General features: G+C 43.2%; 8 protein-coding genes across 14 annotated transcripts in view; 3 read left to right on the top strand and 5 right to left on the bottom strand.

The window, feature by feature from the left end:
• Positions 1–9,220: 9,220 nt before the first annotated feature.
• On the bottom strand, positions 9,221–11,252 carry LOC310778017 (uncharacterized protein). Its single transcript, XM_083638334.1, has 7 exons — positions 11,146–11,252; positions 10,772–11,035; positions 10,631–10,681; positions 10,287–10,466; positions 10,120–10,176; positions 9,969–10,031; positions 9,221–9,308 (listed from the first exon to the last, which is right to left on the bottom strand). The coding sequence occupies exons 2-7, from the start codon at positions 10,971–10,973 to the stop codon at positions 9,295–9,297; spliced, it is 567 nt and encodes a 188-aa protein (XP_083494460.1). The 5' UTR covers positions 10,974–11,035; positions 11,146–11,252; the 3' UTR covers positions 9,221–9,294.
• A 1,527-nt stretch (positions 11,253–12,779) lies between these two features.
• On the top strand, positions 12,780–16,652 carry LOC310780831 (allograft inflammatory factor 1-like). The gene is made up of 6 exons (XM_083641334.1): positions 12,780–12,865; positions 13,068–13,129; positions 14,017–14,083; positions 14,201–14,242; positions 14,463–14,640; positions 15,006–16,652. Exons 1-6 carry the CDS (start codon positions 12,847–12,849, stop codon positions 15,091–15,093), a joined length of 456 nt encoding a protein of 151 aa, XP_083497460.1. The 5' UTR covers positions 12,780–12,846; the 3' UTR covers positions 15,094–16,652.
• Positions 16,653–17,346: 694 nt separating this feature from the next.
• On the top strand, positions 17,347–25,049 carry LOC310785750 (casein kinase II subunit beta-like). The gene is made up of 7 exons (XM_083646882.1): positions 17,347–17,419; positions 17,718–17,793; positions 19,199–19,301; positions 19,392–19,507; positions 20,230–20,305; positions 20,428–20,617; positions 22,175–25,049. The coding sequence occupies exons 2-7, from the start codon at positions 17,722–17,724 to the stop codon at positions 22,263–22,265; spliced, it is 648 nt and encodes a 215-aa protein (XP_083503008.1). The 5' UTR covers positions 17,347–17,419; positions 17,718–17,721; the 3' UTR covers positions 22,266–25,049.
• On the bottom strand, positions 23,345–78,396 carry LOC310785701 (uncharacterized protein). Of its 7 annotated transcripts, XM_083646836.1 has the most exons (32): positions 78,318–78,396; positions 54,140–55,533; positions 52,728–53,036; positions 51,855–51,959; positions 51,648–51,766; positions 50,550–50,768; positions 49,576–49,663; positions 48,506–48,658; positions 48,128–48,225; positions 47,484–47,662; positions 47,186–47,302; positions 46,186–46,395; positions 45,902–46,012; positions 44,805–45,671; positions 44,447–44,692; positions 44,104–44,328; positions 43,769–43,996; positions 43,423–43,656; positions 43,073–43,315; positions 42,676–42,849; positions 42,191–42,427; positions 41,752–41,922; positions 40,197–40,418; positions 39,631–39,828; positions 38,736–38,932; positions 36,408–36,476; positions 33,094–33,273; positions 26,518–26,919; positions 25,790–25,912; positions 25,475–25,591; positions 25,303–25,383; positions 23,345–25,149 (listed from the first exon to the last, which is right to left on the bottom strand). In XM_083646836.1, exons 2-32 carry the CDS (start codon positions 55,523–55,525, stop codon positions 25,120–25,122), a joined length of 7,338 nt encoding a protein of 2,445 aa, XP_083502962.1. In that variant the 5' UTR covers positions 55,526–55,533; positions 78,318–78,396; the 3' UTR covers positions 23,345–25,119. The 7 variants fall into 7 exon arrangements, with proteins under 7 accessions (XP_083502962.1, XP_083502965.1, XP_083502963.1 ...); XM_083646839.1 differs by lacking the exon at positions 26,518–26,919; XM_083646837.1 differs by lacking the exon at positions 36,408–36,476.
• Positions 78,397–84,043: 5,647 nt separating this feature from the next.
• On the top strand, positions 84,044–88,407 carry LOC310783500 (potassium channel subfamily K member 5-like). The gene is made up of 5 exons (XM_083644377.1): positions 84,044–84,255; positions 85,198–85,309; positions 85,953–86,119; positions 86,721–86,889; positions 87,278–88,407. Exons 1-5 carry the CDS (start codon positions 84,070–84,072, stop codon positions 87,973–87,975), a joined length of 1,332 nt encoding a protein of 443 aa, XP_083500503.1. The 5' UTR covers positions 84,044–84,069; the 3' UTR covers positions 87,976–88,407.
• Positions 88,408–88,932: 525 nt separating this feature from the next.
• On the bottom strand, positions 88,933–93,793 carry LOC310775316 (serum paraoxonase/arylesterase 2-like; the record flags this gene model as incomplete). Its single annotated transcript, XM_083635460.1, has 9 exons — positions 93,713–93,793; positions 91,895–91,962; positions 91,504–91,559; positions 91,081–91,249; positions 90,499–90,634; positions 90,193–90,393; positions 89,522–89,603; positions 89,207–89,335; positions 88,933–89,094 (listed from the first exon to the last, which is right to left on the bottom strand). The coding sequence occupies exons 1-9, from the start codon at positions 93,784–93,786 to the stop codon at positions 88,933–88,935; spliced, it is 1,077 nt and encodes a 358-aa protein (XP_083491586.1). The 5' UTR covers positions 93,787–93,793.
• A 3,838-nt stretch (positions 93,794–97,631) lies between these two features.
• Positions 97,632–113,679, bottom strand: LOC310775307 (serum paraoxonase/arylesterase 2-like). Its single transcript, XM_083635451.1, has 9 exons — positions 113,532–113,679; positions 113,259–113,329; positions 113,126–113,181; positions 103,799–103,961; positions 101,936–102,065; positions 101,590–101,790; positions 101,425–101,506; positions 100,847–100,975; positions 97,632–98,291 (listed from the first exon to the last, which is right to left on the bottom strand). The coding sequence occupies exons 1-9, from the start codon at positions 113,606–113,608 to the stop codon at positions 98,130–98,132; spliced, it is 1,071 nt and encodes a 356-aa protein (XP_083491577.1). The 5' UTR covers positions 113,609–113,679; the 3' UTR covers positions 97,632–98,129.
• Positions 113,680–117,230: 3,551 nt separating this feature from the next.
• The window catches only part of LOC310774411 (casein kinase II subunit alpha-like), an 8,701-nt gene continuing 1,244 nt past the window's right edge, over positions 117,231–124,687 (bottom strand). The window contains exons 3-15 of the mRNA XM_083634480.1: positions 124,585–124,661; positions 124,286–124,414; positions 124,066–124,177; positions 123,751–123,852; positions 123,532–123,582; positions 123,369–123,428; positions 123,122–123,205; positions 122,931–123,041; positions 122,110–122,211; positions 120,563–120,663; positions 120,308–120,456; positions 119,089–119,178; positions 117,231–118,092 (exon numbers count right to left, since the gene is read on the bottom strand). Of these exons, the coding sequence (XP_083490606.1) occupies positions 117,977–118,092; positions 119,089–119,178; positions 120,308–120,456; positions 120,563–120,663; positions 122,110–122,211; positions 122,931–123,041; positions 123,122–123,205; positions 123,369–123,428; positions 123,532–123,582; positions 123,751–123,852; positions 124,066–124,177; positions 124,286–124,386 (1,179 nt within the window). The 5' untranslated portion in view covers positions 124,387–124,414; positions 124,585–124,661 and the 3' untranslated portion in view covers positions 117,231–117,976. The remainder of the gene's footprint in view (positions 118,093–119,088; positions 119,179–120,307; positions 120,457–120,562; positions 120,664–122,109; positions 122,212–122,930; positions 123,042–123,121; positions 123,206–123,368; positions 123,429–123,531; positions 123,583–123,750; positions 123,853–124,065; positions 124,178–124,285; positions 124,415–124,584; positions 124,662–124,687) is intronic.

Genomic DNA, 124,687 nt, shown 5'->3' with positions numbered 1-124,687 from the left:
GTCACTTTGCCTCTATAAAATTGTACTAGTGTTTCATAAGGTAAAACAAACTACACTGTTAGTGCTAATTCCGGTGAATGTATATACATTAATATGATCAAGCAGGTAGTCAGTCTCCTACAGAGGAAATAAAGAGACAGCACCCCTAGGGAAAGCATGAACAAGTTCAATTAATTCAGGAGGAACTATCAGGGGTCTGGGTTTCTATAGTTAACAATAAACTGGTCCAACTGTCCCAACAACCAGTCACTTGCAAAGTAAGTGCACATCTGCTGAATATACAGCCCAATAGCACCACCCTGTGTACAAACATGTTAACAACGACGATGATGATGTGAAAAACACTCGCTTGCAGAGGCATTTCTAGCCAAAGTATAGAACCTTTTGCCATACATGGCCATCTGATAGATCTACTGTGATGGATCACACAGTAATGACATTCTTTACTAGAGTAGAATGCATTACTCATTAGCTCTCCAGAAGACAAAAGTGATATACAATGATTCAACCAAAGCCAATGTATAGCAACATTATAATGTTCTCTTACTGCTGGTGACACTCGTCTGTTGAGTCTGCAGCCACTGGGTAAGCCAGTGTGGACATCATGCACCTTATGGCCGTGTGCAAAAAAGACATATTTATTTATGTATTTATTATGTATTTGTTTGTTTGTTTATTATGAGTAAACTGTATGTCTTCCCTTACTTTAACTTTAGAAGTTGTTACTCATCCAGCCGTTATGGCTGAGAGTGAGACACAGGTCGTTACGGGTGAGACTGAAACACAGTCGTTACGGCTGAGACTGAAACACAGTCGTTACGGCTGAGACTGAAACACAGTCGTTATGGCTGAGAGTGAGACACAGTCGTTATGGGTGAGACTGAAACACAGTCGTTACGGCTGAGAGTGAGACACAGTCGTTATGGGTGAGACTGAAACACAGTCGTTATGGCTGAGAGTGAGACACAGTCGTTATGGGTGAGACTGAAACACAGTCGTTACGGCTGAGAGTGAGACACAGTCGTTATGGGTGAGACTGAAACACAGTCGTTACGGCTGAGACTGAAACACAGTCGTTACGGCTGAGAGTGAGACACAGTCGTTACAGCTGAGAGTGTGAGACACATTCAACCAGACTAGTGAGGATATGTGGCCTCACAGACACATACAACTGTGTATCACCAGCATAGGCGTGAAAGTTCACACCATGCTGCTGGATATGGTTCATAAACTGTGAACAAACACATGACCTAGAGACATTTGAGGTTATTGGATTATTTGAAATGGGCTACCACTAACTAAACAAAACAAAACAAAACAAAACAAATGGGATGGCAGATGGTACATCATTTTGTGAGAAACATACACAACATGAGACACATCTTATGTAATGTTCTGAGCATTATTTGAGCCTCACGCTCTGGTGGGCTGGCCTTGGATGAAATGGGTATGAGCTGCCTGCCTGTCACTTCCTGAAAATGTAACTGCACATTTAGCAATAAGCAGAAAGTCTGCTGAGAGTAAGATGGTTTCCTCTTCACTGCTGAGACTCTGCCTCTTCTCTTGTACAGGCAACACTTGGACTTCAAGCCATCTGGTAATTATGAAAATATATTATTCCAGGGTTGCCAAGTTTGGGTATCTGGCCGGAGTAAGATTTTGATATATCCCGGACCGCAGCCCCTCTAGGGTGCTCCGGGGGCATGCCCCCCCCCCCGGGAGATCAATCTGGTGCACTTTGAGAGCAAAGTGCAGAGGCTGGAGAATAAGAAACACTCTGACTACTTTAACTTAAATAATAAAGTGCATTAGTTAAAATCTCCCCAAAACACCACCTCATGACCTTGGGGTGATGCTGTGTAACAACTTTTGAGAATTGGAGATTTGTGCAATTTTGACAGTGTTGACGATTGGATGACATTGAAGCACTATTTTCTGAAAAAAGCTCAGAAAAACACACTTCAATGTACCTGGACATCCATACAATTTTATGTATCTACATTCTGGGTCTAGACTAGAGAGTTTAACAAGGCTGTGATTAGCCAAGAGCTGACAATAGGTAATTTTATACAGTATAAGGTAAGTAGCCTATAAGTAAAAAAAAAAAAAATTATTATCACATTTTGAAATGGTTACTATGAGGCCATATTTCCTCACAATCATTAATGTGATTTGGCTCTTTGGATTCACAAGAGCTTTGTAGCATACCAAATGTATACAATTCCATGACTGTTTTGGTATCACAGTGTGCAGAAATAGAGAAACAAATCAAATATAATGGGTTAGTCTAAATGGTCGGCACCCTATCGCGGGCCACATCTGGCCTCTGGGCCACGAGTTACGTATCACTGGGTTAGACAATTCAGACAATCCACACACACACACGCAAAGGAAAATGTTTATATACATGGAGCATACTGTCAGTGATGTCACTTATCATTATGGATTGAATGAATGGATATCTCCTCCCCCTTTTCTCTTTTGACATGACCAAATTCAAGTAGCCTAGTATTGCCAAAACATGTTGTACAAGGTTTAAAATTTAAGTAGCCTATAGGCTATTAGCCTAATTCATTCCAGGTAATGGCCACGGGTCAGGCTGGCCAATGAAAGAGGCGGGGACACGGATTGAGTTTAACCACTGTGTGGTAGCCTATTAGCCTACTGAAAGATTTTGGGTGATGTAGAGAAGAAAGAAAAAAAAAAAGTTCATATAGATTAAAATAGTAGCCTATATTAAATCAAATAAGCATATAATGCAGGTCATCAAACAACTCAGATTTCACAATTGTAGGCTACATATACAGTATGTTTAGCCTATAGTTCCCATTTCATACTTCCATAGGCATATAGGCCTACTTAATAACTGTTATGAGCATAATCATACATTCAATTATGCTCCTATTACTTCTGCTAGCTGGAACAAACTGCCTGAAGACCTCAGATCTGCCCCAACTTTACTCACTTTAAAAAATAGACTAAAGACTTTTATGTTTACCGTCGCTTTTAACTGCTGACAGCTGTTTTTAGGAGATATGTGTGGCTTCTAAAGGCTCAAGTCCAACTATTATAAAGGTTATGGACATTTTTCCAATCATGTGTGTGTAATCATGTTTCTTATCATGATGTCGGGGGATTTAATATAGAAAAATTGGTTTATTCTATTATGCAAACCCAATGAGTCCTCTGTCAGTTTTTAGCTCTTTTTGTAACTGCTGCACCTGTCGCTTAATGCACTTTTTATGCTCTTTCTTAAAGTTCTGTTGTGATGTTTTTAAATGCCTATTTTATTCCCTTCTTTTATTTTCTTGTGTCAACCATTTTATGTGAAGCACTTTGAATTGCCTCTGTGTATGAAATGTGCTATACAAATAAACTTGACTTGACTATTACAATGGTAAATCAATTAAATCCAAGGCTATTTGCATAACATTGATCTCGCCCATTGTATAGCTACCTAAATGGTGAATGGTGAAAGTGCGGGGTGCACTTGTGGCACTGTGTTGCAACAATAATGGATGATAGCCTACAACTTCATTTGTAACTTTCCACTTCAACTGAATTGTACTGGACTAACTTGGAGTGGAGTTTGATGAGCAGCGAGATCGGGATATGTTTTAGTCGATTCTGGACTAAAACTGAGTTTTCCCATCTTTTCCAACAGGTAATTTGGTCATGTTTGCATCACTGGGAGACAGTATTAGTTTACCATGTGGCATACCTTCCACCAAATCCTGCTCCTTTGTCAACTGGAACATGGCTGGGGACTCGGTCACTCAGGTGGTCACGGCAGGCACGGTGACAGCTCCACGGTACCAGGTGACAGCTCCACGGTACCAGGTGGTCACGGCAGGCACGGTGACAGCTCCACGGTACCAGGTGACAGCTCCACGGTACCAGGTGGTCACGGCAGGCACGGTGACAGCTCCACGGTACCAGGGGCGCACACTGGCAAGGGACTGCTTCCTACACATAGATCATCTGCAATTAGATGATGCCCGGCGTTACACGTGTGATGATGGGACATTCAACTCAAGTGTTTCACTGGAGATTCTCCTTGGTAAGTGACTCGTCTTACTAGCTCCAAACACTCTTTAAAAACACTGAATAACAACGTCAATGTACCGTAAATTCCGGACTATAAGCCGCGGCTTTTTTCCCGTTTTTTGGCCTTTTTTGCCCCCTGCGGCTTATATAACGGTGCGGCTTATCTATGGATTTTTCCAGCAAACGGCCACTCGGGAACCTCCAAAATCTATGGATGTTGGTATGAGGCAGAACGAGAGCAAGACAGACATTATGAGAGCGAGACCCTGATTGGATGATGTTGCAAAAAATGTGCCTCGCGACCTGATTGGAGCACTGTGCCACTACTCTCTCTCAGCCACTACGGTAAAACACCCTCCCTCCTCCCTCGCTCCGGGGGGAAAAAGGCAGCGATTGAGCCTGAAAGACAGTCTGAATGAAATTGAATGTAACATTCCCAATTCTATGTATTACATTCTAAAAAACTAACAGCAACATTTTGGAAGGCTAAGCCACACAACTAGCTCGTTGTAATCTAACATCATGCTTCAAAAGATGGAGAACTGGCTGTGTTACGACGATGGCGGCGATTGAGCCTGAAAGCCATGTCTGAGACAGTAGCGAGACAGGAACAACAACAGCAGCAGCAGCAAAGGATCATGCACAAACCCGAGACGAAAGGGACTGTCCGTCAGGGCGCGGACGACTGTGTCAGCAACTCCCTCCCGACTACCAGGAGAAAATTACAAACTTCGGCGAATTCACACAAAGAAAGATCAAGGAATATTCCATCGGACCGGAGCAGATCATAAATATGGATGAAGTGCCTTTGACGTTCGACCTGCCTCTCACTAGGACTGTTAACAAGAAAGGTGAATCGTCCATCACGTTGAGAACCACAGGTCACGAGAGAACGAATTTCACTTGTGTTCTTGGCTGCACAGCATCTGGAGTAAAGCTCCCGCCGATGGTGATTTTTAAGCATCTCACAATGTGTGATTTTGTCTGGGGATTAGTGACCTGACTTTTGTTTTGTTGAAATGTTAATAAATGGGAGCTTCCCCAAACAGCCATCTCTTTCCCGACAATCCCCTCTGTGCACGAAGCCTTACATATGGTAATTAAACATCAAAACACCCGCGGCTTATAGACCGGTGCGGCTTATATATGTAAAAAACAGTCAACTCTGCAGGTGCGGCTTATACACCGGTGCGCCTTATAGTCCGGAATTTACGGTAATCACTTTGTTTTTTCTTTGTGTTTCTTCAGTTACTCAACAAACTGCTGGAGAAGATAAGAAACAAATAGAGCTTCATTGTTCCCTGAATGTATATAAAGGACTCGTCCCATTGTGTAACCACAGTGGAATACATCTCAAGTGGCTTCAGGCCAACACACAGATATATGGAAGTCGATTTCACCTCGAACGTCCATCTGACTGCTTCTCTAAACTCACCATCAAGCTAAAGCCGACGGACCATCACAGAAAATGGAGATGCCAACTCACTCAGAAGGACACTGTCAAAAGCACCACCAGTTACACCACAACACTACCAGGTACTCAACAGCTTTACAGTGATATAAATTGAAAGTACGCTTTATGTACAAAGTGTAACCAGCCCTCCCCTTTCACCCAGATGGCGTGGAGGAAGTGTTTGCTGTGGTGGGTGAGTCAGTGACATTCTCTTGCAACAGTTCCTCTCTTGGCGTGGTGGGCGGCAGGGGGCAGTGGGGCCTGGAGGATCGGTATGATGTCATACCCGGTAAGGGCCAATTGGAGGCATCTCATGTGAACCAAGACTCCTCGTTGGTCATCAGCAAAGTGAGTGCCTTGCATTCTGGGGACTACAGATGTTTGCTGCCAGATGGTGAACACAAAGTGAAAGTCCGCCTGCACACCCTGGACAGTGAGTGTTCAAACTCTCCAAAAGTGGCAAAACAGAGAATGCATCGTGCTGTGTTTAATGTCACCGCTTTGAGCATGTATTTTCATTTTTGTTTCCGTAGTCACTTCAGAGTATGGGCCAGGACGACTTAATCTCACCTTGACTTGTCTGCTTACCTGTGCTGTTACACAATGTGAACAAGACTTCAATTTAACCTGGACTGGAGGCGGCCATTATGGCTGGCAGAGCAGTTTACTTATTGTCAATAACACCCTCATCTGCAAGTTATTCCTCCCAGATCTTCAAGTCGCAAGAGATGAAGTCACATGTTCTGTGTCTAGAGAGGGTGTTGTAATGGCTGCAAAAAGGTGGATCTTTATTAACAGTAAGTATATGTAACACTGCATTGTAGCTTTTTTCTTTTGAGTGAAATCCACATTATGATAACTTGCACCGTAGTTATCTATACTATAATTCCGGTAGCGTCTGTCTGTCTCTCTCTCTCTGTCCTTCGCGTATCTCGAGAACCATGGACCTTATTTACAGCGCGGCAATCTTGGGATGACGTCACCCACTGGTTGGGTGGGAACGCAACGAGACTCTCATCCAAACCCCTGTCTGAACATGGGAGCAGTAGACCAAAAGTTTCAGTTCTGTCACACCAATTTCGTTTGATCACATCGATAAATGGGCAGATGAATGTGTTCAGGATTTTTTAAAAGGGCTACAGCAACTGGCTTGAGTCTTATATCCACGATATTCAAGGAAGCGCAGCCGATGGTCTAATTTGTTAACTTACAATACACCCTCGCACCACTGAGCACCGAACCGATACATCTGGCGCTGTGGAGCAGTTGAACCCGAAATGACACAGTCGAAGAAGGCTGTGTTTGAGCTCACCACTGTCATGCTAACCTAGCTAGCGAAGCTGCTAACGCTAGCGTCAAGGTTAGCGCTACTAAAGTTGTCAGAGGTGTCACCTCCGACACAATATTGTTATCCAAGATTTTGATGCCATGGTATTCCCAAATATTGCGTAGTTTCACATGTACATGCCAGTGCCTAAGTTTAAGTTTAAGCTCAAACACAGCCTTCTTCGGCTGTGTCATTTCGGGTTCAACTGCTCCACAGTGCCAGATGTATCGGTTCGGTGCTCAGTGGTGTGAGGGTGTATTGTAAGTTAACAAAATAGACCATCGGCTGCGCTTCCTTGAATATTGTGGACATAAGACTCGATCCAGTTGCTGTAGTCCTTTTTTTAAATACTGTACACATTCATCTGCCCATTTATCGATGTGATCAAACGAAATTGGTGTGACAGAACTCAAACTTTTGGTCTACTGCTCCAATGTTCAGACAGGGGTTTGGACGAGTCTCGTTGCGTTCCCAACCAGCGGGTGACGTCATCCCAAGATGGCCACGCTGTGAATAAGGTCCATTGCTCGGATCGACTTCAAACTTTGGGAGTGCGCTAAGGGGGACCTGACGGAGTGCAGAGCCCTGTTTTTGTGCAATTCGGCACAGCGCCACCTACGGGCAACACAAATAGCAGTTTATCTTGAGAACCGTTCATTGACTTCAAACTTGGGGAGTGTGCTGCTGGAGAACTCGGCGTAGTGCAGCACCGAATTTTGTGCAATTTGACATAGCACCACCTACTGGCAACACAAAAAGCAGTTTATCTTGAGAAACATTTGTCCGATTGACTTCAAACTTGGGGTCCGCTACTCGGACCCCGACGAAGTGCGGTGCCACATTTCATACAATTTGGACTTATGCATAGTCATATTGCCACCTACTGGCAACACAAAAAGTGGTTTATCTTGAGAACCATTCGTCCGATCGACTTCAAACTTGGCGGGAACCCGAGAAATTGCAGTGTTCAATTTTGTACAATTCAACCAATAAGGTCACAGCTTTCATGTATCTCCAGGACTGTTCGTCCGATCGACTTCTGCATGTCTGTCCTTCGTGTATCTCGAGAACCATTTGCCGGATCGACGGAGTGCAGTGTGTGGGGGGGGAGTGCCCACGGGGTGGTGAATGGGGGAAAGTTGATAGTAATTTGAAGGAAAAAATAATAATAATTCTGTTTGAACAGCTCTGCAAGCAGCTGTGTGGTTTGCCCTTCCCCTAGGCCTCTTGTTATGTGCAATTGCTGGAGGACTCTACATGTATGTGAAGAGGAAGCGCAATATGGATGCAGGTAGTGCACATGACTGAAATACCTATATGAGTACTGTATACTGTAGCCATTTTGCTGAAATGGATGATTGTCCCAACTCTATTTTGCAGGAAACGAACAGTCAAGTTTTGGAATGGTAAGAAAAAACACAGGAGAGATGTGCAATAAGAATAATTGTTTAATATTCATTCTAGCTTAACCTTCATGTAATAACTCCAATATCCTTTGTCACAGGGTCATGTCTATGCAGATATTGAGGATCTAGATCATGAGGAAGTACTCCGCCAAAGGCAACGCAAAGGAGGAGCAATCACCACAAATGACAGTTTCTATGATCTACTGCAGGCTGTGAACTAGTTCTAAATACAGTAAAGTGTCATATCGACTCCATTTTAGCTTTGACCAGTAGTTCCAACCTCAGTGCAGCAAGAATATCATCACTTGTGGTCCAAAAAACATGTTTACATAAAAAAAACATCTCTTTTATGAAAAGAAAAAAACATATCAACGCTACCCCTCCCTCTCCTCTTGCTCCTTCCCCACCTCCTATACCCTCCAACATTTCCCATTCCCTCCCCATCACTCTCTCACATTCCCCCTGCTCTCCTCCCTTCTCCTGCTCTCTCCTCTGCTCTATCCTTCATTTCTATATTTTCTATATTTCTCTATCAATTGTTCAAAATGTTATCTTTATTCTGTATATTCTTGCTACTGTTGTGTCAGCTAGAATTAGCTAGACATATTTTCTATGAAGCCCTCTGAGACATGCTTGTGAATTAGGGCTATATAAATAAACTTGACTTGACTTGACTTGACTCCCTCCCCCATGATGACTATTCAACACCACCATCATCATCTCATTGTGCAGATATAATTTAAGCAATTGGATTATAGATATAAATGAAAGATTACATAGTTACATCTCTATTCATTAAAGGATATATATACATATTTACAGTGACAGCTGATTAGAATTACTGAATTAAACAGGCTAATGAGACAGGCAGTGTTTTCAACAAGTATTTTCCAAAAACAATCACTGTTACTCTTCTTTTGCAATCATTCAAATGTTTTAACAGTAAACAGATGTTACAAGTTTCTACATTGTACAGAAGTGTGATGAGAGAACAGAATGCAATTCTGATTGGATGGTAATACTTAATTTTTCTGAGGTAGGCAAGTCATCTTGGTTTGAAATTACTCACACTGAACTGCAGTAAAAGGAAGGAAATAGGATTATTTGACTACTTCGGACTATAAGTGTCATTCTATAACTTATTATTGAAAAGAGAGAGTATTTGTTTATGTGAATATATTGTGCATGATATATATTGTGTATATTATGTATGTTTGTATGTATGTACAGTATGTATGTATGTATGTATGCATGTATTTGTTCACATCTTTATATTTACATGTGTATTTTTATAATGTATTTACTATCATTTCTATTTCTATATTCAATTAATTTGTTAATTAACTTAGCCTATTAGCCTACTTATTACTATATATACATATACGCTCAAACATATTTCTGCCATTCTATGCTTACCTTTGTAAGTTTGCTTGTTTGTTTGATTGATTGTATGTCTGCAGTTTTTTGTTGAAAATTAATAAAAATGTGATGTTATATACAGTATATATGTGTATATACACACACACACACACACACACACACACACACACACACACACACACACACACACACACACACACACACACACACACACATATATATTTATAGAGAGATAGATAGGTGTGTGTGTGTGTGTGTGTGTGTGTGTGTGTGTGTGTGTGTGTGTGTGTGTGTGTGTGTGTGTGTGTGTGTGTGTGTGTGTGTAATTGGAAATGAGTTAAACAAAAATACTCACAAGTACACATGCTTTCCTCCTGGGGATTTCCATACAGACTGTTGACTCGTGTCTCTGTGAGCTCTGTGAGGTGAAGTCACAAATGATCATTGAAGTGGAAAATGTCATGATGGCTGGACTAAACCTATTCAGATAAGAACATGGTCCTCACCTAGAGCTGGAAAATCCACGAGCTCATAATGGCCATCACGAAGCTCCGTAAGTGAACCTGATTAACAGCGAGAGACATGATACTGTATGTAGTTATGATAATACATCTCTAAACTGGATTAATATAATTTTAGGGATTAATTGAAATAGCATCTAGGAAGATGAGACCTGGGTGCCTCTGGGCTCTGGCTGCCTCTGGTCTCTGGGTGTAACGTCTGCAGTAGATGACAACTCCCAGTATCACTGCAGCCATACTGGCAACCCCAGTGATGACTAGAGCCACCACTCCAGTAGAAGCTCCATTGCTCCGTTTCTCCCCGGCTTCCAATACATCATCACTGGTTAGACCTGCTGAAGAAGATGTGAGGTCAAACTAAGCGTTTATTTGAACATCATAATCCCACAGCAAGCAGTCCAACAATTAACCCTATAATTGACAGTTATGAGCTCAGTGGTATGATTGAATTAAGAAGAAATATTATAATATTTTAATATAATGCTGTACATCAGACCTTGCACAAACTCTGTTGCAGTGACTGGACCCGCTGTGACAACAACACCATCTAAAGGAAACAGAATAGTCATACTGTAGCAGTTATGTGTGACATCAATTGTTGATAGAGATAATAACAAATCATACTTTAATATCTCACCTTGGACTTGTAGCTTGATCTCAAAGCAACGCTGACTTTGGCCAAGTAAGTACTTACATCTGTACCAACCACTGTTACTGAGATCCACAGATGGGATAGATAATGATGATTCAACACTTTCCCTCGATATCTGGCTTTCACTGTCTCCTTTCACCATCGTCCAGGAGACATTTTGCCGTTGCTGTGCTGAAGTTATGTTCATTAGGCAATGCAGAGTAGCTGTTGTGCCGGGTGCTGCCTTCACTGCTTGAAGGGTTCTGCAGTCTGAAAGAGGGGTGATCAAATTGATGATAATACATTATTATTAATGGGGTGTAATTGAAAAAAAACAAAACAAGAAAGGGATGAGGGGTGGACAAATAGGATAATGTTACCTTTCACTTTAAGAGTGGTGTTTTTGATCAGAATACAGTCCCATCCTCGCCAGATTTCACAGCTGTACAGTCCCTCGTCAGATTTGTCTAATCTTGTCAGAGACAGAGACATGTCCCCCTTCCCATCGCCTCTCAATTTAACGCGTTCAGCATCCTTGAGTTTGGATGTTTCAGGCCTAGCGAGAACAACCTTTGGTTGAGTGGAACGATCTGTGGCATGTTTTGTCCATTTGACTCTGTAGCAGCCCTCTGGATGCATGATGGTGGAGACGGAACAAGGGAGAACTACATCCTCTTCTCGACTGGCTGACACAATCTCTTGACTCTCTTGAATTTAAAATGAAGAGACTAACATGAGAATCAGTCAGAGAACCACATACTGATGGTCAGAGTACATTTCTGTAATGTTGAACTGTTTCAGAAACATGGCGTGTAAATCAGAATTTTACAATAAATCAATTTTTTCCCCAAACAGAAATATTATTACATGTATTATCAAATAGGTAATCTATTCATGTCACATTTAGATCACACTCAATTTGCATATATGTAGTCCACTAACAATAAAAACAGGCAACTAAACATGCAAAATATGTTGATAATATTAATTTTATTTTGTTAAGAAAATACTCAATAACTCACCTGTGCATTCTGATATGGTTATCAGTAGAACAAATACTAAAAGACTCGGAAGATAAAGATGCGCCATTATCTGCGTGTATAATGTAACCCAGAAGATAGACGACAGACGGAATATTTCAGAAACTGAACTGCTGTGGCTCACTCTCTACCTCTTTTCAGTTCTCTAAGTCAGTAGTTCGAAACCTTTGCCCCGTCCCGTCACAGGGGAGTGAACAACCAACCAGAGAATGATTTTGATTTAGATGATTAGATGATGATTCAGGTTGATTTATTTATGATCAGAGGAGGCTGAGAGTGAGAGGCAGAAAACAATTCCATATTTCACAAGAAAAAAGCAAGGATTAGAGAAGAAACTGAAGAAATAGACAGAATTGATTTGTATAGTCAAAAGATGTCCCCCCCCCCCCCCCCCCCCCCCCCCCCATCACTCCCTATGAAATCTTATGACCTCCCCACATTCTCTTTCAACCACTGTCAGGGTCTCTGTGGCAAATAGTGCCACCATGTGGCTGGAACTAATTGGCACAGAAAATTGTTTGTTAGTCCTAGCAGCCTATTGCAGTTAAGATTCATCAATCTCACAATTTGACTTTTTAAAAACATGCCTTGTAAGCAAACTGTTGGTTTTCAAGACAATAATTATAACGGAAACACATCACATGTCTGCCTATTTACATTTCAAATGGTCACACGTGTGCATCCCTGTGCATGAACATCATTCCTCCTTAACTGAAATATCAACTAATTTATGAATTTTACTGTACATCATTTTGTCAGAAGGAATTTTACAGAAAAGCTTAGAAAGTTCAATTAAACCTTGTCTATTGGATGATACAACTGTAACACGTTTGAATTCACCAGTGCACCAAGATGACCCCTATGCAGGCTTGATGTAACAAGGGAACTTCACTAATTGTCACATGCTGACCGAAACTCTTAACAGCCCACTTCCTCTTCTATTTCCACTAGACAAACAGCATCATAGTTCTTCACACTGTCAGACTATCAGCACTCCCACTCCACTTTTCGCTCTCTGCTTTACTCACCATATCAACAGAAATGGACAAGAATACTCAAGGTGAGTCTATCTGTCCTCGGTTATGTCTGTTTGCCTTTGTGACTTTCTGTGCCTATGCCCATAGCATAATCATATGGATATATCATTCACAAACATTTGTCTTTTTTTCTTTTCTTTACATCTTTGATGTTCAAGAATTGTGTGAGTAGGAACCCAGGACCAGAAAGGAATGTGATTAGTGTGTTGGTTGCTCATTTCACAGGGGGTAAAGCATATGGCATGATCAAGTCTCAACAGGAAGAGAAACTGAACTCTATCAATGAGGTGAGGAACTGACGGCTTGAGGTCAACTCATCCGGTTAAAATAGACATCAGTGTCTTGCCTTTTGAAATGCATGATACATCAAATCAATGGCTCAATTCAAACAACTGCTACTGCTTGCTAAGTAGGCTACTATACTACTACTACTACTACTACTACTACTACTACTACTACTACTACTACTAGTAGTAGGGTTGTCAAAAGTATTGATAAAAGTCAATACTAAAAATTTGAAACGGATACAATACTCATTTGCAACAGGTATCGATAGTATCAATAAGTATCAATACTAAAAATTTGAAATGGATACAATATCATTTGCAACTGTATCAATATCAGCAGTGCTTTCTCCTAATGAAAGATCAAACATACCACTGATTTCTCCCTCCCTGTCATTGGTGGGTATCTTTTGCTTCAACAAGTTCAAAGTATTCTGATAGGCTGATGACTAGAGCAGGGGTAATCTAGGGGTAATCTGCTGTGTTATGATAGGCTGATGACTAGAGCAGGGGTAATCTGCTGTGTTATGATAGGCTGATGACTAGAGCAGGGGTAATCTGCTGTGTTATGATAGGCTGGTGACTAGATCTGCTGTGTAAGGTTGAAGTTTGTAATGAGTTTTATCAGGCCTAGATGATGGCGAAGCGTGCATCTGTCCGTCCATCTGTCTTTGTTTATTTTTTTATGCCTCTTGATGTGTTGTCATCGCACCGCGCGGTATCGAAAATGGTATCAAGTATCGATATTTTCCTGGGTGTCGGTATCGAAGTAGAAATTCTAGTATCGTGACATCCCTAACTACTAGTACTAACTACTACTACTAATACCGTAATCATCATCATCAATATAATGATGTCTAATTTATGTCATGGATTTCTTACTTCTAAAGGCTTTTCTCTCAGATCCCCAGTATGCAGAAGAGGAAGATCTTGCTTCAAAACTCGACATGTTTAAAAGTGAGAATTCAAGAACTTGTCAATACAGTATGTGATGCATTGTAAAACAATCTGAATTCCCTTATCAATATGGACACATCCATGAATTTTGATTCGTTTATTATCATTTTTTAACAGATAAATACATGGAGTTTGACCTTAACGACCAAGGAGAGATAGGTAATTGCACCATTGTTTGTATTTGACCACAAGAGCTTTACAACCCTAATACATCATACCTGTCTTTGCACTGAATGCCGTGTCTTCTTCTTCCACTACTACCTCTTTTCATTGTAACCTTCAGTCAGTTTGACTGGCACAGGTGTGTACTCAGATAGGTATAGGTATGTATAGGTGGGCTCTGATCACTTTTCACTTCTTTGAACTATCAATTTCATAGACATGATGGGATTAAAGCGAATGCTGGAGAAACTGGGAGTGGCCAAAACTCACCTGGAACTAAAGAAGATGATGTCAGAGGTGGTTGGTGGGTCAGCGAAGGACAACAAGCCCCAGGCCATCGGCTACAATGACTTCCTGAACATGATGCTGGGGAAAAGAAATGCAATTCTAAAACTGTGAGTTTGTCAAACTAAAGCCTGCCTCTACGTATGTACAGGCATGGGCCAGAATCTTTCACAGACTGGGTGGGGATGTGGGGGACACAAAGTTGGGTCACAGGATGAAGGAATCATTCAAAATAAACAACTGATAGCTTTTGATAAAAAATGAATGAAGCTGCAGTTTATATTACATTGGCTCTGTAAAATTAGTCTAAGGTACCGTAGTTGCTTAGTTAAGTCTAAGTTAGTTGCTTAGTACTTAGCCTATTAGCTTACTTATCTGCCTAAAGACTGTTTAATGCAGAAATGTTAAAAGTATATTACAGCATGCAATGCATTGCAATCTACCAGCAGCTGACATGTCCCTTTCTCTGTTTAAGGATCTTGATGTTTGAGGGCAAGGGTAAGGAGCAGGAACCTACAAATGCTGGACCACCTTGCCGCAAGACCTTTTCAGACCTGCCCTGAAGCATCCACATTCTAACTGGCCCTGTCTGTCTTTAATTACTTTTGGTTTTATAGTAGGCTGAACAGATGCAGACTAACGTTACATAATAATAATAATAATAATAATAATAATAATAATAATAATAATAATAATAATAATAATAATAATAATAATAACAACAATAATAATAATAATAATAATAATAATAATAATAATAATAATAATCTTTATTTTTATAGCACCTTTCTAAACATACATTACAAAGTGCTTCACAACATCAAGATAAAAACAGAATCCAATAAAATGACAACAAAATAAAAGCATTATAAAACAAGCACAAAGGCAAGGAATTTCTTTTGAAAATAATCAAACCACAGTAAAATCAATAAAAAGCAAGACTAAAAAAGTGTGTTTTTAGACGTGACTTAAAAGAAGACTATAATGTGTTCACCTCCCTGATCTCCTCTGGGAGGTCATTCCATAACTGAGGGGCCCGAACATACCGAACAGAGAAGGCCCGGTCACCTTTAGTTATAAGATTGGAAGGAGGAATGGCCAGGAGTGACCTTCCAGAGGATCTTGGGCTCGTGGGGGTCAGGAGGTCAGCTATATATTCTGGAGCTAATCCTCTACAACAGTGGTTCTCAACTGGTCTAGCCTCACGACCCACATTTTTCCTTAGTCATTAAAAGCCCCTTTTAGACTGGGCAAAAATCCCACTAATATCCACAAACTAGTGGCATTTTCTTCAGTCTAAAAGTTTCCAAGCCGGGCCGTTTAGCCGATAGAGTGACCCTGCAAGTTAGGTGGGTTTTTACACGACAGCTCTGCACGCCACAGAGATATAAATCTTGGCGGTGGTCCAACGCGTGATTTTCCGACCTTGCTTCTTGTCCTCCTGAGTTGCCGCCCCTTTTCCAGCGTTAGTCAGTAGAGATTCAGTGATTCTCACAGGCTGAAATTCGCCTTTTTTAACACTTAATTACTTTACATTGACGGAGAAAAAAGTGTCCCGGGACAGTTTTGGGTCCCGACCCACTAGTTGAGAAACACGGCTCTACAAGCAACATTTTTAAATCGATTCAAAAACGAACTGGGAGCCAATTAAGTGATTTTAAGACCAGTGAGATATGTTCTCTCCTGTTGGACCTGGATATGAGTCTAGCTGCGGCATTTTGAATTCACTGAAGTTTATTGACATGCATAGGCTAGACCGGTGATTCTCAAAGTGGGGCCGGCCCGGGGACTGGACTGGGGAATGGAATACATAGAATGTATTCCATTCATTTCTATATTTCCTTTCCCAATGGGATTGGTAGATGTAACTGCACTGACTTACTATATCTATTGTATTTTTGTTGTTGTATGTTTGTTTTTTACTGTTGAAACGTCAATTCAGATTGTTATGCACTTATACACAGATGTCAGGGGTTATTTTAATACTTTTACATTTAGCATAGCTCTCCGCATCTACTAGGCTATCTCACTTATTGCATCATACTCCATTGCTGGAATACAGCTGCCTTTTCTATTGTTTGATTGAATTTCAATGAATATGAAAACCTCAGAGTGTAGGCGTGCACATTCACAGTCATGGAGTGACTCAGTGGGTTGGTTTGAAATTTTTGTATCAATGAACTAAATTCAGTAGCCTAATGTTCAGGTTATGGTAGCCTAATTGTTCTCATTGTAGCCTATAATTCAATCAAAATGTTGTTTTTATAGACACCAATAATGACTGCCCAGCAAAAGTCGTTTGGATGGCAACTGTATTAAAATGTGAATGTATAAATGGACATTATTTTGTATTGAGTCCCTTTTCCTTACACTACTTTACTTTCTTCAGACCAGAGAGAAAGAAAACGTGATATAACGTTATGGGTCGTCATTATTGTTTTATTTATGTTAATATCTTTCTCCATAAATATGATGGTATATTTCACTTTGGCTATAGAGGCTAACCGCTCTTGCTAATGAGGGTTTCCAACTTCCAATCCATTTGGTGTTCCAGTACCGTGGCCCTAATGAATGTCTTGCTTGCACCTGCACCTGTGTTACTTCATACCTTTTAGACACAAAATTGGGTGGGAAGTGAAATAGGCTAATAATAAAGCAAAACCGTAACACCAACCGTTAGCGTTAATTCGACGTTTTCCTCAGGGATGCATCATGCATGCAACATGCAAGCCGTCTCTCACCACACTGGCATCCTGACTTGTGCTTTGAAAACTCCGGAGTCCACAGGACGCGGAAGACTTTTATTTTTTCTGACCGGAAGACTTGTCAACCAGGGAGTCGTAAACAAAGATCATCTTGACAAGCACCTAAGTTGGTTAACTTAAAAAGGTAAGTAAAAGTGGCTTTCTGTAAGCTGTTCGCTAACTATATTTACGTTTGAGGTAATGTTGTACCTAACGTTACTTTAAGATGGAAACGTTAGTTAAATATCATCACACAATCTCGTGTGCTAACGTGTTGACTACCCCCGTTAAGCAAGTTAGCGTGTAAATCAGGAGCTAACGTTAGCTAACTAACGTTAACGTTATTACCCATGATATTATTTTAGCGCTGTTACTGAGTTTCATTTGAATTAAGCTAGCTAGCCGCATCACGGTGCACCGCTGACTTTGTTTTGATTTGTCAGGAGGATGAGCAGCTCAGAAGAGGTGTCGTGGATATCCTGGTTTTGCGGCTTGAGAGGAAATGAGTTCTTCTGTGAGGTTAGTATGTAGTAACCCTCTCTCCCTAAAGTCTCACGTCCACCTGTCGTTGTGATGGAGGCTAGCTGAAGTCCAGATTAGACCCTCTCCTCTATAAGAAAGATGACAGTTCAGTTGGCATAACGTTAGTTGACAAGTGACAACTTGCCACAGCAATGCAGGAACAACAATCAGGACCGAATTTACAGTGAATTTCCAGATTAGCACAACACACATTCAGTTATAATGAAGACTTCTGCTTTCCCGCATATCAAACTTTTCTATTGGCCTAAACACATAGCCTAGTAGCCTACCTGGTTAATCCTAGGTTAATGCTGGCTGCAGGCAATGTAGGAAATTAGCCAGGGGCAAGGGCAAAAATGCCACAAGAAATCTCAGAATGCCCCTAAAAACTGATCCAGGGGCAAAAATGTCCCCCAAGATTTGGATCGTTTTATTTGCCTTCAATAATTTCCATCTCTAGCACACACTGAGCACCTGCAAGCTGGTTGCCAGAAGATGATGAAGAACACTCGCACACAAACAGTACTGTTGTTCACACACTTTAGCAACTTCAAGGTTGCCACTGTTTTGTAATGATGCATTTCAAGGAATTTTCAAGCAATAAAGCCTGGAAAGAAAGAGATTAAAACAAAAATGTATCCACCGCAGGTTACGTAGGCGACCAGCCGCATATTTGAGCTAAGAACGCCTATGAGAGAGCACAACAGCCAATGACAGCTCTCAGCGATCAGCAAAGCTTGGCCCAGCACTACTGATGACATGGAAACATTTTATCATAGGTGAATTTTGAGATGACAGAGAGAGCGCACGAGGCTCCAACTCAGAGATTGTGGTAGGCTAAATCCAAGCACTTAAGGAGCTCTTTATAAATCCAACCGCTTTCATGTCCTTGATTATTTTTTTCTTAAATGCAAGCACTTTCAAGTACTTTCAGACCCGTGGTAACCCTGAACTTTATGCACTAATTGTGCATAAAGGTTTTGTAAATGCTCCCATTTCTTTAGACAGTGGGGCAAAAGCTGCCCCCAAATATATTTTAAATATTATAACATTAAAAAAAAAATCCTACACTGGCTGCAGGTACAGCGAAGACTAGAAGAGTGATCTGGGTATTAGTGAGTCACTCAAGAAGGACCTTAAAGAGACATGAGAAAGTGTTGAGTTAAAATAACAAGACTGGAGAGTTGTGTGGTTAATGTCATGTTGGCATTAGTGTGTGACCCCGAATTGTCTCATAGGCTCACACAACCCAATTCTAAATTTAACTCCTTGCTTTCTTTGTTGCCAACATCTGATTAATCCTTTTAAGCTCTTGCCATTGCAACGCATTGTACTAGCAACAGTTAATCCATGTTACGGATAGCCATGCCTTGTCTTCTGTTCCTATGTTACACTGTTACAGGTAGACGAGGACTACATACAGGACAAGTTTAACCTGACAGGATTGAATGAGCAGGTGCCCCACTATCGCCAAGCTCTGGACATGATTCTTGACCTGGAGCCAGGTGAGAACATCGGCGAAGTAAGCTGTTCCTTGAAAAATGAGATCAAGCACAGTCACTGATGTAACTACTTCACTCACTTTCATTTGACAGATGAGGAACTTGAAGACAACCCCAACCAGAGTGACTTGATAGAGCAGGCAGCAGAGATGCTCTACGGGCTTATTCATGCACGCTACATCCTCACAAACAGAGGCATTGCACAGATGGTACGCTACGTCAGTGGTTCCAAACCTTTCTTGTCTTCTGTATCCCTTGAGCTGTTTTACCATGCCATACCCATGCCATACCCCCTCACTCAAGCGTGTTCTTTGCGGCACAAAGAAAACACTGTGGCTGCGGTGGATCCCCGGACGAGTTGCCCAAATCCATACTAAATATATTGGTCACTGAACTGCCGGTGTTTGGGCTTGGCCTCTTTTTTCCTTTTGTCACCAGGCTCTTCTAAACCTGAATCTGGAGAGACGGCAACTGGACGTTTGAGCCATTTATCCATGGTTGCTACTGTAGCTAGTTGATTTGCGCACAATTTTGACATGCATGAACATCACTTGAAATGACTTGGATTTTTCTTTTCTTTTATCTATCATTTTTTGGAAAGAAATTGTAATCCCCAATCTTCTAAAGTACCCCTGCAAGCTGCTCATGTACCCCTGGTTGGGAATCACTGCGCTACATTACAGAATCAGTCTATAACTCAAATTTATACTCAGGCATCAAAGCCCACACCGGCCGCAGAGTAGCCCTACTGGTGACGTTCGAGACTTCGAGTATGTAGCTGCAATGTCCCAAGTCGAGGCTGACGTTGGAGCATGTTTCTGGCTTAAGTTTCATTATGCATTAGTTAGCTATTTATCTCATTTCTAATTCGTATGTGCTCCATAACTAGCATTGACAATGGTTTTTCTGAAATGATTGTTCTTCTTGATAGTTGGAAAAGTATCAACAAGGAGATTTTGGCTATTGCCCCAGAGTCTATTGTGAGAATCAGCCCATGCTTCCCATTGGTACGTCTATTTCTTTTCATTCCTTTCACATTAAACATGGCCTCCCTTACAAGAGCCATGCTCCACCTTTGAACTTTGTTTGTGAAGACATGTTCCACTCTGTCATCTCTCCTCCTATGCAGGTTTGTCAGACATCCCAGGTGAGGCCATGGTGAAGCTTTATTGCCCAAAGTGCATGGATGTGTACACCCCAAAATCCTCCAGACACCATCATACAGACGGGGCCTATTTTGGGACAGGATTCCCCCACATGCTCTTCATGGTGCACCCAGAGTACCGGTCAAAACGACCAGCCAACCAGTTTGTGCCGAGGTTTGTTTGCCATAGCCTGGGTAAACCCAGCCTCCACGTGACCTCTATGTGCTATCAATCACGAAGACTGATGGCACATAGAGGTCACGTGGAGGCTGGGTTTACCCAGGCTATGTTTGCCATACTTCCTCTCGCTTGTCACTTTCTGTCACTTGTTGCTAGCATGAACCTATTGACAGTATGATGTACATATCCACTGTTCTGACTGAAATAGGCTGTCTTCAGAAAATCATTTTTTCAAATGTCGAGCAAATCTGGTTTATCATCTCATTGTATTTTTGACTTTCAAAAACTGTTATAGTAAAACAAGCAAAAAATGAAACCCAAGTTTTTCTTCAGGAACCTGACAATATATAGTATAAACTTAGAGATGCGATAGCCCTATACTGCACGCGCTATTACGAAACCCACCGCGGTTCTGGCAAAAAACCACGCCCTGTGCCCGCCTACGCAGCAGTCAAGCGGCGGGATTGGCCAGGAGCGAGTCTTTTGTCTTCTTTTGACAGCTCGAAAAAGTTGCGCTATGAGAACAATCTTAACTGTTAGTTTTGCTAAGAAGTTTTGATGGGAGAAAAATCTGTTAAAACATTGTTAATTTACCCTTTTTCTTTTTCATTTGAAATCAGGTTGGCAGCACGCAGTTGAGCTTTTTCATGCAGGCTGAGGCCTTGTCAGTCAGTGTCGTGTCAGGAAGTGCACCTGGAGCTTGTCAAATAAATCCTCGTGTGAGCATGGGTGCCTGGCCAATCCCAGCGCTTGACAGCTGCATAGGCGGGCACAGGGTGTGGTTTTTCCAGAACCGCGGTGGGTTTCGTAATAACGCATGCTGTACATGTGATGTATAGTTTTCACCAATGCATAACTGTCAAATGAGATGTAGTAATGACCATAGAGATGTAAACTAGTCACCTTTAAGGCTCATTTATACTCTATTTTCATACGGAAATAAATGCATCCGTTTCAAACGGTGTAATTGTCACTGCTCACATACTTCCATGCGTCTTTCACGTTGGTATCATGTTAAGCAATACATTCACCAGTGGGCAGTAGAGAGTCAAATGCATGAGTGTGTGTGTGGTTTTGCTGCATTTCATGTGTATCCGTAAGCTTCCAGATGACGGACAGAAAACGCACGAAATTAACGCAGAGTACGGACAGAAGGCTCTGTCCGTCTCCGTCTTTAACGTAGAGTATAATTGGGCCTTTAGGTGACAGTCACCCTTTTCATCCTAAAATAGGAGGATTTCCCTGGTATGTCACCTTTTTCACTACCCATGACTTTGCATCCCTAGCTGCTAGCTGCTTCACTCTTTTGCAAGGTCTATAGGAAAGTAATTATGATTCCGCAGAATATTAAATCCTAAACTCCCTGAATTGTCTTAGATGGTAGCATGAAACAGACTATTGGCTACTGATGGCCATGACAACAGCAATTTCCCCCCTTCCCTTCTAAAGTACCTTCTGCACTGCTTTTTACAGTGATTTTAATAAGAGAATGATTTTGTTCCCTTTCAATTTCAACAAACAGGAAATTGTATTTTCTTGTTTTTCTTTTAGGTTATATGGTTTCAAGATACACCCGATGGCTTATCAACTCCAACTTCAGGCTGCTTCAAGCTTCAAGAGCCCAGTGAAGACAATTCGCTAGAACGTACCCTTGACCAAGGCAATGGATACTGAGACTTTTTTTGCCCCTTCTTGTTCCAAGCGATGGATTCATTGTAATCCCAAACCTGTATAGAACTCCCAACCCATGTAAATGCAGATCAGTGTAGGAAATTAAAAAATATATTTTGGGGGCAACTTTTGCAAAAATGGGAGGATTTACAAATTTTGGGGGGCACTTAAAAAATAAGTAATTAGTGCCTGAAGTTGCTAAAGTGTAGTGTGAACAACAGTGCTGTTTGTGTGAGTGTGTTCATCTCCTGGCAACCAGCTTGCAGGTGCTGAGTGTGTGTTAGTGATGGAAATGGAAATTAGTTAATAAATTGAATGAATTGCCAAAATCTTTAGGTCAATTTTTGCCCCTTGATCCTGGTTTTTAGGGGCATTTTGAGATTTCTTGGGGCATTTTTACCTTTGCCCCTGGCTAATTTCCTACACTGATGCAGATAAGTCCTTTTTTTTTTTTTTTTAGATCCACCCGTTTCCTCTCATCTTAAACATTCCCAAAGGATCCATCTCCTGATACAATGTTTTACCTGAACCTGGTGTCAGTTTTTTATTCTTTATCTTAAGGCTGGTTTCTCTTATTCAGTAAAATGGCATTCAGTGACAACATAAGCTTAGGTTTAGATTGATAGCGACTGTGGCCTATATCAGTGATTCACTCATTTTAAGAAATAAGGAACACGATTAGAGGGTGAAAGTCAGTTTTTTTTTTAAGATGCACCTTCACTTTGTTTTGTGTCATTGTTACAGTCTCCAGTTTCATGGAATAAGTGGTTGTGAACTTGCTTCATTGTTAAAAACACCTGTAACGTCAACATTTTCCTGATAATTCTCTACTAGCAACTATACCGTTTACATTATGTTACTACAATCTACAAACTGTTACAATCTTTTTCTGTTTTACTTTTGTGATAATTATCTTGTTGGCTGACTGGTTTCAAATATGTGGCAATATCCACTATGAAACAAGTGAATGGCATTAAATATTTCTTACAAAGATCTCATACTTTTCAGTTCTAAGTGAAGTGAAATTCACAGACAGAGCCTGCTAAAATGCAAAATGATGCATATTTATTTTTTTCATTTCATAAAAAGACCAGGCTAGGTCACAAGAAAGCAATATTTTCCAATGTCTAAAAACTAGTTTTCTTCATGTGACATTCTACTTTTTCCTTCTGGGGGGTTGTCCTTGTTCATGTAGCTATAATACTAAATGCTTTTCAGGGAAAAAAAAATAAAGGCTGCTACCAAACATGCTAACAGGGTTTTTGTATATTTTAAGCATTTCTTCTACGGGAAAAATACAGGGTACAGCAAGTGAGAGCAATCTACTTTGTCTATGTGGCAAAAAGGCTTTACAAACTTGATTAATAATGCAATATTTAACATTGTGACATCTTTAGTAGAAGCCTGGAAACTGGCTTGTATTAAAACATCACAGTACAACAAATCACATGAAACAGTTCCTACTTTACAAATAAATTACTGTATAGTAGAACATGTAAAAAAGACAAAAAATGTGCCCCTATGACAGAAAAGCCACATACACTGGGACAGCTGCCTTCACCTCTTACACATGGTTACTGTGACAGTCAAGCTTCATATTCATTGACCTCCTTGGCTGAACAAAAATGTACATTTAAGGTAAGGATGGATACATGGATGTTTGGACATTCCTCATACAATCATAGAGGTCTGTAGTCCAAAGAATATCAAAACCTGAGATAAACAGACCAAATCTTGTCAAACTTTTATCAACCAAATATACTCAAACCACTTACAAACAAAAAAACGGAGCAGAGGGAACCTCCTTTGTCATTTTAAAAGTTTGATATAGCCTACTCCGTGGTGGATTACAAGAGGAAACGAATAAGACTGATTCAGGGTGTCAGGCAAGACAGGTAAGGTTGTCTTTGATAGGGGACCTCTCAAACTTCAGAGTAAACAAAATCGCAACCTACCATTCAATAAATGGACATGAATAACTTAAAACCCTCAATTTATAAAAATACTATAAAAGCATTACCCGGTGATTCTATAAAATAGAGAAACATTTAAAAATAGATCAATTTTCAATTCAAATTTTACAATAATGTGTAGGCTTCTAGTTCTTGGCTAGTTGGGGAAGAAAACATTGAGGATTTAGTTTTTCCTTTTCCCTGAGCAGTGAACAAAGCCAAACAGCTGTCCAAATCTGTGCACAGAATCTTTGTTCACACAGGTTAATGTGAGGTTAATATATAGGTGAATGTGAGGTTAATATATCTAGGTTAATGTGAGGTATGTCATTTCATTTCACAAAAAAGTCTGCTCCTCAAAAAGACAAGCAAACAAAAAAAGGAGTTCCCTTGAATATGGTCTTATGTTCCCCTAGCAGCACCGAGGGAATAAATGCTGAAACTTACATCTAAACTAGAGTGAAAACAGTGCGTTTGTATAAAATTAGCAATGTAAAAACATTGAATAATTTTCAAAGAACCTAGCAAAATAAAAGCATTTAAAAGCAAATGAAAGGGAAATCACTCAACTGAAAATGATACGTTTTCAAACAATACAAATGTATAAACTACTGTAGGCTTTTTGAACACCAGGATGAGAAATAAGTGTTTGAGCTAGACCTACGATGAGCAGCATGACTGCAAAAAAGAAAAGAAAAGAAAATCCTCTACTAAGACTTTACTATTGAGTCATTCACTAATTGTAGGTGTCGAGGTTGATTCAAGAGATATTGTTCAGGTGTGTGTGTGTTGTCCAGGGCCTACTGAGTGCTGCAGTCTGACGTGGGGGGGGGGGGGGGGGGGGCGCTGGTAGAAATGTAGGTGGTGATTCAGTTACATTGCTGATGCTCTGCCGTCATTCTCCTGGAAGACACACATTTGGTATACTTGTTATTAGTCTTCATATGAATTGGTAAAGACTAAATTAGGCTTACAGTAATCCTCAATATTCTGTTCACTGCTGTGCTGTTATGTGTCATCATGGGCAGAGGGTTATGGAGATTTATTGATCTGTACCTGGTCATTGTCAGCTTCACAGTCCGCAGTTATGACAATTCTCTTCTCTACACGAGTCTCTGAAGATCCAGTTTTCACTACCTGATAGAGGGATGGTAACAACGGGGTATCAGAGAGAGTTGGAGAGGATAATCAAATAAATGGAAAGGCTGAGAGAGATGATACTGCTGACCTTGGAGATGTGAGTGGTAGTGGTGGTGACCGTGGTGCCACTAGTTGTTTCTGAGGTAACGGTGTGGCTGCTGGACAGACTTGTGCCGTCTTTGTCCTCGTCCGTCCCCTCGACCACCTGAGGAGAAGACTCAAGTCATTAGTGGAGGTGTGGCAAAGTGCTGCCTCACGCTCAGCTTGTTGGAGCCCCTGGCCTGGTCCTCCCAGAACCTGCTTACTCTAGATCTGTCCCCTCCATGCGACACGATGGCGACAGACGGGGGGTTTGTCCATAGCTAAGACAGATCTGGGGCTGAGCAGGCGGCGGAGCCCCTACCTTTGAAGACTCATAGGTGATGGTCTTGGTCGGGACGATAGGGACCTCTGTGGTGGAGACGTCACCGGACAGGGAGTTGGAGACAGCTGTGATGGTGACTGTCTGGGTCTGCACCAGAGGGGGCTGTGGATGGGAGCATAGCCCCCATGAGTGGCTGTCACCAGACACCTCACACAGCAACCATTTGATTTCACACCATGCATTTAAGTGTAAGCCATTATTGCCCTGTGGAACTCATCCCTTAAGTTACCACAACAGTGGAGTTACTCATTAACCCTGTGGAACTCATCCCTTACCACAACAGTGGAGTTACTCATTAACCGTTGCCATCATTGGGCTCAACACTGCTTCCCACCACCAGCTATTATGAAAGACAACAGGATGCAGAACATCCACAAGCCAGAGGTGGATTGGCTAGAGGACGGAAGTCATGTCAATGTGTCAGAAACAACACTGAGTAGAGAAGAATGCACTTGAGCATTGGCAACCCATCACCATAGTTGGGAACTGAATCACACCACTATGCAACACCTCTGCAGCATATTGTGTTCCATTCAAACATGCGGGTGATGAACATCATCCAAGCCGTAGATTTGTTTTTGCTAGAGTCCCAACGATGCTGCAGAGGGGTGAGCAGACTGTGTGCCAGCCACCCAGTCATATTCAGAGGCCGAGCAGAGACAGAGAATCGGTGTCAGCATCACGCTTGGTGTGGGGGGGTGGGCTACCTGGAAGCAGCGTATGGCATGGGGACCACCGCTCATGAAATAGGAAGCTGGGGAAGATCCAACTATCCTCCCCGAGTACTCCAGCCCGGGATATGAAGCCTCTTCCTCCTGCTCCTCCTCCTCCTCCAACTGGGTCTCATCTCTAGCCGTACTGGACGGGCTGTGGGAGGGAGGCGGCTTTGCCGGCTCCGCCCCTACGACGGGCACCGAGGAGGTGTCAGAAACGACACCCTCTTTCTGATCACACGGCTCTGCTGCCACATCAGGGCTTTCAGGGACTTCAACACTATCAGGCTCGCTCTTTGGGCTGGCAGTGGGGCTGGGTACGCCTGAGAAGGTTTCCTCACGTACCTTACACGCCTTAGTGTCTGAACCGTCCCATGTGGGACTAAGGCACAAACTCTAAAAAAGACATAACATAGTCACTGTATGATAATGGATCGGTGAAATGTTTCCTGCTGACATGCGTACAGTAATCTCTGTATTTACATACATTTTTATTATGTATGCATATGAGTTAAATATGTATGTATTGATGTATATAGTATGTATGTATAGCAGTCATACTCAACTTGCGGCCCGCGGGCCGCATGTGGCCCTGTGTGGCCCGCATGGAATTGCAAAAAAAAAAAAAAAAAGTTTTTTGTTTTTTACAGTGCACCTGAACGCAACATGAATAAGTGTCAAAATGTTCATGTCATTCTGGCCAATACTCCACTTCTGTTATAGCATTTCAGTCTGGAATATGGAATATCTTTCAATAATCTATGATTTAGCTGCTAAATTGTCAAATACCGCCGTCTGCTTGCTACCCAGGCACTTATGTATGTACTTAACCTAACTAACTTAACCTAACTATCCGGTGTGCAAAAAATGTTTATCAACTGGCCCCTGGCCTTCTATCATTTCACAAAAGTGGCCCCCGGGCAAAGCAAGTTGAGTATCCCTGATGTATAGTATCCATTTGAATAGGTACACCTCTCATTTACATAAACAGATCATGCCTCCAGATAGTGACCCAGGATTGGTGTGAGGAAAAAACAACAACAAGAAAAAAACCTGTCCAGTGGCTGAAAGGCGGAACCATATCTCAGTATGTAAACACCTTGAATCCATGGATCCACCCAGCATAGTGTCAATGATAAAGGCAGCTGGTGGTCTACTGGGGAATGTTTTTTGGTACACGTGACATTAGCCAACTTATTGCCAATTGAACACAACAATTTGAAAGCCACACCAGGTGTTTCAAAGCCATACCAGGTGTTTGAATGCCACACCAGGTGTTTCAAAGCCATACCAGGTGTTTGAATGCCACACCAGGTGTTTCAAAGCCATACCAGGTGTTTGAATGCCACACCAGGTGTTTCAAAGCCATACCAGGTGTTTGAATGCCACACCAGGTGTTTCAAAGCCATACCAGGTGTTTGAATGCCACACCAGGTGTTTCAAAGCCATACCAGGTGTTTGAATGCCACACCAGGTGTTTCAAAGCCATACCAGGTGTTTGAATGCCACACCAGGTGCAACAACCCATTCGCATCATGGCCACAGTCTCAGCGTTTTTAAATGGGTACTTGCAGCAGGATAATGTGGCCTTTTTTTTTTACAAATACATTGTCTGCAGATGGTGACTTGACTTGAATGCAGTAGCTGCAGCACTGAGCACAGTCACCAGCACTGAGCACAGTCATCAGCACTGAGCACAGTCACCAGCACTGAGCACAGTCACCAGCACTGAGCACAGTCACCACATCTCAGCCCAATAGAACACCTGAGGTTTTCGGCATGTTCGCAGCACTTTCAAATCAGTTTCCAGTACCTTGTTCAGACTGTCTTGAAGGCAAAAGGGGCACTACATCTAGGTGTACCTAATTAAGTGTACTGTGTGTCGTGTTTACATATATATTTCAGGTATGTACAAGCAGGAATGCCATGCATATGTGGCAGAGAATTATTATTTTTTGGTGTTTTCAAGAGGGGGGGGGGATTGCAAACGTATTGTGCCATTTACACCACCCAGTAGTTCTTTCATTAATACATAGTAAAGATCGCTTCAATGAAACATGTGAAATGTAAATAATAATATCCAGGCTCCATGAAACATGTGAAATCGAAATAACAATATCCAGGCTCCATGAAGGGAACAAACAATGATGTACTGTATATGGAATGCCTTTTATTCTTTTGGTCAAAACTGATTGTCAAAAAGTAATGCAACAGGACTCTTACAATTACTACATAATGCCTTGCCAAATACTGGTGATGGACAAAGAGGTTAATATGTATTAAGCTGCCTCAAGGTCAAAATACTATGTACTGTGACAAAGAATGTGAAGTCTTTGATTGCTGTTTTCATGTGCTGAATTCATGTGGTTTCAGTGTCACATATATAAAAAAAAAAACATGAGTGTCATAATCAGATAATCCTACTAAGACAATGTCCTAAGACAACGGATGGCATAAATGTACCTTGGAATGTGTATAGAAAACAGGCTGTAGGTAATATAGACAGACTGGAAAAATGTTCAAGATAAAAACCATGTGTGAAGAAATATTGGTAGATGTATCAACGAATAGTCCAACAGACATCACAGAAAATGCCAAAGAGAAAAGTGGTTTCATTGTGATTTCCCAGGACTGTTTCTGGCTGGAGAAACCAAGGGCATTTTGCAGTGAAAAGCAAAGCAAGTGAAAGTCTAGTTCCACAGAGGGCAGGAGGAGAAAAAAACAAAAACACGGGCGGCTTCTCAAGTAGAGCAGAGGAGGATGAGAAAGGAAGGATGTGACAGTGATGTGTCGCAGAGGAAGGAGAGGAGGAGAGGAAGCTTAGAGGTTTGATGGTTAGATGACTGGGGGCGGTCTCCGCTGCTCACACTCACACCTGTGTGGGACGTCCGCAGGCTCAGGACGGCCGCTCAGCTGCGTTTGGAGTAGAAGTCTAGGAGGGGGCCGCGCGGGAGGCGGGTGACAAACTGAGGGGGGGAGGGGGAGGAGGGAAGAGAGATGAGAAGGAGGAATTTTGACCGGGAGAGGACTGACGCTGTCAAAGCCTGAGTTGGCCAACAACACATTTCTAAAAGTCTTGGTCAGATTTCAGTAGTATGGCAGAAGCCTTAAGGCCCACACGCACAGGGAGCCAATCTTGACGCTCGTCGTTTGACGCGCGTCGAGATCTTCCCCTATAGCGCACTGCAAGCGTCAGATCTGAAATGTAGACACCACAGAATGACAGAACCATCACTATTTGGGGGAAATGGCCACTAATTTATATGTAATCGGGCACAATTGAATTGACCGATTAAAAAAAGTTGTTATAGTTTTGAGCCCCTGTCATAAGCCTCTCAACCTCTCTAAACATGAACTGCGGATTATAACCGTAGAATCAGGTCCGACTATCTGCCGCAGTTACCCTGCTAGACATGACTCAATAAATGCTAAACATGGGGAGAAGCTCCGGCGCGGTTTGGAGCACAGTGCTGCTGCCTGGCTACTGCAGAGGAAAGGTAGGCTACAAAATAGGCTACAATTCTCTCCTCTGGATCAAATTATATGTTTTGAATGAATTTATTCCTAGTATTATTCTCAGAGATCAACTTTGCAGCGGGAAATGTAGCCTATTTTGTTCGGCACGTCATTCTGGGCAAGCTTAAGATAGAGGCTGTTGGATCATCCTACCTGTCTGCCGTGCAGAGGGAGAGAGAAAAGGCAGCACTGCAGGGGGAAATGACGCAATTCTGTCCAAACTTATTCTAATCTAATCTCATCATGACATCCAGGGATAGGCTATGTTTTTCTAGCCAATGTGTTTAGAACATTATTCTCACGTTGAGTCTTGCTAGTGTAGCATATTTAGCCTGCTGTATTTAAACTGCCGTGGGATTTGAGGAGCACTTATCAAGACAGAGACGAGACGAGGATGGAAGTGGGCAGAGAGGGAGGGGGGAGCAGAGCACTTTGGTCGCTGCTGGAACCTCATTTGACGCTCCAAAATCGAAACAGGTTGGGAGTACCGGGCGTCAAGGCAGTTTGCTCTTGGTGCGTGTTCGGCCGTTTAAAACAATGGGTGGGCTTCCAAACGCTGGGATCTGACGCTCCCTGTGCGTTTGGGCCTTTAGTGCAGGGCTATTCAACCACGGATTAAATACATACATAAGTGCCTGGGTAGCGAGCAGACGGCGGTATTTGACAATTTAGCAGCTAAATCATAGATTATTGAAAGATATTCCATATTCCAGACTGAAATGCTATAGCTAACAGAAGTGGAGTATTGGCCAGAATGACATGAACATTTGGACACTTATTCAGCGGGTATCTTGCATGTTGCGTTCAGATGCACTGTACTTTTTTTTTTTTTTTTCGTTTTTTTTTTTTGTTGCAATTCCATCGCGGGCCAAACAGGGGGCGCCCGCGGGCCGCAAGTTGACTATCACTGATTAGAACACGGCTCTCTCGAATACTCGATTCTGATTGGTCAATCAACAATATTCACCGGTCATTATTTCTCGACAACCGACCGCTGCTCTGCCACACCTGGATTAATCAGTTGGTAAGAGCATTTTGTCCGCAGACGCTACTAATTAGGCCAACCAGTTGCAGCTGTGGTGTCTTGTGTGCCAATTACGAATGAAACCGCTTTGTGTTGAAAACGCTATTAAAAAATCTATTTGAATAATTATTTTTGTCAGATTATTGAATGATTTAGTTGTAGGCCGTGTTCTAAGCGGGATAATGTATACTGAGCCGGTGATTACTGGAAATAATGACCTTCAGGTGAATATTAAGCCCTCCGCTGCGCGTCGGGCTAAATCATTCACCTGTCGGTCATTATTTCCACAGTAATCACCGGCTCAGTATACATTATCCCTTACATATACAGTAATGGGATTATGGGATTTATAGCTCGGGGAACGGTCCGGCCCCCGGCCCCTTAGGTTTCTGACAATGTGGCCCCCTGAACAATTTAGTTGCCCTGCCTTACTAGCACATGCATTTTAACATGCATTCTCCCCCCCCCCCCTGCAACCCTTGGTATATCCACTTCACACTTCCGGCTTCAAAAAAGGCAGAATGGCATGTACACATGTACCTTAACAAGGGGTGCATTTTGTTTCCCCACAGTTTTCAAATTGGAAATATTGGAGTCAGTACAGCCAGCATGATTTTGGTTTCATGCCAGTCATATTCACTTTTCACTTCACTCTAAGAGTCGAACGCTTAAGCAGTATAACAAATTGGTTGCTAAATGATTTGAGCTCAAACAGTGACACTTTGTGTCCATACCGCTCAGCAAGATACACTTGACCAGTGTCAAATAGTTGATCAGTGATGGCTCAAATCAAACAGGATGTACTCGATTGTACTTGATTTCAGTTTAAGTACTTGATTTCAGTTGAACTCTGGTGCCTTGATGATAGGAGTGTAAAAACACGGGGTCGTGATTCTGGTCTAGCCATTGAAAAGTTGTCATGTAATCATTACAACATTAACACGAGTAAGGATATAATTATACTTGAATGAGAATTGTTGTAGAATCCTGTGATAACTACATGTGTTAGTGTTAATATAGGAAGAGCAGTGTACAGAGCTGACTGAGATGGTTGTGATCTCTGTGGGCTTGGAGAAGGCGAGCAGCTTATGAGTAAAAGCAGCAGGGAAAGAGAGTCCACAAAGGAAAGAGCGTGGAAGGGAGGAGGGAAGAAAACAATGAGCAGGGAGAGGAGAGGAAGACTGGTGAAATCCACACTCTGCTCAGTGTGAGAACGTGCAAAAGGTCAGGAGAGTGGTCTTCACTGGGTCATGCAGTAACCTTTCCACATCAGGTCTGTTGGTCATGCAATGCATGTAAGGCACAAGTCTGGGCTCAGAGGCATCTTGTATGTCTAAGATGAACCAACTGGGTGCAGACTCAGAGTGTGGAGAGCCTGTTCAAGTCACCTCATCCAAATCACTCTCCAAAGTGAAAAGACAGACACTATTCAACAAGTCCAAGTCCAACTGCATTCTTCATACGCATGCATGTGTTGCAACCACATGCCCTTACCTTGAAGAGGTCTGCACATGCATACAAAATCTCATGTGCACAAAATAACAAAGCACCAAGAATGACAACTGGAAGAGTCTGATCCCCTCTCAAATCAGATTAATTTCTTCAATTTGCATCTTCATCATTGAAAGAATCAGATGTTTTGGGATGTTATAAAACGGTCCTCAAGTTTCAACATGACATAGGATTTCAAATCTTGCTCAAACATGAGACTTCTTCAGTCCTGTCACAAATCCATTGCTCACACTGCAATGCCACATAAACCAAGTGCAGTGTTGGTTTCCAAACCAAACCAATCATCTAAGCAGATGTACAGTATAGGCAAAATGTAAAACACAAGAGGAGATGAGGTTACAAAAAATTCATTTCAACTAAGTCAGCTCAGGAATGTGTACACTTCATGGGCTATTTGGATTTTTATTTTTTAATTCCAATTCAATTGAATCTGTTGCACAGTTTAATCCATTTTCTTGATCTGATTTAGGATGAAGATATAGGGATTTGGTGTCAAGTAGCTAGTGTGGGACACTTACCCCATCTGCACTGGGCGGAGGCTGACCATTGATACCCTGGGTGCGGAATGGAGAGTGTGTGGACAGGCGCTTGTCCCACGCACTGGGCTTGGTCTCTGGAACGGCTTCCATAAAGTTCCTCTTCAGCTCACTGATACTGGCGTGATGCTTGAGCAGATCCTCCTGAGGCTTATCAAACTCCTATACAGAGGAAGAGAGAGAGAGAGAGGAGAGAGAGAGAGAGAGAGTTGGGGGTAGGGTGCAGGGGAGGTCGGGGCGCCCAGTAATTTGAGCAAGGAGACATACAGATAGATAGTGGTGTTTGGATGGAGACATACAGACACATACAGATAGATAGTGGTGGTTTGGATGGGGACATACAGAGACATACAGATAGTGGTGGTTTAGATGGGGACATACAGATAGTGGTGGTTTAGATGGGGACATACAGATAGATAGTGGTGGTTTAGATGGGGACATACAGAGACATACAGATAGATAGTGGTGGTTTAGATGGGGACATACAGAGACATACAGATAGATAGTGGTGGTTTAGATGGGGACATACAGATAGATAGTGGTGGTTTAGATGGGGACATACAGAGGCATACAGATAGATAGTGGTGGTTTAGATGGGGACATACAGATAGATAGTGGTGGTTTAGATGGGGACATACAGAGACATACAGATAGATAGTGGTGGTTTAGATGGGGACATACAGAGGCATACAGATAGATAGTGGTGGTTTAGATGGGGACATACAGATAGATAGTGGTGGTTTGGATGGGGACATACAGAGACATACAGATAGATAGTGGTGGTTTAGATGGGGACATACAGAGACATACAGATAGATAGTGGTGGTTTGGATTAGGACATACAGATAGATAGTGGTGGTTTAGATGGGGACATACAGAGACATACAGATAGATAGTGGTGGTTTGGATGGGGACATACGGAGACATACAGATAGATAGTGGTGGTTTGGATGGGGACATACAGAGACATACAGATATATAGTGGTGGTTTAGATGGGGACATACAGAGACATACAGATAGATAGTGGTGGTTTAGATGGGGACATACAGATAGATAGTGGTGGTTTAGATGGGGACATACAGAGACATACAGATAGATAGTGGTGGTTTAGATGGGGACATACAGAGACATACAGATAGATAGTGGTGGTTTGGATTAGGACATACAGAGACATACAGATAGATAGTGGTGGTTTAGATGGGGACATACAGAGGCATACAGATAGTGGTGGTTTGGATTAGGACATACAGAGGCATACAGATAGATAGTGGTGGTTTGGATGGGGACATACAGAGACATACAGATAGATAGTGGTGGTTTGGATGGGGAGGGAAGTTTAAGGAATAAGGAGATGTTTGTGGTTGGGAGAGGGAGAGTTAACAAATAGAAGAGAATAATGAAAGGTGAGATAAAAGGGGGGAAAACATGTCAGATCATGGAGCTTTTCTGTTACGATTATAAACTTTGTGTTGATTTATAGCTGATTAAATAAGTTATTTAATCAAAGCAGAAGCAGGGTTACGTGGTGCTTTTCTAGGCCTCTGAAAAGTGATGTTATTTAGAATGGGCCAGAGCTCAATTGTTCTGGATAGATTTGGGATTGATCAAACCATAGTTTCTGGATAGATTATCATACTGTAATTTCTCAATAAATGATCAGAAAAGCAAATTGGCAAATTAACTCTGTTGTATGTTGAGTCATGAGACCACACACAGATTCATGAGGAGTCAATGCGATGATTTCCAAAAGTTGATTGTTACAAATGATATGGAGTGCTGGATGGGTAGGGTCTATTACAGTATTACACAGCAACGTGTTAATGGTTGTATTTGATATCATTAGGCCAGCATTAAAAAACATGTTGAAAACCAGGCTGCAAATCAAACAGCAGAGAGGAGATGTTAGCAGACGATGCCGGCCCAGTATGGATGAAGACCTTTCTGCTTCGATGGGAATGACAAAAGCAACAGCAGCAGCACTGATGTCTTTGGCAACACTTAATACCAAGTTGTTCTTTGTGGACTTAACTTGCTTAATAGGTAGAGCATGGTATTTACACACAGACTGAAATGCACGTGCTCCACGTTATGCTGGATAGAACTGTAGCTGCTTAAATAACCGATGAAATAATCAACTTACTATAGAAAGAGCAACTTAATGCTAAGTGTTTTATCAAAATGTCATTCATTTCATACATGACAGCAAAGATGTATGACTGACTGGGCAGAATTGTTTACATCGGCATTCCGGAAAAAGCAAAAATGTGGCACAAGGAAGCTCAGCACGCCAAAAGTGAATCAGAAAAGAGGAAAAAGGAGCTTCTTGGATACTTATAGACAGATTTTAATTAGGAAGTAAAGTACATGTCTACTGCAATAGTTTAAACAAACAATGTACATCTTCAAGAATAGACAAAATGCAACTCGTTTCAAGAGTGGAAAACGAGTTGCATTTTGTGCCCCTGTCTATTCTTGAAGATGTACATTGTTTGTTTAAACTATTGCAGTAGACATGTACTTTACTTCCTAATTAAAATCTGTCTTAGAATCCAAGAAGCTCCTTTTTTCTCTTTTCTGTTACACTGACATTCCTACAGTAAAAAGTTTTACTTTGTAGAACTGCAGAGAAAGTTGAATGCACTTTAATGCAGTACAGCCAAGTAAGACAATGAGACGGAATGGCGCTGGAGAGGGCAGAGCTAAAAGCAGGAACAGGAGAATACTGATGATCTGGAAAAAATGAAATCATTGATTTATGAATGAATGAATCGAGCCGTTTGTGAATTCTGAGTAGGAAGGGAAAAATACCTGGAAAACTCAGCTGAGATAAACACTTTGGCTTAACAGCCACATAACTGGGCTGATCATTAGGGATACTTTTATAGAGGAGGTACAGTATTCTCAGGTTTGTGTATATCTGTGCAAGTACAGTACAGGGAGCCTGATCCTAATCAAATATTTATTTGTAATAAGCCCAAAAGCACTCTCCTGACAAGTGAATGAGTTAGTAGTCTAGGGAAAATAAACTAATTGCAACAGAATTACAAAAATGATTTCTGTTGCAATTAGTTTAAGGTTGGGTGATTTTTTTTCTCACAGATTCCCTAGACTATAGAGTTATATATTGCCACACAACAAGAAAGTCATCATCCAAATAATCTACACAGTCAATCAAGTATGCTGATGCAAAAAGTGTGAATCATGCCACATGCAAGCGTGTTAATGAACAGCAGCCAGTGAGGCAAAGAGCAAGAAAATACAGCTAGAGACTGACATCTCCAGAAGGGATACAAACCTCCAACATTAAAAGGCTATGTCTGATATAAATTGAGTCACCCTCTTTTCCAATTTTCTTAGCTCTTTTCTGTGAAAAATGAAAGAACAAAAAAAGTGTGGGTTTGTTTGAGTTTCCTTGTGTGAGTAAAGCACCACACAGTGGACATGCACTGCTACTCTGTGCACTGAAGTGCTAATACAGTTAGACAACAGGAGTGGAGAAGAGTCATGCAATAGAGTTTGGTGCCAAGTGACCAGAGATGAGCCATAACCCCACGTACGCTAACCAAGCAGGGAACCTGGGGCTCTAGAAGATTTCTATTTTTAAAAAGAGGAAGAAAGAAGAGCTACTAGCGTGACAGAAACGTAGTAAAACTGTAGTTATCATGCCCCATTTTACTACGATGCATCTAATCCATCATCATGCATGTGCATTCCTGGGTTTACTACACTACAACAGCAAGCAATGAGAAGACATGAATGCCCTGTAAACTTAATACTTTTCTAATTTGCTTCTAACACAAAACAACAGCTACAGTTATAGACTGCTCACACAGTCTATCCATTCTCACATTTTGTACCCATTATAATCATATATCTGGGTGGAAACTGCTGTGGATGTCATTAAAGACGGTATGGGAGTGCACCATGAGGAGAGGGTCAGATTAGTCTGTTGGAACTTGGATGAGAGGCTCCGGTGTTATCAGAATGGGAGTGGAGAGATGACTATGGAAACACGCCTGAAATACCAGACGAAGAATCTGACCTTGCGCATTCGCACCGCTTCCGTGCTCGTCTCCTCAGACTGGTGTTTGCCCCAGGGAGGAGAGAGAAGCACATGTCAGCTTCAACATTCACAGCTTAGCCATAGTGGAAAGCAGTGCACTGAGGGGCGACATGCATGAGGCCAGTGTCTGACACCAACCTGAAGCTTAATGTCCCCATTGACGGTGGCGGTCAGCGTCGAGGCTACTTCGCTCTGGTCCCTCCCCACTGCTGGCTACAGCAGCAAGTTCACACTCAGGCACAGAGAGAGAGATCTCTGCTCTGTACTTCAGCTTCGTCTTTTATTATTCAAGATGTGTGTGAAGTGTTTACATTCAAAGAGTCTTCATTAACGATAATCAAAATACTCCTATGATCAGTAAGAGGACGCATGAATTAAGTGACAATTATATATTGCACTGGCACCAGGCAACAGGCATGTCTACACATATAATCAGTGTTGGGCAAGTTACTTTCAAAATGTAATATACTACATATTACTAGTTACTTTCATTTAAAAGTAATAAGTTACTTTACAATATTACCGTCTGTGTAGAGTAACTCGTTAATTATTACACTACTTTTGCATTACTTTCACCAGAACAACAGCAGCAGCAGAATGACATCGCCGCCCCGGAACCATCCCGAAAAATAATTTCAACCGCCTTGAAGTCAGTGTAAACAATCCAAAATTCTAAATGTTATTCTTTTCCTTTGTTATTGTCATCTATAGTGGTTATTTGTATAAAAACACACAGTTTGATTAGGAAATTATTGTATCTTTTTTGTGCTTTGATTTAATAAAATGTAACTCAATTTGTAACTTGAGTTAAGGAGCGTTCACACCGAGATATTTATTTTTCGCTCTGTCGCTCAAGTCAACCCTTTGGAATCGCTCTGTCGCTCTGTTTAAATCGCTCATCAACAGGCACACGAAATGACGGACATGTGGGGGATATAACGTTACGCAATGTCATGCTGTTTGTCCACTACGAGCCACCGTCATTGTTTACAAGCTAAGCCTATCAGCGTGCTCCTAATGCGAGCTGCATACCGGTAGTACAGACTTCACTTCATGTCAGCTGTCAGCCTGTCAATGCGGTTTGTTGCCACACAATAAACCAGCGGTTTGTTCCAAGCCAGAGTGATCCTTGACTCGCTCTCACACGGCAGCCAATCAGCATTGAACAGCGAGCGACTGATGCCAGCGTATTTTCGCTCGAGTTGGAATATTTCATCTTGAGCGACGAGCGTATTTTCGCTCTGTCGCTCTGTCTCTGCCGCTCGGACGCCCAGCGATTATTCTCCCAGGTGAATATACGCTCAATCGCTCGTTTGCATTGACTTTGTATGTAAACTCGACGCCAGCAACAAACTTTAATAGGTCGGTGTGAACGCCCCTTTACTTGACAAAGTAACTGGCATAATATTACTGAAATCATGTAATATGTTACTTTTGTAATGAGTTACGCCCAACACTGCATATGAAGCTACCCTTTTCTCGAACTCTAATTTTACACTTTTATTGAAATTATGTGACAAAAAAAGTACATTTCAGATAGCGATTCGAGAGCTTCAATACCTTGACCACAACCTCCGTTTTGGAGGGCTCCACTGCTTCTATAGTGACCTCTAGCTTCCTCTCCTCCTGGCGGCTGGTCTTGAGAGGAGTGGAGGTCTGGGGCTGCTCCAGGGCCATGGGGATCCCTGCCTCTGCCAGGGCAGCCTGGGAGAACACGGGCGCGCTGACCGGGCGGGTGCCCCTGTGTGTTCCCACCACTGGACAAAACAGATCAAATGCAAGTGTGAATGAAAGGCAGGGTACTTTAGCACAGTCGGTGGGGTGATATAGTAGTATGCACATTTGAGACCACTCACAAAAGCATAAATGCAAAACAGCCACACCATACTTACAGTCAGTCTCAAGCCTAGATGTGATCATGTAAGTGCGCCGACTGCAGGAATATACTCTACCTTCATTGGTTAGTTCCTTCGACTGCAGGAATATACTCTACCTTCATTGGTTAGTTCCTTCGACTGCAGGAATATACTCTACCTTCATTGGTTAGTTCCTTCTGATCTAAAATGAGCAGCGCGCCCAAAACTCGAGGTGAGTCGGAAGTGAATATCCACAATGTGGAATGAGAGCAAAAGCGTGGTTATTTTTTTTCTTGCTACCATCCAGTGATGGAACGCAAAGGCAGATGTTGTTAGGCTGGGTTGAGATGTTGAAATGTTGAGATAAAGAAAGCGTCATTTCTTCAGTATGCAAAAGCATGATACGAGATCCATGAACAATGCTGAACATGCACTCACATCTCCGGACACATCCTCTTCTAAAGAGAAGTCAGGGCATAGCACAATAAGGTGGCACAGTTTTGCCTTGATGTTAGTATGGTTTCCAAGCCAAAAAAAGCATGGCCATGTATGAGCTTGTTCATCTGAAAGGAAAGACAAACCAGAACAGACGAAAATACCTGACTCCTTGAGGTCAACATCGAGCAGAACAAACCAATCGTCGTCTCTATGTGTTGGTGGACGTCTCTCCTCCAGGATCCTCTTCTCAAACAGTGGTCTCCTCTCTGCAACAACAATCCTTGATTTGGCCTGAATGGGTGGAACTTTGACTGCAGGTCTTACTTCTGTGTAGAATTGGATGTGCTCATGGATGGTAACTAAGAGAAATACACAACCATTCTCAGGTGATAGGGTTAGGGTTAGGGTTCGATGCAAATAAATCTTTGTACAAAATGTTAAGAGCACCTGCTCTTCCAGTGACGACTGACCAGTTGAATTTAAATATCTGATAAAAGACAGAAAGCTGTCGAGCCTCAAGTGCAAATCAATATTAGGAGGGTAGGTATCTGTTATATAATAATTTAACATTGAAAATCACACTCATGATATTGAAAGGTGAATATTTGCTGTGTGTTATTCCAATTGATGTATTCTGGCATTCATAAATAAGCCACATATATCCAATGATCAAGATCATTCTAGGACAATAATCATGGTGGATTGAATCTTAGGATGCTGATGGTACCTGATTTCTTAGGGACCACATCCAGGAAAATAAACCAATCATCTTCCACCTCTCTCAGTGGCTGAGGTGGGCTCTGCTGTAGGCTCATTTTCTGTTGCCACGTCTCCTCCACTATAGCAACTCTCTGCTGGGTTCTCTGTTGCCACGTCTCCTCCACTAGAGCAACTCTCTGCTGGGCTGTAAACTCTCTAGAGGGTCTTACCTCAGGATACATGTGGACACCTTCAGCCACCGAGGCAGAGCACACACAAAGACAAAACAAACAAACTTATAAACAACCTTTGTCATTCACTGAAATGCAATACGTTGTTATCTGATAGCTAAAAACCAATCATCTCTTTCCACTTTCTCTATCAGACAGTGTTTTCTCCATTATGATCACTTACTGATGTCTCTCATCACCATCACCTTCATCTGCTGCCTAGTTTGCTTATGAATTTCTGTATCTGTTCAATAGCCTCTCAGCTACTGGTAGCTCCGAAACAACCACACTGTATCTGTTCAATAGCCTCTCAGCTACTGGTAGCGCTGAAACAACCAAACTGCAACCATAAAGCTCATAATAGACCATATTGGTTTCTGAATATTTGACCAGGCCAAATTGTAACAACCTACAACTATCTCTAACAATCCCATTGAATCAAACAAAAGAACTTCAGCTAGAATAAAATCCTACAGCATTCTTGAAAGGCACTTTTATGTTCTCTTTTATGTTGAAACAAAGGTGTTTACACATACAAAAACTGCACATATACAAAAACTGGAATCACGATTAGATTAGTACCACTGATCATAATACAGACATATGGCAAATATCAGCACCATGTTATGTCAGTCACTACATTTACATGCACACAATATTCCAGTTAAAATGACAATATTCAGACTAAATGAATAATCCACTAATATTCCCGTTTACATGCAGCCGTAGCTCGCCCCCCCCCCCCGTCACGCGAGGGAGGGGGGAGAGAGAGACATGCAGGTAGGCAGAGTTTTTCTGTTGAGAATAAACAGAGCAGCGCTATTCTTACCAGCATCACTCGGTCCATTTCAGGAGCTTGCTGCTGGAAAGTTTGGCGTTGGGATATTTGCACATCCAAGTCTTTCATAAAAAGTAGTAGCCTACGTTATTACCTCGCAGGCTCACAAGCATTGTGGACTTCCGTGAGCACCACTCTATCTCTGTCTTTAAATCAGTGTTTCTCATCTCCTCCAGATCAGAAATGCAGGCTTTTCTTTCCGCATGCCAGAGATGATGGATTATATGATTATATCGCCTCTTCTAGTGCTTTCTAGCACACATCAGCTGACCGCAAACAGGCAACATGCGTAAAAACCCTGATTGAGACGCATATTCCGAATGCAGAATAATACTGGAATAACCAACGTCTTAATCGGAAAATGCAACTGGAATATGCTGTTTACATGACCCTTATCAAATTCAGAATATTGCCATTTTCCGAATAATAGTGGAATATTGTGTGCATGTAAACATAATTCATTGACTCAAAATAGAGATAAAGGAATACATACAGTACATAAAACAGTGGAATACCTGGTACTTTAGCAGCAACATCTAGTAGCACAAACCAGTCATCATCCACCTCTCTTGGTTGTGTTGGGTTAATCTCCACTAACATCACAGGTGGTTCCACATCTTCCACTAGGAACTTTTGTTTTGGCTCAATGGTTGCCACCACATCCTGAATACGCTCTGCCAATGCAGCTGACACAGAAGAATATGGGTCATTTTAAAAGGTGATGCAACCTCAACATTGGAAGAAACGGAAAACTGATGTAAGAATGTATTACTGATGAGCCAACTTAAGTTAACTTAACTTTCAACTTAAAAGCAAACCAAAAAGCACCAGACTGTTCAGGACAGTTTGTTTGCTAGCCAAGTGTCTCACTATTGTCTCACAAGCAGCTTTTGAGCAGGGGGAGAGGTGTGTTTACAGGGGAGCGTCAAGAGACCCTTTGGTAAGGAAACGTACCTCGTGGTATGACAACAGGCTTTTCACCGATGATGTCGAACACGGCAAACCAATCATCTCCTCCTTCTCTTTCTGACGGCGCTGCCGTTTGGACCGGTTTCATTTCAGACAGACTTGTCTCATCTTGCCCACCGTCTCCACCAATTATCACCTTCTTCCATGTTCTAGTCTCTGTGGTCATCACGTCGTCAACCACAAAGGTCTTGCTCACATCCTGAATAAGCTCAACAGGAGCAACTGGGGCACACACACACACACACACACACACACACACACACACACACACACAGAGAGAGAGAGTGTGTGTGTGTGTCAAATGAACTGAGGGATGCTATACATATCCTTGAAACAAATGTTAAGCTTGACAAGAAAAGCTGGTTAAAAGTTGAGCCAATATAGCAATGGACATCTAAGTGTGACAAAAGATGACCCATTTCAGGGTAAATGATAGTGACAGGGCATGCAACTGATGCCATGAGATATACCTGGAGGTACGACTACTGCCTTCTGACGCGTAGCCTCAAACAAGACAAAGCAGTCATCATCTCTCTCAGGCATTGGCTGGGAAGGCTGTGGTCTCATCTGCTCCAGTGCTTTCTGCTCTATGCTTCTCACTTCAATGACAGGTCGGAGGACATATGGATCAACTCGGCTTGGTGCTGCCAGAGAAAACGCAAGAACACCATTCATACTTCAGCCAGAGCGTCAAGTGCCACAGAAGCAATACATTTTGATTGGGCCAACAACAGATGCCCGCTTCGGTTAGTTTACTTATATATATTTACATATATACACTTACATATATTTCTATTTTAACTTTTGTTTATTTTTGGTGTGATACGATGGGGGAAAGGAGAGGACGTTTTTAGATAGAGTAAGCACCTGGAGGTGAATAGGACACGTCTCTGGGAACAACATCCAGCAGCACAAACCAGTCATCATCTCTCTCCATCACTGGCTGGGATGTTTTCTGCTCTGGAATAAGCTGCTTGAGACGCCTCGTGTCCTCTCTCTGCACCGTGATCTCTTCGACTGTTCCCTCCTTCCTGGACTCTACTGTTACCACTTCAACCACAGTAGAGATGCTTTCTTCTGGATAAACCTGAACATACTGGCCCCTGGTGACTAATGACAGAGACAGAGTCCTAAGACACGAGAGCCAAAACAGGTGCCAAGTAATTGTGTGTTTCTGCTAGAACTGAGAAGCAACACTGGGTGGAATTCAGCAATACCTGGTGGCACAAATGAGGTCTTTCTAGGGGAAACATCCAGTAGCACAAACCAGTCATCTTCTATCTCTCGCACAGGCTGAGGCGGTGCCATTTCTCGCTTGGGACTCAATTCTTGTGTCATCTGTGTGGCTTCTACTACAACCTCCATTCTTTTCTCTCTCACTTTGATTGTTGTCATTTCAACCAGACTGACGCCCTCTTCTCGACGCACTTGAACACGCTCCACAACAGCAACTAACACAAAAGAGATGAAAATCCTCACGACATTAGAAACTATAGAGGTGCTTTAAGAATATGAGCATCGGGTCAGCTGCTTAGGATTTGGTGGAGCTGTGAAGCAGGATACCTGGTGGCACATAAGATGTTTCTCTGGGAACAACGTCCAACAGCACAAACCAGTCGTCATCTCTCTCTCTCACTGGTTGTGGTGGGATTTCTTGTAAATATCTCGGTTCCTCTCCTCTTTTGATCTTTATCTGTTGAACTATGACTTCCCCTCTCTCCTCATCTGCTGTAATGTCCACCTCAGAGGCGGAAATGTCTGCATCCATCTGGCCACGTTCCTTCAAGGCAACTGATAGAAATAAAGTCAACAGAATCTTTGAACACACGTGGCAACAGAAACTGGCAAGCATGTACAAGGCTGAAAAGCAGCATGAGGGATTTGAGCAGTAGGCCTACCTGGTGGCACAGCAGATCTTTCTCTGGGAACAACGTCCAACAGCACAAACCAGTCATCGACTCTCTCTCTCACTGGCTGTTGTGGGACTTCTTGTAAGTATCTCGTTTCCTCTTCTCTTCTCTTTATCTCCTCAACTCTGACTTCCCTTCTCTCCTCGTCTGCTGTCATGTCAACCTCAGGGGAAAAAATCTCTGCATCCATCTGGCCACGTTCCTTCAAGGTAACTGATAGAAATAAAAGTCAAGAAAAACAGAATCTTTGAACACAAACGGCAACACAAAAGGGCCAGAATAGCAGCAAGCAGGTACAGTGCAGGACAGCAGGGATTCACTACAGCAGTACCTGGTGGCACGTAAGAGGTTTCCCTGGGAACAACATCCAGCAACACAAACCAGTCATCAACTCTCTCTGCGACGCTCTGTGGTGGTGGTGGTGGGACCTCTGCTACACGTCTTCCTTTCCCTTGGCTTATATTGATCTCTTGCACTCTGACGTCCCAGCTTTTCTCCACCACTGTTGTTGTCATTTCAATCTTTGAGGTGAATTGTTCTCCTGCCTCCATCTCAGCACGTTCCACCACAGCAGCAACTGATATGACGAGAGTGAAGAAACACTGGAGGAAACATGAAGTACTAACACAGCTGACAAAAGCAGCATTGGGAAGAGGGAACAGAAAGCTGACTGCAGAGGCATACTGTACCTGCTGGTATGAACACAGCCTCAGATGGAGAGCAGTCAAAGAGTATGAACCAGACATCATGGTGATCCTCAGCCTGATGCCCCTGTAGAACTTCTCTCTCAGTTCTCTCCTCCAGTAACTCTGTCTTACGCCATATCTGCTCTTTCTCTAACCTCTCCTCTGATATCAGAGCAGGTTGTACCTGCACCTCTTCCATATCTTCCTGTCGCTGCCATCTCTCCTCTACAATAGTGACTCTCTTCTTACTCCTGCTCTCCACCCTTTGGACCACGACAGAGGCGGCGCCGGTGGCATCTAAAGAGCCGGACTTCAACTTCTCCTCGACCTCCTCTCGCCATTCCTTTTCTATCTGCCGTAGCCTCTCTCTCAGTCCGTCGTCTTTCAGACTCTCACTGATCACTTCTTTCTTATTCTCCTCCTCTTTCCCCTCTTCAGGCAACAAGCCTTTTAAAAACACCTGCTTTATTTGCTCTTCTAATTCATCCACTTCGCCCTCCTCCTGTACCTGCACCTGCTTCACCGATCTTCTCACCACTGTCTCTACTATATTTCTGCTTTGTTGTTTCATCCCTTCCTCCGAGAAGTCTCCCACCTCCTGACTTAACTTGACAATCTCCCCTTTCCCCAGTTCCCCCTCTATTGCTTCCTGGAGTCTCTCGGCCAGCTCGTCCACTTCCTGGAGCCTCCCCTCTAGAGCCCTCACTTCCCTCAGCCTCTCTTCCAAAGCCTCTGCCTCTCTCAGCTTGTCTACCAAGGTCACAGTTCCCTGTAGGCTCTCAATCATCTCTGCGTCGCTCTGTTCCCTCTCTGCCACTCTCTCGCCTTGCTCATCCGTCTGTTGGCGCTGGAGCTGAGCTGGGGAAGAGACTGAGAGAGTAGAAAGTACTGAGTGGAGTCAAACTAAACTGAGTAGAGCGCAACTAAAACAGGTAACATATTGTAAGCTGTTTCAAGTGCTTTCTTATTACCTGCAACTAAAACATGTAACATATTGTAAGCGGTTTCAAGTGCTTTCTTACTACTGTAGCCGTATTCATCACAACACAAGATGATTTCACGTCACAGATATATTCCAAGTCTCGCAAAAAGAAACTCACGTGGAGGTGTGGTGACGGTTTGGTCAAGGTGCTGGAACCAATCATCTCGCTGTTTCACGACTGGCTTCAATAGCCTGTCCGCAGAGCTCATTTCTGCAGAGCTGAGCTTAGCTGACAACATCAGAGAAACAAATGTGTAAGTCTTTCACACCAGATCAGCATACACAGCGAATATAAACGGCAAACAGCGGAACACACAGAGTACAATAGCTCCTACTATACATAATAAGCACAGGTCTAATTCTTTGGAGGAGAATGCAGCATGAGTGTAGTGAGCAAAATACCTGTTTTTTTCACAGAATCAAATGATGGGACAAAGGGAAGAGGAGGATCACGGTGGACCAGGACAAACCAATCATCTTCTTGATCATCAGATGCCCGTCCCTGCCACCGCTGACTGACAGACTGGGTGAAGGTACGAGAGACAGTCTGGCCAGGCTCAGTGTCCTGCCAGGAGACTGAGCCTGTCTGAAGAAACTGTCCCTCCCCTCTGGCTGTGGAAAGATGACCCAGGTGATGACTGTTATGTCAGGGTTCTGCTGGAGAGATGAAGTCAACACTTCGCAGTGCTTTCGGCGTGGTTCTGACCACGCCAGATGCCAAGCAATTGTACCGGACGATTTCACCAGACCACTCTTGAGTCCAGTAAAGCTGAGGTTAGCAACAAAGCTGAAGGAAAGATGGCGCTTTGATCTACGCCGTCTCTTTAGCACACACACCAAATCCTTCAGAACGAGGAAGATGAGAAGGGCAAAATGTGCCTATTGATCTTTTCTTTGACGGTTCAAAGGTTGTTTATCCGAGGTTTCGTGGCAGCCATCGGAACAGTCATGAGTGAGCGAGTGCGAAGCGTAGTAGTGAGTAGCTACAAGCATAGCAACTGAAACCCACACATGAAGCAGCAACTTCTTCAAATGCAAGATTGGAAAGATTGGAGTCAAGATTGGAAATTCACATCTGTGTATATATATGCATGATGTGTAAATAAATTCCATGTCTCCAAAGTGACCCTGGGATCATGCCAGGGAATGTACTGTACATGGTGGGTGTCATCATCCACGCTTCAGATTAGTTCGCTGGTCTGATAAGTGACCATCTGTGCTGCAGTTGAACGCCAATCTCCTCGAGCATTATGGGTATGAAAGCAAATGAACCTGAGTCGACGGTTATGTTTAATCCGCAGTGAAGCAAATAAATGCAATAAGGCTGTTAACAAGCCAGAAGAAAATGCAGGCGGTAAGTATGACAAAAAGCGCCAACGGGGCTCCACACATTTCCTGGTACCTGACAGTTCAGAAGACGAAGAAGGTTTGTCAGATTGCAGCATCAGGAACCAATCATCCACCTCAGACCTGTTTAAGACTGAGAGTTGTTCCAGGAGCTGGAGAGTATCATAGCCAGCTGCAAGAGCGTGACAAGTTAGAGATGATCTGGAGACCCTGTGCATTTACTTAAAAGACGAATTAACCACCACCAACACACACATAGCACATCACACACACTTAACCACCACCAACACACACATAGCACATCACACACACTTAACCACCACCAACACACATAGCACATCACACACACTTACGCATACTTCCGTCTAGGGTACGGGACAGCCGCTTGCTGGCCGAGCGTGTGAATCGCGGTGCTGGGCGGTCGATCATGGAGCTTGCCTGGCGGGTCTGGGCTTGGGTGCGCCCGCTGTACCGGAACTTAGAGCCCAGGGCGAGGAAACGACGCGAAGAGGGCGGTTCTATTGTTGAAACCCTGCGACACACACACGCACACATGCACACGCACACACACACACACACACAAATTAAATGTCCGACCATCAGGGATTTAATCAATTTAAAAGAAAACACTGTCTACTGGGAATTGGGGTGTTCAGAGACAATCTCATCAAAGCGGTAGGCCCACATATCAGGAGTTCAAGTTGGTCTTGTAAATTCCACTCAGGTCTGCGTGTGACACACTGTCACAAGTCAGGCCAATGTCATGTTAACAAGGTTAGCGACAACTTTGACCCCTGACTTATTGTGTATAAAAAGAACTCCGGGTTTAATTCAGTTCAGGGCCACGGGCATGTGGCTTTTCCTCCGTGGTTAAACTGCCATGTAGACAATAGAATGACTCTAAGCAGCTAAGCTGCAGAAACCAATGAGCCAATTATCTAGGGGGGATGAGGGATCTGTTGCCAGGCAGGGAAGCGTAAGAGTGACCTGTCCTCACCTGAAGAAGGTATGGTGTTCAACAGAAACCTTCCACAGCTTCTTAGAGGCTTTGTAGTTGGGCAGTTTGAAGCCGATTGTGCTCTCATACTGCTCTTGCTGTAGGTGCAGAAAATCATAGAAAGTGTCATTGTATTCACAATTCAAATTTTGAAAAACTTTTGGCATGGAAATATTGTCATATCCAACCTGTTGATGACATCATCTAGAAAGTATGCTCTATCATTCAAATGAATTGCAGTTTCTATTCTACAGTCTGAATTGAATGAACAAAAAGTGGATTAACTCTCCAGCCCGACTGACTGAGCAATAAGACAAGATCAACAGGATCATTCAAAGACAGTACAGACGGAACAGAAAATGTCATTTTTAGATTTACCTCTGATGGTCGGATCTTGATGAAGAAGCTGCTGCGTTTGTAAGAGATCTTGAGCACTTTGGGCCATGGGAAACGGTTGATCCTCAACTTGTCCTTGTAAACCATCAGACCACCAGAGCAAACCCCCAGCATAATGTCCACACCCTCCAGATCCTGCGTGCACACACACAAAAAAGCATTGCACACCATTTCTCTGATAATTTTCACTTCCAGGAGACAGTCACTAGGAGGCAGATTTTCCCCACATTTTGAGGCCATGGATTTTCAAATTCCATTAATCTCTCCTTGTTTACTGAACAGGGGCTGACATCAATTTTCTAATTAAGATCTGAATGCTTCTGATGTTATAGAAGCTTGCCGTTGCCAAATCACCAATGTATCATGTAATGTCAAACACACACTTAGGTACTCCCTGAATTACTATGATCCCTTCGCTGATGGCATTTCAGAATTTGCATAGAAGACTTGCACCCACAGTTAACCAGTGTTGGGCAAGTTACTTTCAAAATGTAATATACTACATATTACTAGTTACTTTCATTTGAAAGTAATACATTACTTTACAATATTACTGTCTGTGTAGATTAACTCATTACTTATTACACTACTTTTGCATTACTTTCATCAAAACAACAGCAGCAGCAGAATGACATCGCTGTCCCGGAAGCATCCCAAAAAATTATTTCAACTGTCTTGAAGTCAGTGTAAACAATGCAAAATTCTAAATGTTATTCTTTTCCTTTGTTATTGTCATCTATAGTGGTTATTTGCATAAAAACACACAGTTTGATTAGGAAATGATTGTATCTTTATTTAAATATGTGCTTTGATCAAAAAAAAAGACTCAATTTGTAACTTGAGTTACTTGACAAAGTAACTGGTATAATATTACTGACATTCTATAAGTAATAAGTTATATTACTGAGTTACTGATAAAAGTAATATATTACATGTAATATGTTACTTTTGTAATGAGTTACCCCCAACACTGCAGTTAACCCACACAGTATAGGTTACATAATGCACACAAAGCCCTACCTTAGCTTCATGTAGGCCTACTCCCTACATACCTTAGCTTCATGTAGGTCCACTCCATACATAGCGAGTTTCTTGGCATTTTCCAGAAACAACATATCTGCTTGGGCCGGACTCATTGACCTGGACACATGAAGATAAGAAGGGAAAGAAAGAGTGTTAACATCAGATTTGTTTTATGATCAAGATCATTTGAAGGGCTTTAAAAAAGAGATAATCCCATCATCTCAAGCAGTTTTACAAAAACCCAAACATGTAGAGACCCTTCACAATTTGGATCTTCTGAATGGTGCTTAATCAAACCTGAAGAATCTGACCCTGTTCTTATTAAAGCTGTGTTCACACCGAGATATTTATTTGTCTCTCTGTCGCTCGATTCAACCCTTTGGAATCGCTCTGTCGCTGTGTTTAAATCGCTCGTCAACAGGCACAAGAATTGACGGACATCTGGGGGCTATAACGTTACGCAATGTCATGATGTTTGTCCACTACGAGCCACCGTAGATGTTTACAAGCTAAGCCTATCAGCGTGCTCCTAACGTGAGCTCTATACCGGTAGTACAGACTTCACTTCATGTCAGCTGTCAGCCTGTCAATCAGCTGTCAATGCGGTTTGTTGCCACACAATAAACCGGCGGTTTGTTCCAAGCCAGTGTGATCCTTGACTCACTCTCACACGGCAGCCAATCGGCGTTGAACAGCGATCGACTGATTCAAGAGAAATTTCGCTCGAGTTGGGATATTTCATCTCGGGCGACGAGCGAATTTTCGCCCTATCGCTCTGTCTCTGTCGCTCGGACGCCCAGCGATTTTTCTCCCGGGCGAATATACGCTCAATCGCTCGTTTGCATTGACTTTGTATGTAAACTCGATGCCAGCGAAAAACTTTAATAGGTCCGTGTGAACACACCTTAAGCCTCTCAAGCAGAGACCGCCATGAACTATTTGCGACCATGCAACATAGCGTTACTTAAAGCACATGGTCCCTGCCCACTCCCCAGGGCTTTACCTGTATGTGCGGTGCAGCTCCATCACCTTGTCCTCCAGCTCTTTGCTCTGTCCGGGGGCCAGGCTCAGCTCCTTCACGTAGTCCTCTCCGTGGACCTCCGGGTCGTACTCTCCCAGCTCCGACTGGGCCGCGTAGGAGCCTAGCAGGGACAGTGTGACGAAGGAGCAGGGCAGGACGCTGCGCATGATGTCCTTCCTCAGCTGGAGACACAGATAGTACCTGCAGGGAGGAGGGAGGAGAAAGAGGTCCACTTCAAAAAACGGTTCTTCATCAATAGCTGTGTTTCCATTACAGTTTTTCGCAAAATAATTGCGATATTTCTACAACTTCGACAATGTACAATTGCGACTTGTAGGCGTTTCCATTGAAGTTGCGTTTGAGTGATTCCCCGTTGCAGCAGCTGCCACAGTGATTACGCACGGGGATCTGCCCCATATCCCGTCCCCTGCATGCTCAAATCCAACCAATGGTCAATGCAAATCACCACATGAAGTTACAACGCATATAAACGAGCCTGATTATCAATTCAAAAGAAAATGAGTGTCAACATATTGCTGGCTGCAGTGAATGCAGTGAGCGCGAGAGGCAGAGGAAAAAAGGTAGCCTACAACTGCGCGCACACAGACACCATGTCACCATGGACCGTTTCTGTCATTAAACATGATCTATTTTCCCCAGCTCCGCTTTTGCACAACACTTGTCTTTCTGCTAGGTAGCGTTGCTTAAAAGTTTTCCACTTGCTGCGGAGGTTTTGCCACGGCGTATCGAACCCTTTCTCCCTCATTTCCTTTCATTTTCCAAAGGAGAAGATGGGTCACATGACATGCAAATGCGAAAAATGCGTTTCCATTACACTTTTGCGATAAACTGCTATATCGACACGTCTGAAAAACCACCTCATGAGAGCGCAAAAACCTTTTGCGATATTTGGGAGGTTTTTCGAAATTTACGTGTTTCCATTACCCAATTTCTATTGCGATATTTAGATTTTGCGCATTTCTGATGGTAATGGAAACACGACTTATGATGATAAGACAAGGTGTGCTTGAGTATTCAGCAACAAGAGGAGCATCCGCTGTAGTGACAGAAGACACTGACCTTGTGAGGTCTTCAGTGAGCTGCGCTGGATCAGGTGGGTAGAACTTGACGTCGAATGTAAACTCATAGTCGGCACCTGGAACCTGTTTCCGGATCTCTTTGGTGGAGTCCAGCCATGTCTGTGAAGCACAAACGTGGGTTGAAAATTCAATCTCAAAATCAGTGTGGCAAAACTACTTTGTGTGTCATGTAAAACCTGTAGTCTACCTTGCTGTTTGGGGTTGTCCAGTTGGCCAGGCTAAAGTAATCTTTCTCCATCAGGTTGAGGTGGTCACACACCTTTGTAAACAGTTCCTGGCCTTTAGCATGTTTCTGAATGAGACAGAGACAGAGAGAGACAAAGAGCTTGTTCAGTCCTCATCATAGCAGATCTGAGATGAACTAGGATATAGCCATTACACAAACAGAAGAGAAAGATGAACTAGGATATAGCCATTACACAAACAGAAGAGAAAGACGAACTAGGATATAGCCATTACACAAACAGAAGAGAAAGATGAACTAGGTAATAGCCATTACACAAACAGAAGAGAAAGATGAACTAGTAACACAAACAGAAGAGAAAGATGAACTAGGTAATAGCCATTACACAAACAGAAGAGAAAGATGAACTAGGATATAGCCATTACACAAACAGAAGAGAAAGATGAACTAGGATATAGCCATTACACAAACAGAAGAGAAAGATGAACTAGGTAATAGCCATTACACAAACAGAAGAGAAAGATGAACTAGGATATAGCCATTACACAAACAGAAGAGAAAGATGAACTAGGATATAGCCATTACACAAACAGAAGAGAAAGATGAACTAGGATATAGCCATTACACAAACAGAAGAGAAAGATGAACTAGGTAATAGCCATTACACAAACAGAAGAGAAAGATGAACTAGTAACACAAACAGAAGAGAAAGATGAACTAGTAACACAAACAGAAGAGAAAGATGAACTAGGAAATAGCCATTACACAAACAGAAGAGAAAGATGAACTAGTAACACAAACAGAAGAGAAAGATGAACTAGGATATAGCCATTACACAAACAGAAGAGAAAGGAACAGAATTGTGAAGTGTCTTACATCAAGCTCGCACTCAAACTGAGCCTGGTCCAGTAAGATGACTTTGCACTGCATGCTTTTCTGTCGTTTGGAGGCTTTCTCCTCTTCTGCTTTCTTCTCGGTCTCCTTTTCTTTTTTAGGCTTCTCTGTTTTTGCCTCCACCTTTGTCTTCTCCTTTGTCTTCTCCTTTGTCTTGTCTTTTGTCTTGTCTTTTGTCTTGGCTCCTTCCTCCTGTTGGACTTGTCCCTCCTCTTTTATCTCCGTGTCCTCCTGCCCCTCTTCCACCGCGGGCTCCGGCTTGATCTCAGCTTCTTCCTTCTCTTGAGCTGGCTAGGTGAGTGAAGACAAGACATTTAAAAAGCATGTGAAGTCAATGACAAAGACGCAGGACTTACTTCATTTGATGACATGCATTATCCTGAATACGCATCGATAAATACCATTTTACTAACAGCAAATGTGTTGCATGTAGGCTACTGCTGTTCAGAAGGACTCTCGATCTTTCAGTTCAGACCAGCATAGATTTTCTTTTTACCAAGCGTTCACATCTGAAAAGCATAGGCTAGTTACTTTCTCTGAGCAAGCAGCCAGCAAAATAAAATCATCAGAAGAAAAACAAAACAAAACCACAGACCCGATCAGCACCACTAAAGCAGATCCAAGCAGCCTTGTGTTCCTCTAGTACAGTACAATCTGCAGTGTGAACCCTTTGCAACGCAGTGCCCTGTTTTTGGCTGCATCTCTGGGTCAAATGACCATCGGTCTCTGCCAAAAAATGAGAACAGTGCTTCCCATTTTTCTCCAGTGTCCCAGCCTTTGCCTGTTTGGCAGTTTACTCCTTTGCTCATGTGAGAATTTATAAGTGTGTTTGCCCTAGCCTCATGTCTCAAAGCCATAGAATTATGAGAATCTCAAGGCGCCGACAGGGTTCTGCGCACCCTCGACTTGGAGCCTTGCCGCCGACTAGCGGCGACAGCGAGACTGTGCATACTCCAACGTTAACTCGGCGCGTTGGCTGCCGTACACGTCCAAAGCGTTATCGTGTCGTTTACCAAGAACTTGCAATCATGTCGGTGGGGGGACATTTTATTGTCCCTCCATTTCAAAACTCATTCCGTTGAGCCTGCAGAAGGCTTTGCTAGATGAGGGACAAGCACTGTTAAATGAGGAAATGGCATTTCCTCATTCACATCTGAATGAGGAAATGGCATTTCCTCATTCCTCACAACAAGGAGTTGACGCCGCGGAGTCACATTTTCGAGGAGCTGCACGCCCCCCTCCGCCGGCGATTTCGCGTGAGCATAATTTGCGCTTAAGTGTGTTTGCCCTAGCCTCATGTCTCAAAGCCATATGACTTATAGAATGAAATCTGTGCTGTATTCAAACACACGTGTGATTGGGTCTGTAGGTTTGTTCACACGTCACACACTCACCTGAGTCTCTGCACTGCTTAGCGAGTGCTGATCAGGAGCATGTTCAGTCTCCAGCTCTGCTTTCAGCTCAGGCTCTGGAGCAGCGATGGGTGCCTTCACCTTCACCTGCTCCTCCCCGGGCCCCTTCACCTCCTTCTTTCCTTTATTCTTGCCTTTGTCTTTTTTCTTGCCCTTCTCCTCTTCCTGCTTCTCCTCTTTCACTTCTACCTTTTCCTCTTTCTCCTCCTCCTCCTTATCAGTCTCTTGCTTTTTTGTTGCCTCTTCTTTCACCTTCTCATCTTTTTTCGCCTCTTTCGGAGTCTCCACTTTCTCTTTCTTCTTTGATTTCTCTGCCTCTCTCGCCTTCTCCTCTTCTCTCTTCTTTGCTTTCTCTTCCTCTCTTTCCTTCTCCTCCTCTCTCTTCTTTGCTTTCTCTTCCTCTCTTTCCTTCTCCTCCTCTCTCTTCTTTTTTGCTTTCTCTTCCTCTCTCGCCTTCTCCTCCTCTCTCTTCTTCTTTGCTTTCTCTTCCTCTCTCTTTTTTGCCTTCTCCTCTTCCTCCGCTTTCCTCCTTGCTTTTTCCTCTTCCTTCTTCTTTGCCTTTTCCTCTCTTTCTTTTTTCTTTGACACCTTCTTGTCAACCTTTTCCTCTTCTTTACTCTCTTTTGTTGCTTCTGGCTTCTTGTCTTTCACTTCAGCTGTCTTCTTCTGACCCCCGTCTTTTGTCTCAACTTTTTCCTCCCCCTTTTCTCCCGTCTGTTGTGCCTTCACCTCCTCTTTCTTCTTCTCCTCCTTTTCCTCTCCTTTTTTGTCCTCTTTCTTTTTCACCCTCTCCTCATCCTTTTCCTCTGCTTTCTTCTTCGCTTCTTTCTTTTTCTTCTTGCTGCCTTTCTTCTCCACTTTTTCGTCCTCTTTTTTCTTCTCTTTTGGCCCCACTTTCTCCTCCTCGCTCTTCTTCGATTCTTTCACCTCAACCTTTTCTTCCTCTGCTTTCTCCTCTTTGTCCTTCTTCACCTCCTCCACTTTTTTCTCCTCTTCCTTGTGTAGCGTTTCCTCTTGGTCCTCCTTCTCCTCCCTGGCTTTCTCTGGCTCAAACCCCTCTCCCTCTGAACACTGTGAGCGCCGCTTGAGGAAGTTGGAGAAGAGGCGCGACAGGCCTTTGCCTGCAGAGGTCCGGGTACGAGGCTTCAGATGCTCCTCCTCGGGGGAGGTAGCACCGCCGTCGGCAGGCCCAGGCTTGGAGGTCTGTTCCTGGGCCTTTTTGCTCAACTGCGCCCCCTCCTGCTCGGATGGCACCGCCGCAGTCTGGTTCTCCTTGTTCTCCGGTTCGGGCTCGGGCTCGGCTCCTCTGGCTTCCTTTTGCTTGCCCTCGGTGTCTGCCTCGCTCACCGCACTCGCCTCTGTTGTCATGGTAGCCACTGGGAAGGAGAACAGAAGAAGGGAGTCAGAGGTGGAGGGAAAGGTCACTGTGCTGTACAGCGTGTGACAGTGCAGAGCACAGCTATACTTGGAACACAACAAACAAGATTAGGAGCAGTCATTAGCCTCGTCTAGGAAGTGTTACGTTTCTCTTTGATCTTGAAGACCACAGAGTCAATCCAACACAGTAGGGATACACAATTCAAGCTCACAGAAATGCTATACTCCATTACTGACACAATCTATCGTTACTAACATTTTCAGATCTTTATGACATATTTATCATCCGTTATGTTGAAGGACTATGATCAAAAAAAATCTTAAATCTATGGTCATAAAAAAAAAACTAAAGATGCTAGAATAGGCCTAATTTTGTTCTTGTCTCATCACCACTGTGATGGTGTAATAGAAAATAAATGGCTTGTTTTATCATGCAAATAGGGTAATTTGTATGCATGCTTCATTATTCATTTAACATTATGTGAGAGTCAAATTAATTTGTGATTTTTGTGGCTTTTCTCTCTCTAATGAGCCTCACTGCTGAATGTAAATTTTGTATGTGATTGAAACTATGCAAATTGTTTGATGTCTTGAAACTATGCAAGTTGTTTGACCCCAGGAAGAATAGCTGCAGCTCTGCTGTAGCTAATGGGGATCTTAAACAAAGACAAAGACTGCTCATTTTCTGTTTCTCTCTGTTTCCCCCTCCACTCTCCCCCTGTTTTCTTTTTTTTTGAAAGGAAAGGGAAGAGATCTTTTTACCAAATCACTTTGATTTTTTGTAATTCTATACCTTGTATTATACCTACTATTTTATACCTCCTTTTGCTAAACTTAACTTAACTTAACTTAACATAACATATACATTTGAGCCTTTCAGCTCATGCTCTTTAAGTTATTGTTTGTGTCCCACTCTGAGTGGCATAACTGATACTTATTCCATTAAACATGAAGCCAACTGCCACCCACAGATTATATTCTGACACACACACACACACACACACACACACACACACACACACACACACACACACACACACACACACACGGAGATACACATACACACACCACTTCATGACACAATGGCCTCCCTTGTCGGAGTGTGTATATGTCTACATGGACTTGTGAGAGAAAGCTCAGCACAGTGTCTACCACGGGCTCATTAAAAGACAGTGTCTACCACGGGCTCATTAAAAGACAGTGTCTACCATGGGCTCATTCAAACTCTCTGACACAAAGGAGACATTCTGCTCTGTGGCTACCAATTAGCCCAGCCAGGATCATCCGCACCAAGCAGGCCCAGCTCTTCCACCTCCAGTGGCCAGGCTGCATGGCTCAGCCAGGAGACCTTCATGTACTCCTGAGGTCATTGGTTTAGACTCAGCCTACTCAGAACACGCAGGCAGGTAGGTAGTCCCAAAACATTTGACCTTGAGTCGACCCGACTGTAGCTTTGGCAGAATGAGACTGCTGTTCACTAAGCATACTGGCCTAATGAATGACTTCTCATCCAATAATGTGGGAGTTGAATGAACACTGCTTTGATTCAACAGTGCGGCCGTGGGAGGAGGGATCTGATATATTTCGAAACCTCGAACCCACAGGCAAAATCACTATTGACTGAATATACGGCACATGATATTATTATAATTAATAACAACAATAATAATAATAATACTTGATTGGATTTATATAGCGCCTTTCTAGACACTCAAAGCGCTTCACTTATGAGGGGAGGGAGGGGGAGGGAACTCAACTCTTGAACAACTTGAACAACTTCCGGCCGATCTCCAACATTCCTTTCCTCAGCAAGGTCCTGGAAAGAGCAGAGGCTGCCCAGCTCCATCTGCATCTGTCCAACCATGAGCTCTACGAACCCCTACAGTCAGCCTACAGAACACAGAGCACAGAGACCGCCCTAATCAAGATCACCAACGACCTCCTCATCGCTGCAGACTCCGGTAAAATCAGTATCCTCGTCCTCCTCGACCTCTCCGCTGCCTTTGATACAGTTTCCCACACAATCCTCCTCAAACGCCTATCTGACCTCCTAGGCATCAAAGGTACAGCTCTCTCATGGTTTCAATCATACCTCTCTAACAGAACTCAGTTTGTCACCATCAACGGCTCCTCCTCCCCCCCTGCCCCAGTCAACCATGGCGTCCCTCAAGGCTCTGTGCTCGGTCCCATACTCTTTATCACCTACCTGCTCCCCCTCGGCCAGATCATACGTCACCACGGTCTCAACTTCCACTGCTACGCTGTCGCTGATGATACTCAGCTCTATCTCAGCACCTCACCATCCACTCAGCTCCCCCCCCCCCCCCCCCAGTCTCTGGTCAACTGCCTCCACGCCATAAAAACCTGGATGACAACCAACCTACTCAAACTCAACAGCAGTCAAACTGAGCTCATGGTTGTGGCCCCCAAGCCATCTCCTCCTCCACGTCGAGGGCTGTTCCATCAAACCATCTCCTGAAGTTCGCAACCTGGGCGTCATCATTGACTCCACCCTTTCCTTCCAGTCCCACATCAAATCCATCACCAAGTCCGCCTTCTACCACCTCAAAAATATTTCCCGTCTCCGTCCCTCACTCTCAGACTCCACGGCAGAAACCCTCATCCATGTATTCATCACCTCCCGGCTTGACTACTGTAATGAGTCCTGTCCGGGGTTCCAAGCAAAGCCCTGGACAGGCTCCAGTACGTGCAGAACTCAGCTGCCAGGGTTCTCACTCACACCAAGCCCTGGCAGCACATCACCCCCACCCTCATCCACCTCCACTGACTCCCGGTCAAGTTCTGCATCCTGTACAAACTCCTCCTTCTCACTTACAAATCCCTTCACGCACTTGCCCCCCAATACCTGTCCGACCTCCTTCACCAACACACTCCATCCCGGAACCTGCGGTCTTCAGACGCGGGTCTGTTATCCATCCCCCGTACCAGACTCAAAACCTTTGGGGACAGAGCCTTCAGCGTGGCTGCCCCCCACCCTCTGGAACGCTCTCCCTGCCGAAATCCGTAATGCCCCGACCCTGGACAGTTTTAAAACACACCTCTTTTCCATGGCCTTTCCACATTAGTTCAACCATCCCTGTTGTTTGTTTTGTTTGTTTTCCTCCCCCTCTCTCCTCTATCTGTATCCCACTCTTGTGAAGCGACCTTGGGTTCTATGAAAGGTGCTATATAAATTAAAGTTGTTATAATTCTGGCTTTCTGGCTGCCTGGGCTGCAGCACTTTCACCATGGTCCCTAATCCATACCACCCCACCCCCTGCGCGGCCGCGCCCCCTTCTACCTGCTCGGAGCTTTTTCCCAGAGTGGGGGAAGGGAGCTGGAAGGTGGGTGCTGAGGGTGCTGCAGCACCCCCTGGTGGCAAGAAATGGGATTTTCGAAATTGTTGGATTTTCTTGTGTTTATACCACCAACAAGATGCATTAAAAAACAGTTTGTGCTTCCCAGCTCTAATCTTATTTCATACGCTCTCTCTTCAAAAGTGTTTGATTTTCATCATAATCTGGTTTTCCATAATAATAATAATAAGTTCAGTGTTTATGCCTGTGTTGCTGTCTGTTGTAGTGTAAAACGACTAAGAGAGCAGGTGCTTACATGAAAGTGAGTGAGAAAAGGAGAAGATACTGAATAATGACATCACAACAGTATAATTCTAATGTTAATTTAAAATGAAATATTCTTCTAAATATGGATGAAAGTCCAAAAAACGTCAAATTTTCTTTGGCGCTGCCCTCGCGGGCAGCACCGAGAATCCCTTCCTTACAGCACCCCCTACCTAAAAGTACTTCCAGCACCACTGGGGAAGGGCGATTCTGAACCTGCACTGCAGTGGTGGAATTAGCTGTGATATAATTTTTATTATATTTTCTTTGGGGGAGGGGGGAGGGGGGGCGCCAGCAAAAATCTTGCCTAGGGCACCAACTTGGTCAGGCACGCCACTGATAACTATCAAAGGAAACAGTAACTATGAAAAGATTGGAAGTAAATAGAATGTCTGTGTGTTCCTACTGTAATGATAAGTATAAAACATCCAAAACGATCATATATCTGGTTTGATCTCGGAGCGACGTTTGAGTTGCAAGGACAAAAGCGGGGTTGGGAGACTCCGGCATAATAATGTATCACAGATATTGTTAGTAGGAATGTTGTTATAGGTTGAGGCGATGTCTCGTCATAGACGCTGGGTTAGCTGGCTCAGCCTGGCTGGGGGCGTGGTCAGTGTGGGGTAAATCCCCCCGTTCTATCCATTCAGCAAAGTTAGAATTTAGCTGCTAGCCCAGGCCAGGCAGACACAATCGGGGATTTAACCACCGCAGTAAATGCACATCTGAATAGACGTCTTGTGTTCTGCTCTAGAATCCCCAAAACTGTAGTTTAGAGCCGCAGCACCGTCCTTTGGTGAGTCAGCCCATTGAGATATATCGGCGGTTTTACCCCACTCGCGCGCCAGCCGTTTAAGATTTTGTGGGCGTTCCCACACACGCCGACTGTCTCTATAGTTTATAACTATCTTTACAGTTATCCCTCGTGAATGAGGTGTGAATGGGCCTTTACAGCGGCTTGCATCACAATCGATACTTCCCCTCCGACCATACAGACATGCCATCCTGTCTGGTCTAGGTCTTGTCTAGTTGGTGACTTATAATACAGATATGCCATCCTGTCTGGTCTAGGTCTTGTCTAGTTGGTGACTAATGTGGCTGCGTTTTTTTTGTCTCTTTATGTAGTTCAAGTCTCGCCATGCCTTGTATGGAGTGGGCGGGGGGTGGGGCAGTGATAGACAGCCAGGAAGGCAGGCAGGCAGGCAGGCCAACCTTCCAGATGTACAGGGCTGTCCATGCCTGCTCCTCCATACCATCCACTTCCTACTGGCACTATAGGACAGCAGGAGGAGGAGGAGGAGGGGGTGCTTCCAAATCCTCTTTAGCTGTTCCATTGTTTGTGTCCAGTGACCAATAACTGTGCTGCACACTATGACTAATCCTGCCCTACCCTTCCCCCCACAAGACCCCCCATAGGCCTAGGTCACCATGTGCACACGCACACGCACACACACACACACACACACACACACACACACACACACACACAAACACACACACACACACACACACACACACACACACACACACACACAGAGGTACGCATCAGTGCTCACGGGCTCCTCTGGGTCTTTTAATGCTCCGTCATCTCAATTGTGGTTGTCAGGAAACAGACGTGCTCCTAATGGACCAGCTGAGCTTGTGTGTCTGCTGCCTCCTCCATTCTGTGTTACCTATCTAACATCTCTGCTAGCGGCCAGCTGAGCAGGCCTAACCTGCACCATGACTGATTGAGATAGCAGCAGCCAAATGACAAAATCTCTCACTATACATCATCACTACACAATCATAAGTATGAGAGAGACCCACTTCTGCTTTCGCATGGATTATGAGGGGAAATGTTGCTGTATAGCCTAGTTTAAAAAGAACTGCCCTTGTTAGTTTATAATTAATGCCTCTAATGAGATCAATTATATATGAAGTAAGTAGGCTACTACGCTCTACTGTAGCAAGAGTGTGCTCATAAAGAGCTGCGGGATCAGGTGCAAACACCAGGGTTGAGGTTGAATAAGAATTTAATTTTGAGTCTCAGTGAATTTTAATTGAATTTAATTCCCCCAAAGGAACTATATTTTACATTTAAAGAGATTTGATTTGGCTGAGTGGATTTTACTTCAAGGAAACACCATTTGATTCTGAAATTCACAAAAACAAATGTAAAAAAAACATTTTACTTCACTTCATTTTCAGGATTATTATTTCACAAGGGCTTCGAGTTAAGGGTCACATATTCAATTTCACTTTTATACCCTTGATTCCAATTCATAGTACTGGTATATGCTCTGATCTCCAAACAAATTCAAAATTCTCAATCTCAACTATATCGAACTAAATTGTATCTTTGTTCACAAAATCTGAACTCATCCCAACTTTATTTATCACAGCAAAACTGCTCACTTAGTAAAGGGGGAAGTTAAGTGTATGTTTCATTTCCCCTTAAAACTCAAAAACTGGTTTGATTTCCCATGGATCCACATCTCTGCTTTAAAGGCATATATTGAAGGCTTCCTCTACATACCAAAGACATCCTACTACTTGTCAGTGATGCTGCTCTGTGTATGTGTGTGCATGTGTGTGTATGTGTGTGCATGCGCGCGGTGTGTGTGTGTGTGTGTGTGTGAGATGAGACGGTTGATTGGTTGAATGGAGAAAAGCATGCAGAGGAGGAGGAGGAGGAGGAGGTATATAAATAGCTTCATGTGTTCAGGATGCAGAGACCCATTAGTTAGCCTTACAGACAAGCTGTATCTATTTGTGTTCACGGTGTGCTGCACACAAACACGCAGGTGCTGCGCACATGCATCCCATCCGTGCACAAACACACACAAACATAAGAGAAGATAGAGGCTTGTTTTGAAGAAAGGATCATTTGAATTAAATTAGCACTGACTCACATGACATATAAAAGAACATAAGATGTCAAGAAAAAACGTTTCCTGGCTACTGAGAGACGAGTAGGCTTAAGGAATTAGAAGGAGTTTAGAGTTAATCAGGCCCCAAGTGACCAAGTGAGATTATCTCCATCTACTGTATCTCACTATCTCTCTCTACCCATTCTGTCTGTCTCTCCATCTGTGTGTGTGTGTGTGTGTGTGTGTGTGTGTGTGTGTGTGTGTGTGTGTGTGAGTCTGTGTGAGAGAGTGAGTGAGTGAGTGAGTGAGTGAGTGTGTGTGTGTGTGTGTGTGTGTGTGTGTGTGTGTGTGTGTGTGTGTGTGTGTGTGTGTCTGTGTGTGTGTGTGTGTGTGTGTGTGTGTGTGTGTGTGTGTGTGTGTGTGTGTGTGAGAGTGTGTGAGTGAGTGAGTGAGTGAGTGATGTTTTGTGTGGAGCTCTGACACCTGCTGTACCTGGCTCAAACTCAACTGCCTCAACTCTTCATTAACACACAGGCCAACATCCACACCAACACGTGCCTGCATCAGCTCTTCATTAACACACAGGCCAACATCCACACCAACACGTGCCTGCCTCAACTCTTCATTAACACACAGGCCAACATCCACACCAACACGTGCCTGCCTCAACTCTTCATTAACACACAGGCCAACATCCACACCAACACGTGCCTGCCTCAACTCTTCATTAACACACAGGCCAACATCCACACCAACACGTGCCTGCCTCAACTCTTCATTAACACACAGGCCAACATCCACACCAACACGTGGCTGCCTCAACTCTTCATTAACACACAGGCCAACATCCACACCAACACGTGCCTGCCTCAACTCTTCATCAACACACAGGCCAACATCCACACCAACACGTGCCTGCCTCAACTCTTCATTAACACACAGGCCAACATCCACACCAACACGTGCCTCCCTCAACTCTTCATTAACACACAGGCCAATATCCACGCCAACACGTGCCTGCCTCAACTCTTCATTAACACACAGGCCAACATCCACACCAACACGTGCCTGCCTCAACTCTTCATTAACACACAGGCCAACATCCACACCAACACGTGCCTGCCTCAACTCTTCATTAACACACAGGCCAACATCCACGCCAACACGTGCCTGCCTCAACTCTTCATTAACACACAGGCCAACATCCACACCAACACGTGCCTGCCTCAACTCTTCATTAACACACAGGCCAACATCCAAACCAACACGTGCCTGCCTCAACTCTTCATTAACACACAGGCCAACATCCACACCAACACGTGCCTGCCTCAACTCTTCATTAACACACAGGCCAACATCCACACCAACACGTGCCTGCATCAGCTCTTCATTAACACACAGGCCAACATCCACACCAACACGTGCCTAGCCTGGGTAAACCCATCCCCCACGTGACCTGCTCTCAGACCTGTTCTCAGTCACTATGGTCTGGAATCCCACCATTGTTAAACGATTTCCTGCGGTTGTTGGGCCCCCCCCGATAGACCACTCCATTACGCAACCATCATCCAACCAGTTTAGTGCACAGAGCACATGCGCAGTGCAGCAGATGGCGTCATCACTCTGCGACCTTTGTTGTTAGCGCATGAGCTAACACTTTTCATTTCAGTACTGCTAGCACGCAAATGGTTACAACCAGCTACAAGAAAAGAGAACATCGCGTGACGGTGGTCAGGGAATGAAAGAGGAACAGGACAACTGTCTACACGGACCCAAACCTCGATCCCTGCTGCAGATGGCCGCAGATCTGGAGAGATATTTGTGGCTGTGAAGAACAGTCATCATCTATACAGCTGCTGCCAACCTGATGAGGAAACAGGCGTGCTTGTTATGCTGGACACTGAATGCCAGTCTGCAGACTTCATCCTCCAGTGCTGTTCGCCTCAGGACTTGAAGGCCTAACGTTGTACCATGGACTGTATACATTCTGTGCTAATAATGCTAGCATGCTAACATCCTTTTCACACACACACACTGAATATACCGAAATGCTAGATTTGATCATGGACTTAACGCTAATGTTAATCAAAAACGGCCGCAGTCATAACGGTAAGGTGTGTTTGACCTAATTGAAATATTAACGTTAATGCCCTCACATTTCAGCGTGGTTACAGATAAACCTATTTAACGCTAGCTAGCTACAGTAGATTTTTGGAGGCGTTAATGTGAATGTCATGACGTAGTGAGCGTAGTAATATACTGTATATTATACATAATCCAGATGTAACCTAGCTATAGCTAGACGTTAAGAGGTTAGCGTGAATGCGACTGAGACCTGACATTACTGGCTTGATATCATATTCCAGATGCAACCTAGCTAGATAAGCTCCACACTGCTGTATGAGTAGCTACAATCAAATGTATCAAGCCTTGATATCATATTCCAGATCCAACCTAGCTAGCTAGATGTTAAGAGGTAGGAATATACCGAAATGCTAGACTTGATCGTGGACTTAATGTTAATCAAAAACGGCCACACTCATAACGTTAAGGTGTGTTTGACCTAGCTAGAAATATTAACGTTAATGCCCTCACATTTCAGCGTGGTTACAGATAAACCTATTTAACGCTAGCTAGCTACATTACTGGCTTGATATCATATTCCAGATGCAACCTAGCTAGATAAGCTCCACACGGCTGTATGAGTAGCTACAATCAAATGTATCAAGCCTTGATATCATATTCCAACGTGAATTCAGCTGAGGGGTTCGCTCCAGAACGAGACTGTTGCGTTCAATATTTGTACACGTTACTGTGCAGTAGTTAGTGCAGGCTAGTTAATTGTTGGAAGTAAGGTTTTTGAATTCTGTATATTATACATAATCCAGATGTAACCTAGCTATAGCTAGACGTTAAGAGGTTAGCGTGAATGCGACTGAGACCTGACATTACTGAAGTGAATACAAGTGACCTATATTTTTCAATCCTGTCTTTGAATAAAAGTTGTACATTGTGTTATACTTGAAAACCATGTCTTTGCTCCCTTATGTGTTCACAATTACAACAAATCTGTATGGTTTATCTGTTGGCATTAAACCGTGGTATTTCCTTGGGTGATATTCCATATTTGTCATTAAACCTAGCTGTTCACATAAATTTGCAATGATGATCGACCACGTGAGATATCACAAGTAGCCTACTTTTATTAAAAAATAAAATGCAAAGAGAGGTTTCCTTCTCTAACTATTGGTGCGTTCACAAAATATTTACACGAGATTTTTTTTATAAATAATAATCAATAACGTGGATAATGATGACATCTGCAGCTGCTGGACGAGAGACAGAAGAAACTACGAACGAAGATTGGAGCAGAGGACATGACTACAGAGAAACTTAACCGACCAGCACTCTGCTTCAATCAATGAATGCTTATAAATAAACCATACACATGAGAATTACCGTTAACGTTACAGCATTTAATAACATAAATATGGTGATATCTGGTGGTCTGAAATTACTCTCTATCTACAGTAGGGTAACTGGCTCCTATTGTGTCTTATTATTGTAACGTTTGAATCAGCGTTTCATAACTATAATAGCCTAATGTTACTGTAGCCTGGATGACGTCAGCTAATGCTACCCAGCCTTCCAGCGTTTATCTTCCATAATGCATTAAATCATAATCACAATGCGAAGACATTAGCTGATCACCACAGAGCTGCACAGACAAGTTTATCAGATAATTTCGCCGTAAAATGTGTCCAGGTGATCAGCTCTGAAGCCCCGGCTTGTATGGTCCGCTAAAATCCGATTTCGATATAGGTGTTATTTTGATAAATATTGTATAGCTGGCTAGACAGAGGAGTTTATCTGGAATCAGTGTGACAAGATCCCTGCTGCTAGCTTGTCTGCCTTTCTGTGTCAGAGTATCTAGCTACATTATCTGCATTACATGCTACACCATGCAAATATATTTCGATATAATTCAAACAATTAGCCCACTGTACTACTGGACTGTGTATTGCTGTGAATAAGTTAGATTTGATTGTGTAAAGTGTTACATGTTATATTTTTAACTGAGCTTTGCAGAATTACCTCAACACAATTGTGTTGTGTATCAGCTTTAAATATCCAATATATACAGCATTAAACAAACGACCAGCAGCATTCAAATGTGCAAAAACGTTATATTTATTGAAATGTGGTGATCTCATGTCACATTACATAATGTTATGCCCAAATGGTCTACTGCCCAGAAGCGTCACTTTACATGTTTGGTAGGGAATTATTTTAATTATGTTAAACCAGCGTTTATCTTCCATAATGCATTAAATCATAATCACAATGCTATGAAGACATTAGCTGATCACCACAGAGCAGCACAGACAAGTTTATCAGATAATTTCGCCATAAAATGTGTCCAGGTGATCAGCTCTGAAGCCCTGGCTTGTATGGTCCGCTAAAATCCGATTTCGATAACGCTAGGTGTTATTTTGATCAACAGACCTCAACCTCAACAGCTGTTTTCACTTGAATTTCCTCACGTAGTTGCATAGCCATATAGCTAGCCAGCTAGTAGCTAGCTCGGGAGCTATGCTTTAGAGAGGCCAAATGCTAACGGCTAGGTAGTGCTAAGCCGCTGCAGCTGTTACACGTCATTGACAAAGACGCACTCTCTGATTGGCCGATCACGGCAGGACTGATGTTGGCAGTCACGCCGTCACTCATTGGCTGCGGGGTGGCTGCGGGTCTGCGGGAGTCTTTCAACCGCCGCGGAAATCGATTTGAATGGCCCGTTCGCTAGACGATAGTGACTGGGAACTGAGAGAGCAGGTCACGTGGTGGCTGGGTTTACCTAGGCTAACACGTGCCTGCCTCAACTCTTCATTAACACACAGGCCAACATCCACACCAACACGTGCCTGCCTCAACTCTTCATTAACACACAGGCCAACATCCACACCAACACGTGCCTGCCTCAACTCTTCATTAACACACAGGCCAACATCCACACCAAAACGTGCCTGCCTCAACTCTTCATTAACACACAGGCCAACATCCACACCAACACGTACCTGCCTCAACTCTTCATTAACACACAGGCCAACATCCACACCAACACGTGCCTGCCTCAACTCTTCATTAACACACAGGCCAACATCCACACCAACACGTGCCTGCCTCAACTCTTCATTAACACACAGGCCAATATCCACGCCAACACGTGCCTGCCTCAACTCTTCATTAACACACAGGCCAACATCCACACCAACGCGTGCCTGCCTCAACTCTTCATTAACACACAGGCCAACATCCACACCAACATGTGCCTGCCTCAACTCTTCATTAACACACAGGCCAACATCCACACCAACGCGTGCCTGCCTCAACTCTTCATTAACACACAGGCCAACATCCACGCCAACGCGTGCCTGCCTCAACTCTTCATTAACACACAGGCCAACATCCACGCCAACACGTGCCTGCCTCAACTCTTCATTAACACACAGGCCAACATCCACGCCAACGCGTGGCTGCCTCAACTCTTCATTAACACACAGGCCAACATCCACGCCAACACGTGCCTGCCTCAACTCTTCATTAACACACAGGCCAACATCCACACCAACACGTGCCTGCCTCAACTCTTCATTAACACACAGGCCAACATCCACACCAACGCGTGCCTGCCTCAACTCTTCATTAACACACAGGCCAATATCCACGCCAACACGTGCCTGCCTCAACTCTTCATTAACACACAGGCCAACATCCACGCCAACACGTGCCTGCCTCAACTCTTCATTAACACACAGGCCAACATCCACGCCAACACGTGCCTGCCTCAACTCTTCATTAACACACAGGCCAACATCCACGCCAACACGTGCCTGCCTCAACTCTTCATTAACACACAGGCCAACATCCACGCCAACACGTGCCTGCCTCAACTCTTCATTAACACACAGGCCAACATCCACACCAACACGTGCCTGCCTCAACTCTTCATTAACACACAGGCCAACATCCACACCAACACGTGCCTGCCTCAACTCTTCATTAACACACAGGCCAACATCCACACCAACGCGTGCCTGCCTCAACTCTTCATTAACACACAGGCCAACATCCACGCCAACACGTGCCTGCCTCAACTCTTCATTAACACACAGGCCAACATCCACACCAACACGTGCCTGCCTCAACTCTTCATTAACACACAGGCCAACATCCACACCAACACGTGCCTGCCTCAACTCTTCATTAACACACAGGCCAACATCCACACCAACATGTGCCTGCATCAGCTCTTCATACAGTTCATGCACATGAGCTTGCCAAACAGCGTGATGAATGCACACATGTGCAGGTCCTAAAGCACAAGTCATGCTGGTGTTGTTCACATTGACTCGTTTCAAGGGATACTGCCAATAATGTGCTTTCAATATGAACAAAGACTGAATGAGGGAGCGATAGAGAGCACCACCACTCTAGCCTCTTTTGTCAACAAATGCAAAAGAAGTTTTGAAATTAGGGCTAGACAATAAAACAATAGCAATGTATATTGACAATAGACACTTCACCAATACACTAAGAAAATACTGTAGTTCAAAATATATGTCCCTTGATATTGCAACGTGCTACGAATGACAGGCAAACAGCCACTCATTTAACAGACAAATGCGAAAGTTCCCACTTGAAGATAGTAAGACGTTTGTTTAGGCTTTCCCGGAGCTCTTTACACCACTCAATTTGTGTGTTTTATTGTTGTGTTAACATTAACATGTGTGCCTTGATAAATAAGATGGTACAAAATAAAGTGGTTAAATTCAACCTTTTTGCTCATGGTCTTCATACAAAATTATCAATAATTATCTATATTGACTTGTCTGAAATATGATATATATATATAATATATAAGTGTGTGTGTGTGTGTGTGTGTGTGTGTGTGTGTGTGTGTGTGTGTGTGTGTGTGTGTGTGTGTGTGTGCACGTGTGTGTGTGTATATATACATATATATATACGTATATATATATTATATATATACGTATATATACATATATATATCACAGATATAGATATATATATATATATATATGCTATATCGCTCAGCCCTAAATGAAATACTGTAACAGATTTCACCATAACTATATATATATATATATATATATATAGATATATATATATATGCTATATCGCTCAACCCTAAATGAAATACTGTAACAGATTTCACCATAACTATATATATATATATATATATATATATATATATATGCTATATCGCTCAACCCTAAATGAAATACTGTAACAGATTTCACCATAACTCTTGGTGAACTGGCCGACACAAAGGCAAAAAGATATTAGGCTACACACAGGTTTATTTTAGTCTTCCTCTGTGTAAGCCTATCCCAAAGCCAGTTCCAAACTAATCAATACACACAGATGGTCTGTGCTCCTGGTGCTGCAATATGAACTGTCCTGGGAAGGGAATAGAGTAGCCTGATTGATTTACTGTGGTTGCCCTGAAAGCAATTCTAAATCCATTCCCCACATCATCTTAGCCGAGGCCCATTTATTGTATAGGATATCTGTACATTAGTGTACATTATGAAAGAGGTGCTCTTCCTTGTGGAGCAGTTCATGTTGGACAAGAAACAAGAAAACGAGATACATTTTTGTGTCTGGATGTTGTGATTAATCAGTCAAAAGGAATGTGACTACCGTAGTTCTTCACTTTGGCTGATCTCAGAATGATCTGCATGAAGAAGAAGGAGAGAGGAAGGCTGCACATTTGACATGATCTCCAAGCTGCAAGCTCCCTCATTCATTCAGAAGACGGCAAATGACTATGTATGCGCGGGATCTGCTTCCTGTATGTGGGATCTGTTTCCTGTTTGGTATTGCTCACACAGCAGAGCAGTAGTCCAACTACACCAATGCATAACTCCCAAAAGAGGATTAGCACCAGCAGCAAGCTCTTCTGGGAGTGACCTCACTCTCACACAGCAAAGCCACAAACATCCTTCAGCATCGCTTCGGCACATCTATCACTGCTGATTCAGCAGAACAGGAGAGCAGGGGGGGAAACACCCTGGTCATATCTCTGTCATTTATCTTTTTTACCTCTCGGTTTACCCTCTTATTGCCAACAGACCCCCTACCTCTGGGTCTCCCTCATCCCTCCCACATCACATTGGCAGGCTGGCAGCCTTTCATAAAAGAGTTTCTGACACACACACACACACACACACACACACACACACACACACACACACACACACACAACATAACATTCATAACAGTTCACAAAGCATTCAAGACCAGTAATTCTCTACAATTTAAGATGCAGGAGTGCTCATCTCAACATCTGAAGGAACTAGGGGAAATCAGATTAGTGTCACATGGATCATAAAGTGACATTCACGTGTGAAGAAGTCTAATTAGTCCCATAGGACACTATAGTATTATCAGTCAGCCTCAGGGATAGAGTGGAAGGTAAACCCACCTCAGCTCAGATTACACACATCTTGATTTGCACCATTTTGCCCATCTTAATTAAGCTTGACATGTCTGACAAACTCATCCTGCATCAGGCTATAATATCAAACTGATGCAAACTACACTATATGAAGCTTGGGGTATTTTAAGGGGAGGGGGGGTGTTTTTCCTAAATATAGACTAATATAGCAAACTTTTTATTCACCACATCATCACTGTTATTTAACCGACACATTTTATCGGGATGAAATAAGCAACTCTTAAGTAGGTATCATTGATGAGAGAGCATTATTATTTCAGCCAAAACCACAGCAGCCACTTCAGAAAGCGCGATATGTTCCCCCATATGGTTCATATGGTTTCCCCCAAAATGCCCACGTAGCCATTCGCCGTTTCACCAGAGGGAACTTGCATGCCCATTCATTTTTACCAAAACAACCCGCACTGTAAAACACGTAGGCTACACTACATAGTACCACGTTTGCTTCTTTGAGATGTTGTGAGACGGCTATGCTTGTGTAGTCCATTTTAATTGGTATTTTCACAAACTATACATCATTCAAATGTCGCGCTGGAATAAAGCCAATTATATTTCCCATTTTCCAAGTTTTCTAAAAACCGCAAAACATGAATGGGTTGTATCGGGGCAACGTGCCAGGGGATTTAAATAATCTGTGTATGAAAATGGCGCCGAATTACGACAAAACAAATCAACACAAGATCATCCCCGCTCTCTGATAATGAGTCATCTTAAATGTGTCTTACCTACTCTAGAATGACCATCAATGGGAAAGCAGATTGGCTATCGCGAAATCCAACAAAATCCTATATTCCGCACGTTCAATTGAGAAACAATGTTGCAGAGCGACACATGCTTTGTTGTGCTGGTAGGTGTCCGATGCTCGTAAAGGGGCGGAGTCTCAAACTGAGGCTCCTCCACTGACCAGCACAGCACGCCAGAGCCGGACACGGTGCGCTGGGGAGAACTTTGTTACTTGCTCCAGGTTACATGTTATTTTTGAAATGCTAATTATGGGCTGTGCATGGGCTAATTATAAAAGTGCTGCAGTGATAGGTTATATAAAAGCCCAAAACAACAAGCGGGGAACTTCTAGGCTGCTGAAATTTAAAAGTTCAGTTCAGTTCAGTTATAGCCCTTTATCACAAGCAGTCTCAAAGGGCTGTACTACATAGCATCATCAGTGTCTTTTTTTTTTTTTTTTCTTTTTTTTTTTACAATCTAGACTGTGGGAGTAAGCTCACACAAACAGGGAGAACATGCAAGCTCCACACAGAAAGGTACGGGTAAAGATTCAAACCCACAACCTTCTTGCTGTGAGGCAACGGTGCTGGCCACTGAGCCATACGCCGCTGCCCCCCCCCCCTCATAACAACAAATATTTATTGCTTAAGGTTCTCAAATATCTGGGACCCCTTTTTGGCTGACTTTGACAAAGTCAAGAATGACTAGTGACTGAATTTAGGGGTGATAGACGGCTTACCTGGGTGGTTTTCCATGGACCCCTTTTGTAGAATCCCGTTACAATACTAAAATGTCAAATATAAATATAGCCTATAATATAATATAATATAATTGAAAACAAAATATTGAAAAGAGAGAAAAAATAAGAAAAAACAACAACAACAAATAATTACTTGGTCTAATCCACACTTCTTAATTAAAGCTATCAACAAACCAATTATCATGTGTCCAATACATTAAGCCCCACTACAAAACCCCCAGCATGCATGGAGCAAGGCTGGCCAAAGCGGGCAATCATTAACGCGTGAGGACAATGTCCAGAAACAGGAGGGAGGCAGAAAGAGCCACAGGAGCACAGCTTACTTCCTAACAGCCAGCAGCACAGTGCATTGAGAAGCACAGTGTGATGGTGTCAGGCCCGTAACCCTGTGCCATTTGGTGAGATGGTCAAACAGGCACAGTTTCAACTTGTCAAGCCTCGCCAGGAAAGCAGTACCACTTAAAAGCATAATGCCCTAACACACACACACACACGCACACGCACACACACACACACACACACACACACACACACACACACACACACACACACACACACACACACACACACAATCTAAATATAAAATTAAAACATAATATAAAAATAAACAAACATGCATGCACACACACAAGCTGTCTTTATGGACCCCGACATGGTCCCCACCCATCTGCCTGACCCCATTAGTGCCATACGGCTCATAGGGAGGCGGGTGGAGGAGGAGGAGCGGGGGGGGGGGGGGGGGGGGGGGGGGGCAAAGGGTTTCATTATTCTCCCAAGAACACAGAGTTGGCCACCGTCACCTTTGTTTTCCTGAGCCAAGTTCATGTGGCCTGCACCGCTATGTCATAGCACTGCTATGTCATAGGTCACTTCTGCACCGCTATGTCATAGGTCACTTCTGCACTGCTATGTCATAGGTCACTTCTTTCATAACGCTGTCATAGGTCACTTCTGTCATAACGCTATGTCATAGGTCACTTCTGCACCACTATGTCATAACGCTATGTCATAACGCTATGTCATAACGCTATGTCATAACGCTATGTCATAACGCTATGTCATAGGTCACTTCTGCACCGTCCGCTATGTCATAATGCTATGTCATAACACTATGTCATAGGTCACTTCTGCACCGCTATGTCATAGGTCTATGTATGTCACTTCTGCACCGCTATCTCATAACGCTATGTCATAACGCTATGTCATAGGTCACTTCTGCACCGCTGTCATAGGTCACTTCTGCACCGCTATGTCATAGGTCACTTCTGCACCGCTATCTCATAATGCTATGTCATAGGTCACTTTTTTTTTTTTTTACCTTTATTTATACAGGGGGAGTCTCACTGAGAGCAATGCTCTCTTTTTCAGGAGTGCCCTGTTCACATTCACACACACACATTCATACCTGGAAGCTGACCAGTACAACCAAAGTCTGATCTGCTGGCCACTGATCAGCTCCACTGGAGCAGTTGGGGTTAAGGGCCTTGCTCAAGGGCACCTCAGTGGTAATGAGGGAGGGGCAAATGCTGCCTTTTCACTTTCCCCACCCACTTCTGCACCGCTATCTCATAACGCTGTCATAACGCTATGTCATAACGCTATGTCATAGGTCACTTCTGCACCGCTGTCATAATGCTATGTCATAACGCTATGTCATAACGCTATGTCATAGGTCACTTCTGCACCGCTATGTCATAACGCTATGTCATAACGCTATGTCATAACGCTATGTCATAGGTCACTTCTGCACCGCTATGTCATAGGTCTATGTCATATGTCACTTCTGCACCGCTATCTCATAACGCTATGTCATAACGCTATGTCATAGGTCACTTCTGCACCGCTGTCATAGGTCACTTCTGCACCGCTATGTCATAGGTCACTTCTGCACCGCTATGTCATAGGTCACTTCTGCACCATAACGCTATGTCATAGGTCTCTTCTGCACCGCTATCTCATAACTCTATGTCATAACGCTATGTCATAGGTCACTTCTGCACCGCTATGTCATAACGCTATGTCATAACGCTATGTCATAGGTAACTTCTGCACCGCTATGTCATAACGCTGTCATAACACTATGTCATAGGTCACTTCTGGGGAATTGATGTTCTATTTATCAAAGACGTTCTCACCAATATAAAGCCGTTTCCAGAAATCAAACGAATTACACTGACTCATGAAGCTCAGACTAAGTATGAAGAGACGAGGGAGATGTCAAAAGACAAGGAAGAGAACATATCTTTCTAGCATGGTAGCAGCGTTCAATGGTTTTTCCCCCTTTAGACTTTGACCGCAGGGCGCTCTGTGACAACACACCAGGTGTGTCTCAATCAATGTTCAATGCGAGTGGAGTTAAGCATTCAGCACAGGGTAATACAATGCTCCCACTCAATCCAGTCAGGTACAAACGCAATGGAAGGAGTGAATGTTGCAGTAATTTAGTCTTCTTTAGTTTGGGATGGAATGAGAGAGAGACAGAGAGAGAGAGAGAGAGAGAGAGAGAGAGAGAGAGAGAGAGAGAGAGAGAGAGAACATATATGACTCTATACGTGGCCTCCAGTTGCCTAGGAACCCTTGGCCTGCCCTGCGCCTGCCAAGGAGCAGGTGTTGAGCTGGACCCAGGAGAGAGAGCGTGGTGAAGAGAGGGAGGACCCAGGAGAGAGAGGGAGGAGAAGAGGGAGGAGAGACAGAATGGAGAGGGAGGAGAGGAGGAGCAGCACTCACAAACCCACAGTCCCCAGAGACAATGACAGACTGGAACCACAGACTCTGAGATGACACATACACACACACACACACACACACACACACACACACACACACACACACACACACACATACACACACACACACACACACACACACACACACACACACACACACACACACACACACACACACACACACACACACACACACACACACACACACAGACAGTCAACACACCCAAAGTCAACACCAACATGCTTTGTGTCCTCTCTCTGCTTCCTCTTCGCTCTGTCTGATTCGTACAAAAACATGGACAAAAACACAGATACGTAACGGGGTAAAGCGCCACTCCAGCTAATCAAGTCAAATTGTCTGAGGATAAACATAATGTTTTAGACAATAACGTGGAACAGGCTAGCGTCATGAAAATAACAGGTAACTTAACGTTATGTGACATGACACGTCCACCACTGCCTTGCCTCAAATAGATTCATCAGATTGAGGCGAGATGAAAATACCTGGTGCGCTACTCAGTCACAACCGTCTGCATGGGCGCCTGTCTGGCCAATCCAGGCGCTTGAATGCTGCATAGGGCGTGTTCTGCCCACAATTGCAGTGGGATCCATAATAACACCTTGGTGACGCAAGGTTCACTCCAGCTGAATGCAAGGGGTATGTTTGTTTTGAACATCTTTATCTACCTCTCCGCCTCTATCACAGAGTGATTACATAATGACCCCATACCCCTACCACCCAATTCATCTCCCTTTGACTTTGCTCTCTTGAATGCACTGTGCTGCCTCCCATCCCATATCATTATGTCAAACTAACTACACGTGCTGCCTTGAAAAGGCTTGACATATGAATCATAGAATAGAGGGTAAATGGTAAATGGTAAATGGACTGCATTTATATAGCGCTTTTATCCAAAGCGCTTTACAATGTGCCTACATTCACCCATTCACACACCGAGGGCGGCCAGCTGCCACGCAGGGTGCTGGCACAGCCATCGGGAGCAATTTGGGGTTCAGTGTCTTGCCCAAGGACACTTCGACATGCGGACTGGAGGAGCCGGGGATCGAACCACCAACCTTCCGATTGGTGGACGACCTGCTCTACCTCCTGAGCCACAGCCGCCCAGGGTCTGCATGATGAAGGCTTGAGGTTTGAGGGCCTTTATTTGTGCTCAGGATCCAAGCTCTCAAGAGCACTACTAACACAATAGATGGTAACAGCATATCAATATTCATATAGGGCACCATTCATGCTATGAAGAATTTATGAAGCAGGAATGTTCCATGTTTCTGCCCCTTTTTCCCCACTTAACATGTAGCTCTATTGCCCATCCCTTCTTAGCACAGGACAGAATCCCTTTCACCTTCACGTTTCTTTGAATAAACATTTCAGCCACTGGGAAAAAAATATATATTTACAAAAGATTTTAGCCATGGATTATCTGCAGCTAATTAAAGTGCAATACATGTTGACTTCCACAGATAATGGAAAGTGATGGGTCAGGCTGAGATTGAACATTGCAAAATGAACATGTATACTATGTGGTTTTTACACATTCTGACGGTATCAAGGCCTGACGCTCGTAGCATGTCAAACACATTTCTGTGTCCCTTTCTATGCCACCTAAGCACATGGTACATCATTGATCGTCTGATGCTACTGTCAATGCCAATGTTGTCTTAGTTTACACTGCCACCTGCTGGAAAGATAGTAGCAATTGTTTAAGACTCAAATTTCCACATATTGTTATTGTTTTGACAGACAATGTGAATGCACTGGAGTAACATTTTTCCAAATGTAGTTTCCCTAATGTACACTACATTTTAAACGTGACTCTATCATAACACTTCACATCTTCGCTCTACTAGTCCTTTGTCACATCCAGTTGTAAAACCTTGATAAAAATCATATAATACTTTCATTCTTATCATCAAAGCATTCTATGCTGATAAATGCATTCATTGGAAAGAAATATCCTCACATGCCTCTGTTGTTCAACAGAAATATGTTATGAGAGAGGGAATTCCCGCGTATTCTCCGTGACTACAACGCACAGCCGTGATGCATGCTGGGATGGCGAGTGTTTGGGAGAGATAAAGATGTCTTTGCGTCCAGACGCCTCCGACTCACACGTTCCACTACCCCTCCCAAATGGACTCTGCTGTGCGCAGCACCAGCTTCAAAAACACCCCGTGGCATTCAGACCTCACAACTTTGTGGCATGTCCCATCTGCTTGAACCTCAGAAAGAGTGTAGTTCTTTATTTGACCATTTTGTCCTAAGGAAAGTCCAGACTGAGAAGCATCTTTCTTCCATTTGATTAAAGTAAATATCCTAATAGAAGAAGCTTTCCAAACTGACACACCTATAATGAACACATGCATGCAGAAGATAGAGGAGCCTGCAAAGACTGCAGTCAGAGCCAAGGGGGGAGTGTCAGCATCGGAGTCATCGACACTGAATATTTTATAGTCTCTATGAAGGCTGATGACTGATGAGCTATATCTTGGAAGAACCGTTTCATAATATAAATGAAATGCTTATCTGCAGCTGAGGGCATGGCTGTTAAATTCTTCTGAGTTGCGTTCATGCTCTGTATGTTATCAGTTGTAACGTCTAATTACCACTAATGCACAAATTTCACATAATTAGTCATTATGTAAATACATCTGATGAAATGATTCTTATTCTATAAGTATCACAGAAAGCCCCCCAGCAATGGAACATCCTGATCCTATCTGATCATCCCCATAATAACAGCTCATTAATGCTTTATGAACACCAGACATTTTCAATTCTCATACAACTTGTATTTGATACTCACCACATATTCACAGAACAGAAGGCCATTGTCCAATACATAGTCCATCCCAGTCCAGACAGTGACCAGGTCCCAGAGAGAGAGAGAGAGAGAGAGAGAGGGGGGGGGGGGGGGGGGGGGGGGGTCAGTTCAATAGAATAATTATTTTCCTCAGTAACAGGACACATGGTAGATGGCTGCATAATACAAAACACATCACAATTGACAATTAGCGCACACTCACAGATGGACAATGACACATGCAGGCACATAGGGAAAGCGAGGGAGCGTGGGAGACAAAGGAGATATTTAATAGGCTACTCGATGATTATTGCATGGTATATTATAAAAATGGTAGTTTAGGTTACATCAACTGCTAACTTATCGTGAAACTAATGTTGACATTCATGAGTTTAAGTGACCAAAACGATGGGCTTCTTCCAGTCCCAGGTCAGATTCTCATCAAGTCAACCTGCAGGTGTGCATTCAATTACCAAACGTTTTTATTCAATATTTCCGCATCTTGTTTCTTGTTTCTTCACGTGTGTGGCCAATAGCTTATTTCTTAAATAAGACCATAAACATCCCTGACCTCGTTGTGTTTTTGACTCATTGTTGTTTGACTACATGGCCAGTGTGCTCCTGTGAACTCTGAGCGAACTGCTGGGCGCAAGGGGGAAGGAAACCTCGCTGGAGTTGCCATCAAAACAAACAACCATCGACAGTATTCAAACAGCGCTGTTGTGAGTAGGCGAGTCTTACCTGAGCAGGCAGATATGTTCTGTCGGCTGTCTGTGTGTTGATCGTCCCTAATCCGGTGCCATAATAATACTGCGGTGTTCCGGTGTTTCCCTTCACAAGTTCCAGACTATCGACCTCAGGTTTCCTGCGAGGTGGTGACGCAGCGGCAATGACGATGCACTATAAGCAGTGATGGGTGGAGTGGAGATCAGAGGTGGGCTCTCACGTACTGTAGGTCGGTATAGGCCTATTAGGCAGGTCCCACACAACTCCAGTCCTTGCCATTAGCATTATATTTCTTTCAAAACATTGTTGGCACACCTACAATGATGAAGTGTGCATCTGCATCATCATGCAGCAGCATTTTTAGGTTTCAAAACATCTCCTCAAAGGACTGCAGTTGAAAATGAGATAGCTGGCACATTTACTACAGAAATGTCGATTAACGCAGAGGTGAGCTCCCAAATTTAGCAGCATCTTCTTTTGCCTTAAAAAATTAGGAAAAGTTAACGTTGTGGCATTTCTCTTATGATAACTCAAGATGCTAAAATGATCATAGCGTTGTATCAAGTTCAATATTATGATGTCATGTAATGCAATGTTGAAATGGTAAAAAAAAATTGCCATTAATTGATAAAGTGGGGAATGTGAATCACAGAGGGGCAACCTCCTCCACTCAGAAATGAAGCCAATGTGGAAGTGTTTTACACCTGCATTGTTTCTATTTCTATTGGCCACTGGCAGCAAAAATAAGTCAGATTGTATGGAAGTCAATGAGAAAATTGCCCGACTTCTCACTTGATTTATTACCTCAGTAACACTTTCCTAATGAGTCTTAATCGCTATAGTTTCAAGTCTTCTTCACTACTGCATGGTGTTCATTGTGTCAATTATGGTCCGATAGAGACAGTCGGCATGTCTGGGAACGCCCACAAAATGTTATACGGCTGGCGTGCGAGTGGGGTAAAACTGCCATATCAATAGGCTGACTCATCAAAGGAAGGTACTGCGGCTCTAAACTACAGGTTTTGGGATTCTAGAGCAGAACACAAGACGTCTGTTCAGATGTGCGTTTACTGCAGTGGTTAAATCCCCAATCGTGTCTGCCTGGGCTGGGCTAGCAGCTAAATTCTAACTTTGCTGAATGGATAAAACAGGGGATTTACCCCACCCTGACCATGCCCCCAGCCAGACATCGCCTCAACCTATTCAGAGTAAGATAGATGATAAAGCAGGCTTTGGGGCGTGATTGACAGATCGCCTGTCCAGTGAGCGCGCAGCTCGCCGATCACAGACCAATAGCAGGCGGTGCTGCGACTCTGTGGGAAACCCGTCCGGGATACGTAGGCTGCTGTAGCTTACCGCTGCTTCACTGCCATTCCAGCGCTTACATAGGCTATTATGCTAGGTTACGTCTTGCCAATGAGTACCCATATTGGTAACACTTTAGAATACAGCGGGCAAATAACCATGTAACTACAGGGTAACAAGACTGTAGTTATAGTGTAACTACAGGGTAACAAGACTGTAGTTATAGTATGACTACAGGGTAACAAGACTACAGGGTAACAATACTGTAGTTATAGTATAACTACAGGGTAACAAGACTGTAGTTATAGTATGACTACAGGGTAACAAGACTACAGGGTAACAATACTGTAGTTATAGTATAACTACAGGGTAACAAGACTGTAGTTATAGTGTAACTACAGGGTAACAAGACTGTAGTTATAGTGTAACTACAGGGTAACAAGACTGTAGTTATAGTGTAACTACAGGGTAACAAGACTGTAGTTATAGTGTAACTACAGGGTAACAAGACTGTAGTTATAGTATGACTACAGGGTAACAAGACTGTAGTTATAGTATAACTACAGGGTAACAAGACTGTAGTTATAGTATGACTACAGGGTAACAAGACTACAGGGTAACAAGACTGTAGTTATAGTATAACTACAGGGTAACAAGACTGTAGTTATAGTGTAACTACAGGGTAACAAGACTGTAGTTATAGTGTAACTACAGGGTAACAAGACTGTAGTTATAGTATGACTACAGGGTAACAAGACTGTAGTTATAGTATAACTACAGGGTAACAATACTGTAGTTATAGTATTATAACTACAGGGTAGTTACAGGGTAACAAGGCTGTAGTTATAGTGTAACTACAGGGTAACAAGACTGTAAGGTAACAAGACTGTAGTTATAGTATAACTACAGGGTAACAAGACTGTAGTTATAGTATAACTACAGGGTAACAAGATATGTACTTATAGGGTAATTACGGGGTACCACACCTGTACTTACAGAGTAACTATGGGGTCGTGGGCTGTATTCTGAAGCTGTGTCAATTTGCCCACACTTACATACTATGGTGTGGTACCCTGTACTTGGCCTGCTGTAAGTGCAGAATTGGTCCCCTGCTTTAGAATACAGCCCGCACCCCTGTAGTTACACTATAAGTACAGTCTTATAACTACAATCTTGTTACCCCATAGTTATACTATAACTACAGTCTTGTTACCCCGTAGTTATACTATAACGAGTCTTGTTACCCCATAGTTATACTATAACTACAGTCTTGTTACCCCGCAGTTATACTATAACTACAGTCTTGTTACCCCGCAGTTATACTATAACTACAGTCTTGTTACCCCGTAGTTATACTATAACTACAGTCTTGTTACCCTGTAGTTACATGGTTATTTGCGGGCTGTATTCTAAAGCGTTACCAACATATTGCTACACTACGTAGCACCTACTTTGCCCCCATGGCGCACCTACGTAGGCACTATGTCGCTGTTCTATCTAGGGGGCCCAGGCCCTGGTCTCGTGGTCTAGCTGCCCCTGGCTCCAAATAACCAAGATGGCGATGGTCAATCATGCCAAACTCAAGGCTTCAAAATGAGAGTCCACAAACCAATAGGTGATGTCACAGTGTCACAGTATCACAGATGTCACAGTCCATATTTTCTATTTTTTATATTTATTTTTTGAATGGTACTGTAGCCTAACATAAAAACGGGTGCAGCTTCCCTGCACTAGCAGCCAGCGATACCAGCTCATATTTACCTGAATACTATCAGGTGCCACCGGGCATCACATTCCTGCACTGTTTGGTCAAAGAAGCCTTTGTTGAACTGTTGGCTTTCTGCCAGGTCGACTTCTTTACCGTGATCTGCCACAAGTAACTTATATGAAAACATATTCAACCTCAAATGACATAGGCTGTAGGCCCTACCCATGTCTCACACAGCTTGAAAAGGAGAAACTTAAAGTGTGTGCGTCTGGCGGCGGCTATGTATATTGACACATTTAGGCTACATATTTATTCTACGTTGATCATGTCTCAACTTTAGCAGCATTACACACTACGTGAGTGTGAGCCACAGAATAAAATAGGTATGTTTTCCCGGTGAGTAACTCCTCCAGACGGAATGGGCTTCTCATCCTCTTCTTAAGCACAAACAGTTAGAACTTTTCTCTTATTTGTATTTTCAATGGTATCCCATTTTCTAACAGCTGCTGCATCTGTCTCGGTATTAAGTGGCACTGGCCCAGTAGGCTACCTAAAACACAATACCCTACGCTGTCTTGGCCCAAGATGAGCATACTGTAGGTAGATAGGTTTTGTTCTCTATTCTCTACTCTCTGGGTGTGTGTGTTTCATAAAACACACACACACACACACACACACACACACACACACACACACACACACACACACACACACACACACACACATACATTAGGCTATAGGCCTGTGGTTCTCAAAGTTTTCCATGTCAAGGACATACTTTGCTGGCACAAATCAGACCATGGACACACATTTGATAAGATTTTGTCCCAGGGTCCCCAATCTGATAAAAATGTTAGCTTTTGTGACAACCCTCCCACTCTCCTGGCCCTGTCTTGCAGGAGCCTGGTGTTGGGGCACTCTTTGGGCTTAAGAAGACCTTCAGACCATTCAGTCTCTCTCCCTCCTCACAGATGCACCTCTTTTCTGTTTGTTTGTTTGTTTGTTTGTTTGTTTGTTTAATGTAGTTTGTGTTGTTATTTCCCCCCTACTTTTTTTTTGTTAATAAATTGTTGTTTTAACTTTTACCCTCATTTGTTACTTCCTTGAGCCGGGTTGTAAGATATGAGGGGAGTGAATACACCATGGTAAAAGTTAAAACAATAATTTATTAACTAATTGGAAATAATTAGACAAATGAAAAGAACAAAAGGTGCATCACATAATGAGGGATAGAGGACTGAATGGTCTGAAGGGTTTCTTAAGCCCAAGTGCCCCGGGCCCAGCTGCATCCAATCAGCTTAACGACCCCAACCCAGGCTCCTGCAAGACAGGGCCAGGAGAGTGGGAGGGTCATCACACTTTTAGATGTTTTATTTACCCATGACCAGAATCATACATGCTGTCATTGTGTTGGAACTTTAATGAAAATAAAGTATCCTTTTTGCTGGGAAACACAGGTGCAAGCAACACACTAATGAGGGTTTCAAACGTCCATGATTGATTGGAATTTGGAAACCCTCATTAGTGTTTTGCTTGCACCTGTGTTTACCCTGCCTTTTTGACACAAAATGGCCCCCGTAAAAAGGGTCTATTATCACGCTGAGCAGCCAGGATCCACCCAGTGTGCAGATTAACTTGACAGCAGCCTGCTGCAGCTACCCCGTGCACAAAGATAAGAGCAACCGTCACTCAAGCATCCCTCTCTGTAGGCATGCAAACACATGCATGTTCAAGAAAAACGTTTTTTCCTGCTTTAGATTGGGAAGAAAGTGTGAAGCAGCTGTGTATCCCTCATTGAATGATACTTCCATAATCGGAGCAAAATGCTAAATAATTTCAAGAATGTAGGGAGAAATAAAGGCATTTCATACCTGATAGATAGAATAGAGGTATGTTTGAATGTATTAGTAAATGTTGGTGACATTCATGGGATTTTTTGCAGATATATAGCCTACATTTGTATAAATGTATTTATATATATATAGATATGCACTGTTGACAAGATCATCTATAGCAATGGTTCACAATGTGGGGTCCGGGGAACCCCAGGGGTCCTTCAGGGGGTTCCAGGGGGTCCCCAGCAAAAAGGGGAATCATGTATTTTCATTATAATTCTATCCATAAGTAATACAATGACAGAATGTAGGACTACTTTGGCCATGGGTTTCATACACTTTATGTAATAAAACACAAAAAACCTTATCAGATGGGGCCAAAATCTTATCACATGGGGGTCTGTGGTCTAATTTGTGTCAGTTTAGGGGTCCTTGACGTGAAAACGTTTGAGAACCTCTGATCTATAGGACTATGCTACATCCAAAATATGGCAAGAATCTCTCAAATGTGGCCCCTCAAAATATATTTCCAATGAATGTCATCTGCATGTAGCCCTACAAGTTGACACATTTTTGTGTATTTTTGAAACTCGACATACTGTATTGTGAAGTAGCCTACAATCAAGATGTGTTTCTCTGGGACGTCCCAAGACGAAAGACAACATGGTAAAGTTAATTCTAAGACTCGGACATTGTAATAACATATGATCTTAATACCAAATATCTCCTTTGCAGTGAAATTGGAGCTGTCAGGGGGCGAGTTTGGGGAACAAAAGAGCAAACTATTGTGTCAGTGAGGGGAGTGTGGGCCAATCTTTTGACCAGGAAGAGAGTGAGAGATTAGGTAGGACAGCCCTCTGCTCTGAGCCATGCAGCTCACACGCTCGCTGTCAGAGGCTACTGAAGTTATGACTTTACTATGGCTGATAAAGGGCCACTTTTAACTTCAGGTATTATCTTTTATCTATCGATCGGGGCGGCAATATTTCAAATTCTTGAAGAGCCAAATTGGAAATCGGCCAAATCCAAATATGTTTTGGAAAAGCAGAACATTTTGAAAAGATACGCCTGCTTAACAAAGGAGGATCTGGATTACATTGTGGAGGTAGGCTATGAATTCAGTCTGCATCCAAACAATCCTGTAGCTTTTATCATTGTTTGCACCTTTTAGAGCTGATTTGGCCATTTATCCAACAGGAGTATAAATAACCTCAAGTAGGTTTGTAAGTAACTCATATAAAGAAACAGAATGACTAAATAACGTCAAGTAGCCTATTAGGTTTGTAACTCGTATAAAGAAACGGAATGACAAAACATTCAAAACAGAAAAACAGCTCACGTCAATTCTAATTTAGTTGCATGAAAAAAGTCACCGAGTCAAAGATTTTCAGGGGCAGATTTAGAGGCAGATTATAGCTTGATAATCACAGCAAAACAGAGGCAACACACCCAGCTCCTGAAAGAGCTAAAGAGAAGTGTGCATTGTGCCTTTGCGTGTTAGGACACCTCAGAACCAGTTCTGCTAGTTAGCCAAACATGGGGGGGGGGGGGGGGGGGGGGGGGACAAACAACAACCATGAATCTATCTAAAGCAGATCATTGGGTGTAGCAATCAAATCCCTGTTGGCTGCTTTAGGTTTTGGATCAATCAATAATCTTATGATCATGTTTGTTTTAGCACAGGAAAGTTAGGAACATGCGTTATTGAAGCAACACACAGGTTACCATCATGGTGGTGTGCTGAACTTGAGGGAGTGGCTCTACTTGTCATCATGACTACCTAACTCTACCGCAAATATTTGAACATTTGCATAAGGTGTGTTTCAGCTATAACGGCTGTTTGAGTCAGTACTGAGTTTGATAGGCTGAACCATGCTGAAGAGCTGTACAATAAGCCTATAATGATACAGCGATGCTTTATCAGTCGAAAGTAGTGGTAGAAATAATAGTAGGCTAATAACGAATGGGAAAATAATGTTTTAAATATTCTGAAAGAACCTTACTTTTGGTCATGATTGTTTTATGATTTGTCATACTCCACCTCTAGGTGGTGTCAGAGGCAGCTGGCCAAGGTGTAACTATCACCGGGGAGAAGCACATCAACACCTGGAACTGGTCCAACTCTGTCATCTTTGCTGCTACTATTGTCACTACTATAGGTTTGTAGTATTTTGTTTACATTGTGCACTACTCAGAGACAAAATGACCCCCTGGAATTTAAATTTGGCAAAACCTAATTAGGTCACACAAGTATTAATTCTGCTGAAATCATTGGTGAGTCACTGTAGAAGCAGGGTAAGAAACGTTCAGGCATTTCACATTCTAAATGCACAAAAGACGCAAACGTTCCTCTCTAGATTGTGTATGTGTCGATTGACAAATTTGAAAATGTTTTTTCCCCCTAGCCAAAATTTTGCCTAACTTTTAGAACGTTTTTTAGCCACCTTCCTGAAAAGCTAGCATGACATTGTGGTTGCTACCAATCAATGCCTTAGGTCTTCTAGTTTCATATAATACCAAAAAAACTTCACTCTGGCTTTCAAACTGAACCCGCTACAGTCTCTATTTTCAAAATTGTGATATTTCCCGAATATCCCCATATTTCCGAAAATCGGCCCAAACCTACTCCTCTGGGTTAATGTGGATATGTAAAAAATAATAATAATGATAATGTGGCCGGGTGGTCCACGGACCCCAGTTTGAGAACCACTGGTGTAGGGAAAACCCCTCACTCATTTTCCATCACTTGATGATTTAACTTTAACTGGTTTAAATTGTAACCCGTTCTCTAATGATCTGCAGGTTATGGTAATGTTGCACCAAAGACTATTGGTGGCCGGGTGTTTTGCATCCTGTATGGTCTGTGTGGGATTCCACTGTGTCTGGTATGGATAAGTCAGCTGGGTTCCTTCTTCGGAAACCGGGCCAAACGTCTGTCCCAGGTCCTGATCCGGAAGGGCCTTTCAGTGGTAAGAGTCTGTTCTGTTTGTGCAAAAATGGGGCGGTCCAGTTGTGCCCTACAAAGCTGCAGGGCAGCAACTGCAGAAGACAAAGACAGAAAAATACTGCATTATCATTATTTCATTACCTCCGCTCCTATTCATGACAGGAGTAGATAAGATATAATGGTTTAAGTCAGGGGTGCCCAAATTCTTTCCCATGAAGGGTCAAAACTCAATCTGGGTGGAGGGCCGAGGGCCAAAAATAAACGTTGTGGAATTACATTAAAATGTATTGTGTTTTATAGAAAATTAACATTCTAAATCTAAAATAACATTTCAATATAATAATCTACTTTTTATCTGTTTGGTAATTGTAATAATTTGCAATTGGTTATATATATTTAAATCCCAAATCCGTGGCGGGCCAAACTTGGTCAGCACTGGTTTAAGTAGTGCCTAATATTGGGCTAATTGTTTTTACAGTCTAACAAAACGAACTAAACTTGAGTTATGACATTTCACCTCAGAAAAATGCAAAAGGTGAAAGCTCTTGACCCTTTTAGGACAGAATTGTTTATAACAATTATGCTGTGATTTAAAGACGTGTTCATTTTCTTCCTTTTGTCAGAAAAAGGTCCAGTTTACCTGTACAGCCATATTTCTTGCATGGGGGCTGTTGGTGCACCTGGTCATCCCCCCGTTTGTTTTCATGTCTATGGAAGGGTGGAGCTACCTGGAGGGCCTCTACTTCTCCTTCATCACCCTCACCACTGTCGGCTTTGGAGACTATGTAGCAGGTGGGCTGGATTTGAAAATGGATCCATAATAAGCTCATATAGATTATACTAGGTCTAAGACTGCAACTAACAACTACAACTTTATCAATTAACCTATTGATTATTTTGTCAATTAATGAGTTTGTCTATAAAATGTAAAAATTCCCATCAGGCCATCACAAGCTAAGAGAGCCCATAGTAATGTCTTGAATTTGCTTACTTGCGTGTGTGTGTGTGTGTGTGTGTGTGTGTGTGTCACAAATGTTAAATCTTAACATTTGTGATTGTGAAACTGTAATGATTAATCAGCAAATCATTTTAAATTTAGCACTAGTTACATAGGACATAGTGTCACCCAATAATGTTCAGAGGTTAAAAGGTCACACCAATTGATCTGCTCTCATTTCAGGTGTCAATCCCAACATAGACTACCCTAGGCTGTACAGAGTGTTTGCAGAGGTGTGGATCTACATGGGGTTGGCCTGGCTCTCCCTGTTCTTCAGCTGGAACGTGCACATGGTGGTGGAAGCCCACAAGGTGCTGAGGAAAATGAGGCATAGGCAGAAGCTGGATGAAGCCCAACTTGTAGAGGACCGGCACAGCCCACACACAAGGCCCACCGCCATCGACATCTTCAACTTTATGTCTGACAAGGAGGAGGACTACAGCACCGTCATCAAGGAGATCGGAGAGTCGGCAAAGACGCTGTCTGACAGCATAGGTCGCTCCAAGAGCTGCAGCGACATCTTGTCGACTCACCTCCTGACTCTAGATCACTCTCCGCGGCAGAGACGCAGACTCAGCATCAGCGATGTGTTCATCAACGCAAAGGCAGCGCTGGACCCCGCTGAAGAGGAGGGTCTTTTTCTCCTCATCCAGGACAGCAGTGGAGACTCTGAAGCAGCAGGTCTGGCGGGGGATTTGGGAGAGGAGGAGGAGGACAGCCGTGCATTTGACTCAGGAAAAGATTGCGTCATCAGCGGTGGGCCTAATGAAGATATCCAAGAAGAGGAAAGTGTCCAGCATCCTGCTGGTGGGGAGACTAGGTTTACCATATCCAAGGTAGTGGAGGAGGATTTGATCAGGGATCAAGACGAAAAAGGGTAAAAGACCTTCAGTGAAAGTTCCTGTACTGAAATTGTGGAACCATCATGTCTACAAAGTCTAATAAGCCAGGCACAAACATGTCAGGTATGCTGTGTAGTTGGGAGGCATGTTTGGATGACAATATTTGATCAAGACTGGCATATGAACAATATTGTCAATAGCAAGCCTTACTTCATGAATACCGTTACTGTATGTATCAAGAGGTCACTATGTTGTGTTGTGTTATATACAGTACAGCAAGGTTGCACTGTCCGATCATTTCTTACCTTAAAAGTATTCCATTTCATACGTTTCACATTCATATCGCTTCATGGTTAGTAGCCCCAGTTAGTGGGACTGCTCCTCGTGCTGAGGCCCAGACAAGCACCCGCAAGTTCCTCTGTGGGCTATTCGTATTCTTGAATATTGCATAGTTTTCAATACCGAGGTGTTTTTTGTCATGTCCGCACCTCAGCTTTTCTTAAGATGGCTATAATTGTTCTTCCGCTTCACAGCGGGGAAACAGCGCCCCCTCTCTGCTGTGGCTATTGATGGAAACCCAGAATTACAGGCCTGGAACAGTGGAAGAAGAGAAATTACAGGCGCGGACCGGACAAAAACCTCTCGGTATAGAAAACCACCCAACATTCAAGAGCATGAATAGCCTGTTTTGAGGGTCAACAACATTGGCTTTATGGCAAGTACTGTCTTTTTGTAATGGCCACATGTATGAAAAGGTAGGGAGTTTTAAAGGGAGCGTACAATGGAATTGGCAGGCCCTTGTCTGGGACTCAGTATGAGAAGCAGGGCTGAGTCTCACTAACTGGGGCTACATGGCTAAGCTACTCTCTGAGTGTATTCCAGGTGAAAATGGACCCTTCTTTTGCAAACGGTGAATCAAGGTTTTATTCTCTTCATACTTTATCCACACAAGACATTTTGTTCCAACATTTTTCTATAGAATGCAGAGTACACAGACTACTTCAAATGACAGAGCAGGGCTTTATGGTAGACTGTGCCAATGAGCAACTTTCCCGCGTAGGGAGCTGCGACGGAGGAAGCCATGATCACCCCGCCATCGTCAGCGTACACCTGGGTCACTGCCGGCTGGTCGGAGTGAATGTTCTGGATCCGGATGACCTGGGGAAACGTGTGTGACAGTGAGAAAGAAAGAAATATAAATGGATCAATGAAATGATCAGGCCTGCAAACTGAAATAATGTGGATAACTGATTTATCAGAAAGAACAAACTTCAGAGCCAGGTGGATCTTGAGGGTCATTCATCGCAATCTTCATGCCGTTTGGATGACAGCCGAGCCATAAGTCACCTGTCTCGTGGTCCACCTCAATGTTATCACACAGTGACCCAACACCTACAGACTGGTGGGGAATATTACAAATAAGTCCTGATAATGATCTTCCATCCTCTAGAAAATATGATCAAAATAGATCAAAGTAAAGGTACTTATGCCATTTGTAGAGTTTATCAGTAAAAAAAGAAATCAATGATGTTTGTTTTCTTTCTTTGCTGATTTCATAAAATGAGAAAACAAATGTCACTGTTACCTTAACAAGCACTAAATGTTCCCCTTCTTGTCTCTCAAAAACGTCTATCTCATGGTCTGGGATGTCTGAAACATATACATACCTGAACAGAAAAGAATGGCGGTTTTATGATTGTAGCATCATAGGTGATGGTCACCTACATGATCATACCAACATATACAGTAGGTCAGTGATACCCAACTGGCGGCCCGCGGAATTGCGTTTTTTTTTTTTTTTTTTACAGTGCACCTGAATGCAACATGCAAGATACCTGCTGAATAAGTGTTCAAATGTTCATGTCATTCTGGCCAATACTCCACTTCTGTTATAGCATTTCAGTCTGGAATATGGAATATCTTTCAATAATCTATGATTTAGCTGCTAAATTGTCAAATACCGCCGTCTGCTCGCTACCCAGGCACTTATGTATGTACTTAACCTAACTAACTTAACCTAACTAACTATCCGGTGTGCACAACATTGTCAGACTAAACTCCGGCTGACACCCCAAAAACCTACAATCCCGCTACAGAAAAATGTATATTGATTGTTTATTAACTGGCCCCTGGCCTTCGATCATTTCACGAAAGTGGCCCCCGGGCAAAGCAAGTTGAGTATCCCTGCAGTAGGTCATGATCACATGGTGCCCCTCCTCCAATAAGACAGAAGAATATGAAATCAAAGAGAGTAACCTTTTGTCAGGTGACATGTTAATGCCGTTTGAAGAAAGAAAGCCATTGGCTGCCACCCTCACATCTTCTGGACTGTAGTAAACCACAGTGCACCAAGGAAGACCCAGAAGCAAGGTCACAATGTGCAACGCCTCGTTGGGAAAGGAGTGGTCATTTGTGGCATAGAAGCTCTCCACTCCGACTGCAACAATGTCATTCACACTGAGAGAGGTGATGAGTGAGACACAAAGCATACTGAGACCGCACAAATAAAAGACACCAATGTGATTGAATTCATAGTGTAAATGCCTTCCTGCATAGGCCTACCTGTGAAGAAGGGGGTGGGTAATAGTTTTCTGGTGCACGAGGGTATTCTCCTCAATGAACTGAAAGATCTCGATTTGGGTACTGAGGGGGGGTCCACGCTCAGGGTGGTTGACAACGAACAGGTATATGGAGTTCTCTGTAGAGGTAAGGAACAGTACGTTGTCATATTCTGCCCCTTTCTCTTCAGAAGATACACAAAACATGCACTTTTCTCACTGGACGTCGTAGCTTGAACATCATCAACGTAAACTTCAATGTGCAATGAAGCGTCGTTTCCGCAATGGTCCACTTCCAGAACCTCTGGGACAGTAGAGTGAAATGTGTCATAACACAACTACCTGAACAGTTTTCACACCAACTCAATTCCCTGTCTAAAGCCCCGTACACACTGAGCGACCGTCCTCCAACAATGGTGTGTCTCAATCGAGCGCATTATAATCATAATCAAGTGCAGAACATCATAATTCAGAGAATTCTCTCTTTCTGGGAACTACACAATTGCTTTCCTTGCCTTGTTTCTTAAAGGTCGTGGTGTTGCACCTTTCAGATTTATCTTTGTGTCTTGGATCATTTGTACGTCACCTTCATCATCATCAGTGTATACACTAATGCCATGTGGGTTGAAAGAGCTGAGGTCCAGTTCTCCTTTGATTTGTAGCTCCACAGGTGTACGCCTGGGGTCCAGCAGGTCCAGAATGTAGATCTTTCCTGGGCCGTCACAGAACGAAGGCATTCCAGGATACTTTAGCCCCTGGGTGGAAAAGACTACATGTAAGATGCCGGTGAAGCTGATGAGGATGTAGTAATGACACAAAATGAATTGGTCCAGAATTGTGCCAATCATTTCACAACAAATTAAAACATAAAAAAGTAATAGTTTAACATCACAGTGTGATCTAGTAGGTCTCCTAGTTCCCAAAATCACCCTGATCAACCAACTCGGCTTTATCCCTCTTGTATAGCAGAATATATGGCTTTACAGGTGTCATAGAAATACCAACATACTGTGCTTATGAAGGCCAGTCCATCTCTAAGTATTGTGAGATCCTCTGCACCACATTCTGCACAAAATGAGGAAACATTTGGTCATTATTTTTACTCCATTGCTGTTTACTTAAAGACAAATCCTAAAGTGCGGCTGCTGATACTTGACCTACTCATTATCTCAGTTAACTGGAATTCAAACTTTTTATTTCATAAAGTGACAATTCACATTCAACAACTTTAGAGCCGGACTAACATTGCTATTTCACATTTGTGAAATCGCAAGCAACTTCACACTGGTCCAAATCCAAGAAAATGTTTAGGCTGGGTTTGAAGCACAAACTGATTGATATTGTAAACTCAGAAATCAAAATAATGTTAAAGATTCCATGATTTATATAACAATGCGTACCAATATTCTGTAAACGCTGACAGTTGAGGTGTTTCAGAGGCACTTCTCTGGAACTAAGGGCTATTTCCCTGGAGAAAATAAAATCAAATGAAGCTTGACATAAAACCTTTCAAAAGCAGAGCAATAACTTTGGTTAGAAATTGGCCACACAAACACTCTAAGGCAGGGGTTTTCAAAGTGCGAGGCGGGCCTCCCTAGGGGGGCTCTAAACCGTTTCAGGGGAGGCTCAGAAAATGGACGTGAAAAAAGATTTAGTTACTACATTTATCAAAAGGAGATGACGAATAGCCTAAATGTGTGTGACTTTGTTAAAGAGACAGTTCAGTCCACTGAGAGGATTAGAGAGGTGTGGCAGGAGGAACTTGGTGTTGAGTTATCTGAAGTCATATGGGATAGGAGTCTACGTATCTGTGGTCCAACTCTGCTCAATTAACAGCAGACACCAGCTCATTCAATTTAAAGTTGTTCACCATCTTCATTATTCTAAACATAAGTTGGACAGGATCTACCCTTCTGTCTCACCATTATATGATATGTATCAGGTGTCAGAGGGCACACTGTCCCATGCTGTTTGGTTTTGCCCTTTGCTATCCGGATTCTGGGCCAAAGTATTTGACTGGTACTCTAAGGCCTATCAAATAACCCTTCAACCGGAGGCGGAACTCGCCATCTTCGGCTGCTCGGAATCCTCACTGCTCCTCCCTACAGCTGTGCAACAATCTGACACAGGGGACGACTGTCGCCAAGAGACTCATTCTGAAGGAGTCTCCCTCTCCTCCTTCCTTTCAGTTGTGGCTGATGGACATGGTATCAGTTGTCCTCATGTTCCTGAGGACCAACTCACCCACTAATTGGGACCCATTTCTGGCCTACTTTGACCAGGGGTGACGAGTGACTCGCCAGCCTGACCTTTCATGGATCCCTTGCATGTGATCCCATGCAAAATATCTCTCTTCAGGAGATGAGCACACTATGCAGCTGGTAGCAGAGTCGGTTTGACAATGTAGTATTATGTTTTTCCTTTTTCCTGTGTATGAGCATGTTTTTATCTATATATATATATATATATATATATATATATATATATATATATATATATATATATATATATATATATATATACATATATATATATACATACATATATACATGTATGTATATATATATGTGTATATATATATATATATATATATATATATATATATATATACATACACACACACACACACACACACACACACACACACACACACACACACACACACACACAGTGTATATATATATATATATATATATATATATATATACATACACACACACACACACACACACACACACACACACACACACACACACACACACACACACACACACACACACACAGTGTATATATATATATATATATATATATATATATATATATATATATATATATATATATATATATATATATATATATATACTGTATATATATATATATACACACATACTATATATATATACTGTATATATAGTCAATGCCTTCAGACAGCCTTTTTTAAATGTAGCCTATTTGGTGTAAAGTATGTCTGTTGAAGTATGTCAACAGCAATATCAGGCTATCTTGGCTGAATTGTTGAGTTGCAATGGGATCAACTATAATCATGTTCGGAGGGATGCTTTATCCAGGCTTTGTCTGAGGTAAGGCCCACTGTCGCAGACTTTGAAAACCAACAATGCTCCAAGAAACAGCACTGGATATCAAATGAGAAGCACCAATGCTATTGCCTATGCCTTTACTCTCTGATTGACTTCTAAAAAGAATAGTGCATACGGTACCTCAGTTTGAGGAATCTCTGTCCAATTAAAGCTGCAAAAGCAGCAATGAAAACAGCAACAAGTCCCTTCTTCATGGCAGACCTCTTGTTGACCACAAAGGTTGCACTTGTCAGTCAAAGGTTAGACAGGAAGTAAAATATTTCAGAGTGCAGTTACACAGCTGAACCAAAGATGGAGCTACGTGTGCATCTGAGAGGCAACATATTTCTTCTCCTTGTTGCTTTTTAATTAGTCAAATATTAATTAACCCTTGGGGCAAAACCCATATTGACAAATTCTTCATTATTCTTGCTAATACAGTAAAGGCCTATTTAAAAAAATATATTTTTAAGGCATTTCTGCTTTAACCAGCGTGTACAGAGAGACAGCAAGGATGGGAGAGAAAGAGGGGAGGACATGCAGCAAATGACCGCAGGCCGTTTGAACCTGGGTCGCTGTGAGAGGGACTGAGCCTTTACACGGTACGAGCCTAACGCGCTGAGCCACCAGGATGCCCCCAAAGCCTATACTGTACCTACTATATTATTAATTTTGTAAAAGAAAAACTTGAGCTGTGATTTGGACGAATGTTTTGATGTTTGAAATATGTTTATCTGACTTGTGAGCACATTTCATACCAATTAAATTTTCCATAATATTTCAATGTAAAAAGGCAGCTGATATCCTCATATCTGTTGAGTCTCATTGTGACCTGAACCTGATACATTGTATTTGGCAGTGGATCTAGAAACATCTCCTGCATAGACACATTCCAGCTCTTTTGTAGGCTACACCAGCAAGGAATGTCACATCAAGAAGCCATGAGTTCTTCTGTTAATGCTGCCCTCCATTCCTTTGAATTGATTAATTGACCTCTTCAATGCTGTAGATCTCTTAGGCATCTTCTGGAGACACAGCAGTCGGCCCATGGCGCGCCCCCCCCCCCCCGAAGAAGACCCATCAGAACAGTACTCTGCGTATAGGACAACTCCCAGTCGGGTCAGTAGCATCAGATATCACGACCGAAAGTTTTGTTTTGGGGGGGGGGGGGGGGGGGGGAGGGGGGTACAGCTGATATAGACTAGTCTTCTAGCCCTTCTGGAAAGGGCACAGCTGACTCAAAGAGAAGTGTATCCCAGAAAGACGCACTTTATTGATTCATTACAAATCAAATCAATACGGCCTTCGCGTCAACCCTAAACATTCAGTTACATATTTCATCTATGAAGGTTTCATATTGTTCAAATGACCAGTGAAATTGCAACCCATAATGACTAAAAATGCTCTTGATTACATTGTCATATTGCAGGTTTATCTGAACTAGTTCCAACCATTTTCAAATATACTGTTACTCAGGTCTAATTACTACCAACTCCTATAAACATCCTTTTCCCGTACAAGTTCTGCCAGCTCCTCTTGGTGGATCCCAAGTGTTGTAATATGCATTTATGTGCGCAAATGATCATGAACCCATTGATACCTGATGCAGCATTTGGGTGTAAATCCCTCATTTGTGTGTGTGTGCCTTTAAGACCGTGAACCGCATCATACACGGTTCACGGTCTTGAAGGGATACACACAAATGCTGCATCAGGTATCAATGGGTTAACCTATCTACCTACATATGTATTGACTGCCCTTTAATCACAATCAGTGCTTAGACAAAAAGTGCAAGGAAGTAATTTGGGGGGGATTAGAAATCCCCCAAAAATTGTGGACATCAAAAATACAGTTGTTAAATTCATTGAACATTAAATATGGGGGCGGCTGTAGCTCAGGAGGTAGAGCGGGTTGTCCACTAATCGCTTTGGATCAAAGAGGTCGGTGGTTCGATTCCCGCCTCCTCCAGTCTGCATGTCGAAGTGTCCTTGGGCAAGATACTGAACCCCAAATTGCTCCCGATGGTGTGTAGGCACCCTGCGTGGCAGCCTGCCGCCATCGGTGTATGAATGGGTGAATGTAGACTACCTACAGTACTGATTGTAAAGCGCTTTGGATAAAAGCGCTATATAAATGCAGGCCATTTACCATTTACCATTTAAATAATGGACCCTATTGATGGCAAAGATAGATCATAGAAAGTTTAGAAACAATAATCGCAGGTCATTTTTGACAAAGGTTATGTATCCCCCTCGTTGGCTGCCTGTGAGTGACAGGATCAATAAAGTCACATTTTCACAACAAGTATTACAACAGTTTTGAAAGCTAGCTACTGGTATTTCAGTAGCTGGCCAAGTAATTGTTGATCAATAGCCCTGTCAACCAAACCCCTGTAGATATAGCCTACTGTGGTTATTGTATGGGTCAGTAATGGGCTATGTACAGATCTTGTTACCCTGTAGTTACACTATAAGTACAAATCTTGTTACCCTGTAGTTACATTATAAGTACAGTCTTGTTACCCTGTAGTTACACTATAAGTACAGTATTGTTACCCTGTAGTTATAATATAAGTACAGTCTTGTTACCCTGTAGTTACACTATAGGTACAGTATTGTTACCCTGTAGTTACACTATAAGTACAGTCTTGTTACCCTGTAGTTACACTATAAGTACAGTCTTGTTACCCTGTAGTTACACTATAAGTACAGTCTTGTTACCCTGTAGTTACACTATAAGTACAGTCTTGTTACCCTGTAGTTACACTATAAGTACAGTCTTGTTACCCTGTAGTTACACTATAAGTACAGTCTTGTTACCCTGTAGTTACACTATAAGTACAGTCTTGTTACCCTGTAGTTACACTATAAGTACAGTCTTGTTACCCTGTAGTTACACTATAAGTACAGTATTGTTACCCTGTAGTTATAATATAAGTACAGTCTTGTTACCCTGTAGTTACACTATAGGTACAGTATTGTTACCCTGTAGTTACACTATAAGTACAGTCTTGTTACCCTGTAGTTACACTATAAGTACAGTCTTGTTACCCTGTAGTTACACTATAAGTACAGTCTTGTTACCCTGTAGTTACACTATAAGTACAGTCTTGTTACCCTGTAGTTACACTATAAGTACAGTCTTGTTACCCTGTAGTTACACTATAAGTACAGTCTTGTTACCCTGTAGTTACACTATAAGTACAGTCTTGTTACCCTGTAGTTACACTATAAGTACAGTCTTGTTACCCTGTAGTTACACTATAAGTACAGTCTTGTTACCCTGTAGTTACACTATAAGTACAGTCTTGTTACCCTGTAGTTACACTATAAGTACAGTATTGTTACCCTGTAGTTATAATATAAGTACAGTCTTGTTACACTGTAGTTACACTATAAGTACAGTCTTGTTACCCTGTAGTTACACTATAAGTACAGTCTTGTTACCCTGTAGTTACACTATAAGTACAGTCTTGTTACCCTGTAGTTACACTATAAGTACAGTATTGTTACCCTGTAGTTATAATATAAGTACAGTCTTGTTACCCTGTAGTTACACTATAAGTACAGTATTGTTACCCTGTAGTTACACTATAAGTACAGTCTTGTTACCCTGTAGTTACACTATAAGTACAGTCTTGTTACCCTGTAGTTACACTATAAGTACAGTATTGTTACCCTGTAGTTATAATATAAGTACAGTCTTGTTACCCTGTAGTTACACTATAAGTACAGTATTGTTACCCTGTAGTTACACTATAAGTACAGTCTTGTTACCCTGTAGTTACACTATAAGTACAGTATTGTTACCCTGTAGTTACACTATAAGTACAGTCTTGTTACCCTGTAGTTACATGGTTATTTGCGGGCTGTATTCTAAAGCGTTACCCAGGCTTCCCATTAGTTCACTTGAAATCACTGGGGGGGGGGTCTGTTTACTTGCACAGACACACAGTTCAACAACCCTTCATTTTTTACGATCTAACCCACAAAATTCAGCAGATATAGACTAGTCTTCTAGCCCTTCTGGAAAGGGCACAGCTGACTCAAAGAGAAGTGTATCCCAGAAAGACCCTCTTTATTGATTCATTACAAATCAAATATAAATCAATAAGGCATTCGCGACAACCGTAAACATTGTTACATATTTCATCTATGAAGATTTCATATTGTTCAAATGGCCAGTGAAATTGCAACCCATAATGACAAAAAAAAGCTTGATTACATTGTCATATTGCAGGTTTATCTGAACTAGTTCCAACCATATTCAAATATACTGTTACTCAGGTCTAATTACTACCAACTCCTATAAACATCCTTTTCCCGTACAAGTTCTGCCAGCTCCTCTTGGTGGATCCCAAGTGCTGTAATATGCATTTATGTGCGCAAATCATCATGAACCTATCTACCTACCTATCTATTGGTATCTATTGACTACCCTTTAATCACAATCAGTGCTTAGACAAAAAGTGCAAGGAAGTAATTTGGCGATTACAAGTCACTTATAATGACGTAATTTTTTTTAAGTCTCTTGCTTGATGGGATCCCGGGAAGAGACACTACTCCAAATCACAGCACAGGGCTTTATGGTAGACTGTGCCAATGAGCAACTTCCCTCCGAAGGGAGCCGCGACCGAGGAGCCGATGAGCACACTGCCGTCATCAGCGTACACCTGGGTCACCACTGGCTGATCGGAGTGAATGTTCTGGATCCGGATGACCTGGAAAACATGACGTTTGATTGATTGATTTTTATTTTTGTGTCATGCACGCTAAGGTGCCCAACCTTCATGGGCTTATAAGACACACACAAAATACAACATAAACCAGCACTACAGTGGTACATTTAAGTCAACACAAGTCGCAAGTCAACATACTGCTCAAACAACTTAGCTCAGATATAGACCACGATTAGACCAGGATTTTGGGTCTATGTTTGGCTGAGTTTTAGACCATGTTTCATAGTTAAAAATGCATAAAACCTGTAAATGTATAAAGCGCTTCCCACCCCCGTGTTTACAGTATAACTGTTTAATTTTTGTCACATGATTCTGTCACTGCAACCCAACAAGCACCGATCATTTATCCCCATGTCAATCATCCAGCTAAATAAGATGTGAGTTTCAGGGAAGCTGAAGTTTTTATTTGTTGTTTTATTGTTATCAGATATGCACTTTAAATATGCAGGGCTGCTAACACGTGCACTTTAAATATGCAGGGCTGCTAACACGTGCACTTTAATACACAGCATTATTGCGTATTTTTGTAGTATTTTTTGACCACTACAGATGATTTTTATGAGTTGTGTATGTTCTTGTGTATGTTAATGTGTCTGTGTCCTCAAGTACTGTGCTGTACAACAAATTGCCTCCTTGGAGGACATTAAAGTTTTCTACTTCTACTACTAGAGAGCCCGATAGAGATCAAGTCATATCATCTTGCCCAGAATATCACCCGATTTCAATCACAGAGAAAAATACTTTGCCACTGAAATCTCCACAAGGATAACCAAATGGTTGAGAGCTCAAATCACTTTTTTAATCCATTCTTATATTATTTGTCCATTCTTATCCAAATTCTGAAGCACTCAACAGCAAATGCACGATTGTGTCTTTGTTGTTGTTGATTATTTGGACACTTTATTTGGTTGTGAAATTGTTGTGATCAATGGTCACACTGTGATGTCCACTCCACAAAGACTTTACTTGACGCCCATACGTTCATGCCATAACTTGACATAATGTATATTCGTGTCTCATCATTTAGCCTATGCTGTGGTGTGCAGGAGTGGCGGATAAAAGTAATAAAACTAAGCCTGCCCTGAACGAACAGGTTTGAACACGATAAACAAGTTCAAGGTGTCATTATATTTCAGCGAACAAATAGCATAGTGGTTAAAGAGTTGCACTGCCACGCCAGTGCCCTGGGTTCAAATCTAGGTTTGAGCAGCATTTTACTACACAGATGTTTATTAAATGTCTAATAAACGTCTATGTAGAGACATTGAATAGACGTTGAAATGACGTCTAGGCTAAGACTAGACGGCTACTAAACTTTCACTTTTAAACCTTCAATACCCAGCAAACATCGTCTTGACCGCGACGTCACCAGACGATAGAATTGTGGTTTGGCATCTACCCAGAAAGGCATGCCGCTGCCGGCCACAAGGTGACGTTCTCTCCACGTTCCCCCATAGTAGTGTCTATACCTCTTGTAAAACAAGAAATATTGATCTCATATTGCTTTGAAAACACCACATGTATAGGTGTCTTTTGTGTTTTTGTTGAATAAAACGACATTTGATTGACAATTTATGTGTTGTGTGATCAGATAGTCACAGTGTGACAGTGCACTCCACGTGCAATGACGACTATTATTGGACGCCCTTTTCTTTTTTTAAATATGAAAACACGTTTATGTCATATAAGTGCCCATAGCAATTTGTCTCTTATTGTATTTATCACAAGTTTCCTGAATCCTGTGGTATTGTCCCATTACTCTTGCCGTAACTGAACGCAGTGTGTTCTGGGTCTTGGATGTTGTGCTGTCTGCTAAATAAATGGTCAAGTCACGTTGGTTACATTATCGTAAGTGATATAAAATATATACCTGTCTCATCGCTGGTTGGAATCATGAAACACAATTAGCGAGGCAGCTAGCCTAGCAATGCAAGTTCCAGTAGGGACCGTCACGTCAAAATGCTAAGTTCTCAATGTTAAGGATTCTATATATGACCAAATCCAAAGTCTTTCTAACAAAATCGATAGCCTAGTGGTTAAGACACAGGACACCGGATCGAATCCCTGACAAGGTGATATTTTTTTCTTTCGATGTAGCAAAAATGGTTGAATCTGGACATACAGTAGGCTATATGCAACGCTGCTGCATGCACACTGTGCAGATTTTGTATCTGAATATAGCTGTTGTGGGAGCGGCATATTTCAACGTTGTGGGAAAGTAGACGAATTACGTCGCTACGATTTCCATTCTGGATAGGTTTTTAGACACTGACTAGATGTAGTGGTTTGACGTGCAGAAGACGGTCGGTATACGTGAAAATGTTTGCTGGGTAGCCTTAATCTAGACTAGACATCTACAGACGAATAGACGTGGAATAGACGTTTCCTAAACGTCTTTTAGACGTGAACAATTGCTCATTACATCACTCTCTAAACAAAATGTTCTGTCTTTGTAGATGTAGATAGATGTAGACCATTAGATGAAGAGAGACTGTGGGAAGCATATTGTTCTTACTGGTAAAAGTGAATGAACAAACCTCTGAGCCAGGTGGATCTTCGGGGTCATAATGCAAAGCTTTCCATGCATTAGGGTGACAGCCTAGCCACAGGTCTCCGGACTCTGGCTCAACGTCAAGGTTGTCACAAAGTGAACCCACTGCCACAGACTGGTGAGGTGTCAATAGACAAGGTTATCAGTACTACGCAGCGACTACTCATACCATGGTGTCTGGGTTATGTTCAAGAACACTTCCTTCTCACTACATTTCTGCATTTCTACCCTGCAAAGTACAGTTTGTTTGTTTTATCATATCATTATTGTTATCAAGACTTGACAAAGGCCACCAGGCTGAAACATTGTCCATCTATTAAATCTTTGCATCTTTCTCTAATGTTTTTCCATATTAACCATACTGAAAGTAATGCCAACATAGTATTTCTTCCACACATTACATTATCTGAAATACTGATGATATATACAGTATGCAATATCCAAATTGGTGCATTTTCGTTTGAATGTGTAGAATATAAATAGTTGATGTCTATGTATGAATTATTTTCCAAAGCTGTTGCCTCTCTATCAAGGGAAAGATAGTTTAGTAGTGTATATATTTACCTTCACAGATGCCAACACATTGTCGGCTTTTCTCTCCAAAACATGCACATTGTGGTCCAGGAGATCTACCACATACACATGCCTATCACAAGAAAGAACATTGGTAACCTGGACTTTTGGAGGACATGTGAGCAATGAGCGTCGCCCTGCGGATTATTGCCGTACCTCTTGTCTGGTGAGATATTGATGCCGTTGGCCATGTAATATCCTTCAGAAACCACCTTCACTTCTTCAGGACTGTAGTACACAACATTGCACCAGGGCTGACTGAGAAGAGTCTCCACAGATCTCAGGAGTTCATGGTTAAAGTAGTGATCATTTGTTGCATAGAAACTGTCCACTCCCACTGCAACAATATCATTCACACTGAAAGACATGAGAAATAATTACAATGTAGATATGTTTGTGTTGATAGTTTCAGAAGTACATTTCCTTCTCAAGTGCACCCTCTGTTCAAATGTCAAATGCCTAAAATTCACCGTACAGTTAACAGTTTAATCTGTCACCATACTTGTGGAGAAGTTCATGCTTTATGGTTTTCAGATGCTCCAAGGTGTGGTCCTCTTCAACGAATTTAAAAATCTCCACTTGGCTTTTATGTTGAGGTGGGTGATTGACAACAAACAGGTATATTGTGTCATCTGAAAAATGGCGAGAGACAGCGGTAAACGCATTAATAATAATAATAATTGATAGGACTTATATATAGTGCTTTTCTAAGTACTCAAAGATGCTTTACATAAACAGATAAACATATACATAAAAACAAACATGCACAGATACAGAAAATACATTGTATTGTATTGTACTGTAGGCTTTTGAGTTGGTTTTTGAAAGAAGGGAGTGAAAGCTTTTGCACACCAAGTCCGTATTTTCGTCTGAAATTGACGCACGGGAAAAAAAAAAAAAGAATACGACCTCATTTGTGTCAATCATCATTGACACACCGAGTCCGACAATTACGTCCGTCGTTTAAGTTTTCGGACGAGGTTAGATTTTCTGCGTTTTTCGCATCAGTCAATAGATTTTTGCGAGCTGGGACCCGTCTGTGTTTTCAGATGACGGATTAAAAAACACACATACGAAAACATGTGTGTGCAAAGACCTTTAGTCTGAGTTTCGGATGTTTGGAGGGAGGGAATTCCAGAGGGTCGGGGCAGCGATGGCAAAGGCTCTGTCCCCCAAGGTGCATTGCTTGGTCCTGGTGATGGGGGTCAGAAGGTTGGCATCAGCTGATTTGAGGTGGCGAGTGCAGGAGTGGAGTGGCGAAGGTGGAGAAGGTCTGTCAGGTATGAGGGGACGAGATTGTTGAGAGCTTTGAATGTGATGAGGAGGATCTAGAAATGGATTCAGTGCTGTATTGGAAGCTAGTGTTGAAGGATGGGTGTGATGTGTTCTCTGGAGTGGGAGTGGGTGAGCAACCGGGCAGCTGAGTTATGAACGTATTGTAGTTTTTGGAGGACACTGGAAAGGAAGCCGTTAAGAAGACATGGATGAGTGTTTCTGCAGCTGAAGAGGAGAGGGTGGGCCGAAGTTGTGCAATGTTACGGAGGTGGGAAAAATGGCATTTTGTGAGTGACACACAGGTTTGGGACCGGGGGGAGGGTGTAACTGTGTGACCATCCATGCCGAGTTCTGGGAGGAGGGATTCTTCTTCCAGCTTCTTAATATTTTGGTTTCTTCTATTACAGTAAACTGATTCTCTTTGGGTTGTGGGCTGACATTTGAGGATGCCATCTTGGGCTTTGGGGGAAAGTGATCTACATTTCTGTGACGTTTTACAGACTAATTGATTAGTGGAGAAAATGACCGAGGACAAATAGCCGAGGAAGCCCTGTGCACAGCAGTGCTTCTCTCCTGGGTGCTTTCACTGCTTTCTTTTCCCACAAAGGTATTACTCCCACATTATGCCACTTATTCACTGTCAATGAAGAGACAACCTAACAGGTTTTCCAAGATTACTGCACAGCCTGTAAAACACCAGGCCACAAAAGGTACCAGCATCTAAACCGGATTTATCAGCTATTCAATCAAGCGACTGTTTACTTTTTATAAGAGTTTATTTTTTATGTTACAAAAAAATAAATAAATAATAATAATAATAATAATAATAATAATAATAATATTGTTGTAATATCAAAGGGAACTGATTGTGAGTTCATGAACGAGATTAAATTTAGGTGGAAAATGCAAAGCCAGTAGAAAACCACTGAATTAACAAACCCCAAGTTCACAGGAGTGACATTTGTGAATCTTTGGCTTTTTTGGAACAACTATTCATTGACAGTCAGACAGTCAGCACCTGGGCCCGCTACAGTCAGACAGTCAGCGCCTGGGCCACTAATCAGAGACAGTGATTGTGCTTGTTTACCACCTTGAGCAGTGTATACGCTGATGCCATGGGGATTGAATGATTCCAGGTCAAAGTTCCTCGGCATGCGCAACTCCACAGGTTTCATTCTAGAATCTTGCAGATCAAGGGAGTAGATCTTTCCTGGATCATCTGAGAATGACGGCAGTCCAGGGTATTTCAGACCCTATGAATATATGAATATAGAGAATATTACAACATAGATTGCAAATACAAATACTTCAGAAGATAACAAAATGGCCAATGAAACGGAAGCTAGACGAGGATTGAATAATAGACGAGGTGAATAATTGAGGTTTAGCCCAAGATGCAATGAAATTTAAATGTTTTGAACTTTCAGTTGCTAAATACATCGATTTGGTGTAATTTACATCACCTAAAAAAGAGAAATGCAGAAAGCATGAAATTATCACATTTCCCTTCATTAGCCTTTTTCACTTCAAATTCACCAATTTTGTGCCTAAAAGGGAGGAAGTAACACATGTGCAAGCAAAAGATTAACGAGTGCCTGGATCACCTAAATGGACTTTAAGTTGGAAACCCTCATTAATGTTCTGCTTGCATCTGTGTTACTTCCTGCCTTACACAAAATGGGTGAATTGGGTGGGAAGTGAAAAAGGCAAATGAGAGTGTCAAGCGGGATCAAAGATGTTCTTAAGAATACTGATTATTGTGAATTCAAATATGGAACTGCTATTATTTGTAATTATCCAGGTTATGCCATCTGTAATAATAATATAGGCATATGACTCCATGATATGACAGAAATATAAAATTGTGTATCGAGTATTCAAAAAGCAATATTAATTTCCTAGACTTGACTATCTCCAAGGATGCGGAGGGCCAGCTCCACACTACAGTGTACAGGAAGGCAACACACAAAAATACTGTGCTGAAAGCTGATAGTTTCCACCCTAATTGGCTGAAGGACAATATACCTTTTGGTCAATTCCAACATCTCCGACGTATCTGTGATACTGACCAAGAGTTTGAAAAGCAGGCTACAATCCTGACACATCGTTTCTCACAGAGAGGCTATAAAACAAAAACTATCCAGAATGCTTCTAAAAAAGCTCAGTCCACTCCTAGATCTGAACTCCTCAAGAAAAAGGAAAGAAATTCCTCAGGACAGGAGCAAGTTTACTTTGTCACAGGATATAGTTCCATAGCAAATCCTATAAAAATGATAATATACGCAAATTGGGATCTAAAGGAATGTAAACAATTCAATGACTTAAAGACACATTAAGGTGTATGACATAAAAACATTTATCAACTGTAACACTACGTTTGTTGTGTATTGTTTATCATGTACCTGTGGTTGCTTTTACATAGGCCGGACTAAGATAGAGTCTCTGAGCATAAGTATGCAATCAGAAAAGCTAATTTGGATTACCCTATGGCTAAACATTTCTTTCATGTACATAACAGTAATCCAGATGGCCTTAAAGTGGAAGGCCTAGAAACCATCCAAAAGAACATTCGGAGTGGTGATTGACTGAAATTGTTATTGCAGAGAGAAACTTTTTATACACCAAATGCAGGCCACAATATATCCAGGACTGAATGAAGAGATTGATTTCAATCCTTTTCTGTAGTTTCTTTTTTGTCTTTTGTAGTTGTTCTGATGCTGGTATGTTGCTTGTATTGCTGCAGATGGATATTATGTTTTCTGTCTTGTCTGAAGTCCCATTTTTCGTTTGTTTTCCATATTTCTCTGCATCATGTTTAGTTTTCTGCTATACATATTGTAGAGCCATCTAGTGGGTGCTTTTTGTATCATTACCTGTGAGTTCACTGGCATTCTGCTCAGGTGTTTGCAATCATCTCATGCTAAATAGGGGAAACCTTGTGCTGGTGGCCATACCCTGAAGAAGGCTGTTTGTGACGCTACGCGTGGGTCATGTCCCAGCTCTTTTAACATACTGTAGCGAATCAGCAGTACACATACAGGGGTGAGCATTGGTAGTGTCTCGACTGCAGATAGGAACTGTTGTGTGGGAGTGTTGTATTGGGGAACACTATGCTGTGGGGATACTTCCGGAGTGAACTGAGCATGCGCGTCAGTCTACACACACTACTTGGAGGGAAAGCTGCTAGCTTTGAGCGTGACAACCGCTGAGAGTTGTAATATAACTAACTGTGAATAAAGACCCTTGTACCATCAAGAAGCCTCTGCCTCCTGAGATAACGGATACGTTACACTGGCGTCAGAAGTTTAAACGGTGAATATTGCCTCCAGATTAGCGAAATGGTTAACAAGTTCCTGAAGAAAGAGCGCAAGCGGCTCAATCGAGAGGCGGGAGAGGCGAGAGCCGGGGCAGACTACCAGCCGGCCGAGGAGGATGATGTCTGGGTAGACGCAGCTGCTACCACAGGGGTCCAAGAAAGAAAAACAACAGAAAGCCTGGGGTTGGTGAAAATAAAATCCGAGCCAGACAGAGCTAGCACCGTAGCCACGGAAGCTAGCCCGCAGCCCAAGGGAGCTAGCAGGCAAGCTAGCGAGGCGGGAGAAGGAGCGGAAGAACCGGGACCGGTGAGAGTGAAGATCGAGCGGGTTGACACTGCCGCTGTAGCCATGGAGACTGTGCCACAGACCAGCGGAGCCAGCCTACGGCCCGAGGACAAAGACGGGACACGGGTCGAGGCGGCAAAAGACGGCGAGCGGCGGGGAAGAAAGGAAATCACCCCGCCAAAATTCAACGGTAAAGTCGAATGGGAGGCATACTGCAAGCAGTTTACAGAGGCTGCAGATTGGAATGGCTGGACGAGAAAGGAGAGAGCCAGCTACCTCGTCATGGCCCTCGAGGGCGAAGCTACAGCGTGCGTGTCGGCAATAGCTGATACAAAGGACTGGGATGTGGTGATGGGGGTCCTGCAGAGACGTTTCGGCCGATGCGAGGAGCAGGCCATCGTAGCCGCAGAACTGTGTAACAGACGCAGACGACAGGGTGAGTCACTACGTGCACTGGCAACGGACATTGAGACTCTCAGCCGGCGCGCATACAGCCAGCTACCGACGGAGACGCTGGATGGACTAGCCCTAAGCTACTTTGTCCAGGCCATCGAGCCACGGAGCCTAAGCCAGAAGGTAACGCTGGGACACCCGAAAACATTGGGAGCAGCGCTGGGGCTGGCACTGGAGATAGAGACAGTAGAAGGCTGGGACAAGAGCAGCAGCATAATGGAGGCCGCCCCAGTGGTCAGAATGGCCGCGGAGAGCCAGTTACAAGAAGAACCAGCGTGGAAGACGGCCTGGGCAGAGCAAAGCAACACGGTGAGAGAGCAGGGCGACAGGGTGAAAGAACTGTCCAAGTCAGTACAACAGCTGACAGAACAACTGCTCCGCAGAGCGACCCTACAGCCCAACCCCGCTCGACAGCCCACTCAGCGGAACAACAGCTGGGCCAGAGGGAACATGATCTGCTGGGGATGCGGACGCCCCGGACATCGGGAAGCAGACTGCCGCCGGAGAGCGTGGAACCAGGGAAACGGCACAGGGCCCGTCCAGATGGGGCGAGACGGGTCTACGATGCCACAGTCCCCGTAGCCACACCATCGCAGGAGGGGGCCCACCGACAGCAACGGAGAGGTGGGGCTCCGCCGGGCCCCGAAGTAGACGACATCGCCGGAGCTGTCAGCATGCAGAGCGGGCCGCGCGCGATGAACGGCTGCCATGTTCCAGTCTACATACAGGGGAGATACTGCGCTGCCCTGGTGGACACGGGGTGTACAGCAACGCTGGTGAACGTCAACATGATGCCCGAGGGGACGCGCCTGGAGCAGCCAGCAGCACAACTACTAAGAACAGTATCCGGTGAGTTGATGCCAATGAGGGGGAGGGGACACGTAACGATAACAGTGGGGGAACAGACAGTGGACTTTCCGGTGTGGGTGGTAGAAATGACGGGACCCTGCATCCTAGGGGAAGACTACTTGACGCTAAACAAATGCACAGTAGACCTAGGAAAAAGCACATTGACATTTGCAGGGGGGCCAGTAGTCCAGATGGGCCACCCTCCCACCGTTCCAGAGGAGAGAGCTAATGTAAATAATATCACTGTATATCGCGTCACCGTAGTGCATGAGCCCCACCCAGCAGACCAAGCCCCTCCACAAAGCCCCACCCCTAGCCCACCTCCAAACACTTGCCCTCAGCCAGCGCAACAGGCAGAGGGGGAGAGAGAGAGGTTAGAGATGCTCAGGGGATTGCACAAACGCCAGAGCAAAGGGTTAGAGACCCAGCAGAGCGATGAACTGTGGAGGGTACTAGAAGAATATAAAGACATTTTCGCCATGTCAGATGATGAGCTAGGCTGTACCCACCTGGTGGAACACGAAATAGACACGGAGGGGGCGCGACCCGTCAGGTCATATCCCCGTCGGATCCCAGCGGCGAGGAGAGAGATAGCGAACGAAGCTGTAGAGAACATGCTGCGGGCGGGGATCATTGAGCCATCAGACAGCCCGTGGGCGTCGGGGGTAGTGCTGGTGAAAAAGAAAAATAGCACCAAAATGCGATTTTGTGTAGACTATAGGGGGCTGAACAAAGTAACAAAAAAAGACGCATACCCGATGCCCATCATAGAGGAACTGTTAGACGCCGCGGGAGAGTCATCCTGGTTCTCATCCCTAGACCTCCGTAGCGGGTACTGGCAGGTGCCCCTCCGCGACGATGCCAAGCAAAAGACCGCCTTCCGCACAGAGAAGGGGCTGTGGCAGTTTCGAGTACTCAGCTTCGGGCTGTGCAACGCACCAGCAACGTTCGAGAGGTTAATGGAGAAGTTGCTGGGAGACATTCCCCGATCCGAATGCGTCGTGTATTTAGATGACATCTTGACACACGGGGGCACGTTCCAGGCAGCAGTGGGGGCGTTACGAAAAGTCCTGCAGAAGATCGCAGAGGCGGGTCTAAAGTTACACCCAGACAAGTGCCACTTCCTGAAGAGGAGGGTGGAGTTCTTAGGGCATGGCATCGGCGCGGGGGGCATTCGCACCCTAGAAGAGAAGACTCAGGCGGTCATGGAGTGGCCCACCCCCAGAAACAAAGGCGAACTCGAGAGCTTCGTAGGGCTAGCCGCATACTACAGGAAATTCGTGAACGGGTTTTCTAAAATAGCGGAACCGCTGTTCAGGTTAAAAGAGAAGAACGCAGACTTCCACTGGACGACAGAATGCCACCTAGCATTCAAAGCCCTCAAGAAAGCACTGACCGAGTCTCCAGTGCTTAGAGCACCAGACCCCGCCCTGCCGTTCCTACTAGACACTGATGCCAGCAATGGGGGTATGGGGGCCGTGCTGTCCCAGGCGGGGCCAGACGGGGAGCGGGTGGTGGCGTACTATAGCAAGACTTTCGATAAAGCAGAACGTAACTACTGCGTCACCCGCCGGGAGCTCCTCGCCGTAGTAGAAGCACTAAGACACTTTAGATATTACCTCCTGGGACAGCCACGGTTCACCATACGGACCGACCACTCGGCGCTGCAGTGGCTATGGTCCTTCAGAGAGCCGGAGGGACAAGTGTGCCGCTGGTTAGAGAAAATGGCAGACTACAACTTCACGATAGAACACAGGGCAGGGGCGCGCCACGTCAACGCAGACGCCCTGTCACGACGACCCTGTGCAGAGAGAGGGTGTACGTACTGCGAAAAGAGAGAAGGAAGAGAGAGAGAGCTCCAAGAGGAAGCTAGGATCTGCCCTAACCACACAGGGGATGGGCCAGTGTGCAGGACGCTGCGGGTAGCAGAGGCAGCGGATTGGAGGGGCCACCAAGAAAACGACAGAGAGCTGTCACCAGTACTGCAATGGGTAGAAGAGGGCCAGAAGCCGCCCTGGGAAGAGGTGACGGGGGCCACCGACACAACCAAAGGGCTGTGGGCGGGGTTCGACACCCTGAGTTTGAGTAACGGAGTGCTGATGAAGTCCTGGAAGGAGCCAGCGACAGGAGAGCATAAGTGGCGGAAAGTAGTGCCGACAACGTTGAGGGAGGAGGTGTGCAGGAGCTGCCATGGAACTGTAGGGGCTGGGCACTTTGGGGTAAACAAAACGCTCCGCCGTATCAGACAAGGTTTTTATTGGGGGAGGATGGGGAGAGACGTACAGGACTTCTGTCGACGCTGCGACCTCTGCGCAGCGTACAAAGGCCCGTTAGATCAGTCTCGCGCCCCGCTTCAACAGCTAGCAGCAGGAGCCCCCATGGAGAGGGTAGGGGTAGACGTGATGGGACCTTTTCCCTGCTCAGACAGTGGGAACAAGTACGTCCTGGTCGCCATGGACTATTTCACAAAATGGCCAGAGGCGTACGCACTACCCGACCAGGAGGCGGGGACGGTGGTCGACGCACTAGTAACCGGCATGTTCAGTAGGTTCGGAGCACCAGAGACCCTACACAGTGACCAAGGGAGAAACTTTGAGTCACGAGTGTTCGCCACCATGTGCGAGAAACTGAACATTAACTCATTGAATGCCAATGACGACAGCTGTCGTCAATTCAAATACTGACGTAGAGTGCCAATGACGACGGTTGTCGTCAATTGCGTTTTTTGACGGTGGGACGTGGATCAATCCCTGATACATCTCTGGTACAACTATTGTAGCTATTGGAGGTCTATAACCTATTTTACAGAACCCTTAGGTGGCGACAGTGCTCTCCACATAACAGAAAGGCAAGGAAAAAACAAAGAAGAAGTCGTTATGGAAACGGAAATCGCATCGCATCCGTATGCATCGATATGCTGAAGCACGTTACTGCAGCTGTGCCTGCAGCAGCCAATCTGCTCCCACAATTGAGCCGCTCTGTGTCGGTTGCGACAGCACATCCGCACATCCACACCGTGGAGTTATTATTCTCAACTGGAAGCATCGTTGCCGGTGACAAACACACGCGGAACGCTGTAAAAAAGCTGCACCCTTCACTGTGCGCACAGCAAACTCAGCAGAGAGCCACCACAGACAGGAGGAGGAGTGTGCAGTTGAGGCGAGGCGGGGCGGGGCGGGGCGGGGGGGGGGGAGGGGGCACGCAGAGCAGCACACACACAACACCCAGACAGACCCAGGCAGCAGGACAGGATTGACAAACGCAAGCCAGAATATCCGATGCCCACCAGCAGCAAATCAAGACCAGCAAGAAGCTGCAACCAGCAGCGCACGCAGGGGCCAGCGCTGCTGGTTGTAGCTAAAAATATTATTCTGCCAAACAAAATTCCCTGGCCTAAACTGTTTTATTGAAGGAAATTATTTTTGAGGTGTGACTACATTAGAAAAGATTAGCTTCAGAGTCAGTGTGTGCTTGAAATGTTTAATTTCACAAAAGGCCAATTATCTCAGCTTCTAGAAAAAAATTGCGCTTTTTGGATGAATCAAGCTATCTTCTCCGGCTCATAACTAAAGAACGGAAAATGGGATCAATAAACTTTTTTTTGCAGATGATAGAATAGAGTCTCATCGTTCTTTGTGCGTGTTCAGTGTTTACATAGTAATATCACACAATATTCTGTGGGCCTCGAGAAATCACTGAAAACGCTCTGAAACTCTGGCACTGGGAGCGTCCGTTCTCCAAAAGTGGCTGGCACTCAATGAGTTAAAAAGACACGGACCACAGCATTGCACCCCCAGAGCGATGGCCTTGTAGAAAGATTCAATAGAACGCTGAAAAAGCAGTTGGCCATCCTCACGGAGGAACACCAGAGGGACTGGGACACGCACCTGCCGCTCATCCTCATGGCCTACAGATCCGCCACACACGAGTCCACCTCCTGCACCCCAGCTCTGCTCATGTTAGGTCGAGAACTGCGGACACCAGCAGAAATAGCGTTCGGCAAGCCGCCAGATGCACTGGACGCTCCCCCAGGGCGAGAGTACGCCAGGAGGCTACAAGATCGCTTAGAGTCCGCTCACCACTTCGCTCGGGACCAGCTAGAGAAAGCAGGCATGAAACAAAAAAGGAACTATGATGTGAGGGCAAAAGGAAACCATTTCCAGGGGGGGGAGTTGGTCTGGGTGTACACACCCCAGAGAAAAAAAGGGCGTAGCCCTAAACTGGACTGTCACTGGACAGGCCCATGCAGGGTCATGGAGAGAATGGGGGAAGTGGTGTACCGAGTGCAGATGCCACTTGGTGGCAGGAAAGTACTCCACAGAGACAGGTTGGCCCCATACCGGGGGGGGTGCACCTTTCCCCCAGATCTCGGCCGCCCGGCGGTTTCACCTAGACCGGCTGAAAGAAGGACTCTGTTCCCACAGAGAGGGGCGTCCGGCTACGACCGGGCGGGCCCCACCCAGGGGCGTGAAAGCCCAGAGACACTGCAGGTGGGATCAGCCCCGCAGACAGATTCACAGAGACTAACACGGCCACGGAGAGAGCCAAGGGCTCCAGGACGATTCCACAACTTTGAGTTGTACTAAAAAAAAAAAAAAAAAAAGAGAGGAGATGGTGGTTGGAGATGTTGTATTGTTGTAACAGAAAGAAAAAAAGGTGCATGACATGAGATATTGTGGGGGAGATGATGTGGGGAAGTCTGAGAGTGCAACATGCTGTGATTGAAAAAAACAAAGAAGCTGTTAAAGAAAAAAAAAGATGTTTTGGTACAAGGGTGTGTGTGATGTGTTATCAACGTGGGCGTTGACCTTATTGTTGGGCGGGGAGTATGTAGCGAATCAGCAGTACACATACAGGGGTGAGCATTGGTAGTGTCTCGACTGCAGATAGGAACTGTTGTGTGGGAGTGTTGTATTGGGGAACACTATGCTGTGGGGATACTTCCGGAGTGAACTGAGCATGCGCGTCAGTCTACACACACTACTTGGAGGGAAAGCTGCTAGCTTTGAGCGTGACAACCGCTGAGAGTTGTAATATAACTAACTGTGAATAAAGACCCTTGTACCATCAAGAAGCCTCTGCCTCCTGAGATAACGGATACGTTACAATACACTAGCTATGTTTTTAAACCTTTCTAAATGATATAGCCATCTAAAGTAAATAAAGGCTTTTTACTTTATGCCAGAAGAGTGCCTTGGACCTTTCACGTTTTTTGAAAGTTTATTAATCCTTCCAACGAGTCTCTCATGATTGAAATAATATAGGCTACTGAAATGTGAACCTCTTTTATGCTGAGGCTTGACTGTGTGACGGAAATGTTCAACTAATAAATTAATAACATGGAAATGTAAATTTGATTTGAAAGACAATTCAAGTTAATGAACAGGTGGATGGAAATTAGTTTTCATGGTTGTGGCTGCTTGTGTTGAAAGAAAAAGTTGCACCTTCAGTTATATGAAGCAAGTGTTTGGCACTGTAAGTTTGATGTTTCTTCACTCAAACTGGCTACTTACAGCGCTGATGAGGGCGAGCCCGTTTGGAAGAATGGTTATATCCTCTGACCCATACTCTGGAAAGAATTTGAAGGTTAATGTAAATAAATTTACTTTAATTTTAGATTTTAGTTGCATTTTGTTTTGCACTTACCAAGGTGTTTCAGTAGGACACAGTTGGGGAGGTGATTTTGGATAAGCTCTCTTGAGGCAAGGGTCCTTTTCCTGCAAAGTTTTCAAATCAAATAAGAGGCTGCATGACCACCAGTGATTTAGGCTACCTATCGTCTAAAGATCGGGCATTGGCAAAAAGTAACGTTAGTAGCTAGTTATTCAGATCGTTATGACAAACTTTTACGGCCCACTAACAACGCTGCCCATGCAACTTTCTCGCGTAAACACCGTCTTGAGTTGCTTTTGACCTTACCTTATGTTTATAATTCTCTCTCCAATCAGAGCCGCTAAAGCAGCTACTAAAAGCGAAATGAACACTAGCTTTCCCATTTTCAAACGGCACTAACTAATTTGGGAAGCTGCCTATCTGTTCTTCTATCCGACTGTTTCTATCAAACGCCATAACGGAGGGCGTTAGTAATGCTGCCTTCCAGTGCTGTCCGAAATATCTGAGCAAGATTTAAATGTAGCGCGGTGTTGCGGTTTTTATAGTGCGTGTTTATTGGCCTTGTATGTTACTTTTTCTAATCGGTCATTATGTTAAAGTTGTAGTTGTCACGCATTTCTGTTGTTATTACAAGTAACGCTGATTTAATGTTACTGATTTACTGATTTCATGTTAATAGCTGTGTTAATCTTTTAGCCAATATTGGCTAAAAGATTAACACAATGTTATCCTCTTCATTCTATGACTGCAGCAATTATCGACGTACCACTTCATAAAATAAAATAGAAACGTTTGTTTTGCACGTATATTTTGTAATTATTACCAAATGCACTGTTACGATTACCCAAACTCGGAAGTGGGAGTTTGCACATGAAGGCAGCATCAATCCGATTGGTTGGAGCTACATCCGGAGCCTCCCTTTTCATGAACCAAAAGCAGATACACACGGCTCTGATACATTGTTGCCGGATTCAACATTCGATTTGCAGCAGCCAGTGTATAGCAACATCATAAACAAACACTAAATTAAGACACGAATTAGGCTATTAGTACAAAAACAGATGAGCCATGAGTTTGATCTGCCAGGCCAGGCCTATATTGGTGCACCCGTGATTCTTTTCACGAAACGTTCTTCTCTTAATTCATTTTGGCTAGGGGGCATATTCGTTTACAAGTACAAACAGCACTGCAACGAGCTAACATGTTAGCTTTCTGAAGGAAAACTCACATGGCATTAGGCCTGTGGACATGAAATGCCAGTAGACATTTGTAGGCTATTTGACTTTGATATTTGATTTAATTTTCTTTTTGGATTTGATTGAATTATGTGTGTGTGTGTGTGTGTGTGTGTGTGTGTGTGTGTGTGTGTGTGTGTGTGTGTGTGTGTGTGTGTGTGTGTGTGTGAGAGAGAGAGAGAGAGACATATTTAGGGGTGTTTGGGGAATTGATTAGGCTACCCTGAAGTTTACAGATGTTTTGTAGTGTTCATCTCTGCCATTTTGATGAGCATTGGTAGGAACGGGGGTGCTGCATCTCAATATCTGTGCAATTACTGTCCCAAAGCGTTGCTTATATAAATAGATCTATATGTTGCTCACTAAATGTTATTGCATCACTGATGTCACAAATTCACAATGCCTCCTTGTGTGTGTTTGTGTCCCCCATTATATCACTGATGACATCTGTGTGTGTGCCCCCCTATGACATCACAAGTTACTTTCAAAATGTAATATACTACATATTACTAGTTACCTTCATTTGAAAGTAATAAGTTACTTTACAATATTACTGTCTGTGTCGAGTAACTTGTTACTTATTACACTACTTTTGCATTACTTTCACCAAAACAGCAGCAGCAGCAGAATGACATCGCTGCCCCGGAACCATCCCGAATAAATAATGTCAACCGCATTGAAGTCAGTGTAAACAACCCACAATTCTAAATGTTATTTTTGTTATGGTCATCTGTAGTGGTTATTTGCATAAAAACAGTTTGATTAGGAATGGTATGTTTATTTAAATATGTGCTTTAATTTAAAAGAAAATGTAACTCAATTTGTAACTTGAGTTACTTGACAAAGTAACTAGTATAATATTACTGAAATCCTATAAGTAATGTTATATTACTGAGTTACTGCTAAAAGTAATATATTACATGTAATATGTTACTTTTGTAATGAGTTACCCCCAACACTGCTGATTAGTCTTGTCACAATGCCTAGTTGTGTGTGTGACATCACTGATCAGTCTTGTCACAATGCCTCCTTGTGTGTGCGTGCGTACGCCCTTATGACATCATCACTGATGACATCACATCATTAGATAATTAGCCTATGCACAGGTGCCCTTTACACACCCTGAAGGTTTCAGCCCGATCACACGTAAAACGGCATAGCTGTGGCCGAACACAGAACTTGAAACAAAGTCCACATACTCATTTGTATATATAAACTGTGCAATATCTCACTTGTAGCTCGTTTACAATCCAGTGTTGTTTACATAATTAGTTTGTACATAGGTATTCAACTATTATTATTTCTCCTATATACTGTACATCAGGGATACTCAACTTGTGGCCCGGGGGCCAGATGCGGCCCGCGATAGGGTGCAGAGTGGCCCCCCCGACCATTTTCTAATTCATAATGAAAACTAATGTGAAATCAAGTTTGACTGAGCTCCAGCTAAATTGTCAAATACCGCCTTATCTTCACCACACAGGCACTTGTATGTACTTAACTTAACCTAACTAACTTAACTTAATATACATTTTTCTGTAGCAGATTGTAGGTTTTTGCGCTGTCAGCTGGAGTATATATAGTTTTGTGCACACAGGATAGTTAGTTAGGTTAATGTTTGTTTATTAACTGGCCCCTGGCCTTACAAAAGTGGCCCCCGGACAAAAGCAAGTTGAGTATCCCTGCTGTACATATTTATTACGGTCACCCCTGCAGCACACTTATTGTATATAATGTAAATAGCAGTCAACTTGCTTTATGCACCTTTGATCGATGTAGGCCTACTTGTTTGTTGTTTTAGCTTGTTTGGGGGCACGGTGGCTCAGTGGTAGAGCTGTCACCTCACAGTCAGAAGGTCCTGAGTTCGATTCTCGCCTGGGACGCTGTGGTTGTGTTCCCCCCCCATATCTTCAGTGCCCACTGCCCAGGTGGGGTATCTCGTCGTAAGGGCCTTTCTATCTGTGTGGAGTTTGCATGTTCTCCCCGTGCGCCCCCAGGGGGTTCCTCCGTATATAACCCCCCCACTAAAAACATGCAGAAGATCAGATCGTCATCGTCATCCGACCAGTGACGACAACATCCGAAGTTGGTCCCCGGGCGCTGTACGAGAAAGCGACCACTGCTCCTGGCCTGCCCCCCGGAGGAAAGGACATGCCTGGATGGGTTAAATGCAGAGGACACTTTTCACCGGCCACCGTCAGCATGAGTGTGTTGTGGCCGCATGCATGTGTTGTGGTGTTCGTGTGACAATAAAAGACGGGGCTTGTCCCGTTACGAGAGTTGCATACCCCCCCCCCCCTTAAGTACATTGAGAGAAACGTACACCGGAGTCAAATTCCTTGTATGTTTACGTCTACATACTTGGCCAATAAAGCTGATTCTGATTCTGTCCTTGCTCTCTCACACTCTTGCAGTACTGGTTTTAATTCCAGCTCACCAACGTGTCCAAATATGGCACATACACATTATGCAAAACCTTAAATGCAAATGTACTGAAAATGGTTGATGTGCAGTGCACTAACATTCGCATGCCATCAAAAACACAAATCCTTATTAAATATCAAATAATGGTTAAAACACACACACACTGAAGATCTACACACACCTCACAAACCACAAGGAATCCATATCGACCACTACATATGCCTTGTATATCATTGCCATCTACTCTGTAGTGACTGCTCAATAATCACCTGAACACCCCCCTCATAGCTCTGATGCAAACCAGTCAACAGATGGGACAATCAATAACATGTAGTGCCCGCAAAAACCTGTTTAAATTGTTTATTTCTGAAGTTGTTTTTTGCAAGTGATGAGACTCCTCCCAACATAAAACAAAAAGTTACAAAATTGTCTATGTAATCAAAATCATGTGTAAGAGACTTCATAAAAAACAAACATGAACACATACATACACATACAGAAGTGAAAGTAACGTAAAATTGGCAAACTATCGACCCTGTGATACTCAGCATTGGGTGCATGCAACCTGACAGTAACTGTAGAATATCTACAAAAGTCCAATTAAAGAATGATAGCATCTAACAACTTCAAAACACCAACAACTCCTGCACATAACAGTGTGTGTGCAACCATCGGGCACTGTTAAGCGGGGTACACCAGACTCCTGACTTGTTTTGTGAAGTCGTGTAAAGGTTCACAGTGTAATACAACAGCAGGATTCCCCCCAACAAACAGTTTCAAGCAAGACTGTATATTTGGAACATACAAAATAAATTTTATTATCCATTCTCTTCATGTCTACATCTTATTAGAATTTCTAGACACTGGCATTGTGAAATAACACACCCAAATTAATTCTAATAATCCTGACAGGTGCAACAATACATTTCTGTCAAGTCCAGATGTCAAAATAGAACTGAACGTGAAAAGCAATTTAAATCGTCTTCTTTTGTTATTCTCAACATAAAAAAGGGGAGCCATGGCCCTGGCCTTCACTGAGAGCTGGGCAGGACATGGCCATGAGCACACACAAACAGGGCTGAGGAGGTGGCTTCAGGGTTGGGCCCCAGTCGCTGCAGGGACTTGTGTGGCCAGAGTGTTTGGGGCGGAGATGACGGGTGATCCAGCAATGTTAGCCAGTGGCTGTGCGGAGGACATTGAGGTGATGCCTAGAGGAGACCGGAGGTTTAATGATCATTTCAAAATGTTATTTTTCAGCACTTTCTTAAGTTAAAGATGTTTACTTTCCAGACAAAACTGTGAGAGGATCAGTTGAAAATCTAGGCTACTCCTCCAATCGTGGAGGTTCATAGTGTGCTGCAGGAATGAGTCCTAAAACCTGGACCTTTGCATTGCCTGGTTCCCTCGTCTCGAAGTCAATGGGATTTTGGTTAGATGCCTGAAATGAGGTCTGTGGTTAACAAAAGTTTATGAAACTGTGACCTTAGTGTTCAGCAAGATAACCTTAAAAAATGAACACCATTTTATGATTTTTTAAAGCATCTGAAATCCGTGATTTTTGGCGATCACATTTACACTTCAAAAATCGTAAAAGTGGGGGGCACGGTGGCGCAGTGGTAAGCGCTGTTGCCTCACAGCTAGAAGGTCTTGGGTTCGATTCCCACCTGGGACGCTGTGAACGCTCAAGGAGTGCGTGCCCGTCCGCATGTCCTCGAGTGCCCACTGCCCAGGTGGGGTCGTCAAAAGGGCCCTTCTGTGTGGAGTTATCCCCGTGCCCCCTGGGGGCTTCCTTCATATAGGAACCCCTCACCAAAAACATGCAATATCCTGGTCGCTGAAGTGGTGCCTCCTCTGGTCGTCCGGGGCGCCTGTTCGGAGGGAGGGGAACTCGTTGGAATAGCGTGATCCTCCCACGTGCTATGTCCTACCGGTGAAGCTTCCCGTCAGGTGAAAAGAAGCGGCTGGCTAACTGCCCATGTCTCGGAGGAAGCATGGAGCCAGTTTCGGCTCTCCCCAGATCGACAGAGGGAGCAGCAACCAGGATAAATAAATTAAAAAGAGCACTAATGGGGGATAAATATGGGGTCGTAAAAGTGGTGACTTCCAGACGTGGGAACCCAGTGCGATGCTAACCTCTGGTTTGGCCTACAAAAATACGTAATCTCTGCGGTGCTGTATTGAGAAGCCAAGGCTCAGTGACTTACCGGCCATCATGCTGGACGAGCTGACTGGTGTAGAGCTGGCAGCCATTCCTCCAGGTGTGGCCCCCCTTCCCTGATCTTTGACGATGGGATCTGAGAATAGAAACGCATTCAAACACCTCAAATACAGTAGATACAGTATGTTGATGACACAATCCATCCACATGATTTAGTGCGCGCGCCATATTGGTTAGAGGCAATAAACTCTAGTAATAACATAATAAAAAACAAAAACGGGGGGAAGGCACAAGTGACAAGTTTTTTTGCTCACGTGGCACAGATCCGAAATGTATTATGAACGTGTAAGCAGGAAAAAAGCACATGGATTCGGATATACTCCGATCAGTCAGCCCTCAGTCATATGTGGAAATAAATCAGATATTAATCGGATATCTGCCAATGTGACTGTCATCTACGCCGACAGATCGGATATTGCCTATCATTGCCAGTCATACGTCATTGAAAATGGCATGTGTGTGTTTTTGTGTGTGTCCGTCCTCGCGTGTTTCCAGAGGCTGTACTCAGCTGTTTGGCTGACTGGAGTGTGTCTCGCTCCCATTCCCGACCATATGAAGGCTGGATTCAAAACACCCAGAGTCCAATTTTGTTCATAATGCCTCCTGAAATTCACCAATCACAGCGCTATTTTATAATTCCAATTGTCTCCAAATGACACATCTTTAATTCATAATCTCATTTACTTTGGCTTTGTCGTGCTGCGATTACAGGCGTCAGTTTCTTAAATGTCCGAGGTTCATTTTAGAATTGAACTCCTCTGATGCAACCCGTTTATTTGATAGGCTATTTATTTTGCGTTCCGCTTCACAAGGAACCCTCTAGTGCAAAATATTCCCGCAAAAACGTGGTTTGGGTTGATCTAATCCGCTCAATAGGTCAGGTGCAGGACAAATCAACAATGAACTTCAGAAATAAACTCAACTCTGCACATTGAGGATTTGCTCCGGGTCAGTTTATTATACTCCCAGTCAGTTGCACACTCTGTGCTACTCAATAATGAGTTTATAGTGTTGCGGTGCTTACTTGCTTGTGTAGCCTACTTAACCAAACCCTTGTGCACGCATGCGGGTCGTTTCAAGTGTTAAGCAAGTGTAAACACAGGTATCAGATATGGGTCACTTTTAAAAATAGATGTAAGCAGAAGGTCAATTTTTTTTCTTTTTTAATCTGGGCATCGAGAGCTGTAGTGTAAATGTGGCCTTACAGAAGTAGGGATGATCCATGGCCTCTCTAGCTGTGAGGCGGGCTTGATGGTCATAGCGCAGTAGTTTGTCCAGGAAGTCCAGCGCCTCTGTGCTGACCAGGTGCTGGTTCTCACTGTGCACAAACCTCTCCCACCTTTTGCGGGAGTGTCTAAAGAATAGACCAGGGATGGGGAAAACGAGGGAGGGAAATCCTTTAGTTGGCAAAATATTTTACGATAATTTGATTGATGTCAAAGGATATGAGCTATTCTTACCTTCCCAGAATGTCATTGAACCGTGGATCTAATTCAATGTTGTACTTATCGATGTAGTCATACAAGTCCTCTGTGCCGAGGACTTTTGCAATTCGCACAAGCTGTAAATTAGAGAAAAAAACAAAAAAAAACAAAAATTAAAATCACTAGCATTTTTCTAGGTTTTCGAAGGCAGTCTGTGGTGTTACAGCCAGCTAATGTAGGGGGGGATTTGTGGGGCCTTAATCAATTGCCTGTAGCCATTTGCCACGTTGACATGGCAAGTGAACAAGTTGAAGAATGTGGTCATACTGGTCATATTTCAGGTGTGACTGTGTGAAACGACCAGGTTTTCCCTGCCGATCTAACTCAAAGGTGCACCACCTTTGTAGAAAATTGAAATGGTTGAAAAGTCTTTAACTGGGAAAACCCTAATATGGGTGGAAGTTAGCCTGACATTGCCAGACCAATTCGCAAATGCGAATGAGTCAAGAATCTCAGTTTCTATTTCCATGGGGCATTACCAACGGGCGCAGTCCAAAATGCCTCAAAATAATATAGAAATGAAACGAGTGACATAGCGCAGAGCAACATGTTAACAGACTACTGATCAGCTGGTTTGCCAACCACCATGACATCAGCGGCGAAATAAACCCTGACAGGGTAATGCAGGACTCCGATGCAAAGCAACCATTAAATTGACTTGACTTTTCTTTTTTATTTGACATGACTGGATGTGGTCCTCCACAGTCTATTACAACTGTGTTCATTCATAGCATAGCAACGGTCTGCTAGCAGGGTTTACTATAGAGAAATAACAGATGTAGATTGCCGTGATTGACCAATCAGATTCATAAAAACAGGGTTGCCTCTTTTGTCATGATACATTTCAAGCACTTTTCAAGGACAAAGTATTTCAAAATTACAGGCCAATAATTCAGAGATGTTCACGGTCTCGTAAGTCCTCACATGCAAATCTCCATTCATGCTTGCACATCGGAATTAATCATTAACACTTAACATAACTCAAAGCAATGTTGACCAGCAATAACACAGTGCAGCATGAAGTGATGCTGTAGATAGGAAGAAAGTGCATCAAGCTTGGCCCAGCAATGATGTGATGACGGAGCGCACAAGGCTCAAACTCAGATTCCACTAGGCTCAATTCAAGCACTTTGAAGTAGTGGATTTTTATTTGTTAAATTCAAGCACTTTCAACTACTTGATTCCAGACCTGTGGCAACCTTGTAAACAAAGCCGTGTAATAAAGGGGCTGTGATTGACCTGGCCGTTTTCAAGCCGTGTGAAATTCTGTTTGAATGTGAGGATGGCCAGACGCATCTGCCACAGCCAATCAAACATCAGCTCGCAGATTGGTCAGGTTCACAGGCTACGTGGGAAGCAGAGAGGCGCTGGAAATGCAACGTTTGTGTAATGTTTCTCTGGATGAGTAGATAAAATAGTAATAATAATACTAATATAGACGGTTGGTTGCCATAGCAACAAATGATGCCACTTTCCATTTCACATAATATTACAAAAAGTGGCTTGTATATTTGACTTCATACCTGATCGTAGTTGTCATGTCCGTGGAAGAAGGGCTCCTTTCTGAAGATCATGCTGGCAAGCATGCAGCCCAAACTCCACATGTCCAAGCTGTAGTCATACATCTACAAAAATTAGAAAAAAGGCGTTATCCTGCTCCATGATTGCATGTTTTTTAACCCCTTGACAGCATATGTCAACGTTCACTAATGCCTCTGTAGAAGATAGAAATATGAAATAAAAACCATTTGAGAACTTAAAGCTTTGGTTTTCATTGGAAATTATTGCCTTTGCCCTAATGTTCCTTCTAATTTTAGAGGCTGTAGCGGGCTCAGTTTTAAAGCCAGAGTGAGGTTTCTGGTATCATATGAAACTAGAAGACCTAAGGCACCAGGCCTGTCATGCTAGCTAGCTTGTCAGAAAGGTGGCTAAATAACGCTCCAAAGTTAGGCTAAATTTTGGTGAGGGGAAAACACTTTTTCAAAGGGGTCCTCTTTTTCATTTTTCACAGCCTAATGTTGGCAGGTGTATGTGTGTCCTTATGTTGTTATTTAGCCTTTCGGATGCTATTCAATGTTAAATCAGCAGATTTTATTTTATGGGGAGAAAATATGATGGTATATGCAGTGAAGTTGTCCCTGGGAAATGTTGTTTGGTACATAGTGAAACTTGGTCTGAAAAGTTTGGGAAGAGCTGTTCTAGTATAGTATACCGTAATATAGTATAGTACAGTACAGACATCGCTCCCGCTGTTAAATTAAACAAATAAACTCATCTATCATTCATAATACAAATCCCGGTTACATTTTGTCCATCCACTTCTGGAAGAATATGGGGACCTTACCTGGTAGTCTACCAGCAGTTCAGGTCCTTTGAAGTACCTGGAGGCCACTCTCACGTTGTATTCCTGGTTTGGGTGGTAGAACTCTGCCAAGCCCCAGTCGATTAGGCGGAGCTAAAAGTTAAGAAAATGGGAGATTATTAGCTGCAGGCATGGCTGGTATGGGAAAACGTAGAGATGAGGTGATACCATACCTTTCTGTGTTCGTGGTCAATCATCACATTGTGTGGCTTGACATCTCTGTGCATAATCCCCATACTGTGGCAGTAATCCAGAGCCTGAGCAAGTGAGGAGAGGAAACAGCAAGTTAGAGTACAGGAAAGTACTGATATTAGCACAACTGACATCACCCACGTTTGTGAAATGTTTCTGGCAAACATTTCACAACTAAGTTTAAATAGAGTATGCAGAACAAATCGACAAAAAGGCTGAGTTTCTTACCTTTAAGATTTCATACATGTAGAACCGTATGTCGAAGTCAGAAAGGGTTTGATACAATTGCTGGGGGGGGGGGGGGGGGGAGGAAAAAACATGTACAATTAGATAAATGTTCGTGTATTAATGCATCTCAAAATGCCAAATAAGCATAAGGATTCATGGTTACCTTGAAGTCTGTATTGTTGACATGTTCAAAAACCAGAGCAGGGGTTCGGGACTGAAAAGAAAGATCAGAACGGTGTGTTCATGTGTGGCACCACAAATATATATTCATTCTTAGTCTGTTACATAGGGAGTCTGTTACACAGTGATAGTACATAGTGATTACAGCGCAGAACACAGTGATAGTACATAGTGATTACAGCGCAGAAGAGTACAAAATTACCACAGGATCCTTGACGATATCTAACAGTGAGATGATATTTGGACCACCCCTCAGATTCTCCAGGATCTTTATTTCTCTCTTGATTTTCTTTTTTTTCACCGGCTGCGGACAGAAGCATTCTTATGAGATCACAGGAATTTCCCATTGAATTGATTGTTAAATGTTTTGTGCGTGTCGTCAGTCACTGTGTGTGTGTGTGTGTGTGTGTCGCGAACACAGTTGTGTCCAGAGTTATCAGCTCAAAGTGTGGCGAGTTTAGTACTCAAACCATGTGTACTTCAAACTGGCGGGATATTCAAGTGATTATTTCCATACCTTCAGTATTTTCACGACCACTTTTTCATTGTTTGTGATGTTTATGGCTTCAAACACTTCACTATATTTGCCTCTGCCTAGTTTTCTGACTAGTTGATAGTCGTCTTGGTTCCTGAAAAGCAAAAAGCCATGGTGAGCATCACTGAGTTGTCTTTAACCAACAATGTAAACTAAATACAACATAACTGAAGTAGTGGACAGCAATTCCCATCCGCCTTACCCCCATTCAACAACATGGGACTCATAATCCCAGTATTCCCGGGGCCTCTGTGTGTTTACATCAGGGTAAACTCGAGAGCGGCTTGGAACAGGGCCAGACATATTCTACACAGGATCTTCTCTAAATCTCCTAAAACAAGACAAACAACATAGAGGAATTGAGCCATTCAAAATTCGAGTAAGAATAACTAAAAACAGAGTGGAGTGCACTTCAGAACAATAAATACGACTTAATTTTAGGTGATAAATATGAGGACATCTAATTCAACACAGACAATACAAAGACAAAAGACAAAATACCTTGGAGGGTCCCTCCAGGATGATGGTGATAGATGAGTTTGAACTGGAGCGATGGAGACGCCTTTATGGTAAGAAAACTACATGGGTGTAGATATGAAACAAG

Source organism: Poromitra crassiceps (assembly GCF_964638095.1).
Source record: "Poromitra crassiceps genome assembly, chromosome: 1".
NCBI lineage: Eukaryota > Metazoa > Chordata > Actinopteri > Beryciformes > Melamphaidae > Poromitra > Poromitra crassiceps.
Note: the sequence above shows the minus strand (reverse complement) of the source record. Positions and strands in the feature narration are given on the sequence as shown.

Excerpts from the sequence above, each read along its gene's own strand:
- LOC310785701 (XM_083646836.1), bottom strand. The coding sequence starts at position 55,525 with ATGACAACAGAGGCGAGTGCGGTGAGCGAGGCAGACACCGAGGGCAAG. Across the intron at positions 48,659-49,575 it reads TGGACCTACATGAAGCTAAG|GATCTGGAGGGTGTGGACAT; the intron begins GTATGTAGGGAG and ends GTGTGCACGCAG. Across the intron at positions 26,920-33,093 it reads CTCCGCCCAGTGCAGATGGG|AGTTTGTGCCTTAGTCCCAC; the intron begins GTAAGTGTCCCA and ends TGTCTTTTTTAG.
- LOC310780831 (XM_083641334.1), top strand. Across the intron at positions 14,084-14,200 it reads AAAACTCGACATGTTTAAAA|ATAAATACATGGAGTTTGAC; the intron begins GTGAGAATTCAA and ends ATTTTTTAACAG. Across the intron at positions 14,243-14,462 it reads TAACGACCAAGGAGAGATAG|ACATGATGGGATTAAAGCGA; the intron begins GTAATTGCACCA and ends TCAATTTCATAG.
- LOC310775307 (XM_083635451.1), bottom strand. The coding sequence starts at position 113,608 with ATGGGAAAGCTAGTGTTCATTTCGCTTTTAGTAGCTGCTTTAGCGGCT. Across the intron at positions 102,066-103,798 it reads CAGCGTATACACTGCTCAAG|ATGACACAATATACCTGTTT; the intron begins GTGGTAAACAAG and ends GCCATTTTTCAG. Across the intron at positions 98,292-100,846 it reads AAGATCCACCTGGCTCAGAG|GTCATCCGGATCCAGAACAT; the intron begins GTTTGTTCATTC and ends CATGTTTTCCAG.
- LOC310785750 (XM_083646882.1), top strand. The coding sequence starts at position 17,722 with ATGAGCAGCTCAGAAGAGGTGTCGTGGATATCCTGGTTTTGCGGCTTG. Across the intron at positions 20,306-20,427 it reads TCAGCCCATGCTTCCCATTG|GTTTGTCAGACATCCCAGGT; the intron begins GTACGTCTATTT and ends CCTCCTATGCAG. Across the intron at positions 20,618-22,174 it reads GCCAACCAGTTTGTGCCGAG|GTTATATGGTTTCAAGATAC; the intron begins GTTTGTTTGCCA and ends TTTTTCTTTTAG.
- LOC310783500 (XM_083644377.1), top strand. The coding sequence starts at position 84,070 with ATGGCTGATAAAGGGCCACTTTTAACTTCAGGTATTATCTTTTATCTA. Across the intron at positions 85,310-85,952 it reads TACTATTGTCACTACTATAG|GTTATGGTAATGTTGCACCA; the intron begins GTTTGTAGTATT and ends AATGATCTGCAG. Across the intron at positions 86,890-87,277 it reads CTTTGGAGACTATGTAGCAG|GTGTCAATCCCAACATAGAC; the intron begins GTGGGCTGGATT and ends CTCTCATTTCAG.
- LOC310778017 (XM_083638334.1), bottom strand. The coding sequence starts at position 10,973 with ATGAACATAACTTCAGCACAGCAACGGCAAAATGTCTCCTGGACGATG. Across the intron at positions 10,467-10,630 it reads TGCAACAGAGTTTGTGCAAG|GTCTAACCAGTGATGATGTA; the intron begins GTCTGATGTACA and ends CTTCTTCAGCAG. Across the intron at positions 10,032-10,119 it reads CGTGGATTTTCCAGCTCTAG|AGCTCACAGAGACACGAGTC; the intron begins GTGAGGACCATG and ends TTCACCTCACAG.